The sequence below is a fragment of the Oncorhynchus kisutch genome, linkage group LG11 (assembly GCF_002021735.2).
Source record: "Oncorhynchus kisutch isolate 150728-3 linkage group LG11, Okis_V2, whole genome shotgun sequence".
In the NCBI taxonomy this organism is placed as follows: Eukaryota; Metazoa; Chordata; class Actinopteri; order Salmoniformes; family Salmonidae; genus Oncorhynchus; species Oncorhynchus kisutch.
Window position 1 is genome coordinate 23,058,118 of NC_034184.2, and position 121,896 is coordinate 23,180,013.

The following is a 121,896-nucleotide window of genomic DNA, read 5'->3' on the forward strand; positions in this document are numbered from 1 at the left end:
CATGTAAACTTCTGACCCACTGGAATTGTGATACAGTGAATTATAAGTGAAATAATCTGTCTGTAAACAATTGTTGGAAAATGTATTTGTGTCATGCACAAAGTAGATGTCCTAACCAACTTGCCAAAACTATAGTTTGTTAACAAGAAATTTGCAGAGTGGTTGAAAAACAGGTTAATGACTCCAACCTAAGTGTATGTAAACGTCCAACTTCAACTGTATAGGATTTAAATGCTGCAAAATGTAAACAATTGTGATTTCTAGTATCCTATATATTGATTGGTATTGTCTGTGTAACAAAAAACACTCTTCACTGACTCATCCATTCTATAAGATCAGTACATTTTATAATTTTGTGACCCAAGTAGAGAGCTTATTGTGCGAATCTCAAATTTTATTTGGTAATATAAGAGCACATTCTATTGGTCTTTGTTGTAATTCAGTATTCTCATACAACTACCAATCACTCCTACCTTTCACCTTAAAATATGTACATTTCTTTCAACAATAAAAGGAAGTTAAGAAACTATTTGGCACTATGTTACGTTTTAGGTAAGTCATTGTCTGCAAACATTTGTTAAACACTTAAAATTCATATAAAAATACCTTTCAGAATACAATGAACAATTATGTCCAAGTCTTTATCCACAATATACAGCATAGATTGAACCATATTCCATTAATATTTTAAACAAAATATGGTACAAAATAATCAGTATATCTCTTACAATAAACATATTGCACAGATGAACAGTCAAATGCACAAATGGTAATCTGTAAAAATCACATATGAACATACAAAGATGCCTTGTTAGTGAACTAGAATGTAACCCTTCCCTACAACATGTTGAAGGGTGTAAATGGGGAAAACCCTGCAACGCCCAACCTCAATTTCCCAAAAGATAAGCTTCAAGAATTCCATTCATGCTACAACATAGGTTTTGGTATCCATTGCAGCCATCAGGAGGACTATTGTTACTTTTGCCATACTGGTGCTTTAGATCTCCCATCTATCCATGCGAATCAAAGGCTAGACTGGATCTGTAAAGATGCTCAACGTCATGATAGGCACAATGTGCAGGTGCAGATTAGATCTAGGTTGAGCTCAAATTGATAACATACCGTGTTCTATGCAGATTTTGGTCTGTGAAAGAATCTACCCCTATAATACACAACCATTCATCACTCAAGACTCTTTCCCTCACATATGGCAGTCAAAACTTACAGTATTGAAGGGAATGGATTGATTCTAAAGAAGGCTGCAGCTACTGAAGAGGTTTTTGCTCTTCTTGGTCCTCTGTTTGTGGGGCCGCAAGCTGATGATTTCACGGCCATTGCTGGAGTTCTGACTAGATAGGTTACTACTTGTGGTGTTGAAAACGCCTGTTAGGGTAGAAATTTGTAAATTAAGTGATAAACTTTAAAGACTAATTTCTGACACACAAAAGTTACAAAACATGTGCAATTTACAGTATCAAAGTTTACTTTGAGTTGTTCTGAACACTATAAGCCCATGTTCACCATATTGTGAATCAAATTTGCCACAGTAAGCTCACCTGAAAGCACTTTTTACTCCATTTGGTGCATATCAAATGTATTTATAAAGCCCTTTCTACATCATCCGATGTCGAAGTGCTATTAGGTACATTTTATTCAAATAGAGCCCGGAGACAGGACAAAAAAAGTAAGATGTCTATGTTGTATGAACCCTACATTTTGCATGAAAGTTGTCGTCATGTTACTGAATGTCATGGACAAATGAGAAATGTACAGTAAATATAAAATGCAAAAGATATGCATAAATGTGTCTTCATTTTATTATTTTCTTGGTAAGAACCATTTCAATATGGGCATGTCCATGTACAATTTCCACGAGTGTAAGGTTTTAATGTTGTTGGTGGGAAAAAAAAAGAGCCAAAACACTAACTATCATTGCAGAACTAGCAGTACGACACAAAATCCCTCTGTGGCCTTGTACAAATCAATCCCAGAGGTCTGGACTAACTGACATGGTTATCAGGATGCTTACCAATTTTATTGCCTGCTGTATGCACTGCTTCGGGCTCCTCTGCGGTTTGCCGCTTGAGTCGCTGCAGATACTTATCTGCTAGGTATTTGAAAACTGAAAAGAAGAAATGGTAGAAAAATCAAATGTAAAACAACTTGGTGATTCCCATTGCATCCTTCCTAACAGTTATTTTAACTGGTTTGTTGAACACAATTTCTGTATCTCACCTTCATTGACATTGAGGTCCTCCTTTACAGAGGTTCTATAAAACCTCAACTTGAGCTTCTTGGCCAGACCTTCTGCCTCCTCACTATAGTACCAGGAGAAAAAGAGCAAGGATTACTGATCAATTCTGCTATACTTGAAATATCAGAATATCTAATTAAGATTTATGTTCTACAAGCCATGCATCTTATACAACAAGCCAAGTCCAAGAAGGGAAATTAGTCACAGGAAGTCTTACTTTTTGATCATCGTGTCATCCAGAAGGTCAATCTTGTTCTGCACCAGGACAGTGGGGATGTCTCCCACCTCTAGCTCCACCTTCTCCCACCAGCTGCTGACCGCCTCGAACGACTCCCTGTCGGTGGTGGAGAAGACCAGAACACACGCCTGGGCACCTGGAACACATACAAAGACCAGCTGTCAACACAATGCTGGATCTTCACAGCGCGCACACACGCTTTCAAATCAAATAACTGATTTGTATATATAAAAAAATAAAAAAATAAACGTCCTCTCACTGTCAACTGCCTTTATTTTCAGCAAACTTAATAAGTGTAAATATTTGTATGGACATAACAAGATTCACCAACTGAGACAAACTGAACAAGTTCCACAGACGTGACTAACAGAAATGTAATAATGTGTCCCTGAACAAAGAGGGGGTCAAAATCAAAAGTCAGTATCTGGTGTGGCCACCAGCTGCATTAGGTACTGCAATGCATCTCCTCCTCATGGACTGCACCAGATTTGCCAGTTCTTGCTGTGAGAGGTTACCCCACTCTTTCACCAAAGCACCTGCAAGTTCCCAGACATTTCCGAGGGAATGGCCCTAGCACTCACCCTCCGATCCAACAGGTCCCAGACGGATTGAGATCCGGGCTCTTCACTGACCATGGCAGAACACTGACATTCCTGTCTTGCAGGAAATCACGCACAGAATGAGGAGTATGGCTGGTAGCATTGTCTTGCTGGAGGGTCACATCTGGATGAGCCTACAGGAAGGGTACCACACGAGGGAGGAGGATGTCTTCCCTGTAACGCACAGCGTTGAGATTGCCTGCAACAACAAGCTCAGACCTATGACGCTGTGACACACCGCCCCAGACCATGACGGACCCTCCACCTCCAAATCGATCCCTCTCCAGAGTACAGGCCTCGGTGTAACGCTCATTTCTTCGAGGATAAACGCGAATCCGACCATCACCCCTGGTGAGACAAAGGGCTTGTCAGTGAAGAGCACTTTTTGCCAGTCCTGTCTGGTCCAGCGACAGTGAGTTTGTGCCCATAGGAGACGTTGTTGCCAGTGAGGTCTAGTGAGAACCTACAAGCCCACAGTCCAGCCTTTCTCAGCCTATTGCGGACAGTCTGAGCACCGATGGAGGGATTGTGCGTTCCTGGTGTAACTCGGCAGTTGTTGCCATCTTGTACTTGTCCCACAGGTGTGATGTTCGGATGTACTGATCCTGTGCAGGTGTTGTTACACGTGGTCTGCCACTGCGAGGACAATCAGCTGTCCGTCCCGTCTCCCTGTCTTAGGCGTCTCACAGTACGGACATGGCAATTTATTGCCCTGGCCACATCTGCAGCCCTAATGCCTCCTTGCAGCATGCCTAAGACACGTTCACGCAGATAAGCAGGGACCCTGGGCCTCTTTCTTTTGGTGCTTTTCAGTGTCAGTAGAAAGGCCTCTTTAGTGTCCTAAGTTTTCATAACTGTGACCTTAATTCCCTACCATCTTGGCACCTTTGCCTACCGTCTGGACAGCTGTTAGTGTCTTAACGACCATTTCACAGGTGTATGTTCATTAATTGTTTATGGTTCATTGAACAAGCATGGGAAACAGGGTTTAAACCCTTTACAATCCAAAGTAATTTGGATTTTTACAAATTATTTTTGAAAAACAGTGTCCTGAAAAAGTGACGTTTTTTTAATGTATTATTTCTATTGTTCAATTTCCATACAGTCCAGTTTGTATTTGTTGTGTTCTTTTTCCCCCCAGAAATAAAATCTGGACATAATGGTGCAGTTCAATAACTAAAACCATACTGAAAAATGACCTGTCTGACAGACCCAGTGAAGGAGTATCATGTCCTTCCCTATGAGTGAAGAGTCTTACCACGGTAGTAGGCCTTGGTGATGGCATCAAACTCTTCCTGCCCTGCTGTGTCCCACAACATCAATCTCACATCTTCATCATTCACTCTGGAAAAGGAACAGAAAAGGGATTTTAAATACTTTGTATTGTGTGTATATATTTCTAGTTGACTGTCATACCTGATACTACTCATACAACAGTTATGCGCTAGAGGAGGGATAATGTCCTCCACACCTTTATTGCCGTATAAACACAATTTAAGCTTTCAGTGAGCGCACCTTCATCTGGCTATTTTGCCTCTATTATTCAATGCAGTTAGAGTTCTCTGGCATTTCCTGAGAATAACTATGCCTCCTCATACATCTGGGCACTGCATGTCCATTATATGTGACCAAAGCCATTATCCTGCCTTATTCATAAACAGCTGAATGAAATACCGCTTGACACTCTACATTTGAGTTATGGGTTTGCTTCACATCTGTTAAGCATAAAAATAAGGAAAATAGACTTACTGGAATGATAAGGATAATGAGTAGTTTTGGGAAGCACTTTTTTTGCTTTAGGCCAAAACCTTAAAAGTATTTCTTGATCCAAAACACAGTAAAATAAAACAGTTTGTTAGACATGGATGCCAGGGATCTCTTATAAAATAAAAATCCTTATTTAACCTGTCCTCCACTTCATCTACACTGATTGGAGTGGATTTAACATGTGACAACAATAAGGGATCATAGCTTTCACTTTGATTCACCTGTTCAATCTATGTCATGGAAAGAGCAGGTGTTCTCAATGTTTTGTATACTCAGTTTATTTGTAAGACACACTGCCAATAGAAAATCTCCTTACAGTATCTGCCTCTCCAGGAAGTCCACACCGATGGTCTTCTTGTAGTCCTTGGTGAAGATGCCCTTGCAGTAGCGCTGGATCATGCTGGACTTCCCCACCGCACCATTGCCCACCACCACCACCTTGATGGCCACTTCCATGTCCTCCTCCAACATGACTATGTCTTGCTGGGTTTTCTTAACACTTCAAGGCAGTCTGGTGTTACTTCAGAGGGGCTGGCACTGGATCAGTTAGACACCTCCTGATAGAGACACAATGACACAAACTTATGTTTTACCTATTGATAAACCTGACTTAAGGTCTTACCATTGTTATTTTCTCTGCACAAAACCTGCGTCGTTTTGCAGCTCCAACATCCAAGTTATAGTCTCGCTGACTGACGAGCCTAGCCCACATAAAAACATCCTTCTGTTTGTTCAGCAATATGATGTACTTTGTTTAGCTGAGGAGAACACTTTCTACCTCACTGCTCCTCAGTCTTCCCATAAAACCATCACTTGCTGGCCCTCCTGTTTTACAGCGGAGTGTAAATATTAGCCATTTTTGTCTTTTAGCAAACGCTCTTATCCAGAGTTACTTACAGTAACGAGTGCATACATTTCCAGGCTGCAGCCCTCTGAGGTAACGTCAGCTGATGGATTCCTCATCCTTACATGGTACAGTCAGCTTCACTTAGCTCAGTCACTGCCTCGATCTTTCTGCTCCCACACACTTTTCCATTAGGTAGCTGGCTGGCTGCCTGGACCTGGCTGCCTGGACCTGGCTGCCTGGACCTGGCTGCCTGGACCTGGCTGCCTGGACCTGGCTGCCTGGACCTGGCTGCCTGGACCTGGCTGCCTGGACCTGGCTGCCTGGACCTGGCTGCCTGGACCTGGCTGCCTGGACCTGGCTGCCTGGACCTGGCTGCCTGGACCTGGCTGCCTGGACCTGGCTGCCTGGACCTGGCTGGGATTCAAGTGTTGGGGTCACGATGCTCCAGATGACTAGGCTATGCTGTCTTATGGGAACTGACAATTTAGCTAAATCCAATATCTCCTGGCTATGAGCAGGCAAACATCCCCACCGCAGCCCAAACCCCTTGCCTGGTAATGTGATCAATAATATCACAACATGTTGGCCTAAACAAAGCATCAACTTTGTAGCAAAATAATACCAGAGGCTAGTGCTATGGGCCTATCGCTATCAGTGACCTTAAGTCCAAACAAAACATTTAGTTCACAATGTGAAAAGCTCTGGTTTGACTTAACCTCAACAGACTATGCAAGGAATGTGTTGGTGATCTGTCTAGGGTTCCACGGCACACAAAGCCAAGGTGGGCCTTTTTCCTGAGTTTAAACACTCAGAGCTCATAGCACTATGTTTGTTATAGGCCCATAGCACTGTGTTTGTTATCCTCAGCTAGTCCTATTCATAAAATGGATGAGCCGAAACACAAAACCCACTGTAAACAGGCTGGCGTCTCAACCACAATGAAACCACTACCTTGACACCTATTAATCAAGCCACGTCCTTGTGTAACCTAAACTGAAAACAAGTACAACTTATACAAACATGGAATATTCTAGGTAGATGTGGCTACTAGGCGACTGGAATGACCACAGATTGAGTTACAAAGTAGAGCCAACCCCGCAACATCTCATCAAAGGTAACTGAATACAGTGCTGGCTGTAACTTAGCTGCATGCAAAGACACGTCAGCTTAATTTACCATTCGCTCAGATTTCACAAACTCTGTTTTAGTGACATGCACTTAAAGGAATTCTGCTCAAATTCAGCAGATGCAGCAAGCCTTGGAAGAACTGGATGTTTCACTGTACAAAAACATATTCCCTTACATGGACTCTTCACATATGCTCTGATTGGATAGATTTAGCATAAAATAAAACATTGGTCTTAGAGGACCGTGTTGGTATGTCTAGGCCTACCTGTAGACTGCATAGTTAGATTGTCAGGCTAGTAACTTTGAAGGAATAAACTGGTAACCAGGCATTCATCCACAGTACTTGTGTAAACACTCCATTATTAAGAAGAAGTTTACAATGGCCCACTTTAAATTGGAAGACAGTTAATTGACAAATTGCTGAACATGAACAGCAGGTGCTGAAGAGGTTCACTTCAGAATGGCACTACTAACGCATTTACACCACTAGACAACATCTAGCTACAGTTCGTACGCCAGATATGTGATAACTATGTATCCATTACTGGGAGTTACAGGTTAGATTATACCAAACGCTGCCATAGATTTGTATCTTATAAATGTCGGACTTGCTGAACAGTGTTAGAAAAAGTTGTATTTTTTAAATCCACTAAATAAATGTCAGATTCATGCAAACTCATAATTTTACATTTAACGTTAATAGCTAGCTAGTATTCGTGTTATTTGTTCGGAGGCTGTCCAAAGATTGATACACATTCTCCCTTATGAAGAACATGGAAACAAAGAATATCTGAGACAACAATTGTATCATTTCGAGTGATAAACTCATAACATTGTTTATCTTACCTGCATTACAGTTACATGACTGTGCGACTCTCGTCTTCCAGATACAAACGTCCTTATTATACCTCAGTGGCTGCAACAGGACTAAAATAGAATTGCTGCGCAATGAAAGATAATAAATAACGTTTTTTTCCTGGACCAAAATAAATATAAAAGTTATAATGAAAACTGTACCATAGTATCAAGAAAATATTTGTAATAATTTGAAACGCTAATTTAGCTAGCTATCTAAACTAAAGAATGATGGACTGTCCGGCCTCCACGTTCAGCTAATATTAGCTAGCACGTCTCCCCGGAGTACTATAGCATCTAGCTGGGCTTGCTAGCACTTTAACGTTAGACAATGTCACAAGTCATTCAACAATACCTAGCGAAAACTATCACGATGTTGACACAACAAGAGGAGCTAAATATCAACGCGTTTGATCTATGTAACAAGTCATCTAATTCTATTTCACAAAGCGACTATTTGTAATCAAGACATTTTAGCTGCCTTGCTAGCTGTTTGCTCGGCTCTCCCACAAACGGCAAGTTACCACAGCCACAAAGTAATTATTATGGATAAACCCCGCCTATTTCTAAAATTGATATTCATAAAATCAGATGTTAAACCTAACCCTAACCACACTGCTCACCTTATACACATTCCTAACCTTAAATTAAGACCAAAAGGCTAATTTGAGTTTCCATGCATTTTTACGATATAGACATTTTTTACTTTGTGGCTGGGTTACTAGTGACAACCCACAACTGCAGTCCGGTTGCTATAAACGCTTTTGGTTTCCGGGAGCAATAGAAGATCCACAGTTACCTCCAACTCTCTTCTGTCCCTGGGTCAGTTTCTGAAATGCAAAAGGTGTAAAATACACATCCTAGCTGATTTCGAGTCTGTTTGTGGACAGGTTGTGTCGTGATTTACTCAAATTACTTCAGATTGTGTGACTACTCCCCCCCAAACACTGATCAATGGTCAGTTTCCCTAGTTATATTTTTCTATCCACCTCCGAGTTTCCGGGAAGGGTGTTCTGATCCTAGATAGGTGGTTAGAGGTGGAAAAATGTCATGAGAGACTGAGTCGGCGTAAAGCTGAAGCAGAAAAAAAGTAAGATGAAGCATCGGTTTAGAAAGTTTTTTTCACCACCAAATATGGTAGTGAGAGAAAGTCCAGTCGCGGGTTGTGGGAGAGTATGAAACATATATTTCAATACATTTTTCTGTTCCCAAAACTACAATCTGTTATTAACACAGTGCACTATGTTTTATAGAGTTGAAGCTTTGCCAAAGTAAAACAAAAAATTGCGTTGTTTATAAGGTGTGCAAGGTCGAATTAAGTTTGTGCACATGCGCGCTTCACAGAGGAGGCGTTACCTAACGGATATATGGAAACCTATGCTACTATGCGCCAATAGAATCTCGCTAGCTCGTGATTGGCTTTGCCCCACGCCCTTGCTTGTTATGCCCACTGTAATTGAGACAGATGGACTATCTTGGGTTAATTATAAATATCTTTGTCAGTGTGGCGAAAACCGGAAATGACAGACACGCATTTACGTCATCTTCCCGCGCGGAGATTAGAACGCTGTGTGGGAATTGGCGGGAATCAAGACAAATAGACAGAAGCAAAGCTAGCTCGCTTGGTAAATTAAGTGAAGCGAGATACCGGTAAGTTGTTGGAATTGTAGAACGTTTTAGCTATCTATTGTACCTGGTGAAATATAAACCCAAAACTTTTCCGTAGTTACCAGTAGCACGGTAGTTAGCTAACGTTAGCTTGCCATAATAATGTTATTATGAAGGCAGTGTGTGTTAGTTAGTTATTTTGCACAACTGTCAGAGATGTTCTCTTTGACTAACTAGATAATCCGTATAACCAAAGAGAGTACAGTACTAGCCAAGAAGATCATTTTGTTAACTCATAATATAGATGAGTTAACAGATGCCTAATTAGATGCCTTGCTTCATCTTCAAGAACCATGCAGTTCTACAGCAGAAGAAAGAAGTTGATTGGCAACTCTCAGACTGAGCAGCTGTATGGACATTGTCTTCAGTTCTATGGTCAGCCTCCCATCGAAAACATTTCTCTCTCCGAGTTCGAGACCTTCGCTGTGGACAGGCTGAAACGTAAGTTGTTTAGCTACCTTAAGTTAGTTGTGGTTTACACGTGTATTGTTACGAACTAACTGGTAACACTTTACTTGACACCCAGCGTCACAACACGGTATGACAGGACCATGAACATAATATCTCGTAACAGCTGACATAACTTATCATAACCTGCCATAATATGCTGATAACACTGTCATGACACATATTTGGACCTGTTGTGACATTGCATTATTTTATATCTGGTTACCTACATAAGTGTCAACCCCAAAACAAGGCAAAACATTACATTGCACCATGGTCTATGTTTTATATAACTTAATATGGTCAATTTCAGAAAATGTTATCATTGTAATTGCGCACAAAATGTTAGACATGCATGCACCTACCCAAATGCTCGGTTGCTGATCAGTGGGATGAATGCAGGAGAAGATTTTAGGAGCAGGACAAGACACCCTCTTTTTGACTGACATGGGCATGTGTAAGTGATCTTGCTTCTATGATTATCATGCTGCTTGACAGTGTCCAAGTTTTTACAATTTTGTCGAAGGAAAGTGATACAGGATTGTCATAATGAGTTTCAGTGTATTTTCTGCAAGTTTTTTAAAATATGATTGGGGGAAAAAACTTGACTGTAGAATTTTTTGCAACAAAATACTTATGAAACTTTCAAACGAAAGTGAACTTCTTGGCAGGGAAAAATGCATTTGAATAAATGTGGTTTTTGTAGGTGTCATTACAAGCCATAAAATGATAATATACAGTGTCACGACAGGTTGTCAGCTGTTATGACCGTGTTATGACGCTGGGTGTCAAGTAGTGTTACCACTAACTGGATACATTTGTCTGACTCCCCTTTTTATATACAAAACTAAAGTTGCATGGTGTTTTGATCTTGTTTTGTCATTCCAGTGTTGAAGACAGTTGAAAACCTTGGCGTGAGCTATGTGAAAACATCTGAACTATATACCAAGAAACTGGATGCAGAGTTCTCAAACTTGAACTTCCCCTACAAAATAGAGGCTGTGAGTACAAAATTATGAATTCCATAGTGCGTAGCTATTTAAAGAAGATACTAATAGTGAGAGCTGCCCCCCCCCCCCCCCCATTTTTGTTTTGTTTTTGTGGTCGGCCAAAAGTAATCAGCTCTTTTGTCCAAATGATTGGTAAACATTTTTAAGTGTTTTTCCATACAGCCAACCTGTTTTTATCAAATCAACTACTGTATATACTGTATGAATTAAGCTTGTCTGATTAAAAACAATACACAAATGACTCAAGAGGGAGCCAGAGATCAAGATAACCTGTCCCAACCATCTTCCTCCCGTTCCTACGGGCTTTCGCAGATTCTGCTGTTACTCTCCTGAAGTTGCCGGTAATAGGCTACATGAGGAGTCGGCAAACTTTCTCATGTGGAATGCGAATTTATCTTACTATTTCTACGTGCCAGTTATGGTTTTCAAATGCACATTTTCATGCAACAGTTAAATCAGATTTTATAATAATGTTGTCAAATCTCAATCATTGTCATCTAAATGAAACAAAACTAAAAAAGTGACTTCTATTGCCATTGTAAAAATAGCCTATCAAGCCAACAAATAAAAATATTGCAGGTAGAAAATATCCTGATAAAAATAAATATCCTATAAATCACATTGGCTACGCTAAATTGGCTACGCATGGCCTGTCTGCAACGCAATTTAAACATTGTATCAACTATTAACTTGGGTCCAGCCTGAAGCTCCTTGCAACATTGTATAAAATATTCTGGGCCCTCAGTTTCCGACACCAGTGAGCTTGGGACAGACATCTGTAGGCTATTTGGAAAGGGATAAAAATAAATCAGGTAGGCCTATTTTATGACGTTTCCACAGGATTAGAGCATTACATTTTTCCCTTTCATGCTGAGTGTGTGAAAGGGAGAGGCTGAAAAGATTTTTCAAATATATTGAGGAATTGTCATTCTTAATGGATGTAGAAACAGACTTGGTTTGCTTGCTGTTTGCGGTGAAGAAAACATTACTTTGAGAAGCTCCACAGCTCATTAGTGGTGGTGCTTCAACCCAATCAGAAATGCTATTAGATCTTCAAATGGGCACATTTATATGCCTTCATTGCACACAGGCCAGGTAGCCTACAGCCCTACTTTTATGCGTAATCGGGTGCGTGTCCTTACCCAACTACTTGACTGGAGCGCTCCAAACAAAAGACATTGACAACTCAAATGGAATGAAATAAACCAACATTTGTTTGTAACACTGCGTGCGCTCTGCAAACAACGTGCCCACTCTGACAATGAGAACGGTAAAAGACTGGAATAATATACAATCCCAGTCAAAAGATTGACACACCTACTCATTCAAGGGTTATTTTTTATAAACTATTTTCTACATTGTAGAATAGTGACGACAGCAAACTGAAATAACACATGGAATCATATTCTAAACTGAAAACTTGTTAAACAAATCAAAGTATTTTACTGGATACTAAAAGATTCTAAATATGTTATTAAATAGTTTATTCTACAATGTAAAAATAAAGAAACCCTTGAATGAGGTGTCCAAACTTTTGACTGGTACTGTATATCGAATGCATTAAGACTTTACTGTAACCAAACAAGCATGTCTGATTAGATTAGCAAATAACAGTAAATCTACTATTGATATGTAATTGGGAATTTAATACATTAACAATCAAACGCAAACCATTTACACAATGAGTGGACATATTGGCGGGAGAGCGCATGCTATAAATATGCACACAGTGCTTATGAAAAGTATTCAGACCCCTTGACTTTTTCCACATTGTTACATTTGAGGCTGTAACGTATTAAATTGTTTTTTTCCCCCTCAATCTACACAGAATACCCCAAAATGACAAAGCAAAAACAGGTTTAGTAATGTTTGCTAATTTATTAAAAATAAACATGACATTTACATACAGTTGTAGTTAGAAGTTTACAAACAGGTTTTAATAACTCCAACCTAAGTGTTTTTCAAACGCTCCACAAAATTCTTGTTAACAAACTATAGTTTTGGCAAGTTGGTTAGGACATCTACTTGACATGACACAAGTAATTTTTCCAATAATTGTTTACAGAGCGATTATTTCACTTATAATTCACTATCATAATTCCAGTGTGTCAGAAGTTTACATACACGAAGATGACTGACTTTAAACGGCTTGGAAAATTCCAGAAAATGATGTCATGACTTTAGAAGCTTCTGCTAGGCTAATTGACATCATTTGAGTCAATTGGAGGTGTGCCTGTGGATGTATTTCAAGGCCTACCCTAACTCGGTGCCTCTTTGCTTCACATCATGGGAAAATCAAAAGAAATCAGCCAAGACTTCAGAAAAGCAATTGTAGACCGTCACAAGTCTGGTTCATCCTTGGGTGAAATTTCCAAATGCCTGAAGGTACCACATTCATCTGTACAAACAATAGTAAGCAAGTATAAACACCATGGGACCATTCAGCCGTCATACTGCTTAGGAAGGAGACGCGTTCTGTCTCCTAGAGATGAAAGTACTTTGGTGCGGAAAGTACAAATCAATCCCAGAACAGCAGCAAAGGACCTTGTGAAGATGCTGGAGGAAACCTGTACAAAGGTATCTATATCCACAGTAAAAAGTCCTATATCGACAACCTGAAAAGCTGCTCAGCAAGGAAGAAGCCACTGCTCCAAAACCGCCATAAAAAAGCCAGACTACGGTTTGCAACTGCACGTGGGGACAAAGATCGTACTTTTTGGACAAATGTCCATCGTTATGTTTGGAGGAAAAGGGGGAGGCTTGCAAGCCAAAGAACACCATCCCAACCGTGACACAGGGGGGTGGCAGCATCATGCTGTGGGGGTGCTTTGCGGCAGGAGGGACTGGTGCACTTCACAAAATATATGGCATCATGGGGAAGGAAAATCATGTGGATATATTGAAGCAACATTTCAAGACATCAGTCTGGAAGTTAAAGCTTGGTTGCAAATGGGTCTTCCAATTGGACAATGACCCCAAGCATACTTCCAAAGTTGTGGCAAAATGGCTTAAGGACGACAAAGTCAAGGTATTGGAGTGGCCATCACAAAGCCCTAACCTCAATCCCATAAAAAGTGTGGGCAGAACTGAAAGTGTGTACGAGCAAGGAGGCCTACAAACCTGACTTAGTTACACCAGCTCTGTCAGAATGGGCCAAAATTCACCCAATTCATTGTGGGATGCTTGATGAGCTTAAATAAATCACTCTACTATTATTCTGGAATTTCACATTCTTAAAATAGTGGTGATCCTAACTGACCTAAGGCAGGGAATTTTTACCAGGATTAAATGTCAGGAATTGTGAAACTGAGTTTAAATGTATTTGGCAAAGGTGTGTAAACTTCCGACTTCAACTGTAAGTATTCAGACCCTTTACTCAGTATGACGCTACAAGCGTTTTCCCATTTCTTCTCTGCAGATCCTTCCTCTCAAGCTCTGTCAGGTTGGATGGGGAGCATCGCTGCACAGCTATTTTCAGGTCTCTCCAGAGATGTTAGATCGGGTTCAAGTCCGGGCTCTGGCTGGGCCACTCAAGAATATTCAGAGACTTGTCCCGAAGCCACTCCTGCGTTTTCTTGGCTGTGTGCTTAGGGTCATTGTCCTGTTGGAATGTAAAACCTTTGCCCCAGTCTGAGTTCCTGAGCGCTCTGGAGCAGGATTTCATCAAAGATCTCTGTACTTTACTCCATTCATCTTTTCCTAGATCCTGACTAGTCTCCTAGTCCCTGCCACTGAAACACATCCTCACAGCATGATGGTGCCACCACCATGCTTTACCGTAGTGATGGTGCCATCTTTTCACCAGACGTGATGCTTGGCATTCAGGCCAAAGAGTTCAATCTCTTTCTTCAGACCAGAGCATCTTGTTTCTCATGGTCTTTAGGTGCCTTTTAGAAAACTCCAAGAGGGCTGTCATGTGTGTTTTTGAGTAGTGGCTTCCATCTGGCCACTATGAAGCCACTATGAAGGCCTGATTGGTGGAGTACTGTAGAGATGGTTCTCCTTCTGGAAGGTTCGCTCATCTCCACAGAGGAACTCTAGAGCTCTGTCAGTGACCATTGGGTTCTTGGTCACCTCCCTGACCAAGGCCCTTCTCCCCCGATCGCTCAGTTTGCCCGGGCGGCCCAGCTCTAGGAAGAGTCTTGTTGGTTCAAACTTCTTCCATTTAAGAATGATGGAGGCCCCTCTGTTCTTAGGGACCATCAACGCTGCAGAATATTGTTTTTGGTTCCATTCCCAGATCTTTGCCTCAACACAATCCTGTCTCGGTGCTCTACGGACAATTCCTTCGACCTCATGGCTTGGTTTTTACTCTGACATGCACCATCAACTGTGGGGCTTTATATAGACGTGTGTGCCTTTCCAAATCCTGTCCAATCAATTGAATTGACCACAGGTGGACTCCAATCAAAATGTAGAAACATCTCAAGGATGCTCAATGGAAACAAGATGCACCTGAGCTGTTCGGCAAAGGGTCTGAATAGTTATGTAAATAAGGTATTTCTGTTTTTTATTTGCAAAAATGTCTAAACCTGTTTTTGCTTTGTCATTATGGGGTTGTGTGTGTGGACTGCGGAGGATTAAAAAATATATATATATATATTCTAGAATAAGGCTGTAACGAAATGTGGGAAAAGGTCAAGTGGTCTGACTACTTTCGGATGGCACTGTATATTTGCTACTGCTCGACTAAAAAAACCATCTTGGTCGACCAAAGCCTCGTGGTTAGAGCGTTGGACTAGTAACCGAAAGGTTGCAAGATCGAATCCCCGAGCTGACAAGGTCAAATCTGTCGTGCTGCCTCTGAACAAGGCAGTTAACCCACTGTTCCTAGGCCTTCATTGAAAATAAGAATTTGTTCTTAATTGACTTGCCTTGTTAAATAAAGGTCCAATTGAAAACACTGAATTGCTGGTGGTGATCAAGACCTTGATAATGATATAGAGAATGCTTTCTGTTGATGTTCTGGTATGCTTTCCTTTTAAGTCCACTAAGGATGACTGGAAACCTCAAACTGGGCCCAGTGAATATGAGAAGCGAAGAAAGGACCATATCTCCCACTTCATTCTCCGTCTTGCATACTGCCAAACGTAAGTGAAGTCTTCACAGCCTTTTCAATAAACCTGTAATGTCCCTTTCTCCAAATAGACTTGTACCTAGAGGAGGGTGTATTCTACCTAATTATTTGTGACGCAGCATACCAAGTGATTCTCTTACTTTATAAATTGAACAAACATAAGATTACTTTTTTTAATCTTGCAGAGAAGATCTCAGACGGTGGTTTATCCAGCAAGAGATTGACCTCTTCCGTTATCGCTTCAATGACCTGCCTTCTAAAAACATAGGACAATTTCTGCAATACAATAATCTTCACTATCATACGGTGAGTCTATTTATGTTGTTGTTGTGGAGGGAAATGCACATTTTACTCTCAAATGTGAACAAAACAGCTCTGGCATCAATATAATGATGGGAATTGGCATAACCTGTCCTCCATTGGTGTATGCACTGGTGCAACATTTTGATGTGCATGAAAAAATAAAGTATTGGGTGTAAACTTTGCTAAATATAAATGATCAGTAAATCTGGTCTTGATACTGTTTGGACATATTTCTGGTAATATTTCAGACCTGTCAGTAGATGGCGCTGTCAGCTCACAGCAGTATACTTGTCAGAAAATGTCCACTGTGTGGAGAGTTGTTTTTGCAATCGAGCTATTTGAAGTTGAATCTGGTTTTACTTCAAGGTGTGTTCCATAAGATTTGTTGTGATTAATAAAAATTTGTGCAAGATAAATCAGTTGAACTCAAGGAAGTAAATAGTACACATTTACAGTACTGTATAGAACATGCTCCTTTTCATTTAATTTGACATGACCAGCATTGTTCATACTATTGCAATATGGCAACGAGGGAGGTGAAAAAGGCAAGCAAAAGTTGTTCATCACATACATGCCCAGAAGGGGATAGGTACAACATTTTCCCAAACAGTCCCTGGATTAGAGCACGTGAGCAGTTGGAAATCCCGCTCATCACTCTTGGAGAGGTGCTCAATGTCCTGTCCTACCACTCCATTCACAGTAAAAAAACTGCATTCATTAAAATACTTCATTCATTAAAATCACAATTTAGCCACTGGGCCACTCTTGCCAGGCTGGGCAGAGTTGTTCTTGAATTATTCTATAGGTAGGCCTAAAGGTTTTTTGGTAAAATAACCCAATCAAAACGGAAAGCTCCTTGAAAGTGGGAATATGCCAGACCCATTGGGACAAAATCAACGATGGCCTATTGTATAGATAATGGAACAAAATGTTTTAAAATATCAGATTTTTTGCTTATAAATACTTTGCTACAATGACAATTAGTCATCTACCCACCTTGTTCCTTTTTGTTAGCATGTGCATGGAGTAAGTACACCATCACGCTTTTGGGATACGTGTCTTTTCGCTACATCACTGCACCCTCTCTTGATCTTTGTAAGTCACCTTGATTTAGCACCTGTGTGTTTTTATCAGTTTATGAAAATATTTACAGACCTCCATGACAGTAGCTAAAGCAAGGGGCTATAGCAACACACAAGTAGACTACAAATACATGCTGGGGGGGTTATGCCCTGAGCTTGTGACGTGAGCGCTATTGGAGCGGGCGAGAAGGCCACCCTCCAGCCTTTGGGAATCACGATCCAGTCAAATTAGGCACGCTCCTCGTTTCACTCACATACTCTGCCCTGGATAGAATTATTTGAGTGACAGGTGGTAAAGCGTTTGTTATGGCCACAGGTTCTACATGGGGAAGCCTTTCTTTGATAATATCTTGGAGATGGGCAACAAGGTTCTAACTCAGTCTGCCCTTATGGTTGGCTGTATTTATCCACGTTTTTATTACAGTTACCAGGTTTCCAGCCAACCTTTTTATGCAAGTAAAGTACATGTCAGATGAAAAAAAAAAATCACTAATGGCCAGTATATGGGAATTCAACTGCAAAAGTATTTTAAAAAAAATAATTGTTTTATTTGACCCCTTTTTCTCCCCAATTTCGTGGTATCCAATTGTTTTTAGTAGCTACTATCTTGTCTCATCGCTACAACTCCCGTACGGGCTTGGGAGAGACACCTCCGATACACAACCCAACCAAGCCACACTGCTTCTTAACACGGCGCCATCCAACCCGGAAGCCAGCCGCACCAATGTGTCGGAGGAAACACCGTGCACCTGGCAACCTTGGTTAGCGCGCACTGCGCTCGGCCCACCATAGGAGTCACTGGTGCGCAATGAGACAAGGACATCCCTACCGACCAAGCCCTCCCTAACACCGGACGACGCTAGGCCAATTGTGCGTCGCCCCACGGACCTCCCGGTCGCGGCCGGTTACGACAGAGCCTGGGCGCGAATCCAGAGTCTCTGGTGGCACAGCTGGCGCTGCAGTACAGCGCCCTTAACCACTGCGCCACCCGGGAGGCTAAAGGTTATTTTTATGTGCAATATGTCATCATGCACACCCTTTTATCCACGACAAGTACATTTGATGGAAACACCTCTGTGGTCGGAAAATGTGCATATTGTTATGCAGATTTTACAATATTTGCATGTAAATCTGTCGCCAATTATGAAACGTCGCTATTGTTAAAGCCTGATATGTTGTGGTGATAAAGCCTCTGATGCATTCTGGGTCTTCAGTGTAAGATATCCCACAATGGCATTTATGCCAGACCAAAACAGACTGAAACAGGGAGGGACTATTATGAACTAAAGAATACAACCCAGCTCTCATTCCCTCGCCTTACCACGTGTTTGCTGCTTACACTATTGATTGAAACCCATAGCAGTCAGATAGGTCATCAACAGCCCGAGGACACATTGTCTTTCGTTTGTTTAGGCCTAAGAGGACATGATTGATGGGCAAGTGCACAGCAGTCTTCATCTCACTCCGGAGAAGAGAATGCAACAACTCTACACTGCTAGATAGCTATACTATCAAGTGTCAATATGCTTGTTTCTGTCACTGAAAGCCTTTTCCTAATCTCTAGATTAGTATTGATGAGAAGAAAAAACTGATGGACAAACTAGTCACCTCAAGCTTTGCTGTCAGTGGATCCACGGTTGACGGCAAAGACTTTTACAAAGTGAGTTAACAATTATCAATTTTCTGCAAAGTGAAATCCTCATGTGGTTATATTCGAGAACATAAGTGCACCCTTGTGTTAAGATAATGAATATTCTATTGGGAGGCAAAACATCAGGATGAGCAAGTTATGTTGAATGTACATATACCCCCCTTTTCTGTTTTATTTCAAGGTCCCCTTCCAAGATGCGTTGGATCTGGTGAGAACCAGGAAGGTCTACCTGAATGGGGGCTATGTCTACATCCCTCACCAGGACATTGTCACCATCGTTCTCAACGACTTCCGTACAAGACTGTCCAAAGCACTTGCGGTAAGGCCCATTATTTGGCATAAACATTTATTTTTAAATGCAACTGTACCAGTTACTACATGGCATTTAACTTTGATGTATTTGAAGACTATGACATGGGTTTAAATGTCATTTATTGTTTACAGATTCACAGCCTGACAAGCTTTTCATATAGGACTTTATGGATGTATTACTAGTAACTCCATATTATTCTTGGGATTACCCTGCCCATCATTTGAAGTCTTACATCCCTGGAGAATGGAGGGAGGGATATGTTTAAAACACTTAATCAATCATTTATTCATTTATTGCAAATTGAGCACCATTTAAATAGAATTTTCCTCCAATGGTTAATGATACATTTGGCAAGGCTTGTATTTACTGCAGGCTAATCCTTCTCAGCAGGTGGAGGAGGGCTCCACCAATGATGCCAAAATCGATAGGAATAACGCAGTAAATTAAACGGTGCGTTTGTAGTGCTCAAAAATACCATTATCACACTAGCTCACAGGGGAAAATAGATCTGAAATGTCTAAGTGGATATCTAGCCCTGTGTTATGAAGCACATTTGAAATGTCAATCCTTTCTCTGAATAGTAGAAGATGGCAGTCTGAATAAAAGATTTGGTACAGTAAATGTAAGCAGCAGTATAGTACATCATTACGAATGAAATACAGACAGTTGAATTTACATACACTTAGGTTGGAGTCATTAAAACCCATTTTTCAAACACTCCACAAATTTCTTGTTAACAAACTATAGTTTTGGCAAGTTGGTTAGGACATCTACTTTGCATGACACAAGTCATTTTTCCAACAATTGTTTACAGACAGATTATTTCACATCATTCACTGTATCACAATTCCATTGGGTCAGAAGTTTACATACCCTTAGTTGACTGTGCCTTGAAACAGCAGAAAATAATGTCATGGCTTTAGAAGCTTCTGATAGGCTAATTGACATCATTTGAGTCAATTGGAGGTGTACCTGTGGATGTATTTCAAGGCCTACCTTCAAACTCCATGCCTCTTTGCTTGACAACATGGGAAAAGAAAAAGAAATCTGCCAATACCTCAGGAAAAATAATTGTAGACCTCCACATGTCTGGTTCATCCTTGGGAGCAATTTCCAAACGCCTGAAGGTACCACGTTCATCTGTACAAACAGTAGTACGCAAGTATAAACACCATGGGACCATGCAGCCGTCATACCGCTCAGGAAGGAGACACGTTCTGTCTCCTAGAGATGATCGTACTTTGGTGTGAAAAGTGCAAATCAATCCCAGAACAACAGCAAAGAACCTTGTGAAGATACTGGAGGAAACGGGTACAAAAGTATCTATATCCACAGTAAAACGACATAACCTGAAAGGCCGCAAAGGCCGCTCAGCAAGGAAGAAGCCACTGCTCCAAAACCGCCATAAAAAAGCCATACCGGTTTGCAACTGCAAATGGGGACAAAGATCATACTTTTTGGAGAAATGTCCTCTGGTCTGATAAAACAAAAATAGAACTGTTTGGCCATAATGACGATTGTTATGTTTGGAGGAAAAAGGGGGAGGCTTGCAAGCCGAAGAACACCATCCCAACCGTGAAGCACGGGGGTGGCAGCATCATGTTGTGGGGGTGCTTTGCTGCAGGAGGGACTGGTGTACTTCACAAAATAGATGGCGTCATGAGGGAGGAAAATCATGTGGATATATTGAAGCAACATCTCAAGACATCAGTCTGGAAGTTAAAGCTTGGTAGCAAATGGGTCTTCGAAAAGGACAATGACCCCAAGCATACTTCCAAAGTTGTGGCAAAATGGCTTAAGGACAACAAAGTCAAGGTATTGGAGTGGCCATCACAAAGCCCTGACCTCAATCCCATAGAGAATGTGTGGGCAGAACTGGAAAAAGTGTGTGTGAGCAAGGAGGCCTACCAACCTGACTCAGTTACACCAGCTCTGTCAGGAGGAATGGGCCAAAATTCACCCAATTTATTGTGGGAAGCTTGTTGTAGGCTATCCGCAACGCTTGACCCAAGTTAAACAATTTAAAGTCAATGCTACCAAATACTAATAGAGTATATGTAAACTTCTGACCGACTGGGAATGTGATGAAATAAAAGCTGAAATAAATCATAACCTCTACCAGTATTCTGACATTTCCCATTCTTAAAATAAACTTGTGATCCTAATTGACCTATGACAGTGAATTTTTACTTGAATTAAATGTCAGGAATTGTGAAACTCAGTTTTAAATGTATTTGGCAAAGGTGTATTTAAACTTCTGACTTCAACTATCTTAACACGGTATGTTTTGAAGACAATGGTCAGCATGCTTTGGCTAAATGACAATTACTGCATTTAGTATGAATATTCTTTTAGCATTAAGTGCTATTGTGCTTGTTTGATATAGCCTGTCTTACAGCATGTCTTTGGACAAAACAGAATTCCATTAAAAAGGTCAAGGGCCTTTGGACAGACCGTCTGGTCAGTCATACATGCATATACAAAGCAATCTAGATGTCTGCAGCGTGTTGTAATTTGCCTGCAATGGAGTAATTACCTGCTTGCATGTCAGTGAGCAGTGAGTGGGATGTCTGATGAGAAGATGATTGTGGTTGTGGGAGAGATTGGGAGGAAGTGGGACTAGATTGCTTTTTCCGGCTGACAGGAGTAGGCGGGAAAGATGATAGTTTCTTGAACGGATGACAACGTACACTTGTGTAGGAGTTGTAGGTCATTCCTGCAAACCTCCTTCCTCACCCTCCACGGACCAGGCTGAGGTTAAAACCAAGCTGAGATCAGAGATGCTCTGAGGTTGGCCCTTTAGAAAGCAAAAGCACTGTGTTTAAGGCTAGATGGCAAGGCTTTTCTCCCAAAGATTGATAACAGAATACAGCCTAGTCCTCTGATGGAGCCTCATTCCTCTTGAAATATGTCATTTATATTAATGTGCTTATGTAGGCTACAGGTGTAGTAGACCCTAATTGGCCATTTGGAAGTTGCTGTTGAGGTAATATGGATATGTCCCAGGGACTTCTGTGAGAGATGGTTTATTAAAAGGAAATAAAAAATTGTCATATGCCCTCTCTGCCACCCCAACATAAACATATGTGAAAATGGAGCGTTTCTATGTTTTGTGGGAAAAAGAGAGGAAGATGAGTGTTTCCAATGACATCATCAACCAATTAGTCGGCAATGCCTACTCGTAAGTGGTTGAAGTCACATGATGCACACTGTCATTGGAAACACTTATCTTTCCCTCTTCCCCCCACAAAACATAGAAACGCACCTTTTTCTTTTGTTGATGTTGGGTGGAGATGATGAATATGAAGTAGTATTTTTATTTTTTTTAAATTCCTTTTTAAGTGGGAAAGTGATATGATTACTTACACCAGGGGTGTCAAACTCATTCCACGGAGGGCTGAGTGTCTGGGTTTTTTCTTTTAAATTAAGACTTAAACAACCAGGTGAGGGGAGTTCCTTACTAATTAGTGACCTTAATTAATCAATCAAGTGCACGAGGGGAGTGAACCCGTAAAGGGAAATGTTTTTGTTTACATATTAAATGTTTAATTACTTTTTAACTTTTAATATGGTCTTAATGGTCAATACTTTGTATTTATGTACCTTTTAATAAATGTATAATATATTGTTGAGTTGTAGCTCACAGGTAAATACGAACTGATTATAGGAATTTGTTAATTGTACCTGTGGGTCACATAAAAATAAATGGTAGCCTAAATGTCTGACAGAGCATAGCACTTTTATCTCCACCCAACTATTCTCATTCCATTGTCAGAGACGCAACAGATTTGTATCCATTCCAACATGTTCCGCACCAAAAACATTAGCTTATCTGTGTTGCTAGGTGACAGCTCCGTAGTGAAATGCCCTTTTCCCTCATGAACTTCTGAATGACTTGTAGACTCGGTGTTTCACTTTCTATCTCGGAGAACAGAAATAATGCTGTGGACCACACACACACACACACACACGTGTGTGTATGTATATAAATGTGTGTGTGTGTGAGATATATGCGGCTGTGGATTCCAAAATAAAAGCATGGTCTCAAACATCTACATTATTCGTCGAATAATGTAGAACTGATGATTTGTTTGAGACCATGCTTTTATTTTGGAATCCACAGCCGCTTAAGCTACTTTGTATGGGCATGGGACATGAAAGAACTTCATTCCAGAATATCAAGCTGCTCACACATTGTTACCAAGCAGCTGTCACGTCGTAGCGACAGTTTCTATTAGTTATCCATAGAACCAGAATAGTAGAACTAGTTAAGTCTGTGAGATTTGATAATTCTGTTGAAAGGTTGATTTTCTGAATATTCTCCTCAACCCCATGATAACGAACTTCAATATTGACAAAAAATAATAGTTGAGTGGTTCTCCAATCCTTAACCCATGACCTCTGGTAATGGGGTTTAGTAAATCCGTCCCCCTCTTACTGTGTGTAGTAGTGTATGGTTGCATGGAGTGGGTGTACCAGAGTGGAGTTGTCTGTCTGTGTGCAGGCAGTACTATATGGCATACTGGAGGGCTGACTAGAGGCAGTTCTACTTTAGAGGAGTCTAGTGGAAAAATACACTGGGGTTGCACACACTGACATTTTATTTCACTTTGTGAAACATGGTGCACATTTTGTTTATCTGGATATAGTTTTTATTTGTATCCAACATTAGCAGATTGCTATTACAGGTATTGGCCAGGCTACATGACCAATGTTCTATTCCAAGTTAGAGAGACAAATCTTGTTTGTATTCCACCACAGTTTGACATTTAACTGTACATTGCAGCTGCAGGAAGTGTTTATCTAGTTGGACATGTACCACCTCATTATGATAAATGTTTAGATACGAGTTATCTAAGTATATGACATGTATATGACATTTTCCTATGTTTGGCTTTGATTCATGTTTCCCACTTATGTGATCTATAATAGTGTTGCACAGTATACCGAAACGTTTCGATACTAGAACATGAAGAACAGTTTGGTACTCAATTTTTGTTACTTTCGGGAATGTCACACAGATCAAGCCTGTCTATCAGCGCAGCCGACCCTTTTATTATAGCGCCAACCTGGACTGCTCCACTTACTCATTGCTAGCCTGCACTGGGAGTCTGGATAATGTTAGCTCCCAACTCATGCTGCACAGAAGTTAACACACTTGAATAATGTAATGCGGCATGTAGAAATGTTGAAACTGTTGATTACTGTTTGCAACTTCGCAAAACAATGTCCATACAGGCTAGAACACCTTACAATGCAAGAAGATACCGGTAGCTTCCATCTTTGCTTGCTGGCTAAAGCTAACATCAATTCAATACCCTACTACTTCGTGTAAAATATGCTGACTTCAAAGGTGATTGTCACAACTTTTCATTAAATTATTTGGTCTCGCTTATGTATCCAAAAATATGATCTATTGCCTCAACGAACTGACTGTTCCAATGGACCGCCCCCTCGCGCCTTATGAATGACGTCATTACTGATTTAAAGAGTGCACTTAAAAAAAAATATATATGTTTTTGCTACTTCTATGCAAATGTTGTTGATCAATACACTAAAATAAATCCTAGTACTCAAATAAATCCTAAATGGAAGGGAAGTAGATTTTTGTCATGTGGCCCTATCAGCCAAAACAAGCTGGAACTCGATGCATGCACACACCCTTTTTGAATATGCATTCACCTGTATTGTGGATAGGCCTTGGCCACATCCAGTTCATCAATAGATTTACCAATCAAATAAATAATGCCTAACGATTGAACAGAGAGCAGTAGTTGAGTTTCTGTCTGGATCGAGTGCTATTCTGTGAATTTGGCTAATATGCATTTTTTTAATGTGGTATTGTGATGGTATCGTGTATTGTGATATTAAACCTAGTATCGAAGTCAAAATTCTGGTATCGTGACAACACTACCCTATAGATATAGTTGGAATATACTGTTGCCACTGCAGTACCAGGCCTAAATCACAAACCAGTGCTTGCAATTGTCTTGGCAAGATTGGTGGAATCTGTATAACCCCAGTACTTGTATACCATCCGACTCGTGCATACACATTACATTTCCATGCTTCAGTCTACGCTTCACATTTCTCTTCAGATATGCAGCACGACATGTCTTCCCCTGTGGCACACCTCAATGAGATCTCATTCCTTACAATGAGATCTCATTCCTTACAAGGTCTCTGGTGTTATTGGAGCCCAATGGGCTATTTCCAATGGAAGTGACCATAAAAAGCATATTGTAAGGAGTGTCCTGGTCTCATTTGATGTAGGAGATTATTCACGCAGAGACATGACACGGCCATTACTGGCTTCTTCTTTTCTGTTGTGGAGGAGAACAAAGGAGCTTAATGCTGCTGTGTATGCGTGTGTGACGATACTAAAGCTGCCAAATCTGTAAACGCTGAGGTTTCATCGTGGAGAGGAACCTTTCATTTCTTGTGAATTTTCCCATCTTCACATTTTGTGTCAATGCAATGCTTTTAGATGAACTTATACTCATCTACACAAAGTCCTCTATTAAACATATCAATTGATCACATCTTCTCAACGTAAAGAGTTTTGATAATAGTGTAGCCTACATAAATTATACATCTGTGGTGGAATACAAACAAATGCTCAATGTTTTTGTTTTTTTGTAATTAAAAAGTAGCCCTAAATGAGTAGTGAATGATTACCATAAATTGTATTCAGTTTGACATTTAACTGTACATTGCAGCTGCAGGAAGTGTTTATCTAGTTGGACATGTACCACCTCATTATGATAAATGTTTAGATACGAGTTATCTAAGTATATGACATGGTGGATTCGGTGGCGGTAATCTGTGGTAATTGCAGCTACAGTCTGCTTGAGTCTAATGACCTCTAAAATGCAAATGAGATACTTGGTTATAGTAAACAATGTGGAGGAGGATTTAATTGCTGCTATAACCAGGGATATTAAAATGCATGCATGATATGGGGAATAATAATACATCTGACAGCTTTGGGAACAGAATGTCCTTTATATACTGAAATTGACAACCCAAAGTCTGATTTTGAGCTGTTTAATTAAAGTCTTGGAACAGTACTTAAAGTTTACATCCAAAGTCAATCATCAGACGAAGTAGTTGCTAAGGTTTTGCTCAATTTTAATTTTCTGAGGGAAGTCACTCTGTTCATAACTCAACACTTTAGGCCCAGTTCTCTAAAATGACTATCTCTTCCCCACACTGTAGTGTAAACCTCAGTTAAAAAAAAAAAAAAAAGCAATATTTTTGTGTGATGCAATATTTAAAGGCTCTGTTTGGCAAACCAGTTTTTGCTTTTACCCACCTCCATATTACACAAGCGTCCTTTGCATTCCTGCCAAATGCATTGTGACAGCTAGTGAATGAATTTAATTTCTGGCCAGTATTCCTGCTCTTCTGTCAATCAAATATGTTGTCTAAATGATTATTTTCGTGTGGACGGACACAGACATTGCCAGTCATACAGTGCATCAATGACCTGTGTGATTGCTGTATGACGCATTGCTCTAATCCATCTTGCCAATTGAAAACATGTGCTGTCTGCACATTTTCCCTCCGATTGCATTTGGAATATCGGCTGCTGGAAGAAAATGAAATGTGTCAATCTTCATATGGCAGAGATCTGCCATAAATCAAAGCCGGAAATTAGACTTTTATGAGACTCAAAATAGTTTCCACAGAGTCAAGTTGAAATCAATTAGGCAGGTTAAAAATCGCACCAGACACTTTTTGTGTGTGTTTGGCTGTTTGTTGGATGAAAATCCTATTGGAAGGAGTGTCAAAGGGTGTCACCTGTACTGTGTAGATATCTGGAACAGCCATGGCCCAAATGCAAGTGTCAAAAATGGCTCCTTGAGCTTTCGGAAAAAGACGTTCCTTTTGAATTTTTGTATATATACACACACAATGCATACGGAAAGTACTCAGACCCCTTGACTTTTTCCACATTTTGTTAAGTTACAGCCTTATTTTAAATCTGATTTAAATAAATGTTTTTCCTCATCAATCTACACACAATACCCCGTAATGACAAAGCGAAAACAGGTTTTGAAATTTTAGCAAATGTATTAAACAAATACATTATTTGCCCTTTGCTATGAGACTCAATTGAGCTCATGTGCATCCTGTTTACATTAATCATCATTGATGTTTTTAGAAATGTAATGAGGTCCACCTGTGGTAAATTCAATTGATTGGACATAATATGGAAAGGCGTGTGCACACACCTGTTTAGATTCGGTCCCACAGTTGACGGTGCATGTCAGAGCAAAAACCAAGCCATGAGGTCGAAGGAATTGTCAGAACTCCGAGACGGAATGTGTTGTGGCGCACAGGTCTGGGGAAGGGTACCAAAACATTTCCGCAGCATTGAAGAGCCCCAAGAACAGTGGCCTCCATCATTCTTAAATGGAAGAAGTTTGGAACCACCAAGACTTTCTAGAGCTGGCTGCCTGGCCAAACTGAGCAATCGGGGGAGAAGGGCCTTGGGGAGGTGACCAAGAACCCAATGGTCACTCTCTTACAGAGCTCCAGAGTTCCTCTGTGGAGATGGGAGAACCTTCCAGATTGACAGCCATCTCTCCAGCACTCCACCAATCAGGCCTTTATGATAGAGTGGCCAGATGGAAGCCACTCTTCGGTAAAAGGCACATGACAGCCCACTTGGAGTTTGCCAAAAGGCACCTAAACTCTCAACCCATGAGAAGCAAGATTCTCTGGTCTGATGAAATGAAAATTGAACTCTTTGGCCTGAATGACAAGCATCACATCTGGAGGAAACCAGGCTCTGCTCATCACCTGGCCAATACCATCCCTACGGTGAAGAATGGTGGTGGCAGCATACTGTAGGGATGTTTTTCAGCGGCAGGGACTGGGAGACTAGTCAGGATAGAGGGAAAGATGAAAAGGGCAGAGAGGTTCTTGATGATAACCTGCTCCAGGGCACTCGGGACCACCTACTGGGCTGGAGGTTCACCTTCCAACAGGACAGCGACCCTAAACACCCAGCCTAGACAACGCAGGAGTAGCTTCGGGACATGTCTCTGAATGTCCTTGAGTGACCCAGCCAGAGGCTGGACTTGAACTCAATCGAACATCTCTGGAGAGACCTGAAAGAAGATGAATGGGAGAAACTCCCCAAATACAGGTGTGCCAAGCTTGTAGCGCCATACCCGAGAAGACTCAAGGCTGTAATTGCTGCCAAAGGTGCTTCAACAAAGTACTTAGTAAAGGGTCTGAATACTTATGTAAATGTGATATTTCAGTTTTTTTGAAATTTGCAAACAATTCTTAACCTGTTTTTGTTTGTCATTTTGGGGTCTTATGTGTAAATTGATGAGGGGGGGGGAAATGATTTAATACATTTTAGAATAAGGCTATAATGTTACAAAATGTGGAAAAAGTCAAGGGGACTTTCTGAATCCACTGTATGTGAAAGAAAATGAATAAATGGTTCGGGAAACAATCATTGGGCTAAGTGGATTTCTACTCGTCGACACTGCTTACATTACATGGGACACGCAAATTGATGCATGTTCTCTCCCCCCTCTGTGTAAAGAAATTAGACTGCAACCAACCACAGTGCACACTAATTGTACCGGGAGGCGGGGCAGACTGCGTTTCCGCATCATCGCAAGCGGCTATCCTTTCAATATCACCAGAAATTTCTGAAGAAATTATAAAGCCTTGTGTTGTTGTTGATAGGTGCAAGTTCAAAGGGGAATACTTTGCCTATATTGTTTGTCTACCTTGCGGACAAGGAGAGCTGTGGTTAAATCAAGTGTGCTGACTGCGCTGGACAATCAGAAAGCTCAAATCACTGTGCCTACAGCTTCCACGACCACACATCAAAGGTTGATACTAGCCTATGTTAGATTTCATCATGTTTAAAACCATGACCAGAGAGAGACTGTCAAAGAATACAGCATATACAGTGGGGAGAACAAGTATTTGATACACTGCTGATTTTGCAGGTTGTCCTACTTACAAAGCATGTAGATGTCTGTCATTTTATCATAGGTACACTTAAACTGTAAGAGACAGTCACATTGCGTGATTTTTAAGTAATTAATTTGCATTTTATTGCATGACATAAGTATTTGATCACCTACCAACCAGTAAGAATTCCGGCTCTCACAGACCTGTTAGTTTTTCTTTAAGAAGGCCTCCTGTTCTCTACTTATTACCTGTATTAATTGCACATGTTTGAACTCGTTACCTGGAAAAAAGACACCGGCCACACACTCAATCAAACAGACTCCAACCTCTCCACAACGGCCAAGACCAGAGAGCTGTGTGAGGACATCAGGGCTAAAATTGTAGACCTGCACAAGGCTGGGGTGGGCTACAGGACAATAGGCAAGCAGCTTGGTGAGAAGGCAACAACTATTGGCGCAATTATTAGAAAATGGAAGAAGTTCAAGATGATGGTCAATCACCCTCGGTCTCTGGGCTCCATGCAAGATCTCACCCCGTGGGGCATTAATGATCATGAGGAAGGTGAGGGATCAGCCCAGAACTACACGGCAGGTCCTGGTCAATGATCTGAACAGAGCTTGGACCACAGTCTCAAAGAAAACCATTAGTAACACACTACGCTGTCATGGATTAAAATCCTGCCGCGCATGCAAGGTCCCCCTGCTCAAGCCAGCGCATGTCTAGGCCCGTCTGAAGTTTGCCAATGACCATCTGGATGATCCAGAGGAGGAATGGGAGAAGGTCATGTGTTCTGATGAGGCAAAAATAGAGCTTTTTGGTCTAAACTCCACTCGTGGTGTTTTGAGGAAGATGAAGGATGAGTACAACCCCAAGAACACCATCCCAACCGTGAAGCATGGAGGTGAAAACATTTTTTGGGGATGCTTTTCTGCAAAGGGGACAGGATGACTGCACCGTATTGAGGGAAGGATGGATGGGGCCATGTATCGCGAGATCTTGGCCAACAACCTCCTTCCCTCAGTAAGAGCATTGAAGATGGGTCGTGGCTGGGTCTTCCAGCATGACAACGACCTGAAATACACAGCCAGGGCAACTAAGGAGTGGCTCCATAAGAATCATCTCAAGGTCCTGGAGTCACCTAGCCATTCTCCAGACCTGAACCCCACAAATCTTTGGAGTGAGCTGAAAGTCCGGAGAAGGTCTGTATGGAGGAGTGGGCCAAAATCCCTGCTGCAGTGTGTGCAAACCTGGTCAAGAACTACAGGAAACGTATGATCTCTGTAATTGCAAACAAAGGTTTCTGTACCAAATATTAAGTTCTGCTTTTCTGATGTATCAAATACTTATGTCATGCAATAAAATGCAAATTAATTATTTAAGAATCATACAATGTGATTTTCAGGATTTTTGTTTCAGATTCCGTCTCTCACAGTTGAAGTGTACCTATGATTAAAAATGAAAGACCTATACATGCTTTGTAAGTAGGAAACACTGTCGATTTAGCAGGTTATCAAATACTTGTTCTCCCCACTGTAGCTGATGTTTTTGATTAAGTTTGTTTTTGTTCAGCACTGTCAACAGTTTACAAAACATCAAATGTGCTTCTCCCTACTTCCACTCGCGCTGCAATGAATGAGTAGCCAAGTGTATCGATAGGTCGTTTTAATGTCCTAATGTCAAGGAATATCTCACTTCAGAGGAGGCTGCGTGAATTAGAACTTCATGGTCGAATTGCTGCAAAGAAACCACTATTAAAGGACACCAATAAGAAGAGACTTGCTGGGACCAAGAAACGCGAGCAATGGACATTAGACCGGTGGAAATCTGTCCTTTGGTCTGATGTGTCCAAATTTGAGATATTGGGTACCAATCGCCATGTCTTTGAGACGCAGAGTAGGTGAACAGATCTCCGCATGTGTGGTTCCCACCGAGATACATGGAGGAGGTGGTGTGGGGGTGCTTTGCTGGTGACACTGTCAGTGATTTTATTTAGAATTCATGGCACACTTAACCAGCATGCCTACCACAGCATTCTCCAGCGATATGCCATCCCATCTGGTTCGGGCTTAGTGGGACTATCATTTGTTTTTCAACAGGACAATGACCCAACACCTCCAGGCTGTGTAAGGTTTATTTGACCAAGAAGGAGAGTGATGGAGTGCTGCATCAGATGACCTGGCCTCCAAACAATTGAGATGGTTTGGGATGAGTAGGACCACAGAGTGAAGGAAAAGCAGCCAAGTGCTCCACATGTGTGGGAACTCCTTCAAGACTGTTGGAAAAGCATTCCTTATGAAGCTGGTTGAGAAAATGAAGTGTGCAAAGCTGTCAAGGCAAAGGGTGGCTACTTTGAAGTACAGTGGGGCAAAAAAGTATTTAGTCAGCCACCAATTGTGCAAGTTCTCCCACTTAAAAAGCAGAGAGAGGCCTGTAATATTCATCATAGGTACACTTCAACTATGACAGACAAAATGAGAATCACATTGTAGGTTTTTTTTAAAATGAATTTATTTGCAAATTATGGTGGGAAATAAGTATTTGGTCACCTACAAACAAGCAAGATTTCTGGCTCTCACAGACCTGTAACTTCTTTAAGAGGCTCCTCTGTCCTCCAGTCGTTACCTGTTTGAACTTGTTATCAGTATAAAAGACACCTGTCCACAACCTCAAACAGTCACACTTCAAACTCCACTATGGCCAAGACCAAAGAGCTGTCAAAGGACACCCGAAACAAAATTGTAGACCTGCACCAGGCTGGGAAGACTGAATCTGCAATAGGTAAGCAGCTTGGTTGAAGAAATCAACTGTGGGAGCAATTATTAGGAAAGGGAAGACATACAAGACCACTGATAATCTCCCTCGATCTGGGGCTCCACGCAAGATCTCACTCCGTGGGGTCAAAATGATCACAAGAACGGTGAGCAAAAATCCCAGAACCATACGGGGTGACCTAGTGAATGACCTGCAGAGAGCTGGGACCAAAGTAACAAAGCCTACCATCAGTAACACACTACGCCGCCAGGGACTCATCATGCAGTGCCAGACGTGTCCCCCTGCTTAAGCCAGTACATGTCCAGGCCCGTCTGAAGTTTGCTAGAGAGCATTTGGATGATCCAGAAGAAGATTGGGAGAATGTCATATGGTTAGATCAAACCAAAATATAACTTTTTGGTAAAAACTCAACTCGTCGTGTTTGGAGGACAAAGAATGCTGAGTTGCATCCAAAGAACACCATACCTACTGTGAGGCATGGGGGTGAAAACATCATGCTTTGGGGCTGTTTTTCTGCAAAGGGACCAGGACGACTGATCCGTGTAAAGGAAAGAATGAATGGGGCCATGTAACATGAGATTTTGAGTGAAAACCTCCTTCCATCAGCAAGGGCATTGAAGATGAAACGTGGTTGGGTCTTTCAGCATGACAATGATCCCAAACACACCGCCCGGGCAACGAAGGAGTGGCTTCGTAAGAAGCATTTCAAGGTCCTGGAGTGGCCTAGCCAGTCTCCAGATCTCAACCCCATAGAAAATCTTTGGAGGGAGTTGAAAGTCCGTGTTGCCCAGCAACAGCCCCAAATCATCACTGCTCTAGAAGAGATCTGCATGGAGGAATGGTCCAAAATACCAGCAACAGTGTGTGAAAACCTTGTGAAGACTTACAGAAAACGTTTGACCTCTGTCATTGCCCCCAAAAAATATATAACAAAGTATTGAGAAACTTTTGTTATTGACCAAATACTTATTTTCCACCATAATTTGCAAATAATTCATTAAAAATCAAACAATGTGATTTTCTGGATTTTTTTCCCTCATTTTGTCTGTCATAGTTGAAGTGTACCTATGATGAAAATTACAGGCCTCTCATCTTTTTAAGTGGGAGAACTTGCACAATTGGTGCCTGACTAAATACTTTTTTGCCCCACTGTATGTCAAATATATTAAAATGTAAAAAAGTTGGATACTTAATTCCATATTTGTTATTTCATTATTTTTGATGTCTTCACTATTATTCTACAATGTAGAAAATATAAAAAATATAAATGATTTTAGGTGTGTCCAAACTTGACTGATACTGTATATAGCCTTCTGTTGATGGCAAGTTCATATAGTATAGTATTTAATTTGAAATACTGTTGAATCAAGTGGTTTTTGAATCGGTTCATATACCATTTGCCATGGAATCAGTACATCGCAAATGTCTAACCATTTATTTTGCAACCTGTATGGGGCAGCTATCCAACATTTTTGTCCTCAAGTGAAACTAGTATATATTTCTATTCAAGCCAATTCCTTTCAGCCAATTTGTATATTTTAATATATGGCAGACAAACACGTTCCCAACGTTTTCCCTCTTCCACTTGCCTTCCATTTTTGTGGTAATGCTGCAATCAAATGGTTGTAAGTTTGAATTGAGCAGACATTCCCATTTGTCTATCATTTGTCTATTTGTTGTCTATCGTCCATGTACGAAACCTGTCTGATCAGGATGAATAGCATCTGGTAACATTATTTATTTTTGCTGTGCATTTTGCCAGGATTTTTGCATTACAACATTGAAGTGTAAGAGGCCTCTAGTTATTTTAAATGGACTACATCTTTATACTTACCACCTGGGTCCTGTTTCAGTAGTAATGAAATCAGACCTGGTTGACTACCTGAAAGTCTACCATCTTTATAGGAGTAATTAAAACATGCTAATAATAGATAATAATAATAGATTTGAGTACATCACAAAATATCTGATATACCTCTACTGGTATACCATCAAGCCCTGGTGTTTTTCCAGACTGAAAATATTTAATTGCCTCAGTTCCTCCTCTAAGTTGGCCTTCACACAGGTCTTTCTGTACATTAGTTAATTTGACATGATTAGGCTGGGGCGGCAGGGTAGCCTAGTGGTTAGAGAGTTGGACTAGTAACCGGAAGGTTGCAAGTTCAAACCCCCGAGCTGACAAGGTACAAATCTGTCGTTCTGCCCCTGAACAGGCAGTTAACCCACTGTTCCTAGGCCGTCATTGAAAATAAGAATTTGTTCTTAACTGACTTGCCTAGTTAAATAAAGGTTAAATAAAAAAAATAAAAAATTAGGAAAGAAATCCTTACAGCTAACATAATTCAGTGGCGATGGAGTACACTGAAAAGAAAACATGCTTCAAATACTTTGCTTTTGCTTTCAAAATATAATTTTGGTGAATCATGGATAACACTGTCATTTGTAACGAGTTTCTGTGAAGAAATGCTGCCAGAAATTATATGTTGAAAATTCTAGAAATGTAGAGCATTTTTCAACATTTTTGTAATAGATAGTTAATTAACACTAAGGGGGAAAACGCCATAAAGTTGAGTGAAGTGCAATCTCATGCTTCTCTGTGTGTGCTGGTATTTCTTCTGCGAGGTAGTCCCAAGGAGCTGCACGCCTGTGCGCAGCTGAGAGGTTACATTGTACTTGATATTGTTTTTCAACATGAAAAGTAAAAAAATCCGCTTGAGCATGTCTTTAATCTTAGATGGAATTTAACTGCAAACACTGCAGTGTCAAGGTTTTTGTTTGTGCACATCATGGCCCTACACTGTTTACAAGGTCTTCAGCTTTACTTTGAATGTGATTTTTCTCTCTTGAGTCACTCAAGCCATAAACTATTTATATTTGGATGTCAGAAGGTTCTGCACAGCACTGATCTGGACCATTTTTTCCAAACCCATTGGCATTTATTTGTTTTGTGCAGCCGTTTGGTAAGGGCGCAAGCTTAAGTGCTTTCTTCTGACCCTGTGCTCTGTGGTGCAATGTAAGGAATTTCAATGAAGCCCTCTTGTTCTCTGCGACTGGTAACACAACAACTTTGGAACCAAAACTTTACCCAATCGAACAAGTCCTGTTTCCTTTTTCAGGGATGGCTGGAGAAACCCTGTGTCTTGTTTTGCTTTTTTTCATGCTCCCTGGCAAGTCGGACTTTGGGTTCAATTGATTCACTTACTTGCTCACTGTTGGCTGCTAATTACTGTGTCAAAGTACTGTTTCATCATTGGATTCCGGATCATTCTATTGTACACATTTTATCAGAGGGTGGAATTTTGAGGATCTTCAGATGTTGTCCTGTTGAACTTGTGCCCTTGATGAACAAATAGCCTATGAAATGGTTGACCAAATGTCTAAAGCTGAAAGTTGGTTCGTTCTCTGCTAAGAGACTGTTGTATTTCCATTTTAAGTTATGGATTTCTCTCCAGGCACTATCTTGGCACAGCTGGTATGGAGAATTTAATTGATACCTTCCACAAGGCCTGTACCAGTAGTACCAGCAGTAGGTGTGGTTGGTTGATACTGGATTGAGATCATCAATAAAAGGTGTTATTCATAGTCCCACCATTTTAGTTTTGACTAATCACAGTTCGTGTGGACTCATGATTACCCAGATCAGTACCATTGCTATACCTTTTTTTCTCTGCACTATGCAAGCTGCATCAAGAGACAAATGGGGATACACATAAATCACCCTGACCTCATTAGTGTCCACCATTTTGTTGTACAGTATGGAGAGGTTTTGTGTGCTACTAGGAAAGATTATTGTTTTATTCCGCAGTTTGAGCCAGATGCACCTCAGACTGAAATCATCCTCCTCCACATCAGCTAGTTGGCGAGAACATGACTAAATCATGTTGCTCTCCACTCGAGCACAGTGAAGTGTTAATGCATCAGAAATGAATCCAGGCACTGTCGCGAGAGGGCAAAATATCCCACTTCAGCCAACACCTCTCAAAAGGACTTAATGTAATGTCATCTCATCAAGCTGTTGATTTGGGCTTTATCAAGGATGTCAAGCGCCAACATGTCAAGCACCCTATTTATACAGTGCCTTCAGAAAGTATTCACACGCCTTGATCCCCCCCCCCCCATGTTGTGTTACAGGCTGAATTTAAAACGGATTACATTTTAGATTTTTTTTTACACTGGCCTACACACAATACCTCAACAATACCCCATAATGGAATAAATAATTAAAAAGGAAAAGCTAAAATGTGTTTCAAGTATTCAACCCCTTTTTGTTATGGCAAGCCGAAATAAGTTCAGGAGTGCAAGTCTCACAAGTTGCATGGACTCTGTGTTCAATAATAGTGTTTAACCAGAATTGTTTTATTACTACCTCATCTCTGTACCCCACACATCCAATTAATAATCTCTAAGGTCTCTCAGTCAAGCAGTGAATTTCAAATACCGATGCAACCACAAAAATCAATGAGGTTGAACAATGCCTCACAAAGGGCACCAAGATGTTGTACCTACTGTGACTATTAAAACCTACCGAAACCGTGGCTAGATGGTGGCATTCGCGCAAAACTTAAAGCGCAAATCACCGTATTTTAACAATGGAAAGATGACTGGGAATATGGCCAAAATACAAACAGTAGTTATTTCCTCCAAGGCAAACAAGCAAAATGTCGGTATAGGGACAAAGTGGAGTCTACAGGCAATCACGGACTACACAAAGATAAACCAGCCACGTCGCGGGACATCGTCGTCTTGCTTCCAGACAAACTAAACACCACCTTTGCCGCTTTGATGATAATACAGCGGCACCGACGTGGTCCGCTGCCAAGGACTGCGGCCCCCCCCTCTCCTTCTCTGTGGCCGACATGAGTAAGACATTTAAACGTGTTAACTCTCGCAAGGCTGCCGGCCCAGACAGTATCCCTAGCCGCGTCCTCAGAGCATGCGCAGACCAGCTGGCTGGTGTGTTTACGGACATATTCAGTCTCTCCCTATCCCAGTCTGCTGTCCCCACATGTTTCAAGATGGCCACCATTGTTCCTGTACCCAAGAAGGCAAACGTAACTGAACTAAATGACTACCGCCCCGTAGCACTCATGAAGTGCTTTGAGAGACTAGTCAAGGATCATATCACCATATCACAACCAACCTCTTGAAACTCTGGGGACTGTATTTCATTTTTGGATAAAAAACGGTCCCGTTTTAAACTGGATATTTTGTCACGACAAGATGCTTGACTATGCATATAATTGACAGCTTTGGATAGAAAACACTCTAACGTTTCCAAAACTGCAAAGATATTGTCTGTGAGTATAACAGAACTGATGTTACAGGCGAAACCCAGATAAAAATCCAATCAGGAAGTGCCTCATATTTTGAAAGCGCTGCATGCCAATGACTCCTTATATAGCTGTGAATGGGCTACGAATGTGCTTACGCTTTCTACGTATTCCCCAAGGTGTCTACAGTATTTTTACGCATTTATGTTGAATAGCCTTAAGGGACTACATTGAGCAAGTGATGGCTCCCGCAGAAAATCTTGCGTAAAGTACAGAGGTAGCCATTATTCCAATCGCTTCTAATGAAAAACCAATTGTCCCGGTGGATATATTATCGAATAGATATGTGAAAAACACCTTGAGGATTGATTCTAAACAATGTTTGCCATGTTTCTGTAGATATTATGGAGCTAATTTGGAAAAAGGTTTGGCGTTGTAGTGACCGCATTTTCCGGTCGATTTCTCAGCCAAACGTGAAGAACAAACGGAGCTATTTCGCCTACAAAAATAACCTTTTTAGAGAAAAGGAACATTTGCTATCTTAACTGGGAGTCTCGTGAGTGAAAACATCCGAAGTTCTTCAAAGGTAAATGATTTAATTTGATTGCTTTTCTTATTTTCGCGAAAATGTTGCCTGCTGCTAGCAGGGCATAATGCTATGCTAGGCTATGATAAACTTACACAAATGCTTGTCTAGCTTTGGCTGTAAAGCATATTTTGAAAATCTGAGATGACAGAGTGATTAACAAAAGGCTAAGCTGTGTTCCAATATATTTCACTTGTGATTTTCATGAATAGGAAGATTTTCTAGGAAGATTTATGTCCGTTGCGTTGTGCTAATTAGTGTCAGATGATGATGATAACGGTCCCGTTCACGGGCTGGGAGTCACTACAGGTTAACAGCCATCCTAGACCCACTTCAATTTGCATACCACCCCAATAGGTCTACAGACGATGCCATCGCCTGCACACTGCCCTATCCCATCTGGACAAGAGGAATACCTATGTAAGAATGCTGTTCATTGACTACAGCTCAGCATTCAACACCATAGTACCCTCCAAGCTCATTAAGCTTGAGACCCTAGTACTCAACCCTTTCCTGGACTTGCTGACGTGCCGCCCCCCAGGTGGTGAAGATCGGAAACAACCTCTCCACTTCGCTGATCCTCAACACTGGGACCCCATAAGGGTGCGTGCTCAGCCCCATCCTGTACTCACTGTTCACTCATGACTGCGTGGCCATGCACGCCTCCAACTCATTCATCATCATCAAGCAGACTACAATACAGTAGTGGACTTGATTACCAACAATGACGAGACAGCCTACAAGGAGGAGGTGAGGGCACTTGGAGTGTGGTGTAAGGGAAAAAAAAACTCACTCAACGTCAACAAAACAAAGTAGGTGATCGTGGACTTCAGAAAATGGCAGAGGGAGCACTCTCTTATCCACATCGATGGGACCGTGGTGGAAAGCTTCGAGTTCCCCTGCGTACACCTCCTGGACAAACTGAAATGGTCCACCCACACAGACAGCGTGGTGAAGGCGCAATAGCCTCAGGAGGCTGAATAATTATTATTGACTTGTCACCTAAAACCCTCACAAACTTTTACAGATGCACAATTGAGAGCATCCTGTCGGGCTGTATCACATCCTGGTACGGCAACTGCACCGCCCACAACCGCAAGGCTCTCCAGAGGGTAGTGAGGTCTGCACAATGCATCACCGGGGGCAAACCGCCAGCCCTCCAGGACACCTACAGCACCCAATGTCACAAGGCCAAAAAGATCAAGGACAACAACTACTCGAGCCACTGCCTGTTCACCCCGCTACCATTCAGAAGGCGAGGTCAGTAAAGGTGCATCAAAGCTGGGACCGAGAGACTGAAAAACAGCTTCTATCTCAAGGCCATCATACTGTTAAACAGCCATCACTAACATAGAGGCTGCTGCCTACATACAGACTTGAAATCATTGGCCACTTTAATAAATGGATCACTAGTCACTTTAATAATGTTTACATATCTTGCATTACTCATCATGTGAATATACTATATGTTATACTATCTATTGTATCTTACCTTTTTTGCTCGGTCATCGCTCATCGCTATTCCATCCCTTTACTTAGATTTTGTGTGTATTAGGTAGTTGTTGTGGAATTGTTAGATATTGCTGTACTGTCGGAACTAGAAGCACAAGCATTTCGCTACACTCGCAATAACATCTGCTAACCATGTGACCAATTAAAATTGGATTTAAAGTGTTATGTTTGGGGCAAATCCAATACAACCCATTACTGAGTACCACTCTTGCTATATTTTCAAGCATAGTGGTGGCTGCATCATGCTATGGGTATGCTTGTAATCGTTAAGGACTGGTGATGTTTTTGAATAGCCGAGTTTCAGTTTTTATTTAAATCTACTTGAAAATCTATGACAAGACCTGAAAATGGTTGTCTAGCAATGATCAATAACCAATTTGACAGATCTTGAAGCATTTTGGGCAAATGTTGCACAATCCAGGTGTTCAAAGCTCTTGGAGACTTACCCAGAAAGACTCACAGCTGTAATTGCTGCCAAAGGTGCTCTGACAATGTATTTTCTCGGGTGTAAGTATTTAAAGTTGAAGTCGGAAGTTTACATACACTTAGGTTGGTGTCATTTAAAACTTGATTTTCAACCACTCCACAAATTTCTTGTTAACAAACTAGTTTTTGCAAGTTGGTTAGGACATCTACTTTGTGCATGACACAAGTCCTTTTTCCAACAATTGTTTACAGGCAGATTATTTAACTTATATTTACTGTATCACAATTCCAGTGGGTCAGAAGTTTACATACACTAAGTTGACCTTGCCTTTAAACAGCTTGGAAAATTCCAAAAAATGTCATGGCTTTAGAAGCTTCTGATAGGCTAATTGACCACATTTGAGTCAATTGGAGGTGTACCTGTATTTCAAGGCCTACCTTCAAACTCAGTGCCTCTTTGCTTGACATCATGGGAAAAACAAAAGAAATCAGCCAAGACCTCAGAAAGAAGGTTTTTAGACCTCCACAAGTCGGGTTCATCCCTGGGAGCAATTTCCAAATGCCTGAAGGTACCACGTTCATCTGTACAAACAGACAGTACACAAGTATAAACACCATGGGACCACGCAGCTGTCATACCGCTCAGGAAAGAATTCTGTCTCCTAGAGAAATAAGTATTTTGATCCGAAAAGTGCAAATCAATCACAGAACAACAGCAAAGGACCTTGTGAAGATGCTGGAGGAAACCGGTACAATGGTATCTATATCCACAGTAAAACGAGTCCAATATCGACATAACCTGAAAGGCTGCTCAGCCAGGAAGAAGCCACTGCTCCCAAACCGCTACACTTTGCAACTGCACATGGGGACAAAGCTCGTACTTTTTGGAGAAATGTCCTCTAGTCTGATGAAACAAAAATATAACTGTTTGGCCATAATGACCATTGTTATGTCTGGAGGAAAAAGGGGGAGGCTTGCAAGCCGAAGAACACCATCCCAACCGTGAAGCACGGGGGTGGCAGCATCATTTTGTGGGAGTGATTTTCTGCAGGAGGGACTGGTGCACTTCACAAAATAGATGGCATCATGAGGGAGGAAAATTATGTGGATATGTTTAAGCTACATCTCAAGACATCAGTCTGGAAGTTAAAGCTTGGTCGCAAATGGGTCTTCCAAATGGACAATGACCACAAGCATACTTCCAAAGTTGTAGCAAAATGGCTTAAGGACAACAAAGTCAAGGTATTGGAGGGGCCAACACAAAGCCCTGACCTCAATCCGATAGAGAATTTGTGGGATGAACTGAAAAAGCGTGTACGACCAAGGAGGCATACAAACCTGACTCAGTTACACCAGCTCTGTCAGGAGGAATGGGCCAAAATTCACCCAACTTATTGTGGGAAGCTTGTGGAAGGCTACTCAAAACATTTGACCCAAGTCAAACAATTAAGGCAATGCTACCAAATACTAATTGAGTGCATGTAAACTTCTGACCCACTGGGAAATTGATGAAAGAAATAAAAGCTGAAATTAATCATTCTCTCTACTATTATTCTGACATTTCACATTCTTAAAACAAATTGGTGATCCTAACTGACCTAAGACAGGGAATTTTACTAGGATTATATTTCAAATTTCAGGAATTGTGAAAAACTGAGTTTAAATGTATTTTCCATGGCATTAATCGTAAGAGTAGGGGTGTTAACCCCGGTTATCTGTATCAATTTCCAATCTGGCCCTCGTACCATCATGGCCACCCAATCATCCCCAGTAAATTATTCTCTCTTGTATTACTCTGACATTTCACATTCTTAAGGTAAAGTGGTGATCCTATCTGACCTAAGACAGGGAATCTTTGCTAGGGTTAAATGTCAGGAATTGTGAAAAACTGAGTTTAAATGTAATTGGCTAAGGTCTATGTAAACTTTCGATTTCAACTGTATGTAAATTACATTTCTTTTATTTTGTCAATGTATTTCTAAAAATATGTTTTCACTTTGTCATTGTGGGGTATTGTGTGTAGATGGGTGATAATGTTTTATTCAGACTCTAACAACAATATGGAATAAGTCAAGGGGTATGAATACTTTCTGAAGGCACTGTAGTTCCACTGGGTTATCAAATGCAACTCATTTTGTTCTCACAGATTGTCTAGCTTCGTGCCTTTTCATACACACGGTAGCTTATGTTGTAATGACTTGCACATTCAGTGCCTCTTTTAAATTCCCTGCAGAAGACACTTATTATCATGATTTAAATGTTGGATTTTAATTAGCTATCTTTTTTCATTTTCCTTCCTTTGTTTCTTTGTTAGTATTTTTTTTATGATGTGAAGCACTTTTACTTTTTTTTTAAAGAACTATACAAATTAAGCTATTGTATTATTTTTACTGTACTGTTAGTTCTCCTGTTAGTTCTCCATCTATTTTAAGGTGTAGCCTTTCAGTGTTTTCCATTCCAAATATACAGTGCCTTCAAAAAGTATTCAGACTTTTTCCACATTTTGTTAGGGTACAGCCCCATAATACCCCATAATGAAACGCAAAAGCTTTTTTTATATACATTTGTGCTGATTTATAATAAATGAAACATATCACATTTACATAAGTTTTCAGACCCTTTACTCAGCACTTTGTTGAAGAACCTTTGGCATTGATTACCGCCTTCGAGTCTTCTTGGGTATGACGCTACAAGCTTGGCACACCTCTATTTGGGGAGTTTCTCCCATTCTTCTCTGAAGATCCTCTCAAGTTCTGTCAGGTTTGATGGGGAGGGTTCCAGCACAGTTATTTTCAGGTCTCTCCAGAGATGTTAGATCGGGTTCAAGTCTGCGCTCAAGGACATTCAGAGACTTGTCCCGAAGTCACTCCTGCGTTGTCTTGGCTGTGTGCTTAGGGTCGTCGTCCTGTTGGAAGGTGAACCTTCGCCCCGGTCTGATGTCCTGAGCGCTCTGGAGCAGGTTTTCATCAAGGAACTCTCTGTACTTTGCTCCGTTCATCTTTGCCTCAATCTTGACTAGTCTCCCAGTCCCTGCTGCTGAAAAACATCCCCACAGCATGATGCTGCCACCACCATGCATCACCGTAGGGATGGTGCCAGGTTTCCTCCAGCCTTGACGCTTGTCATGCAGCCCAAAGAGTTCAATCTTGGTTTCATCAGACTCGAGAATCTCGGGCGGCAGGTAACCTAGTGTTTAGAGTGTTTGGTTTGTAGCCGAAAGGTTGCAAAATAGAATCCCTAACCTGACAAGGTAAAAATCTGTCGTTCTGCCTCTGAACAAGGCAGTTAACCCACTTCCTAGGCCGTCATTGTAAATAAGAATTTGTTCTTAACTGGCTTGCCTAGTTAAATAAATAAATGGTCTGAAAGTCTTTAGGTGCCTTTTGGCAAACTCCAAGCAGGCTGTCGTATATTTTACTGAAGAGTGGCTTTTGTCTGCCACCCTACCATAAAGGCCTGATTGGTGGAGTACTGCAGAGATGGTTGTCCTTCTGGAAGGTTCTCTCATTTCCACAGAGCAATTCTAACTCTCTGTCAGTGACCATTGGGTATTTGGTCACCTCCCTGACCAAGGCTCTTCTCCCCTGATGGCTGCTCTAGGAAGAGTCTTGGTGATTCCAAACTTCTTCCATTTAAGAATTATGGAGGCCGCTGTGTTCTTGGAGACCTTCAATGCTGCATAAATGTTTTGGTACCCATCCCCAGATCTGTGCCTCGAAACAATCCTGTCTCGGAGCTCTACGGACAATTCCTTCTAATTGTCCTTTTGGATTTTGCTCTCACATGCAGTTAACTGTGGGACCTTTATATAGACAGAGGTGTGCCTTTCCAAATCATGTCCAATAAATAGAATTGACCACAGGTGGACTCCAATCAAGTTGTAGAAACATCTCAAGGATGATAAGTGGAAATGGGATGCACCTGAGCTCAATTTCGAGTCTCATAGCAAAGGCTCTGAATCGTTTTATGTAAATAAGGTATTTTTGTTGTAATACATTTGCAAAGAACATCTAAACCTGTTTTCACTGTCATTATGGGGTATTGTGTGTAGATTGCTGAGGAAATTGTTTTATTTAATCCAATTTAGAATAAGGCTGTAACGCAACAAAATGTGGAAATAATCAAGGGGTCTAAATACTTTGCGATGGCACTGTATGTACCATTATCTGGAATAGTGATAGAATATCTGTTACCCTTTGTAGTTAATGGCATGATTTTGAGGACAAGTTTCCAACATGGCCCTAGTTGTTTCATGTGGAAAAGTAAAGCTTAATCAAACAGCCTGGAAAGGGGTGATGTGAAGTTGGAAAATGCGTGACATGTTCAAGGTGGAGTGATGACTCCGTTTGATGCAATTTCTTGAGTGTATTCTTTATGTAAACACCCTTCACATAAAAGCTTTCAGGTATCTTTGATGAATTTGTCTTCTGTGTTTGCGGTTTCACCCATAGAATAAATACTTTGATACATTTGGCACAAAGGTGATAGACGCAAGTTTACTTCTGTGAAAAGTCAAAAGCTGCAACAACAAAGAATTGAAGATTCCTTTCCATTCTTTGTTGTACTGTGTTTAGCATTTGCCATGAGCACACAGAAACTGTAAAAACAGCCTATATGCCACTATTTTCCCTAGATAAATTATTAAGATGGTAAATATATTGGTCCGTGTGATGATGGGGAGAACAGAGAAGCCAGGTCACGTGAGATCTTGTATTAGACTTGATAATTGTTTAGTAACAAACCCCATAAAGATATATGCTTTTTTGTCGTTCTGATGCACTCCTACACCGTACTCTAATTCACCTTTCTTACACACTTTCTTTGCACTTTCTCTATCACCCATCCACCTTGTTCAAGGATCCTCTTTGAACGGGCCTTTTTAAAATTATTAAATTTTCCAATTTATCTTGCCTAGCTTCTGGCAAAGGTGACCCTGAGCTGCACCACAGTGGGCAGAGTTGTTAACTTAACGGGCATCCTGTGGAGACACGAGACATGGATATAAAGTATCACTGAGTCCATTATCGCTTGGCTCCATCCGGGCAACCCTCAACGTTTATTCCAGTTGCATATTTAGCCAAGCTTTGGTTTTAGGAGCTGCTGAAAGTCAAATTCAATTTTGTGTGAAGCAGTCGGCTTCACAAGTACAATTTGGTACTGGGTTTATGGCCAGAAATATGTGATGAAGAGATTAAACCAGAGGGAGGCTTGAGTTGGCACCTCCTTTTTATATTTGAATCAGTCTCAAATCCTGTATACAGCTGTGACACCTAGGCCTATTCACTGTTCTTTCATTGATCAGTGTCATACCACAATACAAGACTTAAAGTTATGTTCTCACTTATCTTCTCAGCTAATCAAATTCCTAATTTTATAAACCATATAAAAACAGGTTTGTTTTGAAATGTCAGGCCTGTATTTAGATTTTGTTTTGTTATTTCATTATAGCACACCAACGCCTACATTGAAGACTCAACAATGTCATTGAATGTCACCATTGGGAGGGGGTAAATGTTCCAGCTTTTTTATTTAATTTGACCTGTTAGTCCAGAGAATATTTAAGGTGCACTGACTCCTGTGTTACATCCTATAGCACCAAGTAGAGACGTTATGTTCCATCACTGAGGCCCCTCTGAGAGAGTGAGTGAGAATGATTATAATTCCTGTTTGACTTAATGGTTGGCATCTGTGACGTGGCTATTGTGTGTCTAGAGGTCAAGAGGGTACCCGTTGGTGACAGGCCAGTGAGTTGGCAAATGTCATTTCAGCCAATGATAACTCACGCATTGTGACAAGCTTACAAGTCAACGGTGTCCTGTTTGCAAACTGAACTGACAGGTTAACATGACAGTCATTATTAGGGAGCAGTCAATATTAGCGCTGGGAAATTGAAGGTCCCCAAGAACACAGTGGCCTCCATTCTTAAATGGATGAAGTTTAGAACCACCAAGACTCTTCGTAGAGCTGGTTGCCCGGCCAAATAATCAATCGGGAGAGAAGGGCCTTGGTCGGGGAGGTGACCAAGCACCCGATGGTCACTCTGACAAAGCTCTAGAGTTCCTCTATGGACATGGAAGAACCTTCCAGAAGGACCACCATCTCTGCAGCACTCCACCAATCAGGCCTTTATGGTGGAGTGGACAGACGAAAGCCGCTCCTCAGTAAAAGGCACATGACAGCCCTCTTTGAGTTTGCCAAAAGGCACCTAAAGACAGAAAACATAATTCTCTGGTCTGATTAAACCAAGACTGAAGTCTTCGATCCTGAATGCCAAGCGTCATGTCTGGACAATGACCCTAAGCACATAACCAAGACAATGCAGGAGTATCTTCAGGACAAGTCTCTGAATATCCTTGTGGCGCCCAGCCAGAGCCCGGACTTGAACCCGATTTGAACATATCTGGAGAGAGCTGAAAATAGTTGTGCAGCAACGCTTCCCACTCACACTGACAGAGCTTGAGAGGATCTGCAGAGAAGAATGGGAGAAACTCCCAGCTGTGCAAAGGTTGTAGCATCATACCCAAGAAGACTAGAGGCTGTAATCGCTGCTAAAGGTGCTTCAACAAAGTACTGAGTAAAGGGTCTGAATACTTACGCTACCTTTCAAAAGTTTGGGGTCACTTAAATGTCATTGTTTTTGAAAGAAAAGCACTTTTTTGTCCATTGAAAGAAAAGCACCATTTTGTCCATTTAAATAACATGAAATTAATCAGAAATAGTGTACACATTGTAAATGACTACTGTAGCTGGAAACTGCATTTACATTATTATTTTTTAATGGAATATCTACATAGGCGTACAGAGGCCCATTATCAGCAACCATCACTCCTGTGTTCCAATGGCACGTTGTGTTAGCATATCCAAGTTTATAATTTTAAAAGGCTAATTGATCATTGGCTAATTGAAAAACCATTTTGCAATTATGTTAGCACAGCTGAAAACTGTTGTGCTGATTTATAGAAGCAATACAACTGCCATTCTTTAGACAAATTGAGTATCTGGAGCATCAGCATGTGTGGGTTTGATTACAAGTTCAAAATGGCCAGAAACAAAGAACTTTCTTCTGAAACTTGTCAGCTTATTCTTGTTCTGAGAAATGAAGGCAATTCCATGCAAGAAATGTCCAAGAAACTGAAGATCTGGTACAACGCTGTGTACTACTCCCTTCACAGAACAGTGCAAACTGGTTCTAACCAGAATAGAAATAGGAGTGGGAGGCCCGGTGCACAACTGAGCAAGAGGACAAGTACATTCCTATCTAGTTTCAGAAACAGATGCCTCACAAGGCCTCAACTTGCAGCTTCATTAAATAGTAAAACACTGCAAACACCAGTCTCAACATCAACAGTGAAGAGGCGACTCCGGGATGCTGGCCTTCTAGGCAGAGTTGCAAAGAATAAGCCATATCTCAGACTGGCCAATAAAAAGAAAAGTTTAAGATGGGCAAAAGAACACAGACACTGGACACAGGAACTATGCCTAGAAGGCCAGCATCCCGGAGTCGCCGGGATGTGGATTCATGTAGTAACCAAAAAAGTGTTAATAAATAAATATATTTTATAGATTGGGATTCTTCAAAGTAGCCACCCGTTGCCTTGATGACAGCTTTGCACACTCTTGGAAGTCTCTCAACCATCTTCAAGAGGTAGTCACCTGGAATGGATTTCAATTAACAGGTGTGCCTTGTTAAGTTAATTTGTGGAATTTCTTCCCTCAATGTGTTTGAGCCAATCAGTTGTGTTGTGACAAGGTAGGGGTGGTACACAGAAGATATCCCTATTTGGCAAGAACAGCTAAAATAAGCAAAGAGAAACGATAGTCCATTACTTTAAGACATGAAGGTCAGTCAATCCGGAACATTTCAAGTGCAGTTGCAAAAACCATTAAGCATTATGATCAAACTTTCTCTCATGAGGACCACCACAGGAAAGGAAGACCCAGAGTTACCTCTGCTGCAGAGGATAAGTTCATTCCCGTTAACTGCACCTCAGATTGCAGCCCAAATAAATGCTTCACAGAGTTCAAGAAACAGACCCATCTCATCATCAACTGTTCAGAGGATACTGCTTGAATCAGGCTTTCATAGTCGAATTGCTGCAAAGAAACCACTACTAAAGGATACCAATAAGAAGAGACTTGCTTGGGCCAAAAAACACGAGCAACGGACATTAGACTGGTGGAAATCTGTCCTTTTGGTCTGATGAGTCCAAATTTGCGATTTTTGGTTCCAGCCGCCGTGTCTTTGTGAGATGCAGAGTAGGTGAACGGAAAATCTCTGCATGTGTGGTTCCCACCGTGAACCATGCAATCTCCATAGACAAACATTGGCAGTAGAATGGCCTTACGGAAGAGCTCAGTGACTTTCAACTTGGCACCGTCATAGGATGCCACCTTTCCAAGAAGTCAGTTTGGGGAAGGCCTTTTCCTGTTTCAGCATGACAATGCCCCCACGCTCGGTGTGGAAGAACTTGACTGGCCTACACAGAGAGCCCTGACCTCAACTCCATCGAACACTTTTAGTATGAGTTGGAACGCCGACTCCGAGACCAGCCTAATCGCCCAACCTCACTAATGCTGAATGGAAGCACGACCCCACAACAATGTTCCAACATCTAGTGGAAAGCCTTTCCAGAAGAGTGGATGCTGTTATAGCAGCGAATGGGGTACCAACTCCATATTAATGCCCATGATTTTGGAATTTAGATGTTGAACAAGCAGGTGTCCACGTCATTTTGGTCATGTAGTGTATATTTGAAATTGTGGTTGTATGACGACTAACATGGCCATGACCAGAATTCTGATGTGTAACCTGGAGATGTCACACTACTAGCCACCAATTGATTTGTAGCACCGAGGCTGTCACTTTCAGCCTGCTTCTGTTTCCTGATGTATGTTGTTTGAAGTAGATGGCCTCCTTGAGGACCACTAGCAACAACCTGAGCTGACTTTTATTTGGCTCTACTCGCCAGGCATCTAACACTCTTGCACCGTCCTAACATTTATCATGCATCCGCTGCCGTCCCTGTGTCCCCCTCCTCCTGCCTCAGTGTCTGCTCACTCATTGAAATGCAGAACACTGAACATTTTGTTCAAAAATAATTTGCCCATGCTCTTGTAAGATTCATGCCTTTGGGAACATGGGGGTGAGAATGGTCTGTTCCACTGTCTAAATGAGTCGCCTGGATGGTTGCACTGGACAGGCAGTCATCAATTTGGGCAGTTTACACGTACAGAGTTTGAAATGGTGTTGATTAGGAGGACACTGATGGTTCGCATTATATTTGTTGTGCTTTAGAAAAGTTGGAGGCTATGGTTGCTGGCTCATCACAATTTACTGTTAGGTTATCACATTTGAGCTGCTTTTTGTAATTTGATATACAGTACCAGTCAAAAGTTTGGACACCTACTCATTCAAGGGTTTTTCTTTGTTTACTTTTTTCTACATTGTAGAATAATAGTGAGGACATCAACTATGAAATAACACATGGAATCATGTAGTAACCAAAAAAGTGTTAAAAAATTCAAATATATTTGAGATTCTTCAAAGTAGCCAGCCTTTGTCTTGACTGCTTTGCACACTCTTGGCATTCTTTCAACCTGGAATGCTTTTCCAACAGTCTTGAAGGAGTTCACACATATGCTGAGCACTTGTTGGCTGCTTTTCCTTCACTCTGCAGTCCAACTCATCGCAAACCATCTCAATTGGGTTGAGGTTGGTTGATTGGAGGCCAGGTTATCTGATACAGTACTCCATCACTCTCCTTGGTCAAATAGCTTTTACACAGCCTGTAGGTGTGTTGTGTCATTGTCCTGTTGAAAAACAAATGATAGTCCCACTAAGCGCAAAGCAGACAGGATGGCGTATCGCTGCGGAATGCCATGCTGGTTAAGTGTGCCTAAATCACAGAAGGTGTGGGGGTGCTTTGCTAGTGACACTATCACACCACCTTAATGCTTCACGGTGGGAACTACACATGCGGAGATCATCCATTCACCTACTCTGCGTCTCGCAAAGACACGGCAGTTGGAACCAAAAATCTCATTTTGAATCATTAGACCAAAGGACAGATTTCTACTGTCCATTGTGTGTGTTTCTAGGCCCAAGCAAGTCTCCTTATTGGTGCCATTTAGTAGTGGTTTATTTGCAGCAATTCGACCATGAAGGCCTGATTCACGCAGTCTCCTCTGAACAGTTGATGTTGAGATGTCTGTTACTTAAACTCTGAAGCATTTACATTTGAAGTAGGGAGTTTACATACACCTTAGACAATTACATTTAAACTCAGTTTTTCACAATTCCTGACATTTATTCCTGATAAAAATTCTAGTCTTAGGTCAGTTAGGATCATCACTTTATTTTAAGAATATGAAATGTCAGAATAATAATAGAGTGATTTGATTTATTTCAGCTTTTATTTCTTTCATCACATTCCCAGTGGGTCAGAAGTTTACATATACTCAATTATTATTTGGTAGAATTGCCTTTAATTTGTTTAACTTTGGTTAAACAATTAATAAGTTGGGTGAATTTTGGCCCATTCCTCCTGACAGAGCTGGTGTAACTGAGTCAGGTTTGTAGGCCTCCTTGCTCGCACACGCTTTTTCAGTTCTGCCCACAAATGTTCTATATGATTGAGGTCAGGGCTTTGTGATGGCCACTCCAATACCTTGACTTTGTTGTCCTTAAGTCATTTTGACACAATTTTGGAAATATACTTGGGGTCATTGTCCATTTGGAAGACCCATTTGCAACCAAGCTTTAACTTCCAGACTGATATCTTGAGATGTTGCTTCAATATATCCACATAATTTTCCTTCCTCATGACGCCATCTATTTTGTGAAGTACACCAGTCCCTCCTGCAGCAAATCACCCCCAGAAAATGATTCTGCCACCCCCGTGCTTCGCGGTTGGGATGGTGTTCTTCGGCTTGCAAACATACCAGTTTTTCCTCCAAACATAACGATGGTCATTATGGCCAAACAGTTCTATTTTTGTTTCATCAACCCAGACGACATTTCTCCATTTGCAGTTGCAAACTGTAGTCTGGCTTTTCTATGACTATTTGGAGCAGTGGCTTCTTCCTTGCTGAGCGGCCTTTCAGGTTATGTCGATATAGGACTCGTTTTACTGTGGATATAGATACTTTTGTACCTGTTTCCTCCAGCATCTTTACAAGGTCCTTTGCTGTTGTTCTGGGATTGATTTGCACTTTTCGCACCAAAGTACATTCATCTGTAGGAGACAGAACACGTCTCCTTCCTGAGCGGTATAACGGCTGCGTGGTCCCATGGTATTTATACTTGCGTACTATTGTTTGTACAGATTTACTTGCTCCCAAGGATGAACCAGACTTGTGGAGGTCTTCAATTTTTTTCCTGTCTTGGCTGATTTCTTTAGATTTTCTCATGGTGTCAAGCAAAGAGGCCCTGAATTTGAAGGTAGGCCTTGAAATACATTCACATGTCACCTCCAATTAACTCAAATTATGTCAAATAGCCTATCAGAAGCTTCTAAAGCCATGACATCATTTTCTGGAATTTTCCAAGCTGTTTCAAGGCACAGTCAATTTACTGTATGTAAACTTTTGACCCACTGGAATTGTGATTAAGTGAAATAATCTCTGTAAACAATTAATCGATTAATCAACAATTAACAAAATAATCGTGTCATGCACAAAGTAGATGCCCTAACCGACTTTCCAAAACTACAGTTTGTTAACAAGACATTTGTGGAGTGGTTGAAAAACCAGTTTTAATGACTCCAACCTAAGTGCATGTAAACTTCCAACTTAAACTGTATTTGGGCTGCAATTTCTGTTTCTGGTAGCTCTAATGATCTTTTCCTCTGCTGCAGAGGTAACTCTGGGTCTTCCTTTCCTGTGACGGTCCTCACGATAGCCAATTTCATCATAGCTCTTGATGGTTTTTGCAACGGCACTTGAAACTTTCAATGTATCTTAATATTCTGGATTGACTGACCTTCATGTCTTAAAGTGATGGACTGTTGTTTCTAGGGTTGCACATTTTGAGGAATATTCAGAGGTGGAAACTTTCTGTGGGAATATATGGGAATTAACGGAAATATAGGTAAATGAATATTAATACCATTTATATGAAGGTGTTTTTTGCATTGGATATATTTACCATATCATATGGAGACAAAAACAGACCTTTTGCCTTATCATACGTAGACATTATTCCAAATGATTAAATCCTTCAAATAGAAATAAAAATGATTTAGTTACAACTTGAACTTTAATTATATGAGTTGACTCTTCACATGGGATGTTTTCACTGAACAAAAGAGAGGGAATATTGAATGATCCCCAATGATCCATCGCATCTCCCAAAAAAACAAAAACATTTTCAACATACATCTGTAAAATGATAGTCTAGAAACTAAAGCTTTGGTTGTCTTCCTCTCAGGCTTCCATGTCTTCTCCCTGGACCTCCTCAATGTCCACCTCTTGAACATCAGACGGAGGCCTCATCTTCACTGGCACTTTCCAACCTTGTTGAGGATGACTCGTTGTCAGGATCAAAGCCAAATTTTTCCAGAATGGCCACCAATTTTTCAACCCTTGTGTGTTTGTGTTCATTCCCAAACAAGGTTTTATGATGGTGGAATTTGGAGGATGATGTAGGCAACAAGGGAAAGCGCCTCAGATCCACAAAGTCCCTTCCACCAGGTGGCTGATGCGATATGTTGGCACCACTGCCATATTGCATCTCCATCCCAAAGCCCTTGCTTGGAAATGTACTTCGCCAGACTTCCAATAACCTTGCCCGAGGTCGAGACACTGTAGTGATGACACCATAGGCCTTGTTGATCTCTGCACCAGACAGGATGCTCTTGCCCACATACTTGGAGTTCAACATGTACGCTGCAGCGTGTTTGGGTCTTCACGCTTTTGGATCTATTTCAGAACTGCAATTTCCTCTGCTTGCAGCAATAGTGAAGTGGGCAGGGCAGTATGGATTTCTTCTCTTACATTTGCAAGCCGAGTCTGAACATCAGACAGAAGATGGGTGTGATGTGAGGGTAGGACACTTTAGACCAAGCAGCCGTCATGTTCGCAGCATTGTCTGTCACCAGTGCAAATACCTTCTGTGGTCCAAGGTCATTGATGACTGCCTTCAGCTCATCTGCATCTGTGCTCTTGTAGAATACAGGTTGAGCGGTGGATATTATGTAGTTAATTATTCCTTGCCCACGAACATTCAACCACCCTTCAGAGATGATTGCAATACAGTCTGCTTGACCTTCACTTGAACTCTGTTGAACACTGCATCCAGCAAATGAGTAGATAAAGCATGTCTGGTTGGAGGGGTGTATGCTCAGCAAAAAACTTCCTCTCACTGTCAACTGCGTTTATTTTCAGCAAACTTACCATGTGTAAATATTTGTATGAACATAATATTCGACAACAGACAAACTGAACAAGTTCCACAGACTTGTGACCAACAGAAATGGAATAATGTGTCCCTGAACAAAGGGGGGGGGGGATCAAAAGTAACGGTCAATGCAGCTGGTGGCCACACCAGATACTAAGTACTGCAGTGCCTCTCCTCATGGACTGCACCAGATTTGCCAGTTCTTGCTGTGAGGTGTTACCCCACTCTTCTACCAAGGCACCTGCATGTTCCTGGACATTTCTGGGGGGAATGGCCCTAGCACTCGCCCTCCGATCCAACAGGTCCCAGACGTGCTCAATGGAATTGAGATCCGGGCTCTTCGCTGGCTATGGCAGAACACTGGCATTCCTGTCCTGCAGGAAATCACGCACAGAACGAGCAGTATGGCTGGTGGCATTGTCATGCTGGAGGGTGATGTCAGGATGAGTCTGGAAGAAGGCTACCACATGAGGGAGGAGGGTGTCTTCCCTGTAACGCACAGCGTTGAGATTGCCTACAATGACAACAAGCTCAGTCTAATGATGCTGTGACACACTTACCCCAGACCATGACGGACCAATCTCCTCAAATCGATCCAGCTCCAGAGTACAGGCCTCGGTGTAACGCTCATTCCTTCAACGATAAACGCATATCCGACCATCACCCCATGTGAGACAAAACCGCAACTCGTCAGTGAAGAGCACTTTTTGCCAGTCCTGTCTGGTCAAATGACGGTGGGTTTGTGCCCATAGCGGACGTTGTTGCCGGTGATGTCTGGTGAGGACCTGCCTTACAACAGGCCTACAAGCCCTCAGTCCAGCCTCTCTCAGCCTATTGCGGACAGTCTGAGCACTGATGGAGAGATTGTGCGTGCCTGGTGTAACTCGGGCAGTTGTTGTTGCCTGTACCTGTCCCGCAGGTGTGATGTTCGGATGTACCGATCCTGTGCAGGTGTTGTTACACGTGGTCTGCCACTTTTAGTGTCTTAACGACCGTTCCACAGGTGCATGTTCATTAATTATTTATGGTTCATTGAACAAGCATGGGAAACAGTGTTTAAACCCTTTACAGTGAAGATCTGTGAAGTTGTTTGGATTTTTTCGAATTATCTTTGAAAGACAGGGTCCTGAAAAAGGACCTACCTTGTTTTGCGAGTTTAGTAGAAAAAACTAACTAGCCAAAATTGTTAAGTTAGAAATGATTTAAACACTTTGCTGTAGGCTACTATTTACTAGTTAACAAAAAAATCAAGTATGTCATATAAAACATTTTCACCCCACCCAGTATTGTAATCAAAACTTACCAGAAAGCATGTAGTCCTTGGCTCAGACAGTGTAGTAGTGTGGGCTCAATAGCATCTCATTAGTGTGCAAGATCTTGAGAATCAGCTGTACATGTGTTGGAAGAGCGTACTGCACATGTGATGGAAGAATGCACTGTGCATTTAGAGGGTTGTAATGTGTAGGTATGTCCAAACTTTTGACCGGTACTGTATAACAATGTACTTTGTAGGTGTTTTAATAATAGGACCGTTCCTAGTTGATGTAAAAGGAACACTATTTAACCCCCTATTGGGTTCTTGTTCCTGAGGTCACTAGGATGACCGCACCAGCATGTTTGTGATATTCTATTCCACCTGTAAAAACTCCACCTGGGCTGCTGCGGAGTCCTTTCCTTCCACCTTGATGAAGGCTTTCGCGTATAAAAGCAAACCGGATTAATATTTCAAAATTCAAATTATTTTTCACATTGCTTCTTGTGGTGAAGAGAGGCTGTTTAAATATTAAAGTCTTCATCTCCCAGAGCAGTGCGGGTGGAAATCTTCACAAGGAGAGCCTGTGTCACATGAACCAGCAGGTTCCGCTCTGCCTTGTAGTCACTGTTGTGGCATCCCATTACTCTTCTCTTTTTTAAGATGAATTGCTTATTGAACTTTCCCATTTTTTATTTTTTATTATTACTCTACATTAACCGCGTTGTACGTGTGTGAAGCGCCTTGTTGCCAATGCACAGCTTGTGCACAATATCGGTGGGTAAATATTGTTTGCAATTTTCCAATGGCGTACTTCTAAATTTAGTTAATTTGCAATTGACAAACTAGAGAAGTGAGATGAATTTTCCAGATATTATTTACTGAAATGGAATTGTTGCAGTTAGTAAAGGTGTCAAATTGTAAAGGTTTATTTCGTGTATAGGCACAAACACTACATGACCATAAGTATGTGGACACCTGCTCATTGAACATCTTATACCAAACTCATGAACATTTTAATATGGAGTTGGTCCCCTGTTTTGCTGCCTTAACAGCCTCTACTCTTCTGGGAAGGCTTTCCACTAGATGTTAAAACATTGCTGAGGGGACTTGCTTCCATTCAGTCACAAGCACATTACTGAGGTGGGGCACTGATGTTGGCCGATTAGGCCTGGCTCGCAGCTGGTGTTCTAATTCATCCCAAAGGTGTTTGATGGGTTTGAGGTCAGAGCTCTGTGCAGGCCAGTCAAGTTCTTCCACACACATCTCAACAAACCATTTCTGTATGGACCTTGCTTTGTGCATGGGGGCATTGTCATGCTGAAACAGGAAAGGGCCTTCCCCAAACTGTTGCCACAAAGTTCGAAGCACAGAATTGTCTAGAATGTCATTGTATGCTGTAGCGTTAAGATTTCCTTTCAAGTTCACTGGAACTAAGGGGCCTAGTCCGAACCATGAAAAACAGCCCCAGACCATTATTACTTATCCACCAAACTTTACAGTTTGCACTATGCATTCAGGCAGGTAGTATTTTCCTGGCATCCGCCAAACAGATTCGTACGTCGAACTTCCAGATGGTGGAGCTTGATTCATCACTCCAGAGAATGCGTTTCCACTGCTCCGGAGTCCAATGGTGGAGAGCTTTACACCACTCCAGCCAACGCTTGGCGTTGTGCATGGTGATCTTAGGCTTGTATGCGGCTGCTTGGCCATGGAAACCTATTTAATGTAGCGTCCGACAACTTCCAGAGGCAGTTTGGAACTCTGTAGTGAGTGTTTCAACTGAAGACAGACCATTTTTACGTGCTTTAGCACTCAACAGTCCCGTTCTGTGAGCTTGTGTGACCTGCTGCTGTTGCTCCTAGACATTTCCACTTCACAATAATAGCACTTCCAGTTGAGCGGGGCAGCTCTAGCAGGGCAGAAATTTGACTAACTGACTTGTTGGTTCCACGTTGAAACTTACTGAGCTTTTCCGTATTGCCATTCTACTGCCAATGTTGGTCTATGGATATTGCATGGCTGTGTGCTCAATTTCTTTTGTGATTTTTTTTTTTTATACACCTGTCAGCATTGGGTGTGGATGAAATAGCCAAATCCACTCATTTTAAAGGGGTGTTCACATACTTTTGTGTATATATAGTGTATACAGTGGGTCAAAAAAGTATTTAGTCAGCCACCAATTGTGCAAGTTCTCCCACTTAAAAAGATGAGAGGCTTGTAATTTTCATCATAGGTACACTTCAACTATGACAGACAAAATGAGAAAAGAATTCCAGAAAATCACATTGTAGGATTTTTAATGAATTTATTTGCAAATTATGGTGGAAAATAAGTACTTGGTCAATAACAAACAAGCAAGATTTCTGGCTCTCACAGACCTGTAACTTCCTCTTTAAGAGGCTCCTCTGTCCTCCACTCGTTACCTGTATTAATGGCACCTGTTTGAACTTGTTATCAGTATAAAAGACACCTGTCCACAACCTCAAACAGTCACACTCCAAACTCCACTATGGCCAAGACCAAAGAGCTGTCAAAGGACACCCGAAACAAAATTGTAGACCTGCACCAGGCTGGGAAGACTGAATCTGCAATAGGTAAGCAGCTTGGTTTGAAGAAATCAACTATGGGAGCAATTATTAGGAAATGGAAGACATACAAGACCACTGATAACCTCCCTCGATCTGGGGCTCCACGCAAGATCCTACCCCGTGGGGTCAAAATGATCACAAGAACGGTGAGCAAAAATCCCAGAACCACACTGGGGGACCTAGTGAATGACCTGCAGAGAGCTGGGACCAAGTAACAAAGCCTACCATCAGTAACACACTACGCCGCCAGGGACTCAAATCCTGCAGTGCCAGGCGTGTCCCCCTGCTTAAGCCAGTACATGTCCAGGCCCGTCTGAAGTTTGCTAGAGAGCATTTGGATGATCCAGAAGAAGATTGGGAGAATGTCATATGGTTAGATGAAACCAAAATATAACTTTTTGGTTAAAACTCAACTCGTTGTGTTTGGAGGACAAAGAATGCTGAGTGGCATCCAAAGAACACCATACCTACTGTGAAGCATGGGCGTGGAAACATCATGCTTTGGGGCTGTTTTTCTGCAAAGGGACCAGGACGACTGATCCGTGTAAAGGAAAGAATGAATGGGGCCATGTATCGTGAGATTTTGAGTGAAAACCTCCTTCCATCAGCAAGGGCATTGAAGATGAAACGTGGCTGGGTCTTTCGGCATGACAATGATCTCAAACACACCGCCCGGGCAACGAGGGAGTGGCTTCGTAAGAAGCATTTCAAGGTCCTGGAGTGGCCTAGCCAGTCTCCAGATCTCAACCCCATAGAAAATCTTTGGAGGGAGTTGAAAGTCCGTGTTGCCCAGCAACAGCCCCAAAACATCACTGCTCTAGAAGAGATCTGCATGGAGGAATGGGCCAAAATACCAGCAACAGTGTGTGAAAACCTTGAGAAGACTTACAGAAAACGTTTGACCTCATTGCCAACAAAGGGTATATAACAAAGTATTGAGAAACTTTTGTTATTGACCAAATACTTATTTTCCACCATCATTTGCAAATAAATTCATAAAAAATCCTACAATGTGATTTTCTAGATTTTTTTTCTTTTCATTTTGTCTGTCATAGTTGAAGTGTACCTATGATAAAAATTACAGGCCTCTCATCTTTTTAAGTGGGAGAACTTGCACAATTGGTGGCTGACTAAATACTTTTTTGCCCCACTGTATGCCCATATAGCAGTTTAACCTAATTTCAATTAGGCTGAAGGGGATTTTTTTTGTGAGTAGCATGGACCAAATGTGTTTGAGGGTTTAATACCCAAACATAAACCATTAAATTAATGATATGTCGTTGGCGTCGTAGTTTAACCAAACATTAGGCCCAATTAATTTCTGAATAGAAAATGTAAGGTTGTAGTGACAGTCTAAACCACAAACCAGGCCATACTTTACTCATTGGCCATTACGCTGACATATGACAACAAATGATGGACATCCTTTGGAGCCTGAGGATGAGGAACTTCCAATGTATTTCAGGCACGTTCAGTGACTACATGTCTCTCTGCCCTCAACCTTTTTTCCCCAGCCCATTTTGCCTGGTGAATATCACCGACTCTGGTGTCCCTAGATCTTGCCAGCCTATTAGGTCGTTCCCAGACCCACCAGTATGTGGAACTGCAGACATTTATGAAGTGTTGAGAGATCCCTCTGCCCTCAGGGACCTAGCCTTCATTTGGCGTCGAATCGCCTTTTTCTTTGCTTTTGTTGTTGTACTGCACATGTTCTTCCAGGCCACACACCTTGCAGGTGTATCTGACATGAAGTGCACGTTTTAGGCCATCCTGATGCGCAGAAAATATGGTAATGCTTGACTTTTTTTGTCACCATTTGTCTCTGTATATGAAAAGGTTTCCCCCCCTGTTTGTCCTCCAGCACTTTTAGTTCAGCACCTTGTAGATTGAGTACTGTGTCGCAACCTGACATGTAATGTTGCCATTGTGTTAACGCTTCTTGTTGGTCCCTAGAAGCGGGGAGTTGTGTTTGGAGGCAGACAGTCTTTCCCCTTTAAGATCGGTGACCTTTAACTCATCGCTGAGCCAGGGAAGAAATTGCTTCTGTGATCTACTGTGATATTTCACTATAGCTCACCACCATTCCCCTCAGTTGTTCAGCATGTCTTACTCTGGCTGATCAAATAAAGGAAGGATGTTTTTCAACTATCCACTACTTCTTCCTTCCCAGATGAGTTTTAACAATCTGTTAAATGCACTATACAGACTTTTTGTTGGGTGATTTAAATTCAATGTCATTGGAATTTATACAGACTTGAAATGGTATTGTGTGAAGTGAGTGAAGGTAAAATAAGAATTGAACTATTTCATTCATAATTCTTCTCAAAGGCTAAATTCATGTATATAGAAGTTGATGCCTTGGAATTAGTTCAAATGAATCCCATCTTGACCCTTTAGTACAGTTTGTGCATAATGTTGTTTGTGAACAGAATCATCATCTGCTCTTTTATATTTCCTGGAGTTAAAGCCATGCTCCTAAGATGTGCGTACATGTGCATAGGTGTTCTGATGCTATGTCCACTTTCATACCTTTGGTTAGGTGGTTACATTAAAATATCAGTAGCTCTGTTTGTGTAAAGTGAAGTGGTGATCCACAGTATTCAGACTTTTTTAAACGGTCCTGCACCTCTCATCAATTCATATGTCAGCCATCTGCATGGTCTGCCAAGCTTTAATGCCTACTCTGCACTTTCACTGCTGTCCCCGAGCCTCCCAGAATTAGCATAAAATGACATTTTGCTGTAATGCTAGCAAGACAGTTGGTGTTTTTAATCAATCAGCTCCTGAAAGCTCCTGTGTTCTAATTGGCATCATGGGGCTTCTTGGCTGAAATCAAATAAATAATGATGTTTGTGCAGCAAGCCTGTGACTGGTCACCAAGGCCACAATGTGATTCATCATGACATTTTATTTTCAATAGTCTGTGAAAGTAGGGGATGCTGAAGGCAGCTACTCCCGCTGTAGGTTCATTTAACTCCATAAAGCGCCAATCAACAGTTGAAACCATAACCAAGCCAACTCCTCGCGTCTGTTTCAGTAAAAAGCTGAGCGATGGAGCTGGAGAAATGGAACCATTCTCAAATGTATAAACAGAGCTATGGATTCAAGGACTGACCATCCACGATGTCTAAATGTAGTGTTGGTTTACATTTTACATTGTTTACGGACATTGGAGTAAAACAAGGTTATTTTGGGTTCTGATGGGGGTATGACAGTTGAATTAAGCTTATTATGTATTTAAGTTGTTTTATATTCTTCAAGAATCAATGGGTACATTTAGAAGTCCAATAATGGATGTAGCAACTGCAGCTTGACCCTTTAATGTCTCCCGCTGGCAACACATGTATAACATTTAATTTAGTTATTTACAATACAGTTTGTATTGTTGACACTCCATAAACAAATTCATTTGCATTGTGTTAGGCATAATGACTGAGTCTTTGTAGTAGAATATTCCCTCCCCTGTCTTCATTTTCCTCTAAGGTGGTAGTGTTGAGATGCTCAAGGCGTGGAGCTAGTGTTTCTTAGCAACCAGATTTCAGCGCACCTGTCTTTGCAGGCTTTAAACTAGTGCCCTCAGATACCCATGCCACCAGAACATGGTCTCAATTCTAAATTAGTAGACACATTGCCATCTGCAGTGTCATTGTCAGAGCATGTTAACAATGTAATTTATTCATACACGAACAATGCATGAGTGACCCTGCCAATATTGAGGTGTGTTTTTAAAGAGGTATGTGTAATCATGCTACCACAGGGCTTGGTTAACCACCAACATACGTTGAGATAGTCCCTGTTCACTGATCATGAACACATTTCCCTATTGCATTCATTAACTTGTCAAATTATTTATTTGCTAGCTCTCCGATAACCATCAAAGCTCCTGAAATTAATGTGCACAGAAATAGCCAATATTGTGGCTCTCTTGCAGTGTCGCAATTTCAGTACACCTTTACTCAACCCCTAGTGCTGAAACATCCATATCTTTGTTGGACAGATACCCTTTGCTGGTTCCGGATAGTGCATCTTGTCAAGTCAATTTCCGTATTACTGATTGCCTATCGAGATGCTGATGTCTCTGTCAACAAGGGGAAGATTACTTTCCGTCTTATATCCTGACCATTCTAATCCAATAGCCAATAAAGAGTGACATCTTGGGATTTGGAACCGCATCAGCAATCATCCTGCTTACAGCATTTCACGCCCCTAACATTTTTAGAGAATGTGTATGAGGGTTTTGTTTTCAATAAGGTTATCGCCAAGTCTAGATCGATGTCACAAACGATATCAAATGTAAATACCTAAGCTGATTTGATGGGGAGATATCAAACCGTAGGAACATCTGTGCCGCTTGAGAATTAAATGATGCATAGATATCCCTAAGGTCTAAAATTCACTCGGGAGTAAAGTGGGCACATTTTTTGTTTTTGTGGTTGCATATGTGTAATATTGGGGTTGATATTATTTCAATTTCTTCCTAATGTAATGACCTTCCAGTTATACCACACCATTGGCAAATGCTGCATGCAACATGCAAATGCTAGAACGGAGTCTCATGTTGAATGTGTTTGCGTAATAATGAACACTAATACGGTACATTTTGGGGACCAATACCCATCACTGAGTATGTTTACATGCACACTTAATTTTCACACTTAATATTAAACTGATTATGGCATCAGTCATGTAAACGTTGTATTCCGATGTTGACCATACGCAGTTTTAAGATAATCAAAGTAAGGATACACCGAATAAAACAACAGGTTTTCTGAGTAAGCTTTCAAATTATTAGGAGATGTAAACAGCTTAATTGGCCTTCCAGCGGCGTATTTGAGCTGGACATGTGCTAGCACCGGTAGCACAAGCAGCCCTCTTATGCGCGAGTGAAGTGAGTTTTGACATGCACATTAGAAATAGTTCACATACAAACATTTTATGTCCGTACTCTGAATCAAATATGCTTTGGAAAAATAACATGGTCGCTGTGGTAGAACGTTTATTTTAGTTGTAATTTTTCGGCATTTATTTAGGTTCCACCGGGTAGCCTGATTTCCATGTAAACAGGATTATTAGGGAAATTGTACTTCTTCCAAAGCATTTTAACGTTTTTAAATGAACTGTTACAGTTGAATTTCGGAAGTTTACATACATTTATGTTGGAGTCATTAAAACTAGTTTTTCAACCACTCCACAAATTTCTTGTTAACAATCTATAGTTTTGGCAAGTCGATTAGGACATCTACGTTGTGCATGATACAAGTAATTTTTCCAACAATTTTTTACAGACAGATTATTCCACTTATAATTCACTGTATCACAATTCCAGTGAGTCAGAAGTTTACATGCACTAAATTGACTGTTCCTTGAAACTGCTTGGAAAATTCCAGAAAATGATGTCATGGCTTTAGAAAGCTTCTGATAGGCTAATTTACATACATTGAGTCAATTGGAGGTGTACCTGGGGATGTATTTCAAGCTCTAGCTTCAAACTCAGTGGGGAAACATCATGGGGAAATCAGCCAAGACCCCAGAAAGAAAAATTGTCTGGTTAATCCTTCATACCACGTTCCTCTGTATAAACACCATGGGACCTCGCAGCCGTCATACCGCTCAGGAAGGAGACGTGTTCTGTCTCCTAGAGATCAATGTACTTTGGTGCGAAAATTGCAAATCAATCCCAGATAAACAGCAAAGTACCTTGTGAAGATGCTGGAGGAAAAAGGTACAAAGGTATCTTTATCCCTAGTAAAACGAGTCCTATATCGACATAACCTGAAAGGCTGCTCAGCAAGTAAGAAGCCACTGCTCCAAAATCGCCATAAAAAAGCCAGACTGGTTCGCAACTGCACATGGGGACAAAGGTCGTACTTTTTGGAGAAATGTCCTCTGGTGTGATGAAACAAAAATAGAACTGATGGGCCATAATGACCATCGTTATGTTTGGAGGAAAAAGGGGGAGGCTTGCAAGCAGAAGAACACCATCCCAACCGTGAAGCACGGGGGTGGCAGCATCATGTTGTGGGGGTGCATTGCTGCAGGAGGGACTGGTGCACTTCACAAAATAGATGGCATCATGAGGGAGGAAAATTATGTGGATATATAGAAGCAACATCTCAAGTCATCAGTCAGGAAGTTAAAGCCTGGTTGCGTCTTCCAAATGGACAATGACCCCAAGCATACTACCAAAGTTGTGGCAAAATGGCTTAAGGACAACAAAGTCAAGGTATTGGCGTGGCCATCACAAAGCCTTGACCTCAACCCTATAGAAAAGTTGTGGGCAGAACTGAAAAAGTGTGTACGAGCAAGGCGGCCTACAAACCTGACTCAGTTACGCCAGCACTATCAGGAGGAATGGGCCAAAATTCACCCAATTTATTGTGAAACATTTGACTCAAGTTAAACAATTTAAAGGCAATGCTACCAAATACTGATTGAGTGTACGTTAACTTCTGACCCGCTGGGAATGTGATGAAAGAAATAAAAGCTTAAATAAATCTCTCTACTATTATTCAGCCATTTCACATTCTTAAAATAAAGTGATGATCCCAACTGACCTAAGACAGGGACTTTTTACTAGGATTAAATGTCAGGAATTGTGTGAAACTGAGTTTAAATGTATTTGGCAAAGGTGTATGTGAACTGTATATCCGAATATCCACAATCGTATTGCGTGCATATAACCGTACTCGATATCCCATGTTCTTTGCTTGTCATTTTGTCGAATGAGTAAAGTTCCTTAAGATGTATTTACTGAAAGATCTCTATACTAGAGCTTCTAAACCCAGATCTTCTCTAAAGGGAATTGGTGTTTCTTGACACGTAACCTTTTTTGCAGCGATTGTGACATTTTACCCATTTCAGAAAAGTCTTTAAAACCTGGAGAACCGCTGACTAGGGAATCATTAGATGCATGCAAATGAGCCATTTGTGAAGTCAATGTGATGTCGACCTTTGCAAACGTAGGCAGCTGGGATGTCATGACGTTCCCACAGACGCTCTTTATTGACCAACGCTCTAGAGATGAGTAACTTTGGAAACCGCCCCAACTCACTCCCCATCTCCTCCACCTCCTCCCCCTTTCGCTACGTGCTTATGCTTGGCAAGCTGTTTCCATGGAGCGCCATTCCAAGGTACAGATGACCCATGCTGATGAAGAAATGGAGCCAGGGCTAATGAGGGACATATGTTGTAACTGCCTCATTTATGAAGCATGCAGTCTTTCACAGTGCCACTGAAGTATCAATCTTCCTATAGTGCTCTTGGCTGGTTGAGGAGTCTCCCCATTCAGCACCAGGTCTTAGGCTAGTTTAACTTCCCCCAGTGTTGCATTACACTATCGCTGTCTGTGTGTAAGCTCATTAAGATAACTGACTTTATTTGCTTTCAGATGCATGACCCCAGTCAGTCTTAGAAGGAAAAAGTTGGATTCAAGTTCAGAGGCAGTCTGGTTCACAAGCCCCCCAAGTTTAGCTTTCAAGCCCTCTCTGTATCCAGATGGATTCTGTGTTATTTGGTCGACATCCAATGGGGAACAGTGCATTGGTCCCTCATACTAATAGTTTAGGGGCAGTGCCTAACGCAATTCTGTCAGCGTTTCTTGAAAACCCTGAAGTGATATTTTTTTAGACTGTTATTTGAATAGACTACACAATTATCATTGTAAAGATGAGGGAAAACGGTATTCTTGAGAACCTGTTTTTCTACAGTTTGGCCTGTTGGTGGAGCTGTCTTGTCATTATGTATTATTGCTTTCCAGTGAACCACTGGAAAGTGTTCTCTCTCTCAAGTGCTTTTTAACTTCAGAAAGCAACCTATTTATGCCATTAAGTTGTAGATGATGGCATGGAGAAATATATATATATTTTTTCAAATTGCTGAGGTTATTATGACAACCTTTCTGCTCAGAAATAGACTGAAGTGTTTTCCATTAAACGGTCAATGCAGTTACTCTCCAATAACTGACTGGAAGTACATGTGTTGTACATTGTATAGGGTCATACAGTGTCAGTCATATTAAAACTATTGTGAGCCACAGAGCAAATATTTAAACCAGCCCAGGGGTTTTGGGAAGCGCTTATGTGGGAAACATCAGTGCAACACTATAGTCCTGGAACAATTCTGTATTGTCGTTAATATAATCCAGGAAGGAATTGTAATTAGTGTAGCCAAATGTACTTAAATGCTTAACACATTTATTTGCACAGAATATGTAAAATTGCACCATAAAGTGCTCTTGTGATGTGCAAGCCAAATGTATGTTTAGATGTTTTTTCTTGAAGGACCAGTGCAGTCAAACAAGATTCGCTGGTGTTTTTATATACAATTCCACACTGAGGTTGGAATAATACTGTGAAAATTATGATAATTCCCTTTTAGTGTAAGCACTGTTTGAAAAGACTGAAATTACAGCCTGTTTTAGTGGGATGGAGTTTTGGCCTTCCTGGTGACATCACCAGTTCATAAACCAATAAGAAAAAGTTCCAAACCTCTGGCAATATCATCTTGTTTTCAGTTTTCCCCTCCCCATTCAGACTCCCAGACAGTCTTAACAAAATTCTTTCTTGAGAGAATGCTCTTTGCTAAGAAGCTATTTTTCATAATAAGGCACTTCATTCTTACCCAGAAGTTATTTTATATTGAGATTAACGGCTGCATTGGACCTTTTGATTAATGTTGTTTTCCCTCCACCCATAATTGTTTGCCAGAAGAACACTAGAACCTTTCATATTGTTATGAAACTTAAATGTTAAAGGGATACTTTGGGGTTTTGGCAATGAGGCCCTTTTTCAACTTCCCCTGAGTCAGATGAACTCGTGGATACCATTTTTATGTCTGTGTACAGTATGAAGGAAGTTTGAGGTAGTTTCAGGAGCCAATGCTAACTAGTGTTAGCATCTAATACTGGGTAAGTAGTTAAAGGACCTCATTGCCAAAATCCTGAAGTATCCCTTTAAGATCAAATAAAAATGTCTTTGTTTCATGCCATGTAAGCAACAGTGAACTGCATCCTTATGGGCCTTTCCCAACAATGCAGAGAGAAAAATTATAACACAAGGAATAAATACACAATGAGTCACGATAACTTGGCTATATACACAGGCTACCAGTTCCGAATCGATGTGTAGGGGTGCGAGGTACATATGTACATATAGTTAGAGGTAAAGTGGCGAGGCAACAGTATAGATATGTGACGAGTCAAGAGTTGGTGCAAAGAGGGTCAATGTAGATAGTCCGGGTAGCTATTTAGTTGAGTGATTTGATTGAATTTATTATACAATTTTTACATACAGTACCTTGCGAAAGTATTCGGCCCCCTTGAACTTTGCGACCTTTTGCCACATTTCAGGCTTCAAACATAAAGATATAAAACTGTATTTTTTTGTGAAGAATCAACAACAAGTGGGACACAATCATGAAGTGGAATGACATTTATTGGATACTTCAAACTTTTTTAACAAATCAAAAACTGAAAAATTGGGCGTGCAAAATTATTCAGCCCCTTTACTTTCAGTGCAGCAAACTCTCTCCAGAAGTTCAGTGAGGATCTCTGAATGATCCAATGTTGACCTAAATGACTAATGATGATAAATACAATCCACCTGTGTGTAATCAAGTCTCCGTATAAATGCACCTGCACTGTGATAGTCTCAGAGGTCCGTTAAAAGCGCAGAGAGCATCATGAAGAACAAGGAACACACCAGGCAGGTCCGATATACTGTTGTGAAGAAGTTTAAAGCCGGATTTGGATACAGAAATATTTCCCAAGCTTTAAACATCCCAAGGAGCACTGTGCAAGCGATAATATTGAAATGGAAGGAGTATCAGACCACTGCAAATCTACCAAGACCTGGCCGTCCCTCTAAACTTTCAGCTCATACAAGGAGAAGACTGATCAGAGATGCAGCCAAGAGGCCCATGATCACTCTGGATGAACTGCAGAGATCTACAGCTGAGGTGGGAGACTCTGTCCATAGGACAACAATCAGTCGTATAATGCACAAATCTGGCCTTTATGGAAGAGTGGCAAGAAGAAAGCCATTTCTTAAAGATATCCATAAAAAGTGTTGTTTAAAGTTTGCCACAAGCCACCTGGGAGACACACCAAACATTTGGAAGAAGGTGCTCTGGTCAGATGAAACCAAAATTGAACTTTTTGGCAACAATGCAAAACGTTATGTTTGGCGTAAAAGCAACACAGCTCATCACCCTGAACACACCATCCCCACTGTCAAACATGGTGGTGGCAGCATCATGGTTTGGGCCTGCTTTTCTTCAGCAGGGACAGGGAAGATGGTTAAAATTGATGGGAAGATGGATGGAGCCAAATACAGGACCATTCTGGAAGAATACCTGATGGAGTCTGCAAAAGACCTGAGACTGGGACGGAGATTTGTCTTCCAACAAGACAATGATCCAAAACATAAAGCAAAATCTACAATGGAATGGTTCAAAAATAAACCTATCCAGGTGTTAGAATGGCCAAGTCAAAGTTCAAACCTGAATCCAATCTGTGGAAAGAACTGAAAACTGCTGTTCACAAATGCTCTCCATCCAACCTCACTGAGCTCGAGCTGTTTTGCAAGGAGGAATGGGAAAAATGTTCAGTCTCTCGATGTGCAAAACTGATAGAGACATACCCCAAGCGACTTACAGCTGTAATCGCAGCAAAAGGTGGCGCTACAAAGTATTAACTTAAGGGGGCTGAATAATTTTGCACGCCCAATTTTTCAGTTTTTGATTTGTTAAAAAAGTTTGAAATATCAAATAAATGTCGTTCCACTTCATGATTGTGTCCCACTTGTTGTTGATTCTTCACAAAAAAATACAGTTTTATATCTTTCTGAAATGTGGCAAAAGGTCGCAAAGTTCAAGGGGGCCGAATACTTTCGCACGGCACTGTACATACAGTGGGGCAAAAAAGTATTTAGTCAGTCACCATTTGTGCAAGTTCTCCCACTTAAAAAGAAACACTGTTTCCCATGCTTGTTCAATGAACCATAAACAATTAATGAACATGCACCTGTGGAAGGTCATTAAGACACTAACAGCTTACAGACGGTAGGCAATTATGGTCACAGTTATGAAAACTTAGGACACTAAAGAGGCTTTTCTACTGAAGAGGCTTTTCTTCATGTGTAACAACACCTGCACAGGATCGGTACATCCGAACATCATACCTGCGAGACAGGTACAGGATGGCAACAACAACTGCCCGAGTTACACCAGGAACGCACAATCCCTCCATCAGTGCTCAGACTGTCCGCAATAGGCTGAGAGTGGCTGGACTGAGGGCTTGTAGGCCTGTTGTAGGCAGGTCCTCACCAGACATCATCGGCAACAACGTCCGCTATGGGCACAAACCCACTGTCATTTGACCAGACAGGACTGGCAAAAAGTGCTCTTCACTGACGAGTCGCGGTTTTGTCTCACCAGGGGTGATGGTCGGATTCGTGTTTATCGTCAAAGGAATGAGCGTTACACCGAGGCCTGTACTCTGGAGCGGGATCGATTTTGGAGGTGATGGGTCCGTCATGGTCTGGGGCGGTGTGTCACAGCATCATCAGACTGAGCTTGTTGTCATTGCAGCTAATCTCAACGCTGTGCGTTACAGGGAAGACATCCTCCTCCCTCATGTGGTACCCTTCCTGCAGGCTCATCCTGACATGACCCTCCAGCATGACAATGCCACCAGCCATGCTGCTCGTTCTGTGCATGATTTCCTATAAGACAGGAATGTCAGTGTTCTGCCATGGCCAGCGACGAGCCCGGATCTCAATCCCATTGAGCACGTCTGGGACCTGTTGGACCGGAGGGTGAGGGCTAGGCCCATTCCCCCCAGAAATGTCCGGGAACTTGCAGGTGCCTTGGTGGAAGAGTGAGGTAACATATCTCACAGCAAGAACTGGCAAATCTGGTGCAGTCTATGAGGAGGAGATGCACTGCTTTACTTAATGCAGCTGGTGGCCACAATGGATACAGACTGTTACTTTTGACCCCCCCCTTTGTTCAGGGACACATTATTTTGTGTCTGTTAATCACATGTCTGTCGAACTTGTTTAGTTTGTCTCAGTTGTTGAATCTTGTTATGTTCATACAAATATTTACACATGTTAAGTTTGCTGAAAATAAACGCAGTTGACAGTAAGAGAACATTTGTTTTTTTGCCGAGTTTACACACACACATTCATTCATTCATAAAGGCACTCCAGCCGGTGACACGTCCACATACAATTTAAGAAAACCATCAAGGATAACACAAAGCTTAAAATATTATTTCCATTGTGGTCCTAACTATACTGAACAAAAATATAAACGCAACATGTAAGGTGTTGGTCCCACTTTTCATGAGCTGAAATAAAAGATCCCAGAAATGTTCCATATGCAAAAAAGTTTATTTAGATCCAATTTTGTGCACGTTTGTTTTCATACCCGTTAGAGAGCATTCCTCCTTTGCCACAATAATCAATCCTCCACCTGAATGGCATATCAAGAAGCTGATTGACCAGCATGTTTGCAGTTTTGTCACACAACACAATGCCACAGATGTCTCAAGTTTTGAGGGTGCCTGCAATTGGCATGCTGACTGCAGGGATCTCCACCAGAGCTGTTGTCAGAGAATTTAATGTTAATTTCTCTACCATAAGACGCCTCCCGTCATTTTAGAGAATTTGGCAGCACGTCCAACCGGCCTCACAACCGCAGACCACGCATAACCACGCCAGCTCAGGACCTCCACATCCAGCTTCTTAATCTGCGGTATCGTCTGAGTCCAGCCACCCCGAAAGCTGATGAAACTGAGGAGTATTTCTATCTGTAATAAAGCCCTTATGTGGCGGGAAAAAATAATTCTGAGTGGCTGGGCCTGGCTCCCCAGTGTGTGGGCCAATGCCCACCCATGGTAGCACCCCTGCCCAATCTATGGATTGAGGCCTAATTTATTTATTTAAATTGACAGATTTTCTTGTTGCATGTTTACTATTATTTAGTTGTCTTATGGCTTGGGGGTAGAAGCTAGTCCGGGTACTGTTTAGTTCCAAACTTGGTTCATCGCTACCACTTGCCGTGTGAGAGCAGAGAGAACAGTCTGACTTTGGTGGCTGGAGTCTTTTGAAAATGTTTAGGGCTTTCCTCTGACACTGCCTGGTATAGAAGTCCTGGATGGCAATGTAGCTCCTTGTGGTCAGATGTCAAGCAGTTGCCATACCAAGCGGTGATGCAGCCAGTCAAGATGCTCTTGATGGTGCAGCTGTAGAACTTTTTGAGGATCTGCGGGCCCATGCAGAATCTTTTCAGCCTCCGCGGGGTAGAGGTTATTTTATTTATTTTATTCCGTTCCTTCACGATTGTGTTGGTGTATGTAGACCATGTTAATTCCTTAATGATGTGGACACAGGAACTTGAAGCTCTCTACCTACTCAACTACTGTACAGCCCTGTCGATGTGAATGGTTGCTTGCTCCATTTCCTGTAGTCCACAATCAGCTCCTTTGTCTTTCAGGTCACTGACCTCCTCTCCATAGACGGTTTTGTCGTCGGTGATCAGGCATACCACCGTCGTGTCGTCAGATGTAATGATGGTGTTGAAGTCGTGCTACGACTGTAAATATGACAATGGCGAATGTGTTGTTGCCTACCTTCACCACCTGGGGGTGGCCTGTCAGGATGTTCAGGATCCAGTTACAGAGGGAGGTGTTCAGTACCAGAGTCCTGAGCTTAGTGTTGACCTTTGAGGGCACTATGGTGTCAATTAACAGCATTCTCACATAGGTGTTCTTCTTTTCCAGATGGGAGAGGGCAATGTGGAGTGCAATAAGGATTGCATCATCTGTGGATCTGTTGGGGTGCTATACGAATTGGAGTGGATTTTGGGTATTTGGGATGATGATGTTGATGTGAGCCATGACCAGCCTTACAAAACATTTCATGGCTACAGATGTGAGTGCTACGGGGAGATAGTCATTTAGACAGGTTACCTTGGCATTCTTTGGCACAGGGACTATGGTGGTCTGCTTGAAACATGTAGGTATTACAGACTGGGTCAGGGAGTGTTTAAAATGTCAGTGAAGACACTCACCAGCTAGTCAGCGCATGCTCTTAATACGTGTCCTGGTAATCCATCTGGCCCCCACAGCCTTGTGAATGTTAACCTGTTTAAAGGTCCTACTCACATCGGCTACAGAGAGCGAGATCGCACAGTCAGCCAGAACTGCTGGTGCTCTTATGCATGGTTGTCACTTGCCTCAAAGCAAGCATAGAAGGAATTTAACTTCAGGTAGGCTCGCGTCACTGTGCAGCTTGCGGCTGGATTTGTTTTTGTAGTCCGTGATAGTTTGTAAACCCTGCCACATCTGACGAGCGTCAAAGCCCCCTTCAAGTTAAACTGGTAGAGTACTGAAATACTTTTGCAAGGTTTTGCTCTTCCCTTTTATTAAAATAGTTGACTCCATGGATATGCATGCTTTTTTCCACGGATAGGCAAGCTTCAGCAATTGTTGTTGTTACACAGCCAAGTCCTTCTGCTTTGGCTTCATGAAGATATATATTATTTAATAAATATGAAGTGGCAGGGAGGCTTTGCAAAAATGGGATCGGAGTCCAATCCGGTATCCAATCAGGATCAAATATCCATGTGCAGACAGTAGAGCAGGACGTGATTGTTATGGAAATGAAGCTGGGGAGGGAGGACACTGTCCTTCTCCGGTCAGTGTATGAGATTCATCTTTTGTCTGGCTCCTCTACAACGAGACAGGCTGACCCCACTCTACTTCAGAAATTGGGAGTCACTCCCGTTCGTCGTTCGTGGCAATTATCCGGTTCACCAGCCGCTGCAATGGGGTAATGGACCCTTTCCTTCCACCCATATAAGTGTGCCATTGTGGCTGTTGTGTGTTATTAAAATGGCGATTCTCTTCCGTCAAGGACGGTGAGGGGATATCACAGAAAGCGTGTAGTTAAAAGAGCTTCAAATTCAAAGCTGGATCTCAATCTGACTAGATTTCCCCGCTCAGTCATTTTTTGATTTCAAGAGACATAAATATTTTCCTGTTTTCAGTGTCTTTTTTTCAGTCTTGCATCTACAGTTGTTAGGATGCAATAACATTTGTACGGTATCAATTTATGGCTGACGTGTCAAGCAAGCCCGATTGTTCTATTCTGATTAACCTTTTGGGATTGAGAAATCTGATCAGATTAAAAACATAGGCTTTTTTATATAGTCATTGTCGATAGCAGAAAACCCATATCATGATTGTTGAATTTGTAATATATGGTTAGATATATGTTTAGTATGCTTAAGTTGTACCTGCACAGCAAGGCCTACGTTTTTTAAATGCTTGTACTTAATGCCAGCATGCAGTTGATCAATAAACATGAAAAATGAAGCAATCAATGGGGTGAGCAGCTGTTGTAGGTAAGTGTACAAAGGAAGGGGAACACTGACCCATGTCTCCAGCTCCATGAGACAAGACATCCTTTACAGTTTGCAGCGTCAGTTTTTTATATTTTTTATATATATATGTCTGGCTCTTTCTTAATCTCTGAAAGGTACCGCCTATGATCTGGAGGCGGTGATCAATTGACTGAAAAGGGCACACTGGACTGGCCACGGTATCCAATTTGTCACAGTTTCAATAGTTTGATCAAGCTCACAGTGCCACGTCTCTTCATCATTGTCTCTGTTCTAGCTCCGCTAAACAGATATCTTCTCACGCTGGTTTCAGCATTAATTGATGACCCTTGCAGGGCGAAAGATCTGTATGTGCTTTAATTGTTTCGGTGGCCATTTTGGACCTCGTTGGATCCATATCTTCTAAGTTTAGCATCTCTGCGTCTTTTCTAAAGGCCTGAGGAAGTTTAAGACTTTCTTGGGGCATTTCTTTCTTTCTTCAGTTTTATAAACATGTTTTAAGACTGAATCACGTTAGAGCTTGGTGCGGAAACTTCCAAGTGGAAGCTTTCCCAAGTCGGATGCTTATGGGATATTCGTAAATAAAATTGATGGTGAGAATTGTGGAATTTGTGCAGAGAGGGATAAAAGGCTCTTCGTGGTTGAGGTTCATAAAATATCTCTTGTGTAAAACATGAATCACCATCTCTGGGTTGGTGCCCCAATTCTTCCAACTGGCAAGGATAATAACACTTCCTCTCTCCATAAGCCATGGAGTGATATCATTTCAGTGAGGGTGTTAAACTCTGTAAGACCTTGGCTATATCCTCTGCTTTTTAGATTGAAGTATTATTACAGTAACGTAACATTCAACGTTCAGCAATGTTCACTGATGTTTTCCAAACATGTTGATGTGCTACTGTTTCTCATGTGGTGCCCTTTTTTTTCTTTGCAGCTGACAGCCCGCTCCCTACCGGCAGTGCAGTCTGATGAACGACTCCAACCTCTGCTTAACCACCTCAGGTAATTGGCATCATTAGTAGCATTATTGCTTTCTCTGCTGCTGCTTTAGTTTATTCATTATGACAATATAGTCATTATGGTTGCATTCCCAAAAAATACAGCTTGACAAAACTAACGGGGCAGGAACCCGATTTTGAAAGGGTACTGAAATAACTGTGGTGAACTCACACCTTGAGTCCACTGTTGAAAAGAAGCCCCCTCCAAAGAAAAACCTGTACTTATTTATTTTTAAGTTCATTTCTAGGTCGACTCAAATTCACGTCACAAATGTTCCTGAATCCGCTTTGTGTGCCACGTTTCCCAGAAAAGGCCTAATGTTCCTAACGCTAGATTCCCTTTGAGACCGTGTCCCCTCTGTCTCCGAACACTGTGATAATGGAACGCAAACAGCAAGGCTAATGTGTCAACTGGAAGCCAGGGATTTTATTTTTAGAGCCAGGCCCCGACAGTATCCACCCACCCATGACCGACAGACTGCCTGAGCAAAATAAAGGCAAGGAATCCCTCTGTATCGCCACGACGACCTCTGCAGATTACAATTTCCCGCAATCTCTTTTTTTCTCCCTCCTTGAAATCTCTTCCACACATGCTCTCTTTCAATGGCTTTCTGAAATAGCCTCAGGCGTAGTCCCCTGCTCTGTGTAGGAGTGATCCAACCTGGGCCCTACAGGTCTAAAGCCCATCCTGGCTTTCAGAAAAGGACCCACCAGGAAGTCCTGGGCTAGGTTACAGCCCTTCCACCTGCGTCTCACTGGCCATCTACCCCCCCCTGCAGCCTTCAATGATTGTAAAGGATAGGGAAACAAGAAGCATTCCCCAAAGGCAACTCTACCAACCAGCTGTTTCATTTGGTTTTTAAGGAAGTCCGATTGAGGCCTCTTAATTGGATCCGTCATTGCAGGCACTTAGGTTGTTTCGACTGCAGAACGCTTCCCACTGTGTTGCAATGCATTGCAATGCATGCTGGGGCAGCCAGATAAGGTAGTGTCATGGGGCCAGCTTGTGCCCTCGAATCAAACCCGTGTCCTTAAGCAAACTAGCTGTTGAATCGAAACGGGAAAACAAGAGGATTTGGACACAGAAGCGATAGCTGGCAGGGCCCCGCTCCATCAGAATGGAGCAGGCAGCATAAGCCCAAAGCCTGTGCTTGGACCGTCGGTCGCTAGGTCCCACAGATGATTCCATTTCACTTTGAGACGTTCTGTGGTTAAAGCTAGATTACCAGGGAAGGATCCGGTTTCATCCGCAGCCAAAGTTGTCTTTGTATCTCTGGGAACCACAAATGTGGCTTAACTGATGTTCAAAAGGCAGCTTCTGGAGTGCATTATTGATCCCCCTTTAAACTAATGCACACCACCTCTCCTTTAGAATTTAAGGCATACTAGGAAAACTCAATAAATTATTAGGACCTACATTCTGAATGATGAATGTGTCATATTTGATTAAATACAGTTATAATTCATCATTTTCCATGAAATGACAAATTCTAGATATTGGTTTACCGTAAGTTAACATGATAAATCAATTAGATGAAATGTCCTCATCTAAGTAGCTTGCAGATATAGTAAAACTTGTGACAGTCAATGGCACTGAGCTTTACACCGTTTTAGTGATGCCGAAAAAGGACCTTGTTTAAACACATTTCTTTTAAATGATCGCCATCTGACCCTTTATATTCTGTTAATGTTGCCTCATGGGCAATACGTGGTCCAGGCCTCTAATTTAAGTCAAAGGATATGGTTTTACAAACCTGATTAGCCCGTAACCCGGCTGTTGAGCTCTATTTAATCGAGTGGATATCAAATGCCATTTAGTCTCAATTTCTGTCATCTGGATTATATCAGTGCCGTAAGGCTCTGTGATCGGAGCGAGAAGACGCACCTCACATGTATTAAGCTTTCGTAGGTTAAATAGGGGTTTGACCTTTACCCATGGCATCAAATCAAGATGCCTAAATTAGGCCATTTGAGAGGACGCAATATTTAGATTTCGAAAGTGTGTAAATGAATGTATCTTCCTGCAATTTTCAGACAGTTAAGTGTTTTGTTAACTGGGTAAGATTCCGGAGGTTGTGTAATAAATAGGGTCTCTGGGGATCCTCTTCATTGAACAACTGTTTTTTGGCAAGGCATACTGAAGTTGCACAAAGACAAGTCAGTTAATTTATGGAGGGCTCCTGTTCAAATGTCAGGCACTGGTAAATCAATCACACAGATATCGATCAATGGGATTGATCTTGACCAATGCAACATTTTGCTGGGAGGGACAATAGAAATGGATACAACTGCAGAACATGCAGGAAGAATATTACTTTTGACTTATTCCAGAAAAATGGTCACTGGTCCCCAAACCTTATTTGAGAAACATTGCATATTTCCATTTTGGGACTTATTTCCCAAATGTAAGGGCATTTGAAACATATTTCTCTATGGAAATTGCAAAAAATGTCTCTGCAATCCACCATTCAATGAAATACGTCAGACTTCATTTCTGTATAGTGCACAATTATAACTTTCTATGAGGACTGCGGAGAGTAAGCTTGTTATCGTGGACTCTGATCCCTAACCATGTAACCATGTCCTGCTGTAGCACTTTGTAGGCTAATGACTGTGTTATTTATCTGGACCTATTGTTATAGACAGGAGTCATGTATTTCTCTTTGCCCCTCTCTTGTTGGTCCATTTCTGTCCTTGTAGCCATGCTTACGTGGGTCAGGACTACAGCATACAGAAGAGTATTGGGAAAATTTCTTTGGAGCAGATCGATCCGGTGAGTATGCATTGAAACACAAAGGGCACATTTATACTAGGGATGACAAGTAAGATGGATGTTGATTACATCAGAACAGAAATGTAAACTGTCATAGGTGGACAGAACTGCTGCTACAGGATCTCAGTATTGGTCCATACTGTATGTTTCCATCAGTGGCGTAGTGGAGGGTAAACGTCTTTTACGCACCTTTTGCGGGAACAGTACAGGGAGTGTTACTTTACTCACCGCGAACCGAGGTCAGTGTTTACTGTTTTATTACCACTTACATCGCTGCTTTCCCATAATCAGACCTCCTTAGGATCACAAACAAGTAGCTAGTTCGCACACAGTCTTAGTCCTTTTTAACTTCTTGTCTATTGATTGCACAGGGTCATGTCATGCTTATAAGTGTTGGCAAATTGTCTCTTCAGTCTTCACAAGGATTACTGTTTGAAAGGCAAAAACGGTCAGATTTCATTCCTAATGTCTTTGCGTTAGCGACACAGCCGTTCTCTACATGGACATTCAGAAGGGGTTTTTAATGAACCATTGTGGTCTCTCATAGGGGCAGTTAAACTGACCGAGGCCACAGCTCAGCTCAGCCTCACTGTGCATTCTTCACTTTCTCCATTTCAGAGACCACTGCTGTTCCAATTAAGTTACTCGTCAGCAATTGCTAATTTCGTCCTTCAGATTTTCCTTGCATTTAATCGCCGTCAATGGAAGTAATGTATCAAATTAGAAGCCCTTTTACGATCTGGTGCATAAACAACAACATTTCCTTTCAATCAACGGGCTCCACTCAAAATGTTTGCATTCAGAATGAAACGTTCCCTGCCCCCAATACAATAGGAAATGTCACCCACACAATGCTTTGTTTTCTTTTTCTATGCAGAACATATTTAGTACTACATTTTTCAATGGCAAAATCACAGCATTCTTTCTAAGTCTGCTGACGCAGGCTATCCGTCGATCAGGAAAGCAGCTTTTGTCTGGTCTACTGGCAAGACTTTCCTCTACTACTTGGTCCTGACATCTGCTACCAGAATTAAAAGGCTGTCTGTGATCTAGTTTTTTTTTTTTTCCTACCTCTGATCGGCACCTGTGATGTTGGCCTTGAGCTAAGAGTGGCTAATACAGGACCTGATGACCCACAGACGACTGGGCTAGACGGGCACCGCAACCCCTCTCTCTCGCTGGTCTGCTAAATCAGCGTTCCTCCTTATCAGCAATTAATGTTTTATTTATAACGAACTTTTCATTACATCTCTGTGCTATGGTGAAGGCATTAAAAATAAAATGGGAACATGGAACAAGATAGGAAAGTCTACAGGAAGGCAATTGTATAGAGGTGCATGTGCTTTATTTCCATGATATTGATCTGTATTTATTTCACAGTACCTACCACCGCAGCTTTAAGTGATAAGGACGCCAGGCCTCGATACGTGTTTAGCTTAGTCTGGATGAGGATATCGCAGGTGACATAACAAACTGGCTGCATATCTGTGCTTTCATAGAGCAAAAATAAAATATTGAATATGGAGTCATTGGTGGATGAAATGGTTAATTCCATGCAGCTTGTTGATTGCATTACTGCCATGGTAGAGTGAGATAGTTGACTTGCCCTTTTGCCTGCATATGTTAATGTATCTTCCTCTAGCTATCGGCCAAGTCCTACCCCCTGTGCATGAGGCAGCTCCACCGGGGGTTGAGGGACAGCCACCACCTCCGTCACGGCGGGCGCATGCAGTACGGACTGTTCCTCAAGGGCATCGGCCTCACTCTGGACCAGGCCCTGCAGTTCTGGAGGTCCGAGTTCGTCAAGGGCAAAGTGGACGCTGACAAGGTAACCTTGGACTTGATTTGAGATTGATTTCAAATTAATTCGATTTTATTTATTTATTGCGTGTAAAACTGCTCCAGCCAGAGACAACAGTACATGCATAAAATTGAGGTGATCCTCTCGGGTGCGTAACAATATGTTGAGCCTATTGCCAGTCCAATTTCTCAACTAGTAATATTTTGAGGTAGGAAGGAAATGAATCGTACATGGATAATAAACACAATGTATTCACAAAGAAAAGCTCAAGTTACTCGGATTGGTTGTATGGCCTAAATGTCCTCATACTTTATAGTTGTATTGATGAAAGAGTTCTGCCCTTCCTCCAGGATCTTAATTCTAGAATTGTCAGCGAATGCACCTCCTGTTATGATTCTGTCTTACTTCATGTCTACGGTACATTCAACAACAAAATGACTGTCCTCAGCTGAACTAGTCTCTCTTGGTTTCCACTTCTCATTCTGCATCTGAACTGTTCTTTCCAATTGATCCTCAATCACCAGAACCCTGATGAGGTTCCCATCTACCTTAGGGGAGGTGTTTTGAAAGCTGATACATTTGAATATAATCCTCTGTCAAGAGAATTGAGCGCTCACTCAAGCTGTTCCACTGTAAATTCCTTTATCGTTCAAGTGGAATTTCACCTCAGGCTCAGCTGGAGAATAACACCACCCACTTCCCAATTTTTCGCCCACTCAAGTCTTGGACACTCGATGTCTGCTGTATCTCTGGCTGTTAAAGTGAAACTCACCCCGATAGTGCATCCCTTAGTTAGGTCAAGTGTGCTGATCTTTCTGTTTTCTAGTGGTATACATCCATGGCGGTAATGTTAGTGGCTAGTGTATTTCAGGCAGTACGGTTAGTGTGTTGTTGACTAGCTGATTGCACGTACCTGTTATGTGAGCAGTTATGGTGGGTAAACGAATGAAATGAAGCAGCAGTTTTAGAAACTTTGTAATTATAGAATGAAAAAATAATGTTTTGAGGGAGTTGGCGCACTCTTTTCTTTAGACCCCCATTTTCAGCAGGACAGCGAATTCATACCAGGGGTGAAGGATAGGCTTTCTAATCTGCATTAATGATATGTGTATGAGGTTTCTGCAAGTGTTATTCCCAGGCAGGATACATAGGCTAGAATGTATCAACAGCACATACGTAACAGTTATGCTGCAGGAGCAGACATATTCATTTACGGGAACCTTTTTGTACATGTATATTTGTACTTGAATTTTCAGTTGAGCTTGAATAATTTATGGATTAAGAAAACCAACATGATTTGGTGAAAGAAAACCAATAGCATACTTCTGGAAGGTTATGTTTTTTTCTTTGTGAGCTGTGTTATCTTGCAAATGAGAAGAATATACCACAAGATGAATAATGTATGCTTTTAAAGTGCTTTGACTGCAGCAATCGTATTGATCAATGGAGGGCTAAAAATACAGGTGTTACATTGTGACAATACAAGGACAGGTGGGGAAGGGATAAGATGTGTGTTTATACACTTCCAGTCATGTAAAATGAAGAAGAAACACAATGGTTCTCTTTCTGCAGATACTGCTTTTTCGTTGATTGTTTAAAATTGTGTGCAATTTTCAGTGACAACACCGCAGAGAAAATGGGTGCCTTTGCCACTTTTTCTTTGTGAGAGCAAAAATTAAGATCTAGCTGAGTAATTTTGGGACAAGATGTGTTTTGAAGCACCACTTTACAAAAATGTCCTCAATAAGGAAGACAAATGTCCACAGATTACTGTAGTTTCACAATATTAACTGACATGCAACACAAGCAGATAGATTCAAACATGGTCTTAGAAATTGGAATTGTCTTACAGGTTTTAATCAGAATTAGACACCATACATTTACATTGATGTACGCCTACTTGATATGAGTTAGACTAGCTAATCATGGAAATTAACATTTTTAGTTTTATGTACATTCGAGTTTCACTTTGTGGTCAATGTCCACCCAGTAACACCATTTAACTGACGCTTGAATTTCTACACTCACTTTCACCCTGCAGTGTATACTTACTGAGCTGCCCTTCGATTTTCACAAGTTGGGCGGGAAAAGTCATGTGAAATAAGTCAATACTGTATATTTTGACATATAAATGTACATTGATTTTTAGTAGCACTCTGCTCAAACACCTGAAATTAAATTATTTCTGTGAACACTTCTCCCTGCACACTTCTCAACTTTCTGACTGACTTAGGCATCCAGTAGATTAGGGTCATTATGAGACACCTTCAAGACTGGCCTTTTCCACTGAGACTTCAGCAGTACAGCGTGACGAACAAAACATTCGCCTTGCTGTACTGGTTTCTATGGAGGCACGCCACAGTTCAGAGTTGCTTTGACTTCACTACTGCGAAGCCACTTTCACACACACTCTCAAAAGCAATGAGGGTGTCCTTTTCCCATTCCTCCAGTTTCACTTCCTCCTCCTCCACATCCCCCATCCTACAGTAGCCTCGCACCATTTGTCCTGTTTAAGCGGCTCCCAGCCCAGGCGGGCGGACAGATTCTCTGCCGGTCATGGAACGCCACTCCTCAAAGTGACCTATTTTCAGGGTGGCTGGGTCCCCTCTGTCTGCCCTCTCAGGTGGAACCTGGACTGCGGCACACACAAAGCCCAGGCCTTTGTCCCGTGGTGGAGGAGGCAGCGGAGATGCAGGCTGGTGCCAGGCAGGTCGCGGCTCTCCCAGTGATGTATGTGCCGTTTGTGGCAGGCTGCATAAAGCCTCCCCATTTAGCATGTGGCTGAGAAGATTGGAGCCAGCGAGGCTGAAACGGGGCCTTGGCTGCCAGAGGTACCTAATGTTACAGAACAGGGAGGAAGAAAATTATGGAAGCGAACGTGATCGCCATTGATTTCTGGGTTTCTCCGGAAGGTATTCATTTGGATGACTACTCTCTTTGGTTCTGCTGTTTTGCAGTCATGATGACTCTGGGTACTTGGCTATGATTTCCCACAGTAGCCCTTTACACTCATACCCGTTTATGACTTGAACATGGCAGATTTGGACACCGATAAGCACCTAAATTGGAACGCAGTGGCTGTACACTAACATGCTATACATGTCGTCAGAGCTGAGGGTCGCCGCTTCACCGCCCTGTATTTTGTTTTGACTGACAGCCGGTCTGAACTTGAGCGCCGCATGTGCAACAAGAACTTGCCCCCACCCCTGCTCATAATTGGGCAACCTTTGCACATTTCTTTTGTTTCCTGAGTGTGGGAAATGCTGTAAATTACGAGGACTCAATGTATTTTGGAAGATGATCCAGTACATTGAGATTAATAATAAATACCGCTTTGACGTCATACAAGCCAAACACCTGTGAGTCCAAATGTGTCATTTACATTTCCATATCATAAAACTCATGTCATATACAGTGTCAACATTTATGATCACAATGTTTAATGTACAGAAACAAGATGACATGGCTTATACCCTGGGTTATCCTGAACACAAGGAGATAATGTTTGTTGTACAGTTACAAGATGACATGGCTTATACCCTGGGTTATCCTGAACACAAGGAGCTGATGTTTGTTGTACTGTGAACACAGTTTGCAGTGAACCACACAGCTGAATGCACTTGCCTTGTGAAAGCCTAACACTGTAAGATTGTATTTTGCTAGTCATTTTGGCAATAGAACAAGCTTTCAAATGATGCCCGCCTGACCCAGATTGCGATTTTATAATGTACCGGTTTTGGATTGCGTAAACAACCGTGATTGTGTAAAGGCGGGGAAGCAGGGTTGTGTTCCAATCAAAACAACTACAAGTGTGCTTGCTGTAGTTCCTCAACGGCACAGCTAGCAGAGCAACAAAAAAACACCTTATAGGTGAAGACTCTTCTTTGAGTCATAAAAGTGGAATTACTTAGGAACTGTGCACACTTTGGAGAGGTGCATGTCCACTTGGAAACACCGGTTAGACCTCTCACTCAAACCCTTGTAATTGTTTTGTCTCGTGTTGCTCCTACCCAATATTTTCCAAGAATGTTCTTACCATGTTACTGAATGTGTCCAGAGTATTTTCAGATTTTGTTAGCAATAAATGTGGCAAAGTACATGTAAAATGAACATGAAATCAAGTGTAATGTTCGGATTCATTCTATTCAGGTGAACTGTTGTCCTCACCTTTAGTCTAACCTTTTAATTGCTACCATGGTTATGCATGTACTTTCCATGTTTATTTTGTAAGAAACATTTCAATTTAGCCCTATTCATATAGGCAAATTCCCACAATGTAAGAGGTTAAGTGAAGGTAAATAATTTGTCATCAAACACTCAAATATGTCCACCGCAAGTACGGTGTTGCATTAGTAAAAGCAGTCCCAAGCTGATGTGCGATTAGGAGAAACAGCCGGAATCAGCTCAGACGTGCCGACTCGTGATGAACCAATGTGTGTAAGTTCCATTATTGATTAAGTTCCATATGAAGCTGATTTGGTGTAAATAAATAATGTCCAGAAGCTCATTGGCCCTCTCCCAGCTCCTTCTCAGCCCTCTGCATGCTCCTGTAACATGACTACGTCCTCAGAAAACCCTCATCAATATTGCACTGTCTCGCGCCTCTGCACTCTGACCGCATACGCTCCATATCAATAGCCTGGACCATGTCAACCTTTTCTTCTCTGTGGTTGGAGGCCAGGGGGCCGGCAGGGCAGAACAGACCAGGTCTCTACTGCTGCTAAGCGGACAACATTTGTGTTGATGGAGCGTGGACAATGTGAGGTGCGTCAGGGTGAAACTCATTAGACTGGCTCGCTGGCGGACCGACCTGCAGAGGAGCTAATCCTCCTGACTGGCCATGCAGGGACACGCCATATCTACATTAGTGATTCCTATTTCCTTTCCGAATCGCATTCCATCTAAAGATGAAAGCAGCAAGTCTGGACCAAGGTGCTGCCGGTCTTTATAAAATAAAAAAAAATAAAAACACAAAAAACCATTTACAGTCTAGCAGGTGTTGGCAGCTTGTGCAGCAGCTGCGTGTCGGAGCATCTTTTATAGCGCCTGCGGGTGTAATGAGCCTATAAACAGGCATATGGACCTGTGGAGTTGTACTGTTGACCTCGAGAAGCTGAAACCAACACCGATATTATGTTGGATGAATAAAAAAATAAAAAACCTGCTACATATGTAGTCAGAGTAAAAATGCGTATCATAAATCCATAGGACTTATTTTCTTAGTTCCTGCTCACCTGAAGTAGACTCAAGTTACTTTGCCGACACCTCCCAAATGAAATATTCTTCAGTTATACAGTCACTAGTGAAAGTCTACACACCCCTTGCACAATTATCACATTATGCTGCCTTAAAATGAAATCTAAAAAGGGAATAAATATGTTTTTTCCTACAAATCTAAAAAAAAACTATTCAACATTTCACTCTGCAGTCAAATATGGTAAAATATAAGGATTTATTTCCAATAAACTTTGATTTGCTTTTCGAAGTTAAATCATTTTTAGAAATCCCCCTCCCATGCACATTTTATATCTAGAATTCGAATTGTTTTCCTAATGATGTACACAACCTACTCCACATTTCCAAAGTGAAAGAATTAGATACCATTTTCCAAATTAATACAAAAGAAAAAACCATGTTGCCTTGATTGGATATGTCTTCACACCCCAGAGTTAATAGTTGGTGGAAGCACCTTTGGCAGCCATTACAGCTGTGAATCATTTTGAATAAGATTCTACCAACAACTAATTCTTCTTTCACTTTGGAAGTGTGGAGTAGGTTGTGTACTACATCTGTAGGGGGAAAAATCAAATGTAATAAATGTTATGATGTCATTTTAAGGCAGCAAAATGTGGAGACAGTGCAAGGGGTGTGTAGCCCCACTAGGCACTGTAATTGGAATTCACAAGATGTGTTTGTTTGGTTTTCTCTGAATCATTCACAGGAAGTGTAATGAAATTGGTTTGAAAAGAGATGAGCATAGATTATCAATTGGTATGCAACTCCAGGCTAGACCCTAATGACTTTTTATTACTGTAAAACTTTTATTCCACACGTTTTTTCTTTTTGAGTTTGTGTAGTGAATTTAGTCTTGCGTTTGCTCATGGACAGATGGCTTGATAGATGGGCAAACAACAATGGATTGTTTCAGGAAATTTCAGAGCTGCTGTTATCAAAGCTTTTCAACATTGACAGTCTTTTTTTTTTTTTCTCTTCTACCAATGTAAACTTTAAAAACACATGCATCACTAGGCTTTGTTCTGCGGAGCTGTAAGTGCTGAGGGGTGCTTTTGAAGGATGACCACTGAGACAGAGGGCTGAGGAGGCAGAAGCAGCTCCCTGTACAGCCAGCCTAAGGAGTCCACCAGGAGAAAGGGGATAACTAGTCAGTTGCACCACTGAATGCATTCAGCCGAAATGTGTCTTTCGCATTTAACCCAACCCCTCTTCAGGATTCTTAATATTCTCCACTGGTATGCAGCAACAGCCCAGCACAGCCAGATTCTGCCTAAGTTACTGTTGCTGCCTGCCGCAGTGTATCCTGGGAAGGTCTCCAGACTTCAGTCTAAGCCTGATGGGATGTTTGAGAGCTAGGCTACGTGTAGGAATTTCACTCCCAACAGTTTAGCCTCATTGATCAGCCCCTACTGTCTTTCTCTGATCATGTAAATGGTCAGACCGCGTCTAATTGAGAAGCATTTCACATTTTCCGACATCGCTCTTTGTATAAAGATGATAATTCATGCCTATTGCAGTGTAAAATTGTGTAGGCCCAATACTTGGAATGCAAATCCTGATATTATGTTCACTTATGCATAGAGCCGTAAGAGTGGTTGGTTGTTCTGTGCCAATTAGGGGCAAGATATTCTACCACTACTGTGCAGAATAGCTGTGCTAAATAGTTGGGTAGTCCTCTCAATCTTACCCTCTATTTTTCTACTGTCTACCAAGGTCTACTTTACTGTGTATTTTGATCTGTTACCTTCAGGCAGTAAGCGGTGTATAATTTATGGTAAAAACGCTGTCCCCTTGCCAATGTCAAAAAAAGGCATGTGGTGTTCAACAAGCGCAGGATCGGCCCAGAGATAATAGGCTCAGACCGGTAGTATAGTATCACCATTCATCCACACACCTGCGCGCACATACACGCGACACACACACACACACTTGCAAAGCAGCTGCTGGTTTAATTAGAGCACTCCCCTTCTCCTGAGACATCACAGTCCACAGCACCAACGAGGCCTCCTCCATCAAGCAGCTCTACCTGGCTGCCCTAGACGCTGTTTACTCAACAAAACCCACCTGCGCCTCCATGACTTCCCACCACTAATTGACAGCGAGAGGAGACACTCAAGGGTGGCAGGGTGTAAAGTGGGTGGGACTCACTGCTTCTAGATCTGTGAAGGTTTCAAGCAGGTTTGAACGCTGAAGAAATGTGCCCTTGACTGAAGTAGCTGCTTTACTTGGGTTGCTCCAGTGGGAAAGTAATTCTGTGTCCAATGTTAAATCTATTTATGCAGCAATATCGAAAGAGTTGGTCTTATTTGATCAGAGTCCAATTATTTTACTCGTGGCTGTCAAGGGCACATCATCTCTAAAGTAGCATCCTCTTCTCGTTGTCTCCTTTCCTTCATCGCCACTAATCTGAAAACACAATGGGTGAAAGTGATATGGTCAAAGCCTATCAGGCATCATGAAAACTATAACTCTTACACTGCCTTCATTTGTCTCATAACATCTGATTTAACAATGTTTATCTGCAATGTAATGCGCTCAAAAGTTCCAAAAATGTCAGTTGGGTTTTGAAACATTTTTGCATATTTATCACCCCGATGATCTTTCAAAAGTTAAGACTTGGATTAGAAAACATTTTGTGCATTGTTTTGCAAGACTAATAACTTTGAGGACAATGGGTAACACAGACCTTGCTTGTTTTTATTTGTACTTCTTAAAGGTAGACTTAGCGAAATGAAGTTGCCACAAGCAACACCGCAGATATGGAGATGAGCGAGATGCAACACTTCGCTCTCAGTCACACACAGTATCTGGGCATGTGCACGGATTCGATTCACGCTGTTACAGCGTGGTATTCACGGAACCAAAATAGCAGAGAAGTTGAGCCTTGCGCTTCAAATCATATTTTATTTGTCACATAAACATGGTTAGCAGGTGTTAATGTGAGTGTAACGAAATGCTTGTGCTTCTAGTTCCAACAATGCAGTAATAATCAACGAGTAATCTAACCTAACAATTTCACAACAACTACCTTCTACACACAAGTGTAAAGGCATGAAGAATATGTACATAAAACTATATGAATGAGTGATGGTACAGAACGGCATAGGCAAGATGCAGTAGATGGTATCGGGTACAGTATATACATATGAGATGAGTAATGTAGGGTATGTAAACATATAAAACTGGCATTGTTTAAAGTGGCTAGTGATACATGTATTACATCTGTAAATGTTTGTGAGTGCTTTTGGTGACAAGCCAAATTTCTTCAGCCTCCTGAGTTTGAAGAGGTGCTGCTGCGCCTTCTTCACCACACTGTCTGTGTGGGTGCACCAATTCAGTTGGTCCGTGATATGTACGCCAAGGAACTTAAAACTTACTACCCTCTCCACTACTGTCCCGTCGATGTGGATAGGGGGGTGCTCACTCTGCTGTTTCCTGAAGTCTACGATCATCTCCTTTCTTTTGTTGACGTTGAGTGTGAGGTTATTTTCCTGACACCACACTCCGAGGGCCCTCATCTCCTCCCTGTAGGCCGTCTCGTCGTTGTTGGTATTCAAGCCACTGTAGTGTCGTCTGCAAACTTGATGATTGAGTTGGAGGCGTGCATGACCACGCAGTCGTGGGTGAACAGGGAGTACAGGAGAGGGCTCAGAACGCACCCTTGTGGGGCCCCAGTGTTGAGGATCAGCAGGGTGGAGATGTTGGTACCTACCCTCTCCACCTGGGGGTGGCCCGTCGGGAAGTCCAGTACCCAGTTGCACAGGGGGGGGTCGAGACCCAGGGTCTCGAGCTTGATGACGAGTTTGGAGGGTACTATGGCGTTAAATGCTGAGCTGTAGTCGATGAACAGCATTCTCACATAGGTATTCCTCTTGTCCAGATGGGTTAGGGCAGTGTGCAGTGTGGTTGCGATTGCAACGTCTGTGGACCTATTGGGGCGGTAGGCAAATTGGAGTGGGTCTAGGGTGTGCGTCGTTCTTTTGGTTCACCGGCTGGGATCCGATCCATTGTCCTGGGTGGTGGGCAAAACAGAGGATCCGCTTCGGGAGAGTCGTATTCCTGATTGTAATGATGGTGAGTTGACGTTGCTCTTATATCCAATAGTTCCTCCCGACTGTATGTAATAAAACCTAAGATTTACCTGGGGAACCAATGTAAGAAATAACACGTTAAAAAAAAAATGTTACTGCATCGTTTCCTAGGAACGCGAAGTGAGGCGGCCATCTCTGTCGGCGCCGGAAGTCAAACGCTCTTAGTTGTTGCGAAAATGTACCCATTATGCTCTTTACGTTCTGCATCTACGTCATGTCACTGAGTCTACCTTTAAAGTTGTGGTTGAGAGTGAGAAATTAACACATGAAATCAATTTGAGCCATCAGGAGGGGGTACTTGCTAGCAGTTAATGCTGTTGATTTTTAGGCCTGGATTAGCCAATACACTGTACTAATTGGATATGTTAACAGTTCCAGGCATTTATATTTTTTCACCTACAAAATGTGTTTATTCTGCATTTGTGTGATGAGCAGTAGAACAAACATTGTTTTGGCTTATGTCAGTGTGCTTGCTTGTCATTTTATAGGATTTTGTTTCTGCTTTGTTCCAACCTCCATGTTGAGTACCTGCGTTACAGTGTCTTGCAAAAGTATATCGACCCCTTGTATTTCTTCACATTTTGTGTTAAAGTGGGATTAAAATGGATTTAAGTGTTTTCTACACAAAATACTATCGTTGCAGAAGTATTCAGTGACTATATTGGCTCATGTTTTTAAACGGTTACAGAGTTCAATGTCTGTGATGGGAGAGAACTGAGGATTGATCAACAACATTGTAGAGTGAAAATAATACAAATATTCCAAAACATGCAACAAGGTACTAAAGTAATACTTAAGTTTTGTTAAACACAACACATAACTGAGTAACTGGCTCCTTATTTTTAAGCATGGTGGTGGCTGCATTATGGTATGGGTATACTTGTCATCAGCAAATACTGGAGTTTTCCAGGATAAAAAGAGATGAGAAGGAGCTAAGCACAGGCAAAATCCTAGAGCAGGGTTTCTTGAACGATGCTTTGGGACCCAAAGTGAGCCCTAAATATGTGAGAGGTGGGTCACGAGTTATGAGTAAACATTTAGAATCATACACTATTTCTTCTTAATTTGGGTCATTCAAGGGCAGTACCATTTCACATTTGGGTCTCGAGCTTAAAAGTCTTAAGAACCTCTGTCCTAGAGGAAAACCTGCTTTACACTAGACACTGGGAGAGGAATTCAACTTAAATCCTAATTTTTAAATAAAAAATAAAACATTGCAGAGTATTTTGTGTAGATTGTTGACAAACAAATGACAATTAAATTCATGTTAATCTCACTAGGGACCTAGGAGTCTGAATTATTTTGCAAGGCTCTATGCAGTTGAAGTCAGAAGTATACATCCACTTAGGTTGGAGTCATTAAAATTAGTTTGTAAACCACTCCACAAATTACTTGTTAACAAAACTATAGTTTTGGCAAGTCTGTTAGGACATCTACTTTGTGCATGACACAAGTAATGTTTCCAGCAATTGTTTACAGACAGATTATTTCACTTATCATTCACTGTATCACAATTCCAGTGGGTCAGAAGTTTACATACACTAAATTGACTATGCCTTGAAACAGCTTGGAAAATTCCAGAAAATTATGTCATGGCTTTAGAAGCTTCTGATAGGCTAATTTACATCATTTGAGTCAATTGGAGGTGTACCTGTGGATGTATTTCAAGGCCTACCTTCAAACTCAGTGCCTCTTTGCCTGACATCATGGGACAATCAAAATAAATCAACTCAGAAAAACAATTGTAGACCTCCACAAGTTTGGTTTATCCTCGCAGCTGTCATACCGCTCAGGAAGGAGATGCGTTCTGTCTCCTAGAGATGAACGTACTTTGGTGCGAAAAGTCCAAATCAATCACAGAAAAACAGCAAAGGACTTTGTGAAGGTGCTGGAGGAAACGGGTACAAAAGTATCTATCCACAGTAAAACGAGTCCTATATCAACATAACTGGAAAGGCCGCTCAGCAAGGAAGAAGTCACTGCTCCAAAACCTCCATAAAAAAGCCAGACTATGGTTTGCAACTGCACATGTGGACATAGATCGTACTTTTTGGAGAAATGTCCTTTGGTCTGATGAAGCAAATATAGAACTGTTTGGTCATAATGACCATCGTTATGTTTGGAGGAAAAGGGGGAGGCTTGTGAGCCGAAGAACACCATCCCAACTGTAAAGCACGGGGGTAGCAACATCATGTTGTGGGTGTGCTTTGCTGCAGGAGGGACTGGTGCACTTCACAAAATAGATGACATCATGAGGTAGGAACATTTTGTGTATATAATGAAGCTACTTCTCAAGACATCAGTCAGGAAGTTAAAGCTTGGTCGCAAATGGGTCTTCCAAATGGACAATGACCCCAAGCATACTTCCAAAGTTGTGGCAAAATGGCTTAAGGACAACAAAGTCAAGGTATTGGAGTGGCCATCACATCAATCCAATAGAAAATGTTTGGGTAGACCTGAAAAGGTGTGTGTGAGCAAGGAGGCCTACAAACCTGACTCAGTTATACCAGCTCTGTCAGGAGGAATGGGCCAAAATTCACCCAACTTATTGTGGGAGGCTTGTGGAAGTTTACCCTAAATGTTTGGTCCAAGTTAAACTATTTTTAAATGCAATGCTACCAAATACGAATTTATTGTATGTAAACTTCTGACCCTCTGGGAATATGATGAAAGAAATAAAAGGTTAAATAAATTATTCTCGACTATTATTCTGGAATTTCAAATTCTTAAAATAAAGTGGTGATCCTAACTGAACTAAGACAGGGAACTCTGGGTCTTCCTTACCTGTGACGGTCCTCCTGAGAGCCAGTTTCATCATAGCGCTTGATGGTTTTTGCGACTGCACTTGAAACTTTCAAAGTTCTTAATGTTCCCGGATTTACTGACCTTCATATTTTAAAGTAATGATGGAATGTTGTTTCTCTTTGCTTATTTGAGCTGTTCGTGCCATAATATGGACTTAGGTCTTTTACCACAGGGCTGTCTGCTGTCACAACATTCCCCTACCTTGTCACAACACAACTGATTGGCTCAAACACATTAAGAAATAAAGAAATTCCACAAATTAACTTTCAACAAGGCACACCTGTTAATTTAAATGCATTTGAGGTGACTACCTCATGAAGTTGGTCGAGAGTGCCAAGAGTTTGCAAAGCTGTCATCAAGGCAAAGGTTTGCTACTTTGAAGAATCTCACATATAACATATATTTTGATTTAACACTTTATTGGTTACTACATGATTCCATTTGTGTTATTTCATAGTTTTGATGTATTCACTACTCATCTACAATGTAGAAAATAGTAAGAATAAAGAAAAACCCTTGAATTAGTTGGTGTGTCCAAACTTTTTTAACTAGTTCTGTATACCCATGCATGACAGGTAGGCGATCCCGTTCAACTGGTGGCCCATAGTAAATAAACGCTAGTGTTTGCTAAAATATAAATATGCTCGATCTTATGGTATTTAGATGTAGGTATTTGTTTATTTTCATTATCCTACACTGAGACCAGAAACTCCTATTATAGCAGTTCTATTTGTTTTTCCCTCCACTCCTCCTCATGACTCGGTCCTCCATATAGCACTTCGTTTTTCTGTAGTTTAATAGTTTCTCATTCACTGCCCTTGATTGAAACCGGGTAATTAGGTAATTGACCCAGGAACATTGAGTGTCTGGCAAATCTGTACGTGAGTGGCTGCATGCTAAACCCTTCCAAACTATTTAAATGCTCCTTGAAGGTGCTACAGGTTTTTATTATTCAAGTCACTCCCAGGATGTAATCTCTGTTTCCATCTAGTTCTATGCTTAATGCCTCTGCCGAAGCATTAGTCTTTGGAGCGCTCTCGCTTTTGCTGTCTGCTCTTGATACATTTCACACAGCCAGACAAAGGTGGAAGAGCTGTGCTCTGTTCGCACCCTGACACTGAAAGAAAAGGCTTTCTGTATTGAAAAAAACAAAGCTTCTGAACATACATGGCGATTGCTTAGACTTCTGCCGTAAAGTCCACTTATGGGCTTGGACTCTCTGAAGAAACCTTTCTGAAGCTGGATTAAAATTGTATGGATTTTAAGGAGACTTTACATATTAATATATCCAATATCCTCTGTGCTTTCCACCTAAATCCAGAGCCAGTCTATAGCCTACAGTTCCCAAAATGTTAGACTACATGTATTTGTCATCCATATAGGCAGGAAGTGCCTAACAATTATGTAGCATGTATGTAGCTTGTATCCTCAAGCTATTTACCCAACCCACTAATATAATGGTCTCTGAAGGCTGCATGTTTCTTAACCGCAATAGCAGACAAATGTGTATTTTAGGAAGATCCATGATGCATTGTGGAGTCCCTCATTTACAATGTTGCCCCGAGTTTGCACCCTTTATTTGACAAGGTGTTCTTAGTCATAAGGCTTGTAGAGGTGATTTAAAATGAAACATGCTTTAATGGCATTACACATCAAATGGATTAGTCCTAGTGCCACATCAGTCACAATGGACTGTCTCTGAGGAGCCACGGCAAGGCTTGTGTACACACACACACACCTCTTATCCTTTCTACTCTGACATCATTGCCAATGTGTGTTGGACTGGAGATGTTAGCAGGCTGTACAGTAGGCCCACAGGGCAGACGCTGCATTATCCAACAGCCGTGTCAACATGCTTTACCTCCTCTCACTCTGGCTGCTTTCTGTAGTTTTCACACAGCCTCTTCCAAAACCCTCAGTAGAAATGAAGGACTGTTTGGGGTTAAATGAAGTAGTACCGGCTGCACGCTAATATGGCTTGTATGGTTTTTTTCTTTCTCAATTTTTCCACATTGAAACCAACTTCTTAGGATCTGTTACCTCTTGGGATGTGTTTGATAAAGCTTTGAAATGAGAGCTTCATCGTTTTCCTGCATGTTGCTTTTGTTGTTTTTGGTAGGTGTGCAAAACAGAATCTGAATGCTTTGAGGAATTTTTGGTATTGAAATAAATTGGGAAATGGCAAAATGTCTCCATTGTGATTCATTATTGGATTAGCTAGCTTTTCAGTTACGGGTTACAGTTTAGCGTCAGATATGCCTTGCATCAATCTCACTTCAACTAGCCTACATATTGCTGTCAAACATTGGAAAGAATAGCAGCTCTCAGGTTTTGAATTTACATTCTGTAAGGGAGCGCACACCGCACCGAATGTCGATCTGCCAGTTGTTCACCGTTCATTTGGCGCCACGTGTTTTTAAAAATATATATCATTTAGGGACCACCCGCCCGTGGGTGTCTTACTGCCGATATTTTCACGAGGTTGTACATGTAGAATCAGTTTGGACTCTGTTTGAAAATTATGTTTGGCACTCTTCATAGATGCAATTGCAAAGAACAAGAGGGTGCTGCCAATTTATTCCAGCTGGAATTTAAGATCAGTGATGGAAAAACAACGATCTTCCTCCAATGAGCATTTGCATACATTACTTTGGAAACAGTTGACATTAATACAGCAATTACTGTTATAAAAGAAGTGGGGTGCACAGTGGCTCCGTGTGTGGCAGTCTTTCAGCGGAGCACTGAATTGCTGGCACTTCTGACACTCAATAGCTACGCCACTGTGTAATTAGACTAGCTTTATCTAACAAATGTCATTGTTGTCCTTGGAGCTCGGCTCCTTGTGAGTGGCTCTGACTGGATGGACCAGTAGGCATCCGGAAACAGTGGTCTTTCAATCAAAGTTACCAACTTTACAGTTTGTGTGATTTCGTAGATGTACTTGTCAAAAAAAGATGAAGTCCTTCCCTTAACTATCTGTTCTCGAGGTCCTAAGTTTTTAGTGTCAAACTCTCCGTGCTCACTGTCACTTATTAATATGCATGAATAGCAGTAACACAGGAAACTTTTACACAAATGTCAAAGCACCGACCAAAGCGCTCATAGAACAATTTTAATACAGTAGGCTGTGATCTTTAAACTGGAAATGGCTTCCTAAATCCTTAGGAGCACCATATAATTAATATATGATTGGTGAGTAGTTTTTATCGCTCCTGAGATTGCCACGATGCAGCTGCTCACCTTGTCAAGTCCAGGGGTTTTATTGCAACTGTAATGGATTATGATGAGTACCATCGTGATTAATGTTTTCTCGCTCTCCCGCAGCCCTCTGTTGATTTTACCGTCAGGGGGAGGCCGTATTTCCCTTTTGAGCAGCTACAAGAGTACATATGATTGGTAAATTGAGTTCACCGCTGAGATTGAATGCAGTGACCCCCATCGAACGCAAACACTGTAATGGTTTCTTAAGCACATGCCATATATTTTGGAGTAGGACAGGAGGCGAACCCTCTGAGGTGGCAGTATCGACAGTAGGTCTGCCTGCAGAAAGGGGGAGGCTGTGGCTATGGAATGGAAAGATTCAGATGCTTTAGAGCAGGGTTTCTCAAACTCTGTCCTCGGGACCCCAAGGGTTGCACGTTTTGGTTTTTGCCCTAACACTACACAGCTGATTAAAATCATCAACTAATCATCAAGCTTTGATTTGAATCAGCTGTGTAGTGTTAGGGCATAAACAAAACATGTACCCCTTTGAGTTTTGAGCACTTTTTCCCCCATATGTGTTTGTCTTATAGGCCTATGTATTTTTTTCACACGGATTGATGGTTTTGATTGTACCATCCACAACAATGGGTCCACAATTCAAAAGGAACTTTCCAATAACGGGTTGTCTGTAGTGTATGGGCCTGTAATGTGACTGTGTGATTGGCGTTTTTACTGCTTTAAATCGGTCTCCTTATGTTAACGCCTTTCTGACAAATGATCACAGCATATATGTGAAGAGGTATGCAGCCAGTAACAGGGAAGAGAGAGACGGAGGGGGGGGGGGGGGGCACTACCCATAATCCAGTAACAGGGAAGAGAGAGACGGAGAGGGGGGGTTGTGATCCAGTAACGGCTGTCTGGAGTTTGGAAACACCTCTGCAGCAGGTTCCCTTTAATAGCTCAATATTTCATGGCGGAAAACACCCTGCCGCCACCGACATGATGTACGACAACGTCTCTGTTTTCACCCGCACCCCCCATTCCTCCCTCCATTCCTCCCTCCATTCCCTTGCCCTCTTTCACTACAACCCCATGTCTCACCTCTCTTTTCTCTCGCTCTCTTTTTGCCTTGCAGTTTGACAAAGCATATGCCTACAGCATCCGCCACATGTTCGGGAAGGAAGGCAAGCGCACTGACTACACCCCTTACAGTTGCATGAAGGTGATTTTGTCAAACCCACCCAGCCAAGGCGACCAGCACGGTAAGTCATGGACCTGGAGAGATGCATGGTTATTGCACACATGATGAGCCCTTTTTTATCATTATTAGCATTTTAAGCCTATAGCTTGATAGCAGTGATACCCTATGAACCCAGCCATAACAAATGCAAGGCAGTGTTTTGATTACAATGTCTAATCGTTTGACCCATGCAAAAAAAAATGTTTATTGTGAATACCTGCCATTCTCTCATGCCTAATTTCTCTATGACCTGGTGGTTGCAGGGTGTCCATTCCGACACAGTGACCCAGAGCTGCTGAAGCAGAAGCTGCAGTCCTATAAGGTCTCCCCCAGCGGCATCAGTCAGGTGGGTAAGGCCCAGAACATGCCTGAGGCTGTTCTGTTCTCTCAGATGCTCTGTTAACCCATGGAACAATGCAACATTAACTGACTGCAGTTGTCACTAATATGTTCAGGCAGTCTCATCTACATGATTTACTTTGTATGTATGAATGTAGTTTAACCTGGTGATCTATTGTAATGATCTTTTACTGACAATAAATAGTCCTAGATGGCAAGAAACAAACGCACATTCCTGACGTAAAATTAACAGTACAGTGTCACCAACATTTTTACAAAAGTCAAACTGTCTTAGTCTGCCTTAAGCTCCATAACAATACCAGAAATGGAATTTGAAAGGAAGGAAGTTTAATTCTCTAAAAGTTAAGTATAGATTAGAATATGTATTCAGTACAGCGCAAAATGTAGATTGTCATCACACTTTTGACAAGGTTGACAGATTATTATAATACTAAGAAAAGTGAGGAATTAATTGCTTTTTCACAGCTCTTAGTAAAACAATGCAGTTGACATTTTAATATACCAGAAACATGGACGTGTTTAGTTCATACAGGGTTAACCAATTTTCTCAAATCAAATTTTCTTCAGTTGACTTTAGATGCAATTTTCCTCAGAGATCATTAGCCTCGTCAGTAGTATTTGGTAGGTATGTGAGTATTTTTAGCATTGATATTCTTAGTGTAGTTTAAACCTGCAGTGCTCCAGCCTAGAGCCCAGGTTTTATATATGAGCAGCTCAGCTCAGTGAGTTTACAGCTTTGACCGCCTTAGCATCTGTGTCTTTTAAAATGAATCGGGGCATATTTTCAAGTGCTCTTTTTAAGCACTTTCAATGTGTTCTCTCAACACATTAAACTGGGTTCAATGGTGCAGGTAATGAAATGAAGTTGTAAGGTCTTGCCGTAGCGTTCTCTTGGAGTTATGGACCTTCAGGACGTTAATTTAATTCATGGTCCCCTTTTTAATTGGGCCATAAAGTTCACTGTTCAAAGTCTCATATGAAGAACATATACACGCAGCCTAACAGCCCACAGTATAATCTAGAAATATAATCTTCCAATGTCATTTGGAAGTGTCCTGATAGATGTAATTGCCTAACTAAGTTTAGGGAATATAGACCCTTTTCCAGTACACGACACACTTATGTCCAATATTCCCTCAAAAAATGTTCAGCGCTGAGCAGATTTCAGGTCTGCTGAGTGCAAACTTGAACAATGTGTGCAACTTCCAGAGTGCGTTTACTATGTACACTGAGGCTGTACCTGCTTTAAGTTAGTTTTAAGTGGTCAAGAAGGCCACGTTGGCTATTTTATCATAATGTAGGCCTACCAGAGTGGCCTACCTACAAAAACAATGTAGAAAGTGCTTCCCATAACATTTGAACATGGAAATAGTTGTTCTATCATTCAGCCTATAGTAGCAGCCAATGTGTGGTGTTCATTGTAGTCCTACATTCCATGAGACTTTTGAAAAAATATATGCAGGGCTTGACATTAACCTGTTTTTCCAGTTGTCCTTCAGACAAGGTGACTGAAAATGTTACGTTTGATGCAAGAAACCACCTTACAAAATAAAATGCATTATTATTCCCATACCAGCTATAGGCCTAATACATTATCACCGCATATTGGCTTTGCTTGAATTGCCCTGCCAATGCAGTGTTGTTCGGGCCATTTAAAAATATATATACATATTTCAGAATTTGAGGTAGGCTATATGATCACACCGGTAATAGATCCATTTTGTTTCACTTGTGAGCAGCGTTGGGTAGGTTATTTTCTAAATGTAATCCGTTAGTTACTAGTTACCTGTCCAAAATTGTAATCGGTAATGTAACTTTTTGGTTACCCAAACTCTGTAACGTAATCTGATTACATTCTGTTACTTTTAGATTACTTTAGACGAAGACATAAATGTATGTTACCAATTGAACGGCATCTATTGCAGGATAAATCAATGTTAAAGTTTATATAGCTGGCCATTTATGGATGTAAACATTTTATAGGTTGGTTATTTAGGCTTCTTCTAACCCATCGCTTTCTACTACATAAGATAATATGATTAAATGATATCTTTACATTAAAACACAAAGAATTCCAATAAATGTTATACCCCTTGATCTTCAAGAATAGGACTTGGAAATATGGAAGTATAGATTAGCTAAATTCTTTTACCTGAGCATGACCCCAAAACTAAGGACTTATTAGCCAGCCCTACTCTGTTTATGATTTTGTTGTCATGGAGGACTGATTGGGCGCAGTCAAAATAAATGCTGCGCTCATGGAATGGCATGCTTTGAGCTCTACTGAAAAGTCCTATTTACATGTGACAAATGAATGTCATATGCTGCATTTGCTATAGGCTATTGTTGTTGGTGACACTTTGATATCTTGATAATATGCAGCTGTTTAAAAGGCAGATCCACAGATGAAACAATAACAGAATGGACGCCCCGCCTCGGTTTTGGTAAAAAGCTAAAGGCCTGGAGAAATGTCACCACTCTCAGATTAATAAACAGAGCTGTCGATGCAAGGACTGACCATCCATGATATCAACATTGTTTTAACAATGTTATGAGGCTATACAGTGTTTGTTTATGATGATTACAAACATTGGAGAAAAACAAGCTTATATTTTGGGTTCTCGTGGAGTGTGACAGTTGAACTAAAGCTCATGAGGCACTTAAGTTTCATTCTTTGTGTGTGTCCAAAAATAGATGTAGCAACTACAGATAGACTTAAAAGGGGCAATCAAGTCTGTGAGTTTGAGCATGTGTCCATTAGGCCTATGGATATTTATTTTTTTATCAGCATGAATTACATTGAGCAATAAAAGCCCCACTTTTATTCCATAGGCTGGGATCAGCACTGTGCAGCTGTTGTAAGAGCGCATTTTTCACTGGCTGTCCACCTGTTTCAAAAACAATAATTGATAGGCAGCTTAAACTTCTTGAATTCAACCATTATTGGGTTCAAATACACATCTAGATTTGTGAACAGCCATCCCCAACAACCACAATCCGTAAGGCGCAAATAGCTCAATGAGAGCAGCAGTGTGATTCACATCAATGCGCTATATAGATATCAATAATAAGTGATATCTGTATGGGCGTGGACTACACCACTGCTGTCATCCTTAACTCTAAGTGTTTATTCAAGTTGGATCATTTTTGGGTGCCGATATTAGTCACACCATTGGAAGACATAGCTTGGACTGTATCCTACAAAAGCCTATACCTGCTCTTTTCCCACGATCCATCACACATTTGGTGTGTCATCACAGTGGTCTCTGACTTGTGGTCAGACTCGCTCAGGTGGAACAAACTTAAACTTCTGCCTCACTGAGAAAACACAAGTGTCAAAAACAGAAATCCGCAAACATCCTTTCTGAATTTAAAAGTAATCATCTAGTTTTAAAAAGTATCCGTTTTTGGATTACAATATTTTTTGCTGGTACTGTAACTGATTACACAGCTAAGTGAGCATACATTTAAATAATTACCATTTTTATTTTACTGGGCTGATGGTGCCTACATCTGATAGTCAGTCTCAGCGAGGGAGAAAGCGGCAGACTGAGGGTCCGCCTCTCAACATCCCTCCGCTCTCCCTTTCCTCCACTGACACTGACAAAAAAGGGACACCAGTCTTCCAGCTGTCCTTCATGCACAAATTCATGTTACTCCTATGAACAGAGAAATAAATATTTCTCAACATTTAAAAAAGACCCAAGCTGCTAATAACCACGCAAGCCTATAGATACACATTCCTACTCATTCATTACTGCTGCAGTGCTTGTTGTAGTGCTGAGTGGAAATTGGAAAAAAACACATTTTATGTCTTATAAAAGTGTTGAATACAATGTGTGGACAGTAATGAGTAAGAACTTAAACATGAACTCACTCATAAAAACAGCAGGTCTTAGATGTATTTGTTGACAGTCTCTCTCTAGTCATGGTTTTAAACGTTTTGAAATCTCACAGTATCTACTTCACTGTAGCTTTCTTGTATGCCTGCTACCTTACTGCAGACACGTTAATCTGAGCTGTCTGATTGGCCAGCGGTAGGCCTATAGTGCACTTGATTTGCTCTTTGGGCCTGCTGGGAAGGCAGAGTTTGTACCTTCAGACACATGAAATGGTTCAAAATGGCAACCGTTCGCCTACCCAGCGCGCAGGGCAGCTGCACCTACCACAAACAGCCCGAGATGAAAAAAATACCTAGTAGGAACACAAGGCTTTATCTTTGGGGTTTTTACAGAGATGTTTGGCGATCAACGAGGAACTCCTTGGAGATTGACCAGTCGATCTCGATTGACCGGTTGGTGACCACTGCAGAATAAATATCACCCGACGGAAGGGAAGCACGAGATTGAACTTCACTCAACTTTCTAGTTTTCCCCTTCAGTTAACTCTATCAACGTTTCCCTCTCTACTGTGGGAATTGCCAATATTATCCATTTTCAATGTAACATACCGAAACAAATATGCAAGAGATTTTCTTGTGGACAGAACTCTACAGACCGGTGTGGCATAAGCGATCAGAGCTGCAGTATCCCTAAATGCAATTATAAACGGGGTGGTTCGAGCCCTGAATGCTGATTGGCTGACAGCCGTGGTATATCAGAGCCTATACCACAGGTATAAGCTAACATTTATTTTTACTGCTCTAATTACGTTGGTAACCAGTTTATAATAGCAATAAGGCACCTCAGGGTTTGTGATATATGGCAAATATACCATGGCTACGGGCTGTATCCAGGGACTCCGTGTGTAAAAACAGCAGTTATGGCCATATACCCCACCCCCCCATGTGCCTCATATGGCCATTCAATTTTAACTGGATTATGTTTACAGCATATGAATGGTCATGATTAGATGCCCTTGTTTTGAGATCAAAGTGAGAGCTGCATGTAGCCATATGTGTGCATCTGTTCATATTCTTTGCTAGTTAGGGGGCAGAACGACAGATTTTTACCTTGTCGGCTCGGGGATTCGATCTTGCAACCTTTCGGTTACTAGTCTGACACTCTAACAATTGATAGTGTGTACAGCTTGCTCGACCAGTCGGCGAAAGCCAACATCACCCACGACAGAGAGCAATTGATTGTTAAGGGCAATTATCTTGGCTTTGATGGATTTCGCCTTTGAGATGTCTCACTGAAATGTTCTTACTCTTTCAAATGACTGCTCGACTTGTTGACTGCTTGATCCACACAGCAGACATTGTGGGCTAGGTTAGGATTATGCTGTGCAGCACATGTATCGCAGAATTTTACGCGGCGTCATTACGTCATATAGGTATGCACGGTAGCTTTGACATCGGCCAATACCGATGTTGGAATTTTTAGCTAATATCGTCCATCCCTACCTCATTAGGACCAGGAATATGACTTTCCCGAAGCGGATCCTGTGTTCTGCCTTCCACCCAGGACAATGGATCGGATCCCAGCCGGTGACCCAAAACAACGATGTCGTAAAAGGGGCAAACGAAGCGGTCTTCTGGTCAGGCTCCGGAGACGGGCACATCGCGCACCACTCCCTAGCATACTACTCGCCAATGTCCAGTCTCTTCACAACAAGGTTGATGAAATCCGAGCAAGGGTAGCATTCCAGAGAGACATCAGAGAGTGTGCTTTGCTTCATGGAAACATGGCTCACTCGAGAGACTCTATCGGAGTCGGTGCAGCCAGCTGGTTTCTTCACGCATCGCGCCGACAGGAACGAGCATCTTTCTGGTAAGAAGAGGGGCGGGGGGGTATGCCTTATGATTAACGAGACGTGGTGTGATCATAACAACATACAGGAACTCAAGTCCTTCTGTTAACCTGACTTAGAATTCCTCAGAATAAAATGTCGACCCCATTATCTACCAAGGGAATTCTCTTCGATTATAATCAGAATAAAATGTCGACCCCATTATCTACCAAGGGAATTCTCTTCGATTATAATCACAGACGTATATATTCCCCCCCAAGCAGACACATCGATGGCCCTGAACGAACTTTATCTGACTCTATGTAAACTGGAAACCACATATCCTGAGGCTGCATTCATTGTAGCTGGGGATTTTAACAAGGCTAATCTGAAAAAAAATTCTATCAGCACATCGATTGTGCAACCAGGGATGTTAAAACCCTGGATCATTGTTATTCTAACTTTCACAACGCCTATAAGGCCCTCCCCCGCCCTCCTTTCGGAAAAGCTGACCACGACTCCATTTTGTTGCTTCCAGCCTACAGACAGAAACTAAAACAAGAAGCTCCCACGCTCAGTTCTGTTCAACACTGGTCCGACCAATCTGATTCCACGCTTCAAGACTGCTTCGATCACGTGGATTGGGATATGTTCCGCATTGCGTCCAACAACAACATTGACGAATATGCTGATTCGGTGAGCGAGTTCATTAGAAAGTGCATTGACGATGTTATACCCACAACAACGATTAAAACATTCCCAAACCAGAAACCGTGGATTGATGGCAGCATTCGCGTAAAACTGAAAGCGCAAATCACTGCTTTAAACCAGGGCAAGGTGACCCGAAACATGACCGAATAAAGACAGTGTAGCTATTCCCTCCGCAAGGCAATCAAACAAGCTAAGGGTCACTATAGAGACAAAGTAGAGTCGCAATTCAACGGAACAGACACAAGGTATGTGGCAGGGTCTACAGTCAATCACAGATTACAAAAAGAAAACCACTTTAAACAATGCCACTTAATATAATGTTTACATACCCTACATTACCCATCTCATATGTATATGTATATACTGTACTCTATATCATCTACTGCATCTTTACGTAATACATGTATCACTAGCCACTTTAAACTATGCCACTTTGTTTACATACCCTACATTACTCATCTCATATGGATATACTGTACTCGATACCATCTACTGCATCTTGCCTATGCCATTCTGTACCATCACTCATTCATATATCTTTATGTACATATTCTTATCCCTTTACACTTGTGTATATAAGGTAGTAGTTGTGGAATTGTTAGTTTAGATCACTCGTTGGTTATTACTGCGTTGTCGGAACTAGAAGCACAAGCATTTCGCTACACTCGCATTAACATCTGCTAACCATGTGTATGTGACAAATGAAAATTGATTTGATTTGTAAGCTATATTTAGAATTTGATACATTTCCACATTTATTTACTGAAAATGGGACCATGAAAATACTCAAGTCAATAAATAGAGCCGGAACCTTTAAAAATAATATGAGTGAGTCACTTGCAGTAACAAATTGTCAGCAGATCGCTTGTCATTGCAAACATTATGCTTGTATTTCACTTAAACATTCCACACAATGTTATTTCCCACAAAAAGAACAGTCTAGACCTGAAATGGATGGTTGTATACAGCTCCTAGACATATCTCTAGTGCATATATATGAGATCAATTCAGCTTCTGTCAGTGTTTTAAGGTAGTTTATTTAAATGTTACTGTGTGCTGAAGCATTCATCACAGCCCATTCTAAGCACTGGTTAAAGTAGCCTATTCATACCCAGATATGTTTATGTATTCAAATCTATAGAAATAGAATCTAGATTATATTTCAATGTACAAATCTGCAGAGTCAAGTCTAAAGACCACACACTAGTGAGAGGCTAATCAATATTTAAAATAATCTGTGTACTAAGCAATCCATTGAGCACTAGGGAAGGACTAGATGATAGCGTGCTAATTGAAGTGGACAGCCAACCCAAAGGGAGCTTATCCCTCTTCAAATTAAATGAGTCATTTCCTCCCTGTCCCCCTCAGCAACCCCTATAGTAGTACTCAGAGTTGAGTGGAGGACACACTGACACTGTGTGGGGTTTGGCCCAGGAGGCCAATGTAGGCTCCTGAGCAGAGAGACCGGTATGTACAGAGTGATTCTTCCTTTAAAAGTTGCGTCATATTGCAGCACACCTTGCGGGCTGCCGCAGAATTCTATGGCACGTTATTTAATTGTCAGGCATTGTTACCATTAGTGCTAGTTTGACCACGAGGGCATCTTTGAGAAGCATTTGATAGCCTTCAATATTGGCTGTACTAGAGAATGTAAAACCTTTTTTTTAATGAACATAGTATATGGAATTCATTTGAACAAATTTAGCTTAATTTGATTAATATCATGGTGTTTCTATTCCAAGAAAAACTAAACCCTCAGTGACCGTTAGGATGAAATAGAAAATATGGTGCTGTACAATGTGACGGTCGGGAGTAGATAACAGTACTAAGAGCATAACATTTCCACACCCTAATTGTAGTCTAACCAATATTCAGTGAAAATACAAATCTAATTGATTTATCAAGACCAGTCCCCATGTTTGTCTCAGAGCAGTGTGAAACGGTGCTGAAATAGTTGACCACAGCGGTTAGGCTATTGCTTCAAATCGTTTTGCTTCTAACTTTTTAAGTAAATAAGACCTACATCACTTTTAACAGCACATTACTCAACACTAGTGAGACTCATGTCGCCTACGGTAGACCTACAGTATATCTAAAAATATTTTTTCCAATGATGTGACTCTGCCAATAATTACATTTAGAGGATTGGAATATTCTAAATTAATATCAAAGGGGCATTCTTCATTAGATATTCTCACAGACCATATTTGCCCTAAGGGGCTTTTATATAATTATAAATTAATAATAATAATAATTGTGCGCCGCCCTATGGGACTCCCAATCACGGTTGGATGTGAAACAGCCTGGATTCGAACCAGCGACTGTAGTGATGCCTCTTGCACTGAGATGCAGTGCCTTAGACCACTGCACCACTCAGGAGCAATGATCAATATGACATACTGTACACTGCTCAAAAAAATAAAGGGAACACTAAAATAACACATCCTAGATCTGAATGAATGAAATATTCTTATTAAATACTTTTTTCTTTACATAGTTGAATGTGCTGACAACAAAATCACACAAAAATGATCAATGGAAATTAAATGTATCAACCCACGGAGGTCTGGGTTTGGAGTCACACTCAAAATTAAAGTGGAAAACCACACTACAGGCTGATCCAACTTTGATGTAATGTCCTTAAAACAAGTCAAAATGAGGCTCAGTAGTGTGTGTGGCCTCCACGTGCCTGTATGACCTCCCTACAATGCCTGGGCATGCTCCTGATGAGGTGGCGGATGGTCTCCTGAGGGATCTCCTCCCAGACCTGGACTAAAGCATCCGCCAACTCCTGGACAGTCTGTGGTGCAACGTGGCGTTGGTGGATGGAGCGAGACATGATGTCCCAGATGTGCTCAATTGGATTCAGGTCTGGGGAACGGGCGGACCAGTCCATAGCATCAATGCCTTCCTCTTGCAGGAACTGCTGACACACTCCAGCCGCATGAGCATTGTCTTGCATTAGGAGGAACCCAGGGCCAACTGCACCAGCATATGGTCTCACAAGGGGTCTGAGGATCTCACCTCGGTAGTCAGGCTACCTCTGGCGAGCACATGGAGGGCTGTGCGGCCCCCCAAAGAAATGCCAACCCACACCATGACTGACCCACCGCCAAACCGGTCATGCTGGAGGATGTTGCAGGCAGCAGAACGTTCTCCATGGCGTCTCCAGACTCTGTCACGTCTGTCACATGTGCTTAGTGTGAACCTGCTTTCATCTGTGAAGAGCACAGGGCGCCAGTGGCGAATTTGCCAATCTTGGTGTTCTCTGGCAAATGCCAAACGTCCTGCACGGTGTTGGGCTGTAAGCACAACCCCCACCTGTGGACGTCGGGCCCTCATACCACCCTCATGGAGTCTGTTTCTGACCATTTGAGCAGACACATGCACATTTGTGGCCTGCTGGAGGTCATTGTGCAGGGCTCTGGCAGTGCTCCTCCTTGCACAAAGGCGGAGGTAGCGTTCCTGATGTTGGGTTGTTGCCCTCCTACAGCCTCCTCCACGTCTCCTGATGTACTGGCCTGTCTCCTGGTAGCGCCTCCATGCTCTGAACACTACGCTGACAGACACAGCAAACCTTCTTGCCACAGCTCGCATTGATGTGTCATCCTGGATGAGCTGCACTACCTGAGAAGTGGGATTGACTTGGAGTTACATTGTGTTGTTTAAGTGTTCCCTTAATTTTTTTGAGCAGTGTATATATGTGTATATATATATGTATGTATATATATGTATGTATATGTATATATATGTATATATATATGTGTATATATGTATATATATATATATATATATATATATATATATGTATATATATATATATATGTGTGTATATATATGTATGTATATATACGTATATATATATATATGTATATATATGTATATATATATGTATATATATGTATATATATATATATATGTGTATATATATGTATGTATATATACGTATATATATATATATATATATATGTGTATATATATGTATGTATATACGTGTATATATATATATATATATATGTATATATATATATATAAATGAGTCGTGCTAAATGAATCCTAGAAACATTGTTTGCAGAATTCACAGCCAAAAAAAACACTTGTGAAAAACAGGGTTAATAATAATATTACCATTTTCCCCTTCCACTTGTTAAAGGTTCCAATTGATAATTTTTTTTATTAATTAGTATATTAGAGTTTAACCACAATATTTGTTGGATTATTTGTTCTGTCTTTTCTGGTGGATTAAATTGAAATTGCAACCAATCACGGCCGGTTGTGATACAGCCAACCTAACTAAGAAATACATTTGACGATACAATTCTCTCCCTACCTTCCTTGATAAGAGTCTATTGTCCTGCTAATAGCCCATAATGGCGCTGTACAACGTGACCGGTCGGGAGTAGGCTACAGTACTACAGTAAGAGCAAAATAATCCTAACATTTCCACACGCTAATTGTAGTCCAAGTTTCTCTTAGTGTAACAACAGTTTTAGTAAGTAATACTGACGAGTAGTAACACAAACATAAGTGACAGAGGAATAGTAATTCTTAGACTATTGTTCTAAGTTCAATCACCTTCATCCTCATCATACAATTAATTGATATTCAATTTTGAAGTCATGCACAATTATCAGTTTCTATTTGGTTTATGTCACCTATTCATTGTCAGACACAGTAGCGCCTTGGGACCCAAAAGCATAATCAGTGCTCGAACTACCCCTTGCACTGATCTGGAGCAATGAAGTAGTGACGCAGGGTGCCGTACTAAACCACAAATTACCTCAAAGTCCCGCAGCATAATCGCAACACTTTTAGTTGAGCAACCACTGTAGGGCAGCATTATTAAATGTTAGAGACTGAATCCAAAGTGAGAGAAATCAGTGGGAAGTGATTCATATGCATAACATCAGTCCTCACTCACCCAGTCTACCTGGGGTTGCCCCTCCTTAAAACTGACACTGCATGCCACAGAGGCCAGACACTGACATGTGACAATGCCCCCCTCTAAGAATGTGCGCTAACCTGTCTGTCATTCAGAAGGGCAGCCATTGGCAGTGCTTTCACCTTGGCTCTTGGAGCTGGAAAAGCTAGTCATGGGCACCAATATGGAAAGTCTGTCAATCTGTTGCATTTTTCCCCCCAATATATTGAGAAATATAGGAATAAAAAAAATGTGCATGCACCCTGTGAATGGTAGAAGAGGCACCATAAAACTTTAAAGTCCTGCCTTAACTGGTGTAAAGGAACTCGGATGACACCCTTCGTGATTTAATGTGCCAGTCAATCCCTTCTGCGACTAGGGTACTTTATTGTTTGTGTTAGGAACCCCAGAAACCCATTTGACAAGTGGGAAGTGGAACATTGGCGTTTAATCTCTCCTTAAGGTTTATAGTGAATTTGTGCACCTGACGATATATTCACAACTCAGTGTATAGGATGGGAAGCGGTACCAAAGGGCCAAGTCTAGGTCCAAGAGGCTTCTAAACAGCTTCTACCCCCAAGCCATAAGATTCCTGAACATCTAATCAAATGGCTACCCAGACTATTTGCATTGCCCCTCCCCCTCTTTTACACCGGTGCTACTCTCTTGTTGTTATCATCTATGCATAGTCACTTTAATAATAACTTTATCTACATGTACATATTACCTCAACTAACCGGTGTCCCCGCACATTGACTCTGTCCCGGTATCCCCCTGTATATAGTCTCGCTATTGTTATTTTACTGCTGCTCTTCAATTACTTGTTACTTTTATTTCTAATTCATATCTGTATTTTTTTTTTCAACTGCATTGTTGGTTAGGGGCTCATAAGTAAGCATTTCACTGTAAGGTTGATGGTGGCATGTTGTCCCTCTCCTCTTCAATGGCTGTGTGAATTTACTGGATATTGTCAGGAACTGATATACACTGTCGTACACGTCGATCCACAGCATCCCAAACATGCTAAATGGGTGACATGTATGGTAAGTATGCAGGCCATGGAAGAACTGGGACCTCATTCAGCTTCCAGGAATTGTGTACAGATCCTTGTGACATAGGGCCGGCCGTGCATTAGCATGCTGAAACATGAGGTGATGGCAGCAGATGAATGGCACGAAAATGGGCCTCGGGATCTCGTCACGGTATCTCTGTGCATTCAAATTGCTGTCGATAAAATGTACTTGTTCGTTGTCTGTAGCTTATGCATGCCCATACCATAACCCCACCGCCACCATAAGTCTGTTCACAATGTTGACATCAGCAAACCCCTCACCCACATGATGCCATACACGTGATCTGTGTCCATACATGCAGTCAGCATGCCAATTGCATGCTCCCTCATCAGTGGCATTGTGTTGTGACAGAACTGCACATTTTAGAGTGGCCTTTTGTTGTCCCCAGCACAAGGTGCACCTGTGTAATGATCATGATGTTTAATCAGCTTCTTGGCAAAGGATAAATGCTCACTAACAGGGATGTAAACAAATAAGAGATATTTTTTTGTGCATATGGAACATTTCTGGGATCTTTTATTTCAGCTCATGAAACATGGGACCAACATGTTACGTTTATATTTGTGTTCAGTATATTTCCAGTAATACCTTGAGCCTAATTTTAAAGCTGCACTATGATGTCGCTCTATAATTAGCACCCACAAAACACAAGGGCCTCAACACAAGCACTTCATCCATCGTGCAAAGTTGTTCCTTAAACTGCATATAGATGGGTTGGTTGTTCAGCAACAGAAATAACGAGTGTGCAACTATGGGGCAAAACATAAGGAATGGCCTAAATTGTTGACAACATGTAAGCTATGTATAGTCTCCAATGTTTATTGAAAACATCAATACATTTGCACAATTAGCACTTGTTTCTCAAATACATTGTTACAGTTGTTGGTTAGCTAACTTGCACATTTTTGCCATATTAGCATTGACATGAAACCAGTCGAAACACCTCAAAACAGGACATGGTATCAAGAACAATATGAAACTATCTGCAACGAGCCACTTAAGATTCCCCACATGGCAGTTTCTTGTCACTCTTGCTAACAGTCTGGCCATCCAGAATCACAACAACACGCTGACTTCTACCCCGTGGAAGAGCGTACATTTTCGTGATGTTGTCAGCTAACCCATCTATAACTGCTAGTCACCGTGATTGGTTAACGTCAAATCTGCGCTTACACAACAACATTCCTGTTGTATGCAAATCATATTTCAAGATCTCTCTCTAACCCCAACACCTCTTTAATCTCTGTATTCCCCCTGCTTTCTTTTCTTGTTTTCAGATCCTGGAGTTGGTCAAGGGAATGCACTATCAGCTGGCCTGCCAGAAGTACTTTGAACTGACGCACAGCGTAAGGACGGCTTTCATTTGGGGCCAAATGTAATTGGGGTGGCCTGCCTACTATTGTGGGGACCGGAGGGAGGGCCCCGCAGGATATGCATGAAGCCTCTGGAGGGAGGGGCCTCCAGCTCTGTAATCACATCCATCATTAGCTGTCATATCCGTTTAACTTGTATGGGTTAATTATGGCACTTTAGATGAATTTAGCCCCTAATAAATTACATTTATTTGATCTAATACCTTTTAGTGGAGAACCTTTTAGATCAGCAGTTTCAGTCACATTCAAGGCTTTTAATATTCAGGCCTTATTTAGGAGGGAGAAAAAATGTATGGGAAATAATCAGGGTAGAACTTGTTCTTATTGCTGTTTGTCTTGTAAGGGGTTGCTGTTATGCACGTTGATCATAGCAATTGCTTACATACGTCTGTGTTATTTCCAGCAACCCATAAAAGTATTTTTTGGGTCAGTGCTATTGGGAAAAGCAAATGAGTGGAAGCGCGTCTCCGATACGTGTTGACAATTCGCGTGATTTTCCGTGCTGCACTGTTTATTGTATTTAAATTGGAAGCTCTACAGACTGACGGACTGGGGAGAGAGATGGCGGCGTTTTTTTGTTTTTTTTCAGTGAGAAAGCAATAATCTAGAGATGTCAGTCAGGATTAGTTCTTTAACACGTGCCCCTGTCCCTCAGCATTCAACGCAGCTGAAGTGACAGAATCCTGATGAGAATGTGGGCACGTAGCACCAAGATGTAAATGTTGACTATCTGCTATGTGACAGTTTAATTTGACTGAGTTGGGGAAGGAGAGATGGGAGCAGTCTTTGATGTGAATGTTGGAGGTAAACTTTTCAGAATGTTTGCCATCGCTCTGGTGCAAAGTTTATTCTGAGAAGCTAATATCCTCGGATCACATTTCAATCTGATAACCCAGGAAAAGTACATGTAAAGCACTTTATACCGTAATCCCAAAAATATTTTAAAGGACAGATTTATGATAAAAAATAGATTGTGATTTAATAAGGTTTTAGATTACCTAGCCTTTTTTGGCCACATTTATGATAGTCGTGTTCTTTTCTTAAACTCCATTTCATCATTGCACATTGAAACTTTTGACCTCACAAGACTCATTTGTTGCCAGTTTCAGAGTTAGAGCCAAAATTCACTTTGAAAGTCAGTCTGATGAAAGTCACTTTGCTTCTTGACAAAAACACTTCCCCAGCCAAGCAAAGGACAATGTGTCAGCAGGGACCTAGCTACACCCTTGGGTGGGTGGGTCACATTGTTTCTGGTTACCAGCCTAAATGATCTTTATTGGTTGAGGTAATACTCCCATCACAGCCTTCTAATGGCTTCAGCTCTACTCAACTTCTTTGCCTTACTTACAAGACCTACAGTTGAAGTCGGAAGTTTACATACACTTAGGTTGGAGTCATTAAAACTCATTTTTCAACCACTCCACAAATTTCTTGTTAACAAACTATAGTTTTGGCAAGTCAGTTAGGACATCTACTTTGTGCATGACACAAGTAATTTTTCCAACAATTGTTTACAGACAAATTATTTAACTTATAATTCACTGTATCACAATTTCAGTGGGTCAGAAGTTTACATGCACTAAGTTGACTGTGCCTTTAAACAGCTTGGACAAATCCAGAAAATTATGTCATGGCTTTAGAAGCTTCTGATAGGCTAATTGACATCATTTGAGACAATTGGAGGTGTACCTGTGGATGTATTTCAAGGCCTACCTTCAAACTCCGTGCCTCTTTGCTTGACATCATGGGACAATCAAAATAAATCAGCCAAGACCTCCACAAGTCTGGTTCATCCTTGGGAGCAATTTCCAAACGCCTGAAGGTGCCGCGTTCATCTGTACAAACAATAGTACGCAAATATAAACACCATGGGTCCACGCAGCCGTCATACCGCTCAGGAAGTAGACGCGTTCTGTCCCCTGGAGATAAAAGTACTTTGGTGCAAAATGTGCAAATTAATCCCAGAACAACAGCAAAGGACCTTGTGAAGATGCTGGAGTAAACAGGTACAAAAGTAGCTATATCCACAGTAAACGAGTCCTACATCAACATAACCTGAAAGGTCGCTCAGCAAGGAAGAAGCCACTGCTCCAAAACCGCCATAAAAAAAGCCAGACTACGGTTTGCAACTGCACATGGGGACAAAGATCGTACTTTTGGGAGAAATGTCCTCTGGTCTGATAAAACAGAACTGTTTGGCCATAATGACGATCGTTATGTTTGGAGGAAAAAGGGGGATGCTTGCAAGCAGAAGAACACCATCCCAACCGTGAAGCACAGGGGTGGCAGCATTATGTTGTGGGGGTGCTTTGCTGCAGGAGGGACTGGTGCACTTCACAAAATGCATGGCATCATGAGGGAGGAAAATTATGTGGATATATTGAAGCAACATCTCAAGACATCAGTAAGTTAAAGCTTGGTTGCAAATGGGTCTTCCAAATGGACAATGACCCCAAGCATACTTCCAAAGTTGTGGCAAAATGGCTTAAGGACAACAAAGTCAAGGTATTGGAGTGGCCATCACAAAGCTCTGACCTCAATCCCATAGAAAGAGTTGTGGGCAGAACTGAAAAAGCGTGTGCGAGGAAGGAGGCCTACACACCTGACTTAGTTACACCAGCTCTGTCAGGAAGAATGTGCAGAAAATTCACCCAACTTATTGTGGGAAGCTTTTGGAGGCTACCCAAAACGTTTGACCCAAGTTAACCAATTTAAAGGCAATGCCACCAAATACTAATTGAGTGCATGTAAACTTCTGACCCACTGGGAATGTGATGAAAGAAATAAAAGCTGAAATAAATCATTCTCTCTACAATTATTCTGACATTTCACATTCTTAAAATAAAGTGGTGATCCTAACTGCCCTAAAACAGGGATTCTACTTATTAAATGTCAGGAATTGTGAAAAACCGAGTTTAAATGTATTTGGCTAAAGTGTATGTTAACTTCCGACCTCAACTGTATATGTCTAGACTCGATAGTATCATAGATGTCCTTAATCTAGTCCCCTATTGCAATTTATCTGTTTGGTAATTAACCTAAGGGTTATGATTAATATTTGTGGGGCTTGTTTCTCCTTGTTTTAATATACTCACATTGTCACAGAGAACAATTTAAATGCCTCTAATGGTGTTTCAGTAAACTCTGTCATTGCTTTCCAAGATCATCATTCATTGGACCCTCTGGAGGAAACGGTGCTCTGGGTCATAGGTGCTGACTAATAGCCTGGAGCTGGAGCTGTACAGTCAGAGGGTCCCAGGGATAATTCCCCTGGAATAAATAAGATGGCAGCTCTGATAAACAGCGTGCTCTAACAGCCTTTGAAAGATAAATGGAACTCCCCACCACCTCCGAAATGAAAAATCCACATTTATGACATTCATGAGTCATATTTTAGTCCTGTCGTCCAAACTGCATGTTTGTGACATTAATACGCATTGTGAAAGAATAGTTATTTTGTGTGGAGGATATGGGCAATCCCACCAATATACGACCCCTAATCTTTAAATGATTGTCATCATGGGGCACAAAGACTACCAACTCGTTTCTCCCTTACCTGCCACTGGGAGAATTAAGTATCTGCCACGTCCTATAGTGATGGGGGTCACAATTGATCGTCACATTTCGCAATGTTATTGATATTTGCCTCTTTTTTTTTGCTACTGCAGGTACAACCGACTAGCGCTAGTCAGTTGTACCTGCGCCAAAACGCCTGTATTTTTTAAAACCTATAGAATCGCAATACATATTGTATGACCGCCCTAATGTCCTACCTGGTTCCAGATCTGTGGGTTTGTACAGATAGATCTGTTGTTCCTCCCTCCTTGGCAGCGTTTATTAAAGGTCAAAATATAATACTTCACTGATTAAATATTTACACAGGAGCAATAAATCAAACAATAGAAAGAGTAATGAAATGGCAAGCTCCGAGATGCTTCACCTCGGATTATGGGAGCAGGAGGGTGCTGCAGCAGCAAAATTATTCAAAGATTGATTTGTTTCTGATCTTGGGTTCGGATTGTTTCATGTTTATGCATTTGTCATTTGTCACATCCAGAAGGCCAAGTGCTATGTGGTAATGCTGAGACAGATCCGGGTGTAATGGATTGCACAGTTCTGTACTCGTGAAACCTGTGGCTCTTGAGATTTTTCCACTCTTTAATAAGTTTAATGCACAGACAGTGAACAGAGACAGGACAGTTAACAGGATAAATTAGATGGGGTTTTTTCTTCTTAAATGAGTAGGGAACTTGTTTCTTTTGATGTTTCTGTAAGGAGTTTATTCCCATCGAGTGCTGCTGAGATATGTAGGCGTACATGTGGACCCACGCTGGTTCAAATACAGTCGAGCAGTCAGCTTGCATTTGCCTCGCTAGACAAAGGAATTGAACAATGATCTCAAGGTGATGGCAGGAGAGGGACTTAAATTGTCCTCATGCTTCGGAGTCTAAACCGTTTGGAAGAGTTCGTACATATATTATGACGACATTTTGTGGCGTTTTTGTTCATCAGTGATTGGTCAGTAGGGAATCAATACTAGTTTAATTTTTTATTAAGAAATACTGCACCAAACATCTTAGATGTAAAATTGGCAGACTAAGATCTCCTCGCCAAAAACGTCAAAATGAATGGAAATATCTTAGACTATTTTAAGGTGTAAACTGGCTACGGCGTCTCAAAATGGACAAACAGTACTATTGCTGCTCTTTTTCTTGTTTCTCAAGCGAAGGTCTTTTAAGGGAGTATGCGAGCAACTCGTTCGGTTCAGCTAGGCGCCAGCCAAATTGAAACATGCTGACACCTTATTCAGGGAGACTTGTTTTTAAAGCCGGTGTGTTCCCTCCCAATCACACTGTCTGGCTTGAAATAGGAGGGAGGAATTGCATCAGTTCAGAACACCAGAACCATGCCATTTAGTTAAATAACTGAAGCAGAGTTGTCTTTCTGACACTTCTGTCCAAGGTATTCTTTTTACCGTCTGACACCTAACAAAACTTGATTCTGTTGTGTCCAGATTGAGGACTCTGGGTTTTCACTCAATCACCCCAACCAGTACTTCATGGAGAGCCAGAAGCTGCTAGGTGGTCCCGGGGCTGGGGTGAAGGTGGAAGTGAAGCGGGAGGACAACCCTGCCACCAAACCCCCCAACCCGTCCCCTCACCAAACACCAGGACCAGGGAACCTCCCTCAGGAGGTGGCAGCAGAAATAACAGAGGACCTGGATTCTTTCTTCCAAGATGCCTGATAACATTTCCTCACTGTGTAGATTTGAATAAGCTCCCATCCAGTCAAATGTTTTTTTTACCAAGAATAATGATTTTCTATTCTTCTCAAATGTTCAACGCTGTCCTCTGTTTTACGTAGTAATAAAGTTGAATAATATGAAGATCTTCTCTTTGGTGCTTATTTGTTGGTTGACAAATGCAACACAATAACAAGCAAAAGATTAATCTGTACCTTAACCTCAATCTTGGGACCTTAACCTCAATCTTGGGATTTGACTACAATTCTCAAACCTGAACTTTGGAACAGTTGGATGCTCTTTCTAATTCATTGCTGTGATGTATCTAGCGTTTTTCTCCCTGTTTGAAAGCTGACATTGGTGCAATTCTATTCATTTTGAAATTGTCTGGGAATGGTGTTGCCTCCCTTTTTTTCTCTTCTGCGAGGCCCATTGCCTGCTCATTGGTCTATGACCAGAAACTATCCTAGCTGCCACAGAAGCAATGTCATTGTTTTTGCTCACAAGGGATTAATCTAACGCAGCAGGTGTAAAAATAAATGCCTGAAACTAGATCCCCTATATACTGGTTGAGAATTAAAAACGCTGTCGGGGGAGTTTCTCTTCTGCACTGTTCAACCAATCCAGTAAATGTTGAGGAGGAATTAAGTTAGTGTTGCCTTGTAACGTCCAAAAGTGGAAGTTGTTACAGGCTCTCTTTCCATTTCCCTTGTATCATCCCTTGTTCTGGTTTTCAAGTAAACACAAAACACAAGTTGTATTGCACTGCCTTGGAATACGCTTGATGCAATTTACCCAAAGCCCACCCTGTCTTGTAAGGCCTCTTGGCTAAATTACAGGTGAAAAATGTTAGTTGCCCATAACCAAAGTGGTGTCGAAATTGCTAATATTTCTTTCAAATCTTTATCACATACTTACTCTATTGGTTATTCAATTCACATCAGACCACAACATATACAATATCAGTGAATTCTGCACAGTGTAATTTGTCAAATTTGATCAATTATGTTAGTTTCATGTTTAGAAATGTGCTCAATGTTGAGAGATTTTAATATACTATATGTAGTTCATGTTGAGCTTATGAGCTTCTATGGCTATTTCATGTAGCACTCCAGACAAATCTAGCATGACTATCTACTCTAAGTAGCCCAGAGATCTAGCATGACTATCTACTCTAAGTAGCCCAGGGATCTTTACCAGTTTACAATTGCACTGCTTAGGCAAAACCCTGTCTTTATTTAAACGCTTGTGTGAAGTGGCATATACAAGGTTGTGTTCAAGGTCCTGGAGTTTTCCACAGCCTAAGCTGGTATATAATGTCAAGCATTTTCTCCTCCCAAAACATGTCCGCTTTTGGTTTGTAGATGGATATATTGGCTTGTAATTAATGTACAAACTAATCAAGATGGACTGTGTTTAATGCTTGATCAAATTGGATAATGGCTTATGGACCTGCATTAGAATATAAATGCAGCACAATATTAATTATAACACTGCCTTGTGATTCTTTTCCTTTCGAATTTACTCCAATAAGTCTACGCACAGCATGTCCACAATACCCTATGCCCCCCCCCACCCACCCTCCTAGATGTTTCAGTAATGGTGTTTGTGTTCTCCTCCATCCTTCTCACTGTGCCCTATACAATCTACCCTCTCCCTCTCACTCTGCCCTCGCCTGTACAAGCTCGTCACCCCTCTCTCCCAGTGCTCTGTAACAAGCTCTGCGGGCTAAATGTAGAGTCAATTAGAGACCCAGAGGAGAGGGACCTGCATTGTGAATTGAAATGGGTCCCCTTGGTAGGCCAAGGGAAAGTAATGGTGCCTTTTCTGCAGTCAAATTCCCCTATGGCCTTATGGGTGGAATGTTATTAAGATTTTTCATAATGAATAAACACTTTTTTTATGCCAAACGTTCTGTGTTTCTATGTCAAACGGTTTTGTTATATTTCAGTCTTCTGTGAACTGTATATAAAGTGTAATATTGGGATGCAAACTCACAATGGAATACAGTTCCTCTCTATATCTAACATGGTACCGGTGTATTGTTTTTAAGCCCGTATCCATGTGTGTGAGGTGTATACTTTTGTTTCAAAGTAGATTTGTTTAAGACTACCAAGAAACAATGACCCTGTTTTAGCCCACTATAGTAAAAGGTTCAGGGAAAAATGTAGCTATTAATACTTACACCTTTATGTAACTGTATACTACTTCAACTTTTTTTGTAACAAAGGCTGTCCAAGAATTCATGTAATTCAGTTGAAGTCATGGAAGGTTCGATCACTAATGGTTTATGGTAGCGTGATGGTACTTGAGTGACTTATTTTTGATAGCGGATGCTGTGGCTCCTGTAAAAAGTTTTGAGTTTAGGTGCCATGGTTTTCCTGTGGTAGCTGTATGCAGAAAATAATTCCATATGTTCTTCAAATGGTATTGTGCACATATTCTGTCCGTATTCTAAAACATCTATAATTGAAATAACATTTTGCTTTTTGTATTGCTCTTGCAATACTTGCCTAGTTAAATAAATAAAAAATGTAAATTGCTCTTGCAATCTCGAAACTTGCCACTTAAATTTGCGCATAAGCTTAAAATCCCCCTTCTCATGTTACCACTGTTTTAAACGGTGTTAGTCTACCTGGTTGTTTTATGAAACCTTACTTTGGCAAAGTGGCCTGAAGAGAGCTGCAGAGTAGCTCATCAGGCTACAGTGCATCGCAGTCTCACACATTTAATGCTAAAGCATTAACGCGTGGCTTGCTAGGTGCCTGCCTGCACCCTGCCACATAGCTAGAATTAAATTAGTTTTTGGAATCCGAGCATGACGCTTGGCAGAGAGGATTTACGCACAAATAATAAGGTGAGTGGATATGAACAGTGCACAGCTGCGCTACTGTCAGCAAGAGACCTTGATGTTTCATATTTGGTGGAGCTTGACTGCTTTTGACAAAGCTGTCCCTTCTCTAGCGGCTTGCATCAGTTCACCGGGGCAGTGTTCACCTCGACAAATGGATTTACAATCATTAGCCATATTATAAACTTCACTGGTTCACGGTGTGATTTGTTCTCTTCCATTAGTCAATACCTGGACTAGAAGCCTAGTGGGGATGGGTGCATTCACTACAAAAGGCTGATAGGAAATGTATAATGTATTCAGTAAAAGCAAAGCCCTGTGTTTCCTGAATGCCGAGGCACCTTTTTATTCAGCTACACAGGGATAATTCCGTTCCATGTGTCTTGTGGAGAGTGAGATAAATGTATTTACTGTGCTGTGTGTCTTGGTGTACAAAATGAAATGATCCAAAGCAGATTTGATTTGGGACTTTTAGATCATCTGGTTCCCCAGCAAATCCCATCGCTGATATTCTACGCCATTCAAAACCCATTTGCAATGTATATACCGGTACATACTGTACATGACCTTGTATAAGGGTGCTCTTGTAACAGGGTAGAGCTGCTGAATATACCCCTATGGCCTGTTATTAGCTTTGAGGACCTCATCTCATGATGCTTAAAGGTGGCATAGTATGGCTACAGTACATTAGATATACTGTATGGAATTTGGAATATTAATTGGTATGTGTTTGATTCTGTATTCTCTGTTTATTTCTATGGAATTTTTAGGTCATTTTTATGGATTCTGCTTGCATGTTATCTTCTATGAAATGGTGGACTGAGCCTGGGCAGTACCAGGTTCAGTTATCTTGTGGATGCTTTTATTGACTCTTGGTATAATTCCTCCTCTAATATTTTAGATAGTACACTGGAAACGTCATAAATAAGCACCTTTTCAGTTGTTTTGGTTCCACAGGGAATAGGTTTGCACTTTGAACCACTTATGGTCGTAGTGTTGAATAGAGGGCTATATTCCTCACAGACACAAGCTTTGTGATCAGACATGATCTACAGAAAAGCAGTGTTTGTGTTGACAAAGGTGTGAGATTTTAGAATGATAAATAAGAGTATACTGAATAATGCATTTTCAAAAAAGACATTGCTCAATTGCTTCCCATACTTAAAAATAAACGTATTTGCTGAGCATGTTGTTGAGTATGTGACCAAATGAACATCTTTCTCTGTCAACCTCTCCTGTCCTCTGCATCAAATGCTCCTTTTACCTGACACTGAAAGTCATAGTGATTGAACCCCATCCATCCAGAGCGCAACACCCTCTACCTCTCTTAATGTGTCTTGACGTTGACTAATTAACAGGGGCTACCAGTGCACATGCTGGCCTGCAGAGGATTAAATTCATCTCACGCTGATGGCCGCTTTCTCCCCCTTTTTTTCTCTTCCACACCTCTTCTCACAGCCTCCCCACGTAAACTCAGATCTCATGCATAAGAATGAGCGAGGGAGAAGTCGGGAAGGCATCGATGTTGTTGACTGATGTGCAGGTCTTTGTTAGTGCATTTTGTTTGTGATGTGTTGAAGTGTGGAGGGGAAGTTCAAGGCTGCTGAGGAGGAGGAGGAGGGCGTCGAAATAGATTATATCGTGCAGCGCAGAAGTGTTGACAGTGACAGCTGCACTCGCAGGGCGCTCATAGCTGGTGTGGAGAGAAGATGGAAAGGTTCCATTATCATACGATGGACATGGTCCTAAGAGTGTTTCCGATGCTCGGTCCTTGGGAGTAGAACCGGCCATATTTTTTGTCTCCCTTAAGAACCTGTGTTTTAGAGTAGCCAAACATGCTCCTCGGATGTTTTGCGATTGGGAGAATAGGTTGTTTGTGTCTGAGGCTTTGAATTTCGACCAATGTGAGTGTTTGTTCATTTGGTTGTAATAGCAAATTCAAATGAATGATGATTCAGATTGCTTTCTTCTTGTGCTTGGAGATAGAATATCAGTTAAGTATCCACGTGTAAACGGGCCTATTCCCTCTGAAATGTCAAGCAAATAACAGCATGGCCTACAACAACTTACCCATGGAAATGAATTTGTTCCTTGAAGCCCAGAATGTCTGATCTCCTCGCCCTCGAACCAGGGAGAATAACAAAGGACTGGTGTCATGTTTACAGGCATAGAATGATTACAAAGGCATAATCACCCTGCTGCACAAAAGGATAGGAGAGATTTGAGGGATGCTACTGTATTGCTATGCACCCAAAATTCTTCATCAAAGAGCCTCTACCTACTAATTACTCAAGATTTTGGGGCGGGCGGGGGAGGCCTGGATATACCAAATTGTTGATTTTAAATAGCCCCAGCATCCTAATATCTTTGAATTTTCCAATCTCTTGGAAGCAGCTTAACTACACAGCCTGGTCTCATAAACTAGACGTAACATAGTAATTGTAAATCCGGGACTCTCAAACTAGTATAATACGTTTGGTATGGTTACATAAGACAGATGGTTACTTAAGGCAAAAACTAAAGTAGGGTGGTTCGGGTGGATGGGTGGGCATATAATGCAAATGCCTAGCAACCCAAAGGTTGCAAGTTCGAATGTCATCACGGACAACTTTAGCATTTTAGTTAATTTACATATTTTCATCTACTTACTACTTTTTAGAAACTTTGCAACTACTTAGCATGTTAGCTAACCCTTCCCTAATCTTAAACCTCTTAGCTAACCATAGCCTTAACCCTTTTAGCTAACCCTTCCCCTAACCTTAACCCTTTAACCTAACTCCTAAACTTAACCCGAACCCCTAGCCTAATTAACGTTAGCTAGCTAGCTATCTTTAGCCACCTACCTAGAATTCATTACATATCATACATTTTACAAATTCATAACATCAAATCAAATGTATTTGTCACATTGTCAAGGATTTCCTCCTCTTCTTCCGAAGAGGAGAGGCGAAAAGGATCAGAGGACCAATATGCGGCGTGGTAAGTGTCCATGGTTCTTTTAATATGTAAACGTACACATGAACAACTGATTACAAAAAAAACAGAAACGTGTGAAACCCTAAACAGCCCTATCTGGTGCAAAACACAGAGACAGGAACAATCACCCACAAACACACAGTGAAACCCAGGCTACCTAAGTATGATTCTCAATCAGAGACAACTAATGACACCTGCCTCTGATTGAGAACCATACTAGGCCCAAATGATAGAAAAACAAACATAGACTGCCCACCCAACTCACACCCTGACCATACTAAATAAATACAAAACAAAGGAAATAAAGGTCAGAACGTGACACACATACACATGGTTAGCAGATGTTAATGCGAGTGTAGCGAAATGCAGTAATAACCAACGAGTAATCTAACCTAACAATTCCAAAACTACTACCTTATACACACAAGTGTAAAGGGATAAATAATATGTACATAAAGATATATGAATGAGTGATGGTACAGAACGGCATAGGCAAGATGCAGTAGATGGTATCGAGTACAGTATATATATATATATATGAGATGAGTAATGTAGGGTATGTAAACAAAGTGGCATAGTTTAAAGTGGCTCGTGAGCTTAGTGGGACTATCAATTTTTTTTCAACAGGACAATGACCTAAAACACACCTTGACTCTGTAAGGGCTATTTGACCAAGTAGGAGAGTGATGGAGTGCTGCATCAGATGACCTGGCCTCCACAATCACCCGACCCCAACCCAATTGAGATGGTTTGGGATGAGTTGGACCACAGAGTGAAGGAAAAGCAGCCAACAAGTGCTCAGCACAACACATGGAGGTGCTAAAATGTCATTTCCTGAGGACATCAGAGTAGCCTATGCTGTGGTGGTTTATTTTGTCATGTAATACTTAAAAAGGACTGTATGTTTGAAGGTAAGCCACAAATAAACCAACTGGTCCTCAAAGGCAAGGGACCTGCTCTTTTTCCACATTTCTCTTAACTCATAAAAGTCTAAAACCCTGTCAAAGCAGGGGTCTAAGCTGGACAGTGCGTACAGAATTTGGCAGATCGGCTATGCCGACTTCAGACGAATCCCGAAACGTTTGTGGGAGAGAGTCTCATCTTTCCATAGAGGGGTCATAATAGTTTGTAGGCCAAGCCGCTCGAATGTTACAGATGATTTTGTGAATGAACTATAAATAAGCCTCAAAACATTATTAAAACATGTATTGTGATATCATGGATGGTCCTTGCATCCATAGCTGTCTATTCATTTGAGAGTGGTTACATTCCTCCTGCCCAATCCCTCAGCTTTTTACATTTAAGGGCCCTCAGCTGATTGCCCCTTTAAGGGCCTCAGAGACCGGCTCAGTGAAGTGTATGGGAGAGAAGATGACAATAATAGTGGTGCAAGCAATAAGACTACCACAGTTAGATCCTTTTTAATTGGAGCATTATGTTTCATATGCATTTGTTAATTTTTTTTGCTTAGCTTTGTCGGAACATAAACCTGTAATAAATTATGTAGATTATTCCTTTAGTAGCAAAGTCCCTTGTCACCAGCTGGTAAAACTCCATGGTGGATAAAGTGTCCAAATATTCAGGTGCCTCAATTAATTGCGCTACGGTTGGGAACATTCCAACTCTTACCCTCTAGAGCCCAATGGACAAACAACTGCCAAAGCGCTTACTACAAATATACAGTCTAAGATAATTCAAATGTTGACCTTGTCGTACAGTCTTTGACTCTGGACTGAGAGACTTCTGAAAGTAGGGTGCAGGCTTGTTTGGAAGGGCAAAGAGTAGCCTCCTTACATTTCCAAATTTAAATGCTTGCAGAAAATGTACGCAATACACAATAATTATGGGTCAAACACATTTCTAGTCTTCCAAAAAGTGGGTAAAGAAGCAGGTGTTACGTTGAGTTGATTCATGGGATGATAAAATAAAGTTATCTTTCAGTCAGTCCCTTCAAGTGCTGAACATTTTCCATCGCCAGCGCAGCATAAGGGGCCAAATCACAGTATGTCTGTTCCTCTGCAAACCAGTACAGGAGAAGAAACGTGTAAATTCCTCGGCCCTTTACCACACACCTGTTCAATGCAGTTGACTTCATGGCAGTCTTAGAGCGCATGAAGTGGGCCATCATGGCGGTTAGCATATTTTTGTGACAATGGGAGGCCAGAGGGAGTTGAA

At 41.4% G+C, this 121,896-nt stretch overlaps 2 protein-coding genes across 3 annotated transcripts; one reads left to right on the forward strand and one right to left on the reverse strand.

Moving 5' to 3' along the window:
- Positions 1 to 376: 376 nt before the first annotated feature.
- On the reverse strand, positions 377 to 8,227 carry LOC109899856 (ras-related protein Rab-23-like). Of its 2 annotated transcripts, XM_020495457.2 has the most exons (8): positions 8,044 to 8,227; positions 7,680 to 7,774; positions 5,175 to 5,415; positions 4,350 to 4,435; positions 2,472 to 2,628; positions 2,236 to 2,318; positions 2,030 to 2,122; positions 377 to 1,383 (listed from the first exon to the last, which is right to left on the reverse strand). In XM_020495457.2, exons 3-8 carry the CDS (start codon positions 5,327 to 5,329, stop codon positions 1,250 to 1,252), a joined length of 708 nt encoding a protein of 235 aa, XP_020351046.1. In that variant the 5' UTR covers positions 5,330 to 5,415; positions 7,680 to 7,774; positions 8,044 to 8,227; the 3' UTR covers positions 377 to 1,249. The 2 variants fall into 2 exon arrangements, with proteins under 2 accessions (XP_020351046.1, XP_020351048.1); XM_020495459.2 differs by lacking the exons at positions 7,680 to 7,774; positions 8,044 to 8,227 and adding an exon at positions 5,756 to 5,928.
- Positions 8,228 to 9,218: 991 nt separating this feature from the next.
- prim2 (DNA primase subunit 2) lies at positions 9,219 to 114,045 on the forward strand. Its single transcript, XM_020495456.2, has 14 exons — positions 9,219 to 9,338; positions 9,646 to 9,797; positions 10,692 to 10,804; positions 15,800 to 15,903; positions 16,076 to 16,196; positions 18,840 to 18,935; positions 19,108 to 19,245; positions 73,332 to 73,399; positions 76,096 to 76,168; positions 77,811 to 77,996; positions 94,440 to 94,566; positions 94,808 to 94,890; positions 108,557 to 108,625; positions 113,667 to 114,045. Exons 2-14 carry the CDS (start codon positions 9,650 to 9,652, stop codon positions 113,895 to 113,897), a joined length of 1,557 nt encoding a protein of 518 aa, XP_020351045.1. The 5' UTR covers positions 9,219 to 9,338; positions 9,646 to 9,649; the 3' UTR covers positions 113,898 to 114,045.
- Positions 114,046 to 121,896: the final 7,851 nt, after the last annotated feature.

Coding starts and splice junctions, on each gene's coding strand:
- LOC109899856 (XM_020495457.2), bottom strand. CDS start 5,329: ATGTTGGAGGAGGACATGGAAGTGGCCATCAAGGTGGTGGTGGTGGGC. Junction 2,123..2,235: donor GGACCTCAATGTCAATGAAG/GTGAGATACAGA, acceptor TCTTCTTTTCAG/TTTTCAAATACCTAGCAGAT. Junction 1,384..2,029: donor TACAGCAGGCAATAAAATTG/GTAAGCATCCTG, acceptor CTACCCTAACAG/GCGTTTTCAACACCACAAGT.
- prim2 (XM_020495456.2), top strand. CDS start 9,650: ATGCAGTTCTACAGCAGAAGAAAGAAGTTGATTGGCAACTCTCAGACT. Junction 10,805..15,799: donor TCCCCTACAAAATAGAGGCT/GTGAGTACAAAA, acceptor TTTCCTTTTAAG/TCCACTAAGGATGACTGGAA. Junction 19,246..73,331: donor GACTGTCCAAAGCACTTGCG/GTAAGGCCCATT, acceptor TTTTCTTTGCAG/CTGACAGCCCGCTCCCTACC.